The sequence below is a fragment of the Coturnix japonica genome, chromosome Z, assembly GCF_001577835.2.
Source record: "Coturnix japonica isolate 7356 chromosome Z, Coturnix japonica 2.1, whole genome shotgun sequence".
NCBI classification, from domain to species: Eukaryota; Metazoa; Chordata; class Aves; order Galliformes; family Phasianidae; genus Coturnix; species Coturnix japonica.
Window position 1 is genome coordinate 47,285,095 of NC_029547.1, and position 143,424 is coordinate 47,428,518.

Below are 143,424 nucleotides of genomic sequence, written 5' to 3' on the forward strand. Positions count from 1 at the left end.
TTTGTTCCTGGTCCCATCCCAATTACTGCCCTGCCTATGCACTGCACGGGCTCCTTGTCACAGCCCAGCACAGATGTAGTCAAACTGCAGGAGATGCTGCAGGGACTCCTCTATCAAGAGAGATAAAACCTTCTGAAGACGACATTTCTCCTTTGCTAAAGAATGAAACAAGTCTTTTTTAAATTTTTGTTTGATGTTTTTTTTTAATTGATCACTGATTAAGTCATAATACATTTCAAAGCAAAATATTCTGTTCAGGAACATTGTGCCAAACATTAAATCTATTTTTCAACAATGTTTGATTATATTGCCTTTATATACATACAGGTATATAGATTTTTGTTTTTACTAGTAGCAAAATTACTCAGTACATTGCGTTTCCTGAAAGATGGCAAAAAATAGGACTTCGGTATCTGTTCTGTCCTTCCACACAAACCAAACCGGAAAAATCACAGGTATAGAAAGTACAATCACAAGTACATGTAACTACAGCAAGGACCTCGGAGCAAGCTAAGTCCTCACAGAGAGAAATGCTTCTAGAAGTCTACATTGCAAAAATACAGTACATTCCACTAAAGAGTTTCAGGAGTCTCTCACAATGCCTCTTAATCCTCTTTTGGTAATAAAAGCTTCTATGTCACAATGTATCCTTCATAAAAACGACTGGATGAAAATCTCTGGAGTGTACGTCTGAAGTCTGATGCAGTCTAAACTGCAGCTAACAATAATGAGCTCACCCCAACAGAGCAAGCAAACACTGAGATTCACCAAGGTGGGAACCACAGCTCAGCTGAGTCCTCCCCTGCTCCCAGTCACCACACACTGGTAGCTGGAGCTGCTCTGCACCAGGGACAGACTCAGGTGATGGGAATTCATACATTCCTTCAACAGCTTCTGCAGGTCAACCACCCGCAAGTTCTTGACAGAAAGTGTCAGATTCAGAGAACAGGCAACTGTACAGAACTATTCTGAATCTATTTACAAAGCATTCATCGCAACTGTTAAGACAAAGAGCTAAGGAGCAACAAAGTTCCACAGTTATGTATCCCCTGAAATTTTCTTGTGAGCAGCAAAGAAAATGATGGCCAATAACCACCAAGGTGTATTGACACTGCTGAGAAACTGCAGCCTGGCTGTGGGAGCTGCGTGCTCTGAGCAGCCCAGTGATCCCAAAGGGCAGCTGAGATTGCAGTTACGCTCAACCTCTGCTTTGGTTCATGCAAAACATTAACCCCTTGCATACAGCTTAGAGATGGTGTGCATTCAGGAAGGAGCTGCTACTTTGTGCTTGGCAAACAACTTTAGAAGGACTTTCTACAATCAGCATGAAAATGGAGGTAAAACAAGGCATTTTTCCATGCACACTTAATTACCTTCACAGGTGTAGCGCCAAAGACCTTGCCACTGCTCCAAGGAAATGTTAACACATACGGAATGGAGAGGCTACAACAGTGCTATGACTAATGAGCAAACTGGGCTTTAAGTGATAACAATGAAGAGGAACTTCTCCTCCCAACCTTGATGCCTGGAAATCCATATCCGCACTCAACACTGAGCTCAACTCTGTGATTTTAATAGCAATGTTAATGCTTAACCTCTTGCTTTCTTTTCCCTTCCCTGCTGTTAAGTTCAGAGAAATCTGACAGCACTAGGAAGCACAAGACAGGCATGCACAATGTTAAAGACACCAAGTGATTTCCCCAACACGCACAAAACATTACCCTTCCCCATTTGGCAGGTCCCTGCCACATGCACTCTCCACTCCAACTCCCTTCTTTGCAGATTTCTATTCTAAAAGAGAAGTTGCCAGATTCTCCAGACCTAACAACAATATAACACAAGCAACTTAATTCAGAAATAACTAGTGGAAAACTACCCTAATTCAGAAATAACTAGTGGAAAACTACCCTGCCATTTCATAGGCCCTACTTCATAGAACCTTCTGCAAAAACCCCAAGCACCTGGTTAATGCCACCTATCCATAACCAGTCAGGAACACTTCTGAAAGAGCTGGAATTGCAGGCAACAGACCTACTACCCTAAAAACACAGGGACAGGTCAGTAAAGGGAGAACTAGAACACATTTGTGACACAGTACAGTTATAGTCCAGGTGTCTTTCTCTACTCCTCCCTTAATTTCTGCGGCACGCTTTTCCTTTGCTCTCAATACTACCACGTGAAGCTACTCAATTTTAGGAACTGGATCTGGGAAGACTGCAAAGAATGAACTGTAGCAACAGTCTGTCATTACGAAGTAACAACAAACGTGGGCCAGAGGCATCAGGACCTGCTGGAAGAATTCAGGAGATGCTTCACAATACCATTCAGCATTCCCACAATACCAGGATTTACCTCAAACCTTGCAATCAGCAGCAGCAGGCAAAAGGCCTCGCTTTTGAGACTCACACCACGCAGCTCTCAACTAATAACGAGCTTGAGGAAGGGAAAAGCCCTCACTGCCTGTCTGAGTTGTGGGTTTTGTTGTTTTTTTTTTGGCTTTTTTTATTTTGTTTTGTCTTTAACCATTTTTAATTACTGTTTCAAGATAATTTTAAAAAAGAATTCTTAGACATCCTTCTTCCAAATTACCTTCTCATTTAAAACTAGTATCAGAAGCAAGGTAAGCCTACATACAATTTTGAAGTTCCTTCTTCCCACATTCACTTAACTCAGAACACTTAGTTTAGGCTCTAACTATGAGGCTCCTTTTCTGGTCTTCCTTCTCCTTTATCTTACACTGAAAACACAATTTCACTTTACTGCATTCATCACTTAAATCTTGGCAATTTAAACATTTTTATTTACTTTTTAACTGTGCCATTTAACTGAATTGAATACAAGGACGCAAAAGAACCATATTTCAGTAAAACCCAAACTTCAAAAGTTTACTGAACTCTGAGCCTCTCCCAGATCCCTCACACCAGAACTTCAGCAGAAAGGAACAGGGCAGAAGAACCAGACAGCTCCTTCACTGAAGATGGGAGCTGAGTAAGTGGTAATTTAAGGGTTTCTGTACAAATGGCTGTGGATCATTCCAAGAGCCAAATCTCATGAGTTTCCATAATATTTAAAAGGGGGAAACCAATTTGCAGAAACCCTCAGTTCCATATAAAAACACTCACACTCTTTTTTCCCTGCTCAATTGAAAGCCTAAAGTTCTTCCTTGATGTTCAAGAAAGCTTTTGCAAACAGGAGTTGACAAAAAAAAACAGAGAAATGTAGTCACCATACAAAAAAAAAACACTGCCAAGCAAACAAAGCAGAGGAAGATACTTTCCTCCAAAACTTTAGTTGTTTTTAATTGTGCACAGTTCAAGAAGAGCACAAAAATGCCTCAGTTTAGATTCTCGTATGTGTTGAAAGTGATCTGGACTTTTAAAGTACACTTCACATCTTTTCCTTTACAATGAAGCAGCTCTTTAGAAAGATTTTCTCTCAGATGAGCACAGCAGTGCAGACATTACATGCCTGTTTTGTAACTTATTACTATATATGGTTTACCTTAGAACTGTAAAAAAAAAAAACCCACGCAGGTCTCTGACATTCATCTTGCCACAAGCCTTTGATTTCTAATGACGCAGACAACCAGGGAGAAAAAAAAAAATCCTAATTCTCATCAGATTTCTTGCTTTTTGGCTGTGTCAAAGCCACAACTGAACTACAGCTGATACTGTGAATAACATACAACCTTCCTGATCCATTGTGGTTCCAGGTTTCCAACTCCAAAAAAATTACAGTAGTGGAACATATATATGCAAATATACATAACTCTGTTGACAAAAGACTGTGCAAGTAGTTAAATGTGTCAGAGCTTAGAGACTGAATTGTACCCTGCATTCACAGTCTAAGTCACTGGCTTGGCAGTAGAAAACTGCATCCAACACACTATCCAGGTGGCATTAGAATATTCTTTTCTCCTGTTCAGATGCTGCTCAGCTGATTTTACCATAGGTTGTTACAGCTTCCCTCTCAGTTAAGCATGAAGAACAGCTAAAATGTCAAGATTAAATGACTTTTACCATCTGAATGCCAAGCTTCACTGTTTTGAGAGACTGCTACCAAGCCTTAATACAACAGTACTGATCTTTTCAGTACTGACATTTTCAAAGTTGATTTGAGGATTGCATTCTGTTATGGTACAGAGCATAACAGTCACTGGTCAACTGTATTCACCTACCCCAAACCAAGTGAGCAGCTGCTATCCAAATGCAGATGAAGAAAACCATGGCAAGTTCTGTTGTCAAGCTGAACTAGATCATCTTGTATTAGCTGGTGCATGGAAGGGGATGAGCAGAAATACAACACTACCAATACATCCCTGTTTGCACATACACTGATGTCATGCATATCTCCAAACACAGAAATCCAGACATGCAGCAAAATACAAAATACTTTCTACATGACAACAAGTAATGTAGCTTTCTCGTAAGAAATCAAAGCAGAGCAAAATGTTCTGTGCTTCCACATCAAGTCTCAAAAAAACATTTCTATCAGAGTATCTTAAGCCCAATGGAAGCCACGTGCCACTGAAATCAGAAGAAAATGATACTTAAAGAACTAGTAACAAAAGCACTGGTAAGAGTAATGCCTCCCAAAGGTTCACAATAAATAACAAAACAGCAAGAGCATGCAGACGTTAAAGCCAAGATTTGTTTCTAGCTTCATAATGTAAAGAATAATTAAAAAAACTAAAAAAACAAACAAACAAAAAAAAACCAACAAGAACAACCCTGGTTGACTTTCCCCACAATTGAGTTCTTTTTGGCTAACCTATTAATTTATTGTAAAGAACACAGGTATTGTCAGAAAATATTTACAGAATGATTATCAGATTGATTACATAAAACACAGATGAAAATATACATCTTCAGGTTTGAAACAAGCCAAAGAAATTCACTGTTGATAACTAAAGCACTTCAAATAAGGCGACAGGCACAAAACAAAACTGAATCTCAAAAACTACTGAAAAAAAAAAAAAAAAGGAAGTGTAAAGGGAAAGGTAAAGCAAAGATCAATAGAATTGGAATGATTTAGAATTGATCCAAGTGTGCCAGAGACCACGGAAAAAATTCTGTTTTGCTATATATAAAATCTGAAAGAAAACGTTTATCCCCAGACCATGATTTCTTCAAGTACTGAGCAGCTGTTTTCTTAATGCATCTACGTAATGCTTTGTACTTTACGTCTTACAAAATAAGTCACCACATTTAAGTGCGTACTGCAAACCGTGCTGAAATCATGGAAAAGCACTTCATAAATCATAGGCGAACAGATCGCAGCAATGCTCAGCTCCAGTTTTTGGAAGTAGTTCAAAAAGCGATGAACTTTAGAAGAGGGACTTAGACCCCTGGTTTTCAAATTCCGACCACGCATCACTCAGTTCCATGAAGATCATTTTGGCATACTGCTCATAAGGTTGTCCTGTTGCCTGAAAACAAAGAGAACATTAAAACCATAAATATACCAGGGATCTGTGCCTTGTGAAGCATCTCAACCTTTTTTTTTTTTCCCCTCACTTGCTATCATAGTAAACAACACCAGACTGCAGCGTGAGTAGCATTTTCAGGCACACAGCACTGCCTCCTTTTACCCAACATTGCTATGAGTGCTTCAAAGCCTTGTTTTCCTAACATTACTTCAAACTTCAGTGCTCCCCCGAAGTAATTCAGACTTAAAGATTATTTACAAGAAGAAGAGCTTAGAAAATGTTTCAGCTAACAGCTCAAAACCCAAAATCCAGTCATTTTAGGAATAGCTTCCTGACAGTCCTTGTAGTATCATACAGTAATGCAGTCAGCATTAACTACACATAACTGCCTGTTTGTTTGTCCCAGTGCTTGACAGAAGAGAGACAGCACATTCCTGATTCCCTGCTTCTGGGCCAGCCCAACCCCGTGGTAATTAAAGATGTATTTCCACATGACACAAAGAGCAACAAGGCTCTTTACAACACTGAAGAACAGCCTCAAAGGCACCTCTCCATGCCTCTGCCCTTCTGCTGCTTGGCTCTTGCTACACACAACACACTGATGCTTTTGTGTGCTGCTGTAACTCTGGATGTCTGAAAGAAAAATAAGGCCAAAAACAAGAATGCTTCAGAAAGGCCTTGCAGAAAGCACCAAGAATGGCACTAAGTTGGATGGAACCACACAGCCAGGAACAGGAAAGAGGGAAGGAAAGAAACGTCCTGTTTCTTTATTATGGATGCAACAGACACAGGACTTTGACAGCTACTCACTAAACCATCAGAGGTAACCTTGAAAATTCAAACTAGGTATTATTCAACACTTACCCTTAATACATAAAACACAGCCTAGAGGAATAACTCAAAGCAAGAAACTATCTTCTTGTGCTGAAATACAGCAGGAAAGTGTACTAAATACTTAAAAAAAAAAACAAAAAAAACAAGTAAAATATTATGTTTAGTGCACTTTTTTTTTCAGTTGGCGAGTAATTTCCAAGAAGGATGTTTCATGGGTTTCCCTACCAGTTTTGCTGTGGCAGTCCCTTGGTCTTCATGCACTGGCAAAAGCCCTAGAAAACCTAAATGCACAGATGGCAGAAATAAAGCAGGATCTATTTGTTACCACTAGATCTGCCAGAAGCCAGACAAGATCACCTGATTTCAGTGGCTAATTACCTTCCAGAGATATTTTACTTGATAAAATTTTATCCGGTGAATTTTGTGCTGTGTCAGGGTGACATAAAAATCATGCACAACATGGATACAGCACTTGAGAAGACAATGGGATTGAAGCCAAGAGCACCTAGGATCCCTGACAAGATGGACACTGCAGCATCCATCAAGGACTTGTACAGCACAGTAAAAAGAGTTTCTGTTCCTTCTGTCTACAAACACCAGAGGAAAACACTTACCTTATCTGGATGAACTACAAGCACTGCTTTCCTGTAGTACTTCTTCACTTGTTCGGGAGTTACTAGATCTGCCATGCTAACTGGTTTCCATTTATTTTCCCCTTCCCAAAGGACTGTATGAAGAGTAGATATTAATGCTCTGATATTCCTCTCCTTTCCTTCAATCCATTCCAGGATCTGGGAAAAACAGAATGCAAAAGAACTGAATGCAGCAGTGCAAGCATTATCTGCCTGTTTAGAGATGCAGCTCTCATGCTGCACAAGATTAAGACCCAAGTACAGTAGTGTTGTTGTATTCAACACCCCAGTTCAGTTGTCTCACTACATTCATTCTTGAATCCAGATATTAGCAACTAGAAGTGATACATTCGCTATTACGTTAACTTGTGCTTATCAGCTTAGTATAGAAATTATCATTAGAAAAGAAACTGAAACAGTTGCACATTATAAAACCCTGTACAATTAATGACAAGATAATTGAAAGGAGTAATTAAAAACATCTGTTGATTACACTACCTCCCTGCCAGGGCAAAATATTTGTTTCCTAAGATTCTCTCCTGATTTGTACAGAACTTTCAGTTCATGTTTGCCAATAGTTAATACTTACTTAACCCTTTGCACCCCTGCAGATTACTTCTTTCAGACATCCCCACAAAACTCAGAATAACTATTCACTCCAGTGACTTCACAACAACACTAAAAACATATTATACGTAATATTATCAACAAAAAATCCAAACAGGCGATCACCCCTCATTCTGGCACCTATTTCTACCAACAGAAGCAGCACTGGCTAACTGTCCAGTGCAGGTGGTCACCCTCAAGAAAGCTATTCTCATTTGTCCTTTAAAAGTTTTGTGTTACTCGTTAAGTCCATCTTTGTTTGCTAAGGGGATGCTTGGGAACACTGAAGACAAAGAACAGTTCGGACATCAGAAAGTGTACAAGGTACATTCTTATGTTTGCCAGGCTCAGTTGAAAGAGGAACTTGCATTCCTTTCACACACTTGTTGCTCTTGTTCCTACTGCTTTATTACAAGCTGACGCTTGTTCATGCTAATTAACTTACTACTGTGTAAGATACAGTTATTTAAATATAAACAAAACTTTCCCCCCTCTGCTTTACTATATTTTGTCTTTCAATGTATCCTTCTACTTTGAACAAAGTATCTTAGACATACACTTAAGTATGTCTTAAGTCTGTTTTAACAAACCTTCAGTTTTAAGGGGTCCATATCTTTAGACATTTCTTGTTTCCTCATCTCAGCAATAGTTTTTGGCCCCTTTTTATCAGATTTTGCTGAAAAGCCTTGATTAGATAAGAGATCCTCAAAGTCATTGGCTGAAACTTTTGGCTTTTGACCTGTGAGAGGAGAAAAATGGTAAATAAAATTAGGTGGGAGAACACATTAGCTGTGGAAACACACTGCACTCAGATATGCCTGCATGACATTTATTACTACCAGAAATATTCCTCAGCTTAACAAACTCCATAAGGTAACAGAAGGACAGAAATAAAAAGTCATTGAGAAGTTTTCAGTCCAGTAAAACAGGTAATCTCCAATGCATATTTGTGACTAAATGCTCGCATGTTCTGTTCTCTCAAAAACTGAGTAGATCTGAGGGAATACACATTTGTCTATTAGTGAGTTTGGAAACAGTTTTGTTATTCTACTATGCAGTAACTTTAAATGTTGTGCTGCAGTTTTTCAGATGACTGAATACTTAATGGTTTAGTCAGAAATGTCAGTGAATTTAAGTACGTTGAAATTTATGCAGAATAACAAACAACCAACAAGGACAGTTATGGCACTGCTATAGAACACACATTTTAGAGAACTGCAGGACTGAAGTTGGGTGAGATCTCTGCATGTTACCTCGCACAATCCTGATTCAGAACAGGGACAACTCAATGAATTGCTCAGAATTGTATCATGCTTATGTTCACCTGTTTTTGAGGTATTAATCACCTGCTAAATCATTTAATGTGACTGGGGCAAATAAGTGTCTCCTGCAGAGGCCTGGTGTCACGATGGGGCAAGCACCAAGTGCTCTAAGGGCATTTGGTCAGGCCCTGGTGCAATGCTCCCTGGAACAGGTGTGTGGGGCAACCTGCAGAGCACCAATGAGGTTGGAGGGCATGCCATGGTATTCTGGGGGCATGGTAGGATATATCAGGGCATGATGTGGTACAATGGAGCATTCTGAGGGCTCATGGCCCCATTCTGAGAACTCACAGCCCAACTGCCAGGAGTTGGACACATGATCCCTAAGAGTACCTTCTAACTTGGGATATTCTGATTCTGCAAGTAATTGCCACATTCCCAGGACAGTTTCAGCTTTCGACCTTGCTAATTGCACTTCCTTCCCCATTCTCTAATTGCATTTTCCTGTGCTGCAAACTGTGCCCACCAGTCTCACTCTGTCACCTCCTCCCAGACCTAGATCAGTATAGTTTCAACTTATGGAAGTACTTGCTCACCTATGTGCCAATGAAAGGACAGAACAATCCCAGCATCAGTATATCTGGGATTTATTCCCACCCCTGACAAAGGCTAATACAGAAAGAGAAAACACCCATTCTAAGAAATTTATTCCAAAAACAAATTTATTTGCTCCCCTTCCCATATGTTTGAAACAAAGGGAATCCTAGTAAGTTTAAGCTTATTTATGACCTATTATTCTTCAGGTAAGAAAAAGAGGTGCATCCTTTTGTCTATAAGCAACGCTATCAATCATTTCTCCTCACTACACTCATGCAAATTTACATTCTCAATCTACAAAAACTACTACCCGATTGGATAAGAGATTTTTCTGGCTTACGCCCAAACTTGCTAATATTTGGTCCATGGTCAGCTTGTCTATGATATTCTAGCATAGCTTTGCACCAGATTTGTCAAACATCCTCCTGACTTACACTAGATATGATCTAAAAGTAAACAAAGAAAAAGACCAAGGTACAAAAGTTTGAGGCTAACAGTGAATCTGACTTTGCACAAGCCATTGTAAGTAATGCTCTAAGAAAACTTACCAAAGCCTGGGGTTCTGACTCCTCTTTCTTCTCGTCCTCCAATAACACTAAAGTTGACTGTGTAGTTAGGTTTAGCTTGCGTACTAGGTTTAGTCTGGGACTGCCATGAAGTAGTTTGTGGTTTTGTGGGTTTCTGCCATTGACCTCCTGACTTCTGCGATGGAGCAGTTTTCTGAGCAAACCCACTAGTGGAGAATCCACCTGCAGAGGAACCTAAAGATAAGAACTAAATTAGTTGCTTAGCTTGATATCTGTCACTTGTTTAACGCAAATAAGACACTATGGCCTTAACATCGAACCATACAGTTTAGAGTGAATGCACTGCACAACAGAAAGCATTAAAAGATTCTCATTAACAACCTGGGTACCGGGAGCTAGAGCCATTATTAAAAGTCTTCCAGTCTTACACTAAGTTCCCAAGTGTTAGTTTATTCCAGAAGCATTCACTCCGTCTGAATGTGTACTTGCCAGAAAATAGCTCAGTAGTGACAGCAGTTCCGCCTTCAAATTTACTATACTTCAATGTCTGTTAATAGTGGATGCCCCATCCCTGGAGGCATTCAAGGCCAGGCTGGATGTGGCTCTGGGCAGCCTGGTCTGGTGGTTGATGGCCCTGCACATAGCAGGTTGAAACAAGATGATCTTTGAAGTCCTTTACAGCCCAGGCCATTCTATGATCCTATTATAAAAGACATTGAAAACTAATTGTTTTTACATCTATCAAGAAGATGCAATATATTGAGGATATTTTCACATGAATGCTTTCAAAGCCTCCTTAGTGGTCTCTCACACATCTGCTTGAGAAAGATATGTTTATATTACAGTAGCATTACCAACAAATGCTACACAAAACATAAAAAAACCCTGAATCATGTACAAGACAATGTAATGAACCATCTGTAAACTATAAGCCCATGTCTTATCAACTTAATACTGACCTGATTTTTTAGGACTTCATTTCCCTTCTTTTAGGGTGGTACAGAGACAGCTGCTTAGCAGCTTCATCAGCTACACACTTTGGGAAGAACATCCAAGACCTCTTTTCCTGTCCACAATACTCATTATAAATAAACTAAGCTAAATAAAAAGCTCCAACCTTTTAAATTAATTATTTAGCTTTTTGCCTAACTGATGAGAATGAATTCTAGGTACATTCTCAGCCATGCTGCCATTAGATTGCTCTTCACTGAAAGATTTCAGGAAATTCAGTTCCTTTGATAAGGTGCAGCATGAAACTTCCTGGCATACACCCACAAGAGGGAGAAAAAATAGTATGACTGCAGAATTTAGACACATCTGGATTTTCCTGCAAGGGGAACATTCCACATTCACACTTATGGTACTCCAAAGCAGAAAGCAACTTCTATCTGAACAGTTTCCTAAAAATTACAAGACAAATTCCAGATCAGTGGTCAAATACAATATTCATACAATAGAAAGCCAGCGATGAAGTTCAATACAAAATAAATACTAATGCTTGAAAGATGGAAAGCCTTCTTTGATCACTCAGTACTCAATGGCAAACTTACAATCCAGTCTCATTTGCTGGAAGAAGGTAAATGTTTATTTCCATCTCTACTTGTCTTCTTATCTGGCTGCTGCTGACTAGAACTGAACTTTCAGTACAAACTAATCCCAGGCCAGTTTAAATTGACTTGTTCTTGTTTCTATCCTTTTCCCCCTTTATTCACCCTAAAAATTCAGAAAAAACACCTCAGGTTCTCTGTTTGAGCACAGCAATGTAAACTTATCTTCCCAATGATTCCCCACACCTCCCCTCTCTGATAACACACTACAGCGACTAACAGTTACAAGGAACAGCTCATAGAAATAATGTCTCCCCAGAGCCAAATAAGAAATACCATCCTATAGCTCTGAATAGTTCAACTGGTAAAACCTATTACAGTAACACATCACCTGACAAAATTCCCTCCAGAAGAAGCAGAACTGCTTCCAGTCACTCCAATCTTCAATCGCTTTACCTTGTGAAATTTACAGAAAACAAGCCCTGCAACTATCAAAGCTCATGACCTCGCACACTAAAAAGTAATCTCATTCTACTGCTCTTTCAAAGCATTCCATGTTACTTCAGTCTTCAAGGCCAACCAATTCTTCCTATACTGCAAGCCAAAGGCCAACATCTGACTCTCAGCAAAACTTTTTAACAGCACATTCCAACTCTCTGATGGAACATCATTACAAGAAATAGAGTGCGTTAAGACCAGTTATCACAGATCACTACTCATGACTTACTACTAAGAGAACACTATAATCACCCTTAGCTACACACAGCACTACCAACTACTGAGTGTTCACTTGCATAACAACTCTTACAGAATAATTACTTGCAAGTCCAAAAACTCCTATAAAAAGACAATGAGTCCAAACTGCAGGCCTATGCCTCCTAAAAAACTCATTTCAAGCTTAAGATCAACTAGCCCTGTTACATCTGGTCATCTTTGTACGCAGTCATTCACATCTAGCCTGATAGCAAGTTCATATTTATCTGAAATTGCTGAACCAGAATACTCTTGCAAACTGTTTAACGTAGAGCAGCCTTAAGGATAATGCTTCAAGTTTAGAGTTTTGCAAGGCAGCAGAAAAGCCAAATACTGTACATTACCTTGTACTTAAATAAGGTGATTTCACCAAGAGCTGACTTAATATGCAATACTACCAGCCACAGCAACAGAAGTCTGTCACCTTCAAATTAACAAAAAGCGTATTTATGCAACTCAGCAACTACTACAGCCTGTACCAAACCATTTCTTGGATTCTCAATTGCCCATTAGCAGTGGCAGCATGATAACGAAAACCGAGGACTTCAGCTCTTTTTATTGCCTTTACTTTTTCTGCTGCTCATGCATATCCCTGGGCTAATTCATGAGTTTGTGAATACAACATCCTAGGACAGGTAGTACTGTGTGATATGCTTCACCTTGTACACAGCTGCAAATTGCCAAGTGTTTATAATGCTGATGGAATTGTGTAGAAGTGCTTATGATAAGCACAAGTCAGGCCCAAACATAACAGATGTGAGCAGCAGAGCTATGAAAGCCTACTGAATTCAAACGCAAGTACTGAACTGACCATTCTTTTTTTTTCTCAGTTAGGACCAAAATAAAAGGAATTTAATTCAGCTTTCCAATTTATATCCTTCACAGCACACTAACCACAACGTCAAATAAGAAAGCCTGTGATCAGTTACTGAATCAGGGACACGTGGTTTCTGCTACCTTCTCAACTAGATCTCACAAACAAGCTGCATCCTTTTTTGAAATCACAGCTGCAGTTACATCCTGATATACAATTCTATAAGTTTCACACCATCCCTGTAAAGGCTCCCTCTTTTCCTATTACCTATCTGCTCTCAGCAACTGCATAAAGCTTGTTGTTACCACTCAAAAGGAAACCTTATATAAGCTATCTTCATACAAGCTGTCAGTTATACTTATTGGAACAAGAGAAACATTAAGTTCAGACTTACAAAAGTAAGATCTTACCTGGAAGACTAGATCCAAGATTGCCCAGATCAGCAAAAGGATCAAAGTTCTGAGATTTAGCCTGGCTGAAAGACGAACCTGAAGACACACTGGACTGGCTCCCTGTGGTAAAAACTTGACCTGTAAAGTATGAAAACACATAATTAAGAGTACTTGGAAAGTGAGAAAACGAATAGAAGTACTATTTCATCAACTCCTCATGTACACCTCAGCAATCTGATGAAATTTCTTCTAATGAGAGGAATGACCATTGCTACAGACAATGAAGAGATTTGGTTCCTATGTCTTTAAACTCTGAAAATCTGAAGTGCCTCTACTTAAAGAGAGGCTTCAAGCACAAAGGCAATGACTTCTTTCTCAAAGAAACCAACCAAAAGGTGTGCAGACACGTTTGGCATTTCCATTTGCTAAAGTGATTAAGTTTGGAGTGTTCCTTCTTCCACTAGAGGGAATAATTTAAGTCATTGTACCTTCAAAAAGAGACTTCACTTGCGGTGATGCTACATTGCTGGCTGTTGAAGAATCTGCCCAAGAATCCCATCCACCTAAGAGATCCGGATGGCTCGTAGAGGACGATATTTTAGGTGGCTCTGGTGTCAAATTGCCTACAGAAAAAATATCCATTTTTATTCTTTTAAGAAAGCTGCCACAAAAATGAATACTTTGCTAATAGCAACAGAGCTTAACACATGTTCAGCTGGTCAACTATAAAGCCAGCTTAAAATTTCCCCGTAACAAATCACGTGTTCTCAAACAGGACTAAGGAGCGTTTTGCAACTGAATTACTTTAACTGAAATTCAAACATCCCACCAACTTCACAGAGAACTAAATTTGAGGCAATGCCATGTTTAACAGCACAGGTGTGTGGGATGGCTTCAGAGCACACTCCTGTTTCTACCAACACAGTAGGAAACCAAAAAGCAGCAATGCCTTGTGAAACAATGTTCTGTTTACTGAATGGTCTAGGCGTAACACAGGTGGTGCCAGACCACTGCAATTAGTGGATCTGCTTACACCACGCCTCACATGACAAAGCATATTTCCCTCCCCCCCAAAGAAAGCCAACTAAGGGGTCAGTATATTCATGAATGCATTGAATTAATCATCAGGATTCAGCAAGTGTCCTCTTCCAAAGAAAGAATAGGAGAATCTTTAGTTCAGTGAATAAAATGAACTTTCCTATGTGCAAAGCTAAACAACATATCAGCTGAAAACAGAACACTTGTTGTATGCAATGGTGCTATCATTAACTAGTAAAAAGGTACTCCTTCAACACAGCTTTGTAACTGCCATGCTGGCCCTTGCAAGTGATCACTCCCTTTCTCACACACAATATGCAAAGCGAGCCATAAAGAGTATTTGAAGCTGAGCACACCCCCTTTTGAAGCACACCTTGTAGACAGCCACAGTAGCAGCTTAGATATTGATTTTACTTCTACATCAACAGTCAGTGCTACAGCAAGAAGTGGTATTTCTGTAAAGCATTCCAAATACCTACAGTTTAGAACATTAACCCAGACTTTCTCACCCGAGTAGGAACATTTAGATACTTCAGATGTTTTGACTACTATTTTATGGCTTTTCTACTTCTCTCAGCTTCTCAACACTGCATCCTGAATACCGATATCAAATCACACAAGCTAGTTGACCTTATTTGAGGAAATACTTGGAAGCTTGTTAAGTAGCACTTTCACCACTACAATTCACTGTCTAATTCAATTAGAAGGTAACACTTCTAGTTACCTTCCAGTTTATGCAACCTTCCAGTTGCATAAAGAGCAAACCAGATGCTCAGCAAGAAGTATCTGCTGACAGCCTCCATTAAAGCCCTTTGCAGGTGCATGTAAGAGACATTAAAACAAAAGACACCACACAGCTGGGAAAGTCTGCTGAAGGGACAGCAGAATTTTCTGCCCTCCCCAGACTTTAAAGTCATCCGCCTCTAATACCAACAGAGAAATAATATTTGCCTCTCAGTACTCAGAACACTAGCTATCTGCTACACAATGGGCTAAAAAAGTTGAAGTATCTAATTGTCTATTCATCAGTTCGGACATCTTACGAACTACATGCCATTCCCAGACACTAAATGGGCCTGAAATTATTAGCTACCCTTGATTTTTAAGCTAGAGACAGTTTTGGCTTATGACCTCTACATTTAGATATTTTTCACATGGAGATGAAAAAGCTTTCAGCCACTTACTGAATAACGTTGTCCTGTGATAAAACTGTCCTGAAGGGGTATGACCAGACCACACACTGAATCCCTTATTTTTGTAGCCTAACACACTAGAATTTGTACAGATACATCAACATAAAGGATCAGCACAAAGAGTAAAATATGCTGTGCAGTTAAATGCAACAAAAGCTTAAGTACTTCAGAGCAGAACAAGCAGATCCACAGCAGCTTGGTTCCCTTAAGTTATTCTCTAAGAAGTGTCTTTGAAATCCTTTGTCATACAGCAGTAGCCACTGTAGGTGACAGCATGGTTGTTACTTACACAGCTCAAACTGTGCTAAGGTAGTAATCAGATCACGCTTTCCAGCTTCCCAAAATAAGAGATCTACCTTTTATTATAAACTACTCAACTATACATTAGGTTTTCTTTATTTAACTTGTCTACACAGGAAATCCTTTAATCACTGACAACAGGATTTCATATGAACCAAGGGCCTTGCTTATATCTTGCACATTTAAGCTTGCTTAGAGCATGACCAAGATCACAATCACCACAGAAACTTTAGGAGAAAGCCACATTGATCACATACGTTTATTTTGATCACTTTCCATCCCTGATTTATTTTTTTCATCTGACCAGCTCATACTCACAGAAGTCAGACTTCCATAAGCCACCTACTTTTGTACCCAAACAAACCAATTCAGTTCTCAAAAATGCTCACTGAACCTACAAGGAAAAATGGACACTCATTGTTCTATTGAAAATAGTTTGGTTTCATAAGTGTGGCCACTCAAGAACTGATAACCTGCTCTTAAATTTAAGTGAACAGCCATCTCATACCCCACCTTCTCTGTCAAGTGAAGAAAGATTTACACAGAAAATCCCATTTCCTTTTGACACACTGATGTGTGTAGTAAGTGATCAATATTTTTTTATATTATGGGACAGAACACTTTAACTGACCATATATTCTATTGAAAGTATCAGAATTAGTGCAGCCAGCAGGATCGGGGAAGTGACTGTCCCCCCGTACTCAGCACCAGGGAGGCTGCACCTCAAGTGACATGCTCGGTTTTGGGCTCCTCACTGCAAGACAGACATCAATATCCTGGAGTGTATCCAGAGAAGGGCAACAAAGCTCTGAGGGGTCTGGAGCACAGGCCTCATGGGGAGAGGTTGAGGGGCTGAGACTGTTCAGTCCAGAGAAAAGGAGGCTCAGGGGTGACCTTATTGCTGTCTACAACTGCTTGAAGGGAGGTTGTGGTGAGGCTGGAGTTGGCCTTTTCAACCATGTAACTAGCAGTAGGATGAGAGACAATGGCCTCAAGTTGTGCCAGCAGAGATTCAGGTTGGATGTAAGGAAAAGCTTCTCCAACAGAGAAGGCACTGGAACGAGCTGCCCATGGAGTGGTGGAGTCACCATCCCAGACGGTGTTCAAGAAATGCTTGGATGTGGTACTGAGGGACATGGCTTAGTGGGAAATACTGGTGACAGGAGAATGGTCAGACTGGATGGTCTTCTTGGAGGTCCTTTACAACCTTGGTAATTCTATGATTCTAGGTACATCTCCTACAAATTAAGATTACATTTTAAAGCTCTTTAAACTTTCATGACACATTGAGAAATAAGTCAAAAATCTTAGTTCTAGAACTACTGTTCATTGATTAGTTTTTCTCCTGATAACTATAGAAATTCAGTAATTGTTTACTACTAAAGAAAGCTTATCCACTGATCTATAATTCTAGACAACTACAACTACTCCAAGGAGACTCACCATATCCAGCAGTGACATTACTGATCTATTTCTAATGTGTTTAGTTCTCTCACCAACCAGCATTTGCACCTTCCTCTACTCTCTCCACACAGTTTTTCCAGGCCTGTCATTTAAGTGAACACTCTCCTTTGCAGTTTTTCAGTGCTAACTAGCAATTATCTCCTCACTCATTCATATTAAAAGCAAAAACTATCAGGATTCCTCATTTTCTTGTCAAAATTAATACCTGTGACAGTACCCATGAATGGGTAGAGTGTTAAGGGCTCAAATACATACTCATTTTCAGCTTAAAACACAGAAGGGCTGTCATTTGAAAGGTAAACTTAAAGAAAATGAATTTCTATCACAATTTCTTAACTTCCACATGAGTTTTGAAAGCCTGCATAGCAACAGTTTCAGTAACTCAATATTTGTAAATTTATAACAGTAAACTGAAGATGAGAGCATTTTTAGCATATTTTGCATATGTTGACAGAAACCTCTAGTGACTACATTAAAATAGTGGACAGGCTAATGCATTTTTCAGGGTAAAAGTAATCGAAGTCAGAAAAACAAAACATAAAACATTTAGCATGGAAGGTGAGTATCTCAAAATATTTTCTTCCTTCCATACTTGCACAAACATTACAGACAGTGAAACACACTGATGGTCTCCTTTGGTCCACAGATTAATATTAAGAGTGCAGAAATCACCACTTGTGTATTTTTTCCACCTTAAATTTTGCATGAAAGGGGGTTCTGCCAGTTAGGGCTTGAAAGACCTATCTCTGAAGAATGGCTGGTTGTACTGGCATCACTTCATCATAAGAGGATTAGGGGTGAGGGGTTTCAGAAGAAAAAGACAGACTCAACACTGCCCAACTGAAAGGCCAAGCGGCAAATAGGCACAGACTGAGAAACAAAGCTCAATTTAAACAGTGCTGTCTTTCCTGTAAAAGCAGTCACACACAAGCATGAGATGCACAGACAGGCTGTGGAGTCAGCAACCTCAGAGATTAAAAAATATAAATCAGAAAGGACACTGTTATGGGCAGCTTGTTCTACTTAACTTTGTTTTGAGCAGGTCAGTTAGGCAATCTCCAGAAGAGAGGGCTTCTGAAGTGAAATATAGTAGACACTATGTTTCACATACCACAACAAGATTTGTTGATCAAATCTTTTAACAGTTAAAAGAAATTATCATGTTTGGTAACTACAATCAACTGTGACCATGCCGTCAGAAGTGACAACCATACAACTAAAACATGCATCTACTGCTTTCTTCATAGGAATGAACACTTTGCAAATGAAGCAGCAAGAGGGGTCTTCTTGGCAGAATCCATCACAAAAGCAGCATAACTCCTAAATTTATGGTAGAGACAGTATTTGCATTGCTAGTCTTTTACCTAAAAGAGAAAGCCTTTACCAAAGCCAAGCAAATCCTGTATCTTTTTATCCAGTTCTTCTGTAGCTAAAACTCAAGACTACAACAGACGTAGAGCCAACTACATGTATTCTTTTAGGAAGGGCAACTCAAAACTGCATACAAGCTCTACGAAGAAAATGCTCTCAGTGTCAGGACAGAGCAATGTGATACCACTGTTCCTAAATACAACTTCATTAAGAGCACAGCAACACAGTTCTGAAGAAAATTATAACTGGTAAGTGATCTCCCTTTATCTCAATCACTAATTTTTTCACCTTTTCTTCCGCTGTTTTGAGGACAAGGGGGAACAAGAGCAAAGTTACGGACACCTGGCAGACAGCCATCGTTAACCACAGTGTCCTATCACAGTATCTTCTGTAAATGAAAGAAAGTTAATCCTAAGCAGTTAAGAAGATATATTAGAAATCAGCGCCATCTAAGAGTTATGTGTTTCTGAAGAATAACAACTGAAAAAATCGTAGAGGATGATTCTTCTATTCTTATTTGAAATGCCATCAAATCTTAACCACTTACAACTCCTTTACATATGATGCCATCCTTCTGAAAACCCCTGTTCAAACCTGTAGCCCTTCGCTTTCATTGTGTTCCTATCCTCTTGTTTCTAATAGTGATGGATAAAAGAATAGTTTTACAAATTCTATTTTTGTTAATTTGGATAAATACTGGCTAACAAGTCACAGAGTAACCCTGTACTTGCATCTTTTCTTTCAAAAGAAGATGAAAAAACTAACACCTCCAGCTCTGTGACACCATCATTTTTATAATGGCATATTTCTTTAAAGAATGAGCATGCTTAGCTGCTCTGTTAAACAACATTTCAGACATACAGGCGTAGGATGGAAATATAGAAAGAAGCAACAGATTACAAAGCTTTTTGTTTAAGGATAAAAAGGATAAATAGATTTCAAAATAACTACATGAATAAAAGGCTTTCTCAAGAATACATCAGAAATCAAAGGAAGCAAACAAGATTAGAGCATTACATAATGTATTCTAGAAGTATTATCAGGATACACACAGGTCAAGAAGGTTCCAGCTAGCTCCAGCCAGTGTATTTTAAAACCTGGCTATACTCTAGCTTTCTTGAACCATTCAGTTCTTTTCAAAGGCTTTCAGAAAGACTGAAATCTGAATACATTCAAAATGCTATCTAGATGATAGAACACTATAATTTGCAAGCGCTTAAAACCCTTAGTTTTAAGAGCTCTTGGAGGAAAATCCAGCACACAGCAGAAGGACGGCAATTCTAGAAATCCCCTTGCATCATAAATATTACAATCATATTATACAAGAAAACCTTGCTGCTTGGTACATGTGTGTCTGCTACAAGAACGTGGAGATAATGTTCACAGTAATCAGATCTATCAAAACACTAAACCACCCTGACTACAGCAAAAGACATGCACAGAGCAGCTGAAACTCCTGCAGAACAGAACACTGGAAGCACACTTACCTAAATTTAGGAAATCTGAGCTGGAAGAAGGTGGAAGTGAACTATGTGTAGAAGGAAACGTATTAGTTGTAGATGTTGTGCTTGGATTAAGGAAGTCCCCAAAAAGGTCTGGGCCTGACAGCGCTGAATTCTCAGAACTGGATGACATTGTAAATGGGTCAAAAGGATCAGCTAGGAAAGAAGAAAAAAATGAAATTACAACAAATTTTAGGAAAAACAAAATAGAAGTAGTACTTTGCTCCTTCAGGTGCAAAGACAGAAAGCATGACTATACCAGCAACAAAAGAAGCCCCAACTGAGTTTCTGTGTTGAACAGTCACCATTCTGTCTTTGCTACTGGACACTGACAGCTTCTACAGCAACATGAAAGCTGTTTTTACTGTGCATGGCTGAGATACTATGTTCTCAAAAATCCTTAGTAAAGCTGCTGCATTCAATCACCTCATTACTTTCCTCCATGCAAGACATACTCACATACAAGCAATCAGTTGCATATAAACTGTTATATTTGTTTAAAAAGTTAAATATAATGCCAAATTTCTAAAAAAAAAAAAATTAAACAGAACAGACTATTATACTACTGAAAATAAGTCAAGAAAAGCATTCATACTACCATTCTGACTTGAAGGCATTGGTAGCTTTAGGGCAGAAAGTACATCAACGCAAGAACGAAAGCCAATAAGAAGCAACACTTTCAATAAGTCTTCAGCAATCACAGTGAAGAAAAATCTAACGGGAAGGGTATTTATAGTCAGCATGGGACAACATGTGACAGTCAGCTGGAATCACAGCTTAAGTTCTTGCTGCTACTGCTGCCCTCTAGGGTCAAAATCCTCAGGAGCCCAGGGACTCCTGCCAGGTTTACTCAGTGACCAATGAGGAAGAATAATCCTGCCACAGAGTCCTGGGGCATCCCGAAGCAATGACTGTCTTAAGGGACTCAGTAACACTTCAAAAAACAAAGCACAACAACAAATATGTGAAGTTTCACATAAGAGTTTGATGTACTAGATGAAACAAGGGGTCAAATACTCTCTCTTCTGTAAGGTTACTTTTCTTCTTAACCAATTCAATTGTAGAATGAGAATCATGTCTGATTCATGTTTGCAGAGTTAATATAAAGAAAGGCAGAAGTCTATGAAAGAAGCTAAGTAAAAAAGGTAAACTGATTCCTCTCTGACCACAATAACAATTCAAGAAAAAACTAAAGAAGAAATATTTGAAATATTCCTCTGCACAACTAAATCTCGTAACAGCTACTCTGAATGCATAATACTCCTAGAAGTCTTACAGCAAATTTAGGCTGCAAGTTGCTACTCTCAAAAATTCAATCAAGTGTCAAAGCCTTAAGCCAGTGTCTTAATAAAGCTTTGGTAAGACAAACACTGCTTTAAATACAGGTTAGGTAAGAGTAACATTATTCTTCCTGATACAAACCTGCTAACAACATCAGGAAAAGCAACAAGAAAGCAGCTTTTAGCAGTAGCATTATGATACTTGCTTGAACAGTAAGCTACAGGATTTCCAGTTGCCCGGCGGTCTTATCTGATTAACATTCAAAAATACCACACAGCCTTTTGACCTATGCAGAACAGCTCTATTACATATAATGCTACCACTCTACATAGAGTACAAGAAAGCTGCTGGTTTCTACAACTTACGCCTAGAAAGAAGCTACTTACATTATGAATCTAGAAAAAGATCTATCACGTAACATTTGCACAGGAAAGTTATTGATCTTTAAGACTGGTGGATCTGCTTTAAACTCAAAAAGTTATACTCTTCTGTTCATATTAAAGCCGATAAGATATTAGCAGCACAACATACACAGATAATGTAAAGCATCTGTCAGCTCCAAGTAGTAAAAACACCAGTTTTTGGCAGATTTTTGCTACAGATCACTCCACACATCAAATATGGTAATCACTTCGTAAGCACAACGGTGGCAGTACTTATTATCAGGTGACCAGCAGAATATTAATGTTAAATTTATATACCTGAAGACACAGCTGCTGCCGAAGTCTTCTGCGTAGCAGCTGGATGTTGAGACTGACCGCTGAAAAAGAAATCTGTTCCTTGTCCAAGGAGATCTCCAGTGGGCTCTTCTGAAACCTGTGATGCACCACTCACAAAAAGATTGTTCAACAAGGCTGCATTACTTGATGAGTTTATTTCTGAGATAGGTTGTTTCTGTTCTGGTGAAGTATCAGAATTCAGTCCCAGTAAATCTACATTCTCTTCGGTGAGAGATTTTTGTAATACTGTAGGTGGAGCTTCAAAACCAGCTTCAAGAAGCATCTCTCCTTCTGGGGTAACAGAGTCTCTCTCATCAAGAGTTACTGCCCTTTCTTCACCTGGAAACGCAGGGAACTCCTCATCTGAAGGATCACTCTCTTCTCTCTCATCAGACAGTTGAACATGATCATTTTTAGATGAGTTATCATCTACTCCACTTTCTGGACTTTTTCCGTCTTGAATAAAATGAAATAACAGTGCCAGATTACTAGAATTCTTCTGCCAAAGGTATGTCAGACTTACATGGCAAGAACACATGAAATCAATCCTTATGTAAGCAGTGCTCACAAAGGAGAGGAAAAAAATGTCGGGTACCATCTCTTTGCACAGGACAGAGAAAGGAGCACCTTGTACTCTTCAGTTCAGATTAACAGTTAACAGACGAGCTCTCTAGCTACAAAGAACTAGAAAAGTGTGATGCATACTTAAAAGAGAAAAACTCTACTACATGCTTACCACTATGTAAGGTAAGTCATTATTCATGCTTTCAGAACAGTAACTGCTGCTCTAGTCTTTGACAGCATTCGATGGTGACACAAGCAGTTACTGTCTGCCAGCAGTGGAGAGCCCAAAAAATGGACTTACATATGCACTATAGAGTTACACTTCCTCAGTCTATACATGCTTATCTACTTATACTATGCTTATCATGCTTATCACTGTCTAGTCTTCGTTTCTTGTGCTTCTCAGACAGCCTAAACTGAAGCTGTGGGAATACAAATGTTTCCTTGCAGGCCTTTAAGGTTAAAATTCTCACACAGAAAAACAGGTCAGCACTTAAGTAATGTGCAACACAAAAAAACCATGTTTTGCGTCTACCCAAAAGAAACTGAATTTGTGCAAACGTGCACAGTTCACTCTTCAAGTAGCTTTTTCCTCTTTGTCTGACAAAACAGTGAACTTCACTGCAAAAGAAGGCTTAAGGAACAACTGCAGTGCTCACTGGAAGGTATACAAGAAAACAGTGGTGGTAATTTCAGAGATCAACACATACCTTTCCAATCCAGAGAATGAAAGAAGTTATTTCCATCTGTACCACTGCTGTGAGGGGATTCTGTCTCAGTCAGGGCACTTTCTGAGGACAGATCCAGTTGGGATGCTTCTGCTTCATACTGTGCAGTTGAACCTGGCTGCCTTGGTAGCTCCGGTTTCCCTAAGAGATAGATTTTAAGCCAGGATCTTTAGAGAGAAACTTCTAAAACGCAGCCATGGTTGTAGTTGCTGGTATCTGACATCTAGGCTCTGATTGCTATTGCAGAACAAAGACCAAGTCTTCCAAGTTTGAATACAACATTACTAACCTTACTTCAAATGCAAAAATCAATAAGCCCCTATTTCAAACTACAGTATTAATAAATCAAACTTACAGCAAAATAAGCATTCTTTTACATCTGTAATAAGAAAGAATCATATTTTCTAAGCAATGAACAACATACTTGTATCACCTACTACCCCCTAAAACAAGCAAGAGCTATGAATTCTTGCAATATCATTACCTGCAATAACTTACACGATAGCCTCTACACTTTTTATACTGGAAGCACAGATTATTATTGAAGGATAAATTATAAACCTTCATATACTGCAAGCCTTTTGAAACTGTATTTAAAGGAATGTCAGAAACTAATCAGAATACATGCTCAACCACTATGTTATTATCAACTTTATCTGTTTCTCTAAATATTTAGGGGATCCCTTACCAAACTTTGATAAAACTTCCTGCTGTTCCTCACGAGTGGAGAAAAGGATCTTGGGATTCAGTCCCTTTATATTCATGTTATCCCATGGCAGCTGCACAGAGCTAGGCCTATCTCTGGGCCCCACCTCCACCTCCAGATTGACTTGAAATAAATCAGGATATTTTTCTTGAATGTCGCAGGCATCCAGATCATATCTGTAAAAACATGGACAGGTTAACTTATGAGGCTAATGAGCAGATGACAGAACTTCAAGGCACTCAGTACAAGGCTAAGAAGTGTGCTGTACTTAATTACATGTTTCTGTAGATCTTTGTAGATTTGAACAGCTAGTATATAGAAAGATCTTGTATTGTGAAGAAAATCTTCAGCTTCCTTGAGATAAGAAAGCAGAAGAACTCATAGAATCACAGAATCACAAGGTTTGAAAAGACCTACAAGATCCCCTAGTCCAAATGTCCTCCCACTACCCTTGCTACTACAAGCCAAATTCATTGTATCGCAAAAGAAGTAATCTATTCCCTCTCTCCATCCCCACCTGCTGGTTTGGAAGGCTAAGTCTGAAAGAAGGCTTCTTCCAAATTCCCCACAAAAAAGACATCAACTTACTTTGCAAATTTCACTGTGGTGGCATTTCGAGGTACAAAACCTGTGTGGAACTGAATCTGAAACATCTTCATAGAAGCCATCTGTTGGAAACAAATAACAGGGAGACTACATAAAAACACATGCAGAGACACCATGTTTTGTAGTTAACCTGAAGCCAAGGATATTCAGAAGTTACTTTAGCATCCATTTTTCCACCTTGTATACTATACTCTGCACTAGCTTCAGATTGTCACAGTTTGTCCAATATTTCTAGACATTATCGTAAAGGTTGAAAGGCTATGACCTCCATTACACTTTACAGAAAAACACGCTCAAAGAAAGTCAACGTGAAATACACCAACCAAGAAATACTTGTCAAAGACACAGTTCTGCTCAATACAATTTTAGAAGTAACGTATTTAGAAGGACACTGTAAGAGTGCCCTTTTCCTCTGCATCAGTGAGCACTTATTTGCTGAGCAGGTGCCAGAGCAATGGCACAAGTTGCCCAAAAAGACTGTGTAATCTCCCCTTGGAGATACTCAGAAGCTGCCTGAACAGCCTGCTCTTGTGCCCCATTAAGCAAGGGACAGGATTATTTGACCGGACCCAGAGAGCTTCAGGAAAGAAGTTACTGTACGTAAAACAAAGAACATACTAAATGCTGTTGCATTAAAGCTCCAAACCAAGCTTATCACAAACACTGTTGGTGTATCAAGTGTTATAACAGACAATACTTAAATTTCCAATTAGTGAATAATTGCCAGAAAAAAAATCCCAATAAATAGATGTTAATGTTATTAGCCATGAAACTGACGCTGAGGCTGAACTAAAACAAGCTAACTTAGGCTGAATTTTTCACCCACCTCCAATCTCTGCAAATGATTTTGTATTCCTACACATAAAGTTAAAGGAAAAATGTAGAGAAATGTTTCTATTGCAGTAATAACTTGTCTGTCCCATGTGTTTTCCAGCTGTAGTACTGACTGAAATCCTCTGGATCAATTCCCACAATGCTCCAGGTTATCTTAAGCTTCCCACTGCACCTTTCTATCTTTTACAACAGGTTTAATTTCTGAGAGAAGCCTAGGATTCGTTTTTAGTGATGCAAAGACAGAGTTTGTTTCCAAGTTGCTGTTTTTTGTTATCTTCTAATAAATTAGCTTTTTTCTTTTTTGTATTAAAAGTGAAACACGCACTATTTCTGGAAGAGTGCGTAAGACCAGTAAGAAAATAGGCTATAAAACTTAACCTGGCTCTAGGAATAGGGTACAATAGTAGAAACTTTTTTTTTTAATTAAAAAGACTGTTCCATATGAACAGTCCCTGGCACTCCACTTCCATACTGAGCAGCATTTTTCCTTTGGTTGTGTTGAAGCTTGTTTATACAGTATTAAGAAGTTCTGTCCTACTGTACACCTTTCTGGATGAGATTGGATAAGTTTACAAAATGGCTACAGACTCTCCCCCACAAATGTAGTAACTACCACCGCAAATCTGATTTCTAGAAATTCTTACCAACAGAGATCAATATCACAACAATATCACAACAGAGAGCGTTATGAAGAAAATGGACATATATATTCAGGCCTGTTAAAGCAAATTCCCAAGTACAAGAACATATCATACACTTATTTGAACAACAAAAAAAGGAGTAAATAAAGTTATGTACTTACTGAGATTCCAAATACACCTACAACACACACTGAACAAAGGAAAAACAAGCCCTTGACACAGGCTGTTAAATTTGCCATTACCTTGGCTTGTAGTCGGCCTCCTAGTGTTGACCTGGCATGATAGATGGCAATGAGAACATCTCCTTGAACTGTTATACCCAATGGAATTACTGCTTTCCCATCTTCAATTTTAAACTCCCTGAGGAAAAAGCATATCCTCTGTTAGTCTTGATTCAGCGATATAATCTGCATTTCCTTATGTTTAATTTGCTTTCTCCAAGACCTTTAACACCAACCTATGAATTCCACACAAAATTCTTACTGTCAACAAAGGGATTCACTCTAAGTAACTTAAAAAAACCCCAAACAAACAAAAACCTGCTCTAAAAGCCAGCAGCTAGCAAACAGCAGCCACCCACGGCAGGGGAGACATGTTTTGAAGAAGCTGCTGGAAAATACAAGAGCACAGCTAGAGAAAAGGACAAGACAAACAGGGTATCGTGAATATGACTGTTCCAAGGAAAGGTGCAAAGAAACTGCAGCTGTCCTACGTCATGATACTGCTACTACTAAGGATTCTCACTTAGGAACAAAGGTAGGAATAAAGAAGGTGAAAATACCCCACAGCAGTTTCATTCTCACTCTTTTCAAGTTTCAAGCTCTTTACTGGGCTTAAAATTACCAGAAATATAGGAGGACTTGGGTATTCTCCCATCTTTCCTCCGTGACTGTTACACAGAATTGCTCAGCATCGTTTGCACTTGCAGTGATGCACTGCAACTGAAGAGCTGTACTTTCCTTAGATCTCCTACAGCTGATGGATGCTCCATGTTTTTTATGGCAGCACTGTGAAGTTCAGTTTCAGTGGTGCTGGTATATCCCCCCAGCAACTACATGCAAAATAGGAAGACTGATCCCTGCAGGACAATACATAAAGGTCTTGTTCCATTCTTCCTCCTAAAGCCCACAGTGCAATATGTCACCTTGCTGTCGCTCACCCATTCTGTGGAGATACCTCCATGCTTCTACTATAGCCACATGATTTTTTTTTAAATAACCATGATTTACCTTTCAAAATAAACTAAAATGGAACATAGGAGCTTTTCCAGAAGCTTCATGATCAATTGGCACATCCAAAGCTGTATTTCTCCTCATAGTAAAGACCTACTTAACTCACTACAGGAAAACAAAACATACAGTTCTCCATAACCTCTACTTACTTCATTTTGTCATATTCTTGGGAGGTAGTGGTTACTCTCTCATCCCCTATATAAACTTCACAAAAAGGCCTGCAGCCATTACGCTGCTTGCTGAAAAGAGGAACTGGTGTCATGATGATGGATCTGATCAGGATTGGCTTGCTGTGAGGAATAATGGGCTCTTCAGCCATCATGTCGCACATGTATTCAATGTATCTGTCAAAAGCAAGAAATAACCATTAAACAAAAGAATCAAATTCTACACTTGGGTACACAGCTTACTTTTGTTAATACTGTGCCACTGAGCAGTAAAAAACAACAACAAAACATTGAGAACATTTAACAGCACTGCTGGGAAACACAGTTTTTCAAAATCTGATACAGTACCACAAAAGGAGAACTAAATAGAAACACGGACAAATATTAATGATCCTTGACTGGTCTTTCTAAATAAGGACAGAAACACAATTCCTGAACAAAGGCACAATGGCTGCACTACAACAATATTAAACACAGAAAACTCAATACTGTCCCATGCCAAAAATCATCTGTACCTGTGTTCTACCTCACAGACAACTCTAGTCTCTGCCTTGGATAACAATTACCTAACAACTACCCACTTGTAAAACAAACTAGCCACTCTTTCCAAAAGCCTCATTTACAGTATCCCAGTAGGAAAACAATCTACATTTTACACAAAATGAATTAAAGTTACAAGAGTTCTGAAGCTAGCTACTCCGAGCTTCCTAACAGCACTTTACAGTCTGGGCTGTAACACAACCATGCCCTAGCTGAGTTTCTGATCTTGAGGAATAATGTCCTGCCAAAAAGATGTCAAGATCCTGGATGAGATCTGGGAAACTGTCTTTAGGGACCCAGAAACAGAACAGAGATGGCAACTCCTTAAGGACAAGAGCTCTCCATCCCCCAGCAATTCTCTTGCTAAGACAGGTTGAGGTAGCTTGGCTTGTTTTCAGCGTGGAGAAGGAATGGCTTCAGTGAGACCTCTCTGAGGCCCTCCAGTATTTAATAGAGCTAATAGACATGGCAGGAACCATCTTTTTACATCATCCAATAACAAAGAAAAGGATTTGGGGGTGTTTATTGATGAAAGACCCAACATGAGCTGGCAGTGTGTACTTGCAGCCCAGAAGGCCAACCCTATCCTGGACTGTATCAGTAGAAACATGATCAGCAGGTCAAGGGAGGTGATTCTGCCCCTCTACTCATGAGAACCCATCTAGAGTACTGCACCAATTGTGGGACCTGCAACACAAGAAGGATACTGAGCTGATGGAGTGACTGTAGCGGGGGGCCATGAAAATGATCAGAGGGCTGGAGCACCTCACCTACAAGGACAGACTGAGAGAGCTGAGGACCTTCAGCCTGGAAAAGGCTCCAGGGAGACTTTACTGAGGCCCTCTAGTACCAGATGGGGGCCTACAGGAAAGCTGGAGAGAGGTTTTCTATAAGAGCAAGTAGCAACAGGATAAGGGGAAATAGTTTTAAACTGGAAGAAGGCAGATTTAGACCAGTTACTAGGAAGAAATTCTTTACTGTAAACAGTGGTGACACACTGGAACACGTTGCCCAGCGAGGTTGCAGACACCCCCTTGCTGGAGACATTCGAGGTGCATGGGGCCCTGGGCAGCCTGACCTGGTGAGTGGCAACTCTGTTCAAGACATGGGGTTAAAACTGAGTGTGCTTTAAGGGCTCTTTTAAATCCAAGACATTCAGTGATTCTATGATACACTAATATAAGTTACTCAGTAAAACTCTACAACAGCATAACCTGTCATTTACTCTTCACAGATCCCACATACTTCTCACATTTCTATATCTAATTCCTCTTCTAGGAAACACCTTTACAACCACTGTTACTTACTACTGGCTTCATCATTACACGATCTATTACATTAAATGATTGAAACATTTTGACAAATATTTTTAAGCCATCTCTGCTTTCACATCTATTTAAAAAAACAAACAAACAAAAAGCATTTTTATCCAAACATGAAAAAGAATATTAGTCTTTCCACCAACTCATGGTGCTCTGACACAGTACAATCAACAGAAGTAAGGCAGTAAACATGGAATATGATGCCTTCTACACAAGGAAGATTTTACACTTCAGACAGCAAATACAGCATACTCTTATTTTTGTTCTTAACACCACTTTACTACAGATCATATTTAATTCAGCTGTGCTAAGAACACCATGGGCGATTAAGGTCTTACCAAATTCAGAACTACTTAACTTGTGTCACGTGTTTTTCCAAGTATTTTGCTGCTCCAACACAGACACTACTGAAATAATTTATCCTAAAAACCACCCTGTAAGAATAGTAACTTATTAACAGTTGCACAGATACTTGCTTCAGTAGTACACTACAAGCAGACTGATACCATACCTTTTATGAGAAGGCCATATGCCAGGAGGACAGCGTTTCATACTGAACATATAAACTGCAGCCTCAGCAGTAGTGAAGAGACGACAGAAACACAGAAAAGAACAAACTACAACAGCAGATGCTGCTCTTCCATCCTACAAAAAAAATTGTGATTTTATTATTAAACCTAGTGGAAAAAGCATTACAGAAGATACTGAAGAACATAATATCTATCTGTAATGTGTAATGAAGCTCAAGTTCTAGTGTGATCATTAGATTTGAAGACTGCATCTGAACAAAGTGTTTTCATTCTATTTCCACATGATACATTTTTTACACAAATTATCTGCTTGATCAGATACAAAAAAATTGTGGTTTTGCTTAAAGTTTTCAGGGTGTTTTTTTTCTTTAGATTAAGCTTCCAGTTCAATGTTTATCATCTTACTATTACTTACATCTGTTTTATAGTCTGTTTCTTGGCTGTTGCCATAAAGTTTTGTTTGATCACTATGGACATCCAGTAAAAGACATGCCAGACATACCAGAAAAGTCTGAAGAACAGAGCCATACTATATACTTTAACCTTTTGTCTAGAATTGCCCAAGATCAATATTTGCCAGGATACTAACAGAAGGGAAGCAAAACAACGAATCTACCTGCAAAAACTGCAGGGATATACTATATTCCTCCCTAAAAATAAAATACTGAGTATTTGGAAGTTGAGGCAATGGTTGGCAGAAACTGGTGTGGCTGGTGTAACTAGCATGCCCTCATCAAGGGCATCTTGCACTAACATGGAGATTAGCTCAGCTTTGAGCAGAAGACACAGCCTCATGATCTCTGATTTTATGGCCTAGACCAGGTCTTTCTGTGAAGTTTCACGGATCAATAAAACCTCAGTCCCTACACTGAGAAGCCTGTGCTCAGGACAAAACATGAATGAGTAAAGGGAAGAAAAACACCACCAATCAGCACGACAAGAAGTGAGTTATGTACACCAGCACTACAAAGCCATTTCAAAAAATAAAAGTATCACATTGAGGGAAAAAAATCATTGTACAAACAGGCTGACAAACAACAGCTAGCCCTTTCCAACTACGTAATGAAACTAGAGCAAACAAACAAGATTTTAAGGATTGTCATAAACAGAATGACAACATTCAAAATACAGAATATTTTATTAGTAAACAAACCTGATGACAGATCTTCAGAAAGAAGCCTGACAATTTCCATAACAGAAACAAAAGGAATTCTTAATGCAGAGATGGGACATTAGGAATTTCAGGTTTTCCTTTCATGTTTTAAAAGGATGTATGGTTTGGTTACAGAGAAACTATCCTTGGGCTAAGCAATTATTAATGTAGCAATAAAAACAAAAACAACTATTATCAGAAAATGCTAAGGTTCTAGAAGTTGGTATTTGACCTAATATACTTGTACCTTGACAAGAGGTTATCAGATTTCTAACGACAGCATTTTGAAAATAAATATACTTTAGCTTTTCCTGGCAATTGTCTTAATGAGTTTTATTTAAAACATGGGTCAAATACAGATATGCATAAGAACACTTCAGCACCTTCCTAATCTCTGGAGGCACTCAAGGTCAGGCCGGATGCAGCTCTGGGCAGCCTGATCTAGTGGGTAACAACTCTGCTGGAAGTAAGGGTGGCTTCAGACTGGGTGATCTTTAAGGCCCCTTCTGACCCAAGCCACTCCAGGACTCCATCATTTAAAAAGCTGAAGCATATTAAGTTTCAGATCTGCTTGCCATCAACTTTAATCAAGATGATCTTGTACTAACATGTCCCTATAACTATGAGAATCAAAGGATGACTAACACTGAATGACCTCAAGATTGTTTTGCAGAACAAAATGCTACTGTAGACGTCCAGGATCTACTCAAGACCCTGGCATATATGGATTTTACATTCAGTCTTCATACGGAAACATGACAATAAGCTCATGTGCTCAAGCTCTGCAAACATGAACTACTCTTTAAAACTGTTCTTCTCTCATGTTTAACATAAGGCAGCTTTTTATGCACAGTTAACTTGCATTTTTTGAGGCTACTTCAAAGCTAGTGACACATTAAAGAACAGTGGAAGTTACAAGGCAACCTGATGCCAGCAAAATCAAGTTCCACTAGTGCTCTGTAGTCAGTCTCTGCAGTCTTCTCTTCTATCTACTCTTCTCCAAAGTGCTTCATCAGAAGAGTAGAATGAAAAGCACAGCAAACACTAAAATAACACAATATTCTTTTTCTCCCAAAGGTTATTTTGTCTTACACTATCCATATATTTTCAATATTCCATGCAAGCTACGTTACCCTACCATCTAAACGGAAAGTACATAGAAATTACTTTTCTAAATACCTTGCAGGATGGAATTGACCTCTGGGTCCTACAGTGAAGAAAACCACTGAAACTCCCCAAGCAATACTAGCATCCTTGATCACAATCTGATGTTGACAAGAGCAAATTGCTTGGGGTAATATCTAGCTACTTACTAGGCAGTGCACAATGCAAACATTTTTCTGGTCCTGTTTCAGCCATAAATGCATGTTCTTGCATATACTATAAAGATTCTGAAGATTTGGTGCTCGTCTTGCTGGCCAGCCACATTCAGAAACCTAAAAGGAGACAAAACAGGTGGAACAGGTGGGAAACAACATTATACTTGCACACATCTGCAGAAAAGGATACTTTACAGTTTAATGCCATCTTCAGGTCAAAATTAAGAAAATAAAATGTAGTCTCAAAAATATGAGTAACACTCTATAAGATCAATAATAGTAGACCTCTAATCTGTTGCACTGAAGTACCAGCAACTCAGATTACTGACTTTTAATCAAGGCTAACAAAGTCTTTTAGAATTTACCAATAGATTTGTTTATACAAAAAAATCAAGAAAACAAAATTTCTTAAGCATTTTAAAAGCTGTTTTACTTTGATCAAGTTTAAGGCAATGCAGAATCACCTCCTGCAGAACTAAAAAAACCTAGACTGTTTTGGTTTTTTTTTTAGCTTACTGCATAGCTGCTCCAGCTCAGTACTGAACAACAAAGTTAAGAATTTAGGAAGCATTTCTCATTATCTGGCTTTCAAAGATAGACATAAAAAATTTCCCTATCATAAGGACTTTTTTGACAAGATTTGAGTTACTATTTCTTTCCAGATACAGAAGAGCAAAGAACATACAATAAAATTAATGTCACTAAGATAAACATAGGTCAGAAAATGTTCAGATTACCGGTAGACTTAACTGTGTTTATATTACCATTTACAGTATTATTACATCAGGAATATCAGTGTATAATTGCATCAGACTTGCATAACCAAGCATAACCAAAAAAAGCCATCTCCAAAATAGACAACTTTCTGAACATAGAACATATCATTTCACAAATGAAGACTGATAGCTTTGTCAGAATATGTAATAAAACTGCTCACTTTGGCTAAACCTCAAACTCACTAAACTCAGCAAAATATTGATCTTGAATATGATCCTCCAACCAAAGAGGCAATAACTGTTTTTCTGATTGGACATACTTTGTCTTGTCTACAGATTTGTGAAGATGCAAAAAGGCAAGAGACAAGCACTGGATAAAACACACTGTCCACTTCCCAGCCTGATGAAGTTTAAGTGAACTCAGATAACTAAAGCAATGCTAAGAATGGCTGTCTGCAGGATAAGGTCTAAAAGGAGTTTCACATAACAAACAGTGTTTTTACACTGTCAGCTGGACAGTCAGTACCAGGGGAGGATCATTACCACATTGGACAGTTTAGATATGGTCAAACATGGTCACTGCTAGAAAGCTTAAAACACAGTAACAATCTATACAGTTGAACTAGTTACAGGACAGCTAAAGTGTATTTAGGAACAGAGAAAGAAGTCCAGTATTCACAAAAATACCCAGGAAAGTTACTGAAGGCTCAGCTGTTAGAACAATATTTCAGTCAGGCGCAACAACCAGTCACCTACACCTCTCAGGAAAAAGCAGCACCCCAAAAGTGCTATATCTGAAAGTAAAAACCTCTGAACAGAAAGGAATTGAAATATTATTAAGATTTTTAATTACATTACATATTCTCCATACATATTCAAAACATAAGGACACTGGTACACTTCTTCAAAAGGTACCACCAGCCTAGCAGTCTTCAGTCAGAAAGAATGAAGATTAGCCTTTAATTAGTAAGTCTGAAGTGGAAATCAAGGCAAGCAGAGAAGAGGTTACTCTTTGACCTTATGTTAATTATAAACTGCTGTCATCTTTTTGATTAAGCAGCATGCTTTAAAGTATCACGTCACAATAAGCTGAAGGTATAAATCAATATATTGCACTGAAATACCTTTTACAAAAACAATACACACCCTATTATGGAACCGTGAAGGTCTGTATGTCCTTGTAGAAATATTATACACAGCATAGTGCCCAGGATGTTTGGAGTCCAGACATAATCGTACATCTTCTATGTTATTTTTGATGGCAGATTCTACACCTTCAGCTGGAAAGGACATCACTGAAAAAAGAAGATCAGCAGGTGAGGCATTTACTTTTTTCCATGTATTAAGCAGAATCAGAAGTTATTTGTGAGACCTAGCAATCATACCTGCAATTCTTGAAGTGATGTATGATATATCCAAGTCTCCTTTCGCATAACTGAAACAGAACACATTGAAGTTGATGCTGAGAAATAGAACAATTCATGTCATAAATCTAAAATCTTGTCATAGGCTCCATTCACTACCATGAATAGCTTTCTACTCTTTTCATCTGAACTGTTTCCTCAGACCTCCAAGGTTTTCAGAATAGATGGTGTACCCACACTGGCTGCAACAAAACCATCTTTGGGAACCTTATACAGATACTCTCAATGTTTAACTCGCTCTACAGCTGATACCATTACTGATAAACCTAGGAAACATCACGAGGAAAGCTGAGAACCTCACCAGCCAAAGCAGTAAAAACCTCAACCCTGAAAAACACTGCATGAAGAATGGCCACATAAATACTATTTCAAAGACATTTTTGGAAGACCATTAACTTCATCAGGTAGCTGAGGTGGTAATATACTGCTGCAGACAAACTGATCAAGGCAGAAATTTATATTCAGTACCAACTATAAATGCTAATAGAAACAGTCATTTCTGATTGTGAGGTGTTAAATTATTTGTCACTTACACCTGCCATAACTTCAAGTTAAAAAAACAAACATGCAGATCATTTTAATGATTTGAACTTTTCCAGTTATCAACACAAAGAACCACCTAATACAATAGCCTGAAAAGAACTATCAAGTCTTCAGTACCATAAGTTAAACAGCAGCACAAAATGAATGCATACCACTACAGTAAGCAAAAAATCCTGAAATCTTCACATCCATTCCTTCAGCAATATTTTCAGATATTGACCCTTTACTAGCAACACCATCCTACACATTTTCTATTTTTACATTTGTCTAAATTGAAATGCAAAATTATTAGTAGAGTGGATCACACCACACACACTTGCAGAAAAGTTCCATGCACATTAGAACTGAAAAACTTGCTGAAAAAGAGTAGTTTGGTATGTTAATAACAGCAGGGACAGGGTAAGTTTGCTGTTTGGCAGGAAAAAGTCTGCATGCCTGTTATCACAGAATCACCAAGGTTGGAAAAGACCTAAAAGATCATCCAGTCCAACCAGTCACCTATTACTAATAGCTCCCACTAAACCATGTCCCTCAACACAACATCCAATCATTCCTTGGAATCAGGAATAATCAGAGAAGTTTCAGAATTGTCCTGCTGTGTGAACAGAGCATAGCTGGTACACAAACTACAGAATTAACCCCTGCCTCATAAAATGTGAGACTATCCTTTGAATTCCTATTCTGTGTTTTCCTTGAACTTTTTTCCTGACTATTCCAGAGCTATTTCAGTATAAGGACTGGAACATCAGGTGTTCTTTTTTAGTACAGTGTTTCATGTCAGACTGGCAATAAAAAATTACTGTGAATGAAGGTAAAAAACTTGTACACAATTGTGGAGTTTACCCTTCATAAACAGTGATACACATTTCAAGCCAACTCTGCAACAAAGTACCAGGTAGCTAGCTGCTAACAACTGTACATATACTGTAGTATTGCTGACAGGTGATGAATACAGCAACAATAAAGAAGTCAAGATACTACATGTAGAGTTTCTACCTTGTGACCAACATGGAAAAAATTCCACAAAATTCCATAACAAATGTGCTTCTTTAAGGCTTCAATAAAGTTAGATAGGAAAGTATGTTGCCATATCAATATCTAGTCCTTTTTCTGATAGTAACAGGATACTCCTGTACTTTCACAGTGAAATATCTAGATGGAAATGTATCAACTAAGATGTAAACTCTCACTCTGCAGCATAAGCATCTGAACATCAGGCATCCTTATTACATTTTTAAAACTTCTCAGTGTAAAGGGTTAGCATTATTGGTCTCATCAGAGAACAGCTGCACTAATGATGGCACAGTTTGCTGAAAGGTTAAAAAATAAAATTAACTTTCAAAAAAGCTAGACAGCATACAGCACAAACTTCTACAACAACACACAGTTACCTTGTGTTGCTGACAGCTGAAGTTGGGAAAGAAAAAAGACATTCTAGTCAATTTAGCTACAGTGTGAGCAAGCAAAGCATGGCCTTCAGTCAAACAATGCTCTAACGCTAAGCAGTCTTCCTCTAGAGGTCTACACAAAATTAAGACAAAAAAAAATCTCATTATTAACTGAGTAATGTTGGTCTTGAAGTTCATTAAAAGCCATGAGGAAGAGCAGCACTGAAATTCTTATCAATCTCCTCCCACTTGGTTTCGCTTTGTAAAACTGAATTAATCATTCAACTACACAGTGTAACATGAAGCAAAGTAACATTCCTATGAAATGAACCATTAATGCAGCACCAAGAAATGAAATTACCCTAGAAGCAAAGAAAGGCAGCAACGAAAGGCACTGAAATCATAGATCAGTCTCTTCATCATTAGACACTGGTCTGGCAAATCAGGAAGATTGGTCAAAAGTTTTGCAGAAAGGTTTGATGCCAGCAGATGCTGGATGCTTATCAAATTCATTGAACTCTTACATAACCTAGAAGATAACCAGTAAATGTTATCTGTTTTGTGTTGTTTTTGACAAGGCATCTGTATCTTGCATGGAAGCAAGCCTTGGTAAGCAAAGAAGCTGAACAGCATTATCACAACTGAGGGACAGGAGAGATGGACAGAGAAATTACACCAAGGTTACATGGCTGATCCTGAGATAGCGGGCACACATGGGTATATGTGGCAGAACAAACTTCCTTTCAGTGCAGATGCTGCCATGCAGTAGCATACATTAAGTCAGTTTGTGACAACAAAAGGGCTGAACCGTAATAGCTAAAGAGAGACAGCCCAGTGACAAAGAAACTGCTTCTGCCTCACTTGAACCTAAACACAATCTATGTTTACTCCAGCTATAAATATGGCAGCACAAGGACAATCAAGATGGCCCTGATACATTTGTATTCGTAGTAGATCATTACACATATTTTAGTGCTCAGACTTTTATCACTTATTGCAACAAACAGCAAAGCTTTATAGGCTGCCATGGGAAAAAAATATCTTTTTGTAGGAAGTACTAAACACCAACTCTTCAATTGTGGCATTTCCTTGTGATTTAATGATGAAGAGTCTCTGCCTGCAGATAAAGGAAATAATTCTAAAACTCAGAAAAGCAGCAATAAACAGGATGGAGACAGCCCACCTAGAGAGATGACAGACTCGGAGCAGAGATGAAAATGGATGGTAAGGAGGAAACATTTTAGTTTGTCCAGAAAGTCTGCTTGTCATGTTCATTGACTTTTAGAATGGTAATCAATGCTATTAGCATAACAAATTTAAGAATACCGTTTCAACTACAATCAGCTGTAGCCACAAATTTGTGAAGGTAGAGAACTGCCATAGCAGAAAACAAACACCCTACAGCAGACTCAAAGAAAGAAGAAGCAGTTCAGCTCAGTTAAAGCTGAAGTAGTTCAAAGATGCACAAAGCCTACTGGTGGGATTCTCCTAAGAATAGTGATGTATGTACATGCTGAAGAATCTCAGACTATCTCTGGTCCTGTATAGCATTAACTACAGCCCATATTAATTTACACGTTGCCATGCCAGTGGATTGTTAAATGAAGCCAAGGTTCAAAAAGCACGCAAGTCTTAGAAAACAAAACTTGCAGCACTAAGAGCCACTAACAACACTGACAAATTACAAGTGGAAATTATAAGCGGTTCTCTGTATCTGTTAAATATTACCTGGAAAACAAGTATTGATGTAACTGGTTCCCACTAGCACTTTCATATAGTTGGCGCAATCTCTCACTGTCTTTCAGTTCCCAAACTGCTGACCAAATTTACACAGTTAACTGGAGACCTAGAAGGGATGCCAAAACAGATGGCCAAAATTTGTTTTTGCTATTGTACATCTTCAATTTGACAACTTTGTGTTCCCTATCAACAGAAACAATAGTTTAAAGTGACTACACACACAGGCCTCTCCAAAATATCTGAGTGGGATTCATATCCTCATGAGAAAGCCTGAGATTTAATGGTCAGATAGTTTATAGTGAAAACAGCAGCTTGTAGAAAGCAACCTGCCATTAAGACATGGCACAACACTGTCTGTCAAAGCTCTCTCAATTTGTTATAGCCCTTGGAAGTGTTGTATTTTCCTCTAGATTGGAAACAACAATAAAAAAATAATAATAAAAAAAAATTTCTCCAATTTGATTATGGCAACACTTACATCTATTAAGCCCTAAAAAGCCAAACCACACTGAACAACCACACTCTCAAGATGATCTATTGTAATTAACATTCACATCTATTATTTTTGCAATTAATATGAGATGGAAAAGTGAATTCAAGAATCTTTAACAAGTTCCATAATGCATATGCAATAACACGCCTCCAAGAGCATGAAGATTCCTAATAGAGGCTCAGGTACTATCATAGTCCATCAATAAGTAATTCTAACTTGAAATGCTATGTATAAAGTTCAGCCACAGAACAGTAACTGGTCATTAAGAATGAGAACAGTGACTCTAAAAAAGATGAAATCTTTTTCTGGGCAATCTCTATAGTTGTATCGAATGATTTCATGTACAAGCATGTGAACTGAACAGCACATTTTAAGACAGCAAGTACTCACTGTCCTGTATCTGGCAGCTTCTCATGTGAGCCTAGATATTCAGATAATATTTAATTCCTCCCATCCTACACATAGCATGGAGCCAAATGAAAATATATGGAGCAGAAAGCCCCACAAACTTGTTAGGTAAGAGAAACAAAAATGAAGTAAGGATGCAGCACAAGACATTCCATACTAAGAAACCACCTGCAGACTGTTCTTATCCCTTACCACTGCAAAAGAGGAAAATGGCACAAGATCAAACTGTAAGAAATAATCAAACTTCCAGTGGCCATTAAGGAAAAGCTGTTTGCAAGAGCAGGAAGAGAAACTTCTTCAAATACACCCAGATGTACAACAGCAGAGAACATCTTAGGGAAAACTGCACAAGAAGTGGAGCGCAAGAGTTCTGCAGAAGCAGCAGCAGCAAGTGACAAAACTGCAGAGTGGAAGAGTGAAATCTAATGGAGAATAAAAAACACGTGAATCACAGCTCACAACTTCAGAGGAAGACAATAATTCAACTACTGTCTGTCACTAAGGGGAAAAGCAGTAATTGCTCTATTGCAAAACTTGAAAAATAAGCAAAAGACAAAGAATTAAGTACCTTCAGGCTGTAAGTAAGAGAGCTGTCGAAGGCAAGCAATCCACAGAATATTTCCATGTATTATTACACAGAAAATTCTCCTTAAAAAGATACCACAAAGGCAACAGAAATGACACTGAGTAGAAGGGCTGAGAAAGATTACTTCCCCAGAACGTATCAAAGAGGTAAAAAACAGAGGTATGTATGACAGCACATGCCGAAGAAATAGAAGAGTTGCTTAAAAGTTAAGAGCTGCCCCACATACTTCCCTTTCTCTTCACTTGAGTCTGTGTGATTCCATAACGGCAGAAAATTTGATGCTGTGTCAATTGCTTTTATCTGCAGAAAGCTTTTAAGGACAGACCAAAGCTGCACAGTTTTTGTGACCTTTAAGAAACTGAAAATCTGGCCTTTTTGAACACTACATGGGAAGTTTAAAGCAGCACAATAAACACTACGTTACAGGATAGAAAAGCATGTTGCAAATAAAAGATGTCACAGCATTCCTAATTACAGGGTCAAGAAGTCTACAAAAAAGAAATATCGTAACTGGTCTGAAGGAGGCTCCAGCTCTACCACAACACTGACTTGCCTTCTCTCCCTAAAACTAAGAAAAAGCTTTTTATGCTGCATAAAACTCCTTAAGAAAAAACTGAAAAGGACAAATCCATATTCGGATCACTGATCATATAGAGACAATGAAAAACATTTGCTGTGGGTCTGGAAAACTCATTAAAATATATTGAGAATACATACATCCAATCAGGACAGTTCTCTCTCATGTAATTCAGGGCTAAGGAGGAAGACAGTGTTGAATTTCTCATTTTGCCTCAAGTCTCTGCCTTCCATCACTTATACCAAACACAGGATTCAATCTGAAAACTAAACTGGACAGAAGAGCTCATGCACCACTTCCCTGTAGTTTTTCCTCCCACTTCCATTCCCTTAAACTTTCACCACTCTGTTCTATTATTATTATTATTCACTGAAGCCATATCTTGTAGCTGAATTTATTTATTTTGATCTGTGACAGCTCTTTCATACTATTCCTTCTAGCTCCAGTCTCCACCAACTCACATCTACCAGGTTTTCAGTATGTGCAGAACACAGCAGACAGCATCAAGGAAGGCAGTACTTATAGACAGACTTTTCCCCTCCTAGCATTCTCATTTCTATACCATTGCTTCTTCAGCTTTTGTATTAGAATCACTTAAAGTCTCAGAAGTAATTACCAGTTGCTAGAGCTCATATCTGGAAAATGATTGGGCTGAGTTGGACTCCTTCTGGAATAAACTCCTTACTTATGTAATGGAATTATTACCGACAATTTTTTTTTTTTTTAATTTTTTACTCACTTGGCCACGGACTGGATAACTTTAGAGGATGTATCCTTAATATTAGTGAAAAATCGCTCCGTTCCACCTCTCAGAATATCAAAGAACCCTCCATAAGTCTGGTCACATTCTGCAACGGTCAGGCCTAGAGTAGTTGAATAAAAATAATTGTACTCGAAGTCACATCCAAGAATGGCCTCCAAACTACAGTAAATTACCTACAAAGCTGTAAAGTGAAAGCATATACAGGCTAAGCTTTGCTGTAAGGCTCACAGTTCCAGTGATCTCCTTAATCACAACTACACAAAAAATGACACCTGTGTGCTGAAGAGCTACTACTAAATCACTTAACTAATCGTTTAAATGACTGTTTGCATTTAAGGAGAAAGCAGAGCACAAGCTTTGTACTGGTAAAGCATTTGTTTCATATTGTCTCTGCAAGAAAACACTTGTTTAGTATCAGTCTCAACGAGCAATATTTCATTAGCAAGCCACCTTAAGCATCTCCAATAAAAAGAGATTTTAAAGCAGGACTACAAAAGCAAGCTGGCATAATTAAGTTAACATTTTAAGCATGCAGTCCCAGCTAGTAACATTCCATAACAGCAAACAGTACTGCATTCTGAACAAAACAGATAGCTGGACAGGATTTTGATGTCCCAAAAGTAGGTTATATTGGAAAGCACTGGTACAGAATATCTCCAAAGACGACAACTTCACAGCCTCCCTGGGCAGCCTGTTTCAATGCTCTGTCACCTTCATAGTAAAGACGACTTTCCTTATGCTCATATGGAACTTCCTGTGTTCCAGTTTGTGCCACTGCTCCTTTTTCTGTCACTGGGCACAGCTGCAAAAAGTGTTCCTAATAGGAAGATGGATTCTTCCACAGCAATTTATACGCATACAAAATTACCACAATAAGCATTACCCAAACTTTCCTCTTGAACTTTAATACCTTCTTACCGTCAATTCAGTATATAGAATAAAAACAAGCAAAACTGAATACATCATGAAATACCCCGTTGGTATGTTTAACATCATAATGTTAAGCTCCAAATTCACATGTAATATATGAAAAGGTGGTTGCTGAAACTGCTTTATATTACAAAAGCAAATGCAGGCAAGCCTATCCACCTTTTGTTTTCTTTATTACACCAAGTGTAAGCATTTCTAAGTAAATGAACCCTAGAACACTTGCATTCCTAGAAAGAACATTCCAGCTTTTAAGTAATTTTGGAGACAGATTTTGGTTGAGTCAAGTAAGTACTGTTATTCTAACTACTGTTTTTCTTCAGATGATGCCACAGCTTCTTCTCACCACTGAAGTTTTTTGGCACAACCCAGCATAATTGTTCCTTAATTAGCTGGTATCAAGCCAGCACCAGCAATGGCTGTCTCTGAATATAATGACTATAGTGCCAGTGAACTGTTCAGTGACTTCTGCCAAATGTACCAAGGTTTTCATACAACCAAACTCTGAGGAAAAAGAAAACAGAAGCTTAGAAATACCAATACAACTTCAAAGTAGTCTGTGTTTGTGCAAAATGCTTAGAATAACTGAATTCTTCCTTTCCTGCAGTGCAAAATACAGATTTGGTACACTGAGATGTCTTTTTTTGCACATACCTGCATTGTAAATATTATTGAGCTGTCCTGCAGGCTTGGGGCTCTGTGAAACAGAGGTCACGGATATTCGAGGCTGAGCATTGTTTCCATAGCCTCCATTTTGTTCCAAAAGCTGTGGAGATTAATAATCACTGAAGATTTTCTTCCTCATTTCACCAACTGATAAAAGCAACTAACAAAGTGTAACTTGGTGAAAACAAGCATGCAATCAATTTCTGAGGCTCAGGAGAAAGTCAGGCAGCTCAAATATGCTACACTTACTCAATTACACTGTGGTCTAAATAACGTATCAAACAAGAGACACTTCAAAGAGTTTCCTCTCAAGAGGGTTTCAAGTTAATGAAGGCAGAACCTTCATGCACTAGAGTTTCTTGCGCACATTAATTATGATTAAATGCAGCATGTAGAACAGAGCACTTTTCTACTAAAGAACGATTCAGGAACAAGACAATCTTGTCAATAAACAGTAAGAACTACAGCTAGTTTCTTTTAAAGTCATGTGAGTTCTGTGTGGGTTTTCTTTTTAAAGTATATTTTCTGAAGAGACTACATATTAGTCATATAGATCAATTCAATTTCAAAAGAAGCTAGTGTGAAGTTTTCAAAAGACTGATAAATGAAGGACCTGCTCTGACATTTGTTTCTAAATTCATATCAGATAAGAAATGAGACCTAGTCAATAATACTCTTTTATAAGATTCCTTTACCTCTGTGATGGGGGATTTAGGATTCACATTCCTAGCTGCTGCAATCTCCTGCAGTTGATTCACAAGTTCTGTGATTGACAGCCTCTCCTCTGGGTTCACCTTCAAAGTGGAGCCTAGAAGACATGGTTCAGACAATGCAACAGGTGCCCTTCTGAGGCCTTCTTCCAGAAAAGGCAACTTCTTCGCTGCAGTCTCAAACACGGTGCCCTCATATATACAGAATAGTGTACGGCAAATACTGAACTCATACGGAATCATCACTGTTTTTATAAATAACCTTCAAGAAATACGTTTAGGGTTAAGAATGTATCACAGAACATACTTCAGGGGTGCATTCATGAACAACTTCAGAAGTAATGCTGTATTTAATGTTGTTTGAGCTGGAATCATACTTCCAGCACTGCAACCGAAGGTTTTGGTAATCTATTTAAAACTTAAGGAAAAAGGTATTTGCAAAATAAATTCAAAGAAGTAAGTCAAAACACTAGTCATTCCTACAGCACGCCTCACACCCTAAGCATGATGGGTGACAGCCCTAAAGAACAAAAGGTTCATTTAAAGGGTTATTTTGTCCTTAAGTATAAATTAAAATCTTGAATAAAATGAGAAGTTGTAACAGTTATCCTTTTCACTGTAGAGTAGTTAAGTAGAAGTCAACAAGATTTTAATCCTCGAAATATAAAGTAAACACAAAGATGCATTAACAAAAAACCGAAAGCAAATAACATCATAAACTTACGGATGAGATCATGAAACACAGAGTAGCGAGTGTCGTTCTGTGGAATGGCATATTTTCCATTGACTATGCGAAGTTTAGCTCCATCCTCAAAGGGATGTTGCCTAAAGCACAGCAGATACAGGATACAGCCCAAAGCCTAAAAAGAGATAAAAGGCAGAAGTATTTAATTTAGGCAGTGATAATTAAAGCTGAATTTTAGGTTGTGATTAAGCTTCCTAATAGTGCTTGCAAACCACACTGCTGACTCATGAAACCCTTTACATATTTACAGTACTTTCAAGGTCAGCTTCAGACTCCTTCTGAAACAGTCCTGATGTTACTCTGAGGACAGAAACAGAGACATTCACTTGAATTGTCAGTTAGAGCACTCCTGCTAGCAAACTTGTCTCTAAATAAAATCATGGTTTGTTTTTAACCCTTCAGTAAAGTTTTCAGATAAAAGAATTCTTGTATTTATATATTTTTAAAAATCATATGTCCATTTTATGAATGTTGCTGCATACATCAAAGTGAATACTTGAAACACTGAGCGTGTTCAAGAATTACAGTTGGAAAAGACCTCCAAGACCATTTAAGTCCAACCCTGCACCTACCACTAATCTTGCCCACAAAACAATGTCTCTAAGTACCATATCCACATGTTTCTCAAACAATTCCAGAGACAGTGCCTCAATCACCTCCCTGGGCAGCCTACTTCAGTGCCTCTACCGCTCTTTTTGATAAGATGTTTTTCTGATTTTCAACCTGAACCTCCCCAGCACAACTTGAGGTGATTCCCTCTAGTCCAATCACTGTTACCTGGGAGAAGAAGCCAACCACCACCTCATCACACCCTCCTTTTAGGCAGCTGTAGAGAGCAATATACTGTATTGTAGAGAACAACAGCATCTCTCCTGAGCATCCTCTTCTCTGGACTGAACAATCCCAGTTCCCTCTGCCCATCTCATAAAACTTGTGCTTCAGACCCTTCACAGCTTCACTGCCCTTCTCTGGACACACTCCAAGGCCTTTGTTGTAGTGAGGGGCCCAAAACTGAACACAGCACTTGAAGTGTGGCCTCACCAGAACTGAGTATAGGGGGACGATCACTTCCCTGTTCCTATTGGCTATGCTATTTCTGATACAAGTCAGGATGCCAGTGGCCTTCTTGGACACTTAGGAACACTGCTGGGTCACGTTCAACAACACCAAAACATTCCCCCCTACGCGGTCTTTCAGTCACTCTGCCCCAAGCCTGTAGTACTGCATGGGGTTGTTGTGCAGGACCCAGCACTTGGACTTGTTGAACTTCACCTCACTGGCGTTAACTCATTGATACAGCCTACTCAGAATTCACTATAGGGCCTTCCTTCTCTCAGGCAGATAAACACTTCCCCCCAACTTGATGTCATGAGCAAACTTGCTGAGTGTGTGCTCCATCTCACTATCTATGTCACTTTCAAAGATATTGAAGAACACGAGCCTGAAGATGGACCCCACAGAACTTCACTCACAAACAGCCTATTCATGCACACAAAATCATTGACCATATGGCCATACCAATTTCCCGTCTTATGAAAGGAGCTTATTCAGAATTTACTAAAATAGTAATTCCAACTATTTTTCCATCCTCAACAAAAAGCAGTGTTTCCTTCAGACAACGTTTTTGTTAGCACACAAAGAACCATTTCTCTTGCCATCTGCACGAAGGAGTAGAAATAACTGCAGCGCATACTGCTGGTGTTTCAGGATGCAGTGCCAAAACTAAGACTATAACAATGCTCTTGAATTAATGTGCTGAGCAATACATCTTCATAATTTACCCTTCGGTGACATCTGAAATATTAATAAAATTCTCAGCAACACAGAAAACGTGATCGTATATAATTAGGCAATATTTCTGAAGGGTTTCTTTAAATGCCTGCCTCTCAAGTAGGTTCCTGAAGTACATTATAATCCAGATGCTTTTAAAATTGATGGTGTTATTTTCACATCATTTTTCTAGCATATTACTACCCCACATAGTCAAGCTTTCCCAAAAAGCTCAGTCAGATCTTTTTTCCCCCCACTGCAACACAATTTTTTGCATTTAGATAGTTTTCCCAAAACTAATGTTGCAGTAAGAGCAGGTTGTCCAATGTTTAAACAGATTTCCAGACTGACAGCAGATGTACATAAAACAGGATGTGTTCATCCAGCTTATCCAAACAAACATGCTTCTAATATACTCTAAGTCAGTGACAATCAATAACCAAAACCACAGTTACTTAACACTAAAATACTAACAACCTGTCCCTTTCAATATTTTGCCTGGCATTGAAAACAAGCATTCAGCACAACCCACAGCATATCTCAGCTTCTTGAAGAGAACTAAGGGAGAAACACAACACCTGTTAAAATGCCAGAAACTACTATAGTCCAGGTTATTGCTGGAAATCTGGAAAGATGTATTTATTCAGAGTCTGCTCTAGTCAGAGTTTCTCACTGCCACTATTTCTGAAAAATTTAAATTCAGAAGACTTCATTCAAGACAGGATTGTTGTTAATAAACGGTCATGCTAGGAAAGAGTTAATGTTTGACAAATTCAGAACATGATTTTAAAAGAATTAAGTGAAGTGGGGTATGACAGCCACCCCTCATGAATTTTTATTAATATACACATTCTGTGTTTGGAATCAGCGTGGCAAATAAATTCTATGAAATAAATGAAGATCAACGCCTCATAAACAGTATACTGAATGCTCCTGAATTTAATAGCTATGTTTTACTGAACATCCCCCTTTTTTGCCCCTAACAAATTCAAAGTAGTCTGGCAGGCAAAAAAGAAATGAAAACAAAGTGGGGTGGGAAAAAAAAAAAAGAAAGAAAAAAAAAAAAAAAAAAAAAAAAGAAGCCTTGTAATTACATCACCATTGTGTGTTTTAGACCTCACAAAGGCATCCTGATTCACTTGAATGGAAGAAAGCTCACTGAACCTGGGGATACTGACATTAACTAATACTGACTCTCAGCAGAAAGGACAGCCATAAATTGAAAAGAGGAAGGTTGGTTTTTGATTTGTGATGCGTTTTTGCTTGGTTTGGTCATGTTGGGATTTTTTTTGTTGTTTTTTTTTTGAAGGGGGAGGGAAAATATTTTTTGAAACAAGTTACTGTTATTTACTATTTACTGTTTTTTATTTATCCCTAAGATCAGCTTCAGGCAGTAAGAGATACTCTGAAATGACTTTAGGTTTTATACTATAAGTATATAAGTTGCATGAATAAAGAAAAGAGTCCAAAACAAATTCTGAGGAAAAAAAAAAACAAACTTATGAAAACTACACATATTAAAAATACAAGACCTGGAAGATGCCTTACACAGCCGAGAAAAGCTTCTTAGCAGAACCCAAGCTTGAAACTTTACTCCTTAATGAGGAGCCCACTAACTTACATTTCCAAAAGCATTACATAACGGAAACATACGAAGCAGCTTACAAGCCAAAGGGTAATTTCAACACAAAAATATTTATGACAAAACTGATTTCAGTAGAATTGAGTTTAACTTCAGTTCAAGAGATGACATCAAATAAGCACAATTAATACCTGCCTTGACTTTTAACTCCTTTCCAGTTAATGTGCTCATTTTAAAAATAAAATACAAGGAAATACAAAAAGACAAACAAACAAACTGAGCCTGCAAACCTAATCTACCAAGCACCTGATCACAATCCATGTAGTTGATAACTAATACTTCTTCTAAGCTGTTGTTTTAAGCGTAGCATCTATTCTGCCTCTTTGCTTTTAAGCTCACCCTACAAATAACTATGAATGTCACCTGATCTATGCACTTTTCTCGTAAAAACCATCATCCAGTTCACTAACCACAAACTAAAAGTCAGTCACACTTTCTGAGACTACCATATTGTTCTGCTGAACAATGTGCATGTTTCCATTGAAACCAGAGTGTAAAGTTAAAAAAAAAACAAAACAAATCAACATAGAACAAGTTCCAAAGAGGGCATGGTAAATGCAACAGACCTTCCAAAGACATAGCAGAAGGCAGACAGCATGTTAATACCAAAAGATACACTTCCTTAAACAAAAGAAATGCATCTGCCCTTTTCAGTTAAGGCTTCTGTTAACTGATGTTCCTGCTGTGTTTAACAGGATGTAATCTTAGCTCAGACTGCCAGCATTTAAGGCATGTGAAGTGACCAAGCAGTCAGAAAAGCAGTGTTTGCTGTTGTGTTGGGGTTTTTTTTTTGTTTGTTTGTTTTGGTTTTTTTCACCTGGCACGTAAAGAAATAAATCACTGACAGCAGAGATGTTAAACTATGAAACTAAGTTCTGAAATCCCAGCTGAAATATTAAGAGCCTGTTACTATAATCTCTCAATTAACTTTCAACACGTGCTAGATACAGTTGAAAAACTTGACACTGCCTCTTTAAAAAGAGGCCCAATAAACTAAAGGATTCCTTAACACAAAGTTTCTGGGTAGTATCTCTGTACTGTGGCAATATTGCATAATTAGAATGTAAAAGATTTAATGTTCACTGAATAAGCTGTTGAAAGTATTAACAGCTTATATTCTTTGCTACACAAAACATGAACAACTCAACTTTATTGACATCTTTGCTACACAGATCCAGGGATTACATGCATAGTATAAAAGGAAAATTCAAATTTAAAGAACTTTAAAGCCTCTGTGGTGGTAGCCTCCACCAAAGCAATAGTTCTATGGAATATAGCATCTAATTATTGTCTTTCACAGTGGAAGACAAGATAGAACTGTTGGGGGGGGGGNTGAATTCAATATTTCACTGCTTAAATATTTCAATACATTGTTCACGCTACTTAAGTTTGTTCTGACAAACAGTTTAACCCCCCTTTTATTTTTGTGTTTTTTGTAAAAACTGAAATACAAACTACAAAGTCAGTTTAATCATGAGCTAAATCATTATGACACGAAAGAATAATTTCTTACCCAAATGTCCTGCTTTTCACTGATTGGAAAATTTGAATATAAATCTATCATCTCTGGTGTCCTGTACATTGGCGTTGTATTCCTGGTGATCTGCAGAAGACAAAATCTCTTGAAGCAGGAACCTGAACAAGCTTTAATAACAGTCAACAAAGGAAACAGAATGCTATCTACTGTGCACAGATAGCTAACTTTGAAATTTCAGATGCACTTGTCAATGAAGAAGGCATTAACTGAGTCATAGACTAGTCACAGGGGCTTTGACAGAACAATGGGCAAAGGTTGAAGGACTCAGAGTAACACAACTTTCCAAAATGCAAAAGATTTTAAATGGAGACAAACACAAATCAAGAAAATCAGCAACAAAACAGGAAGTGAATTCATGCTCCAGTGTATATATACCTTGTTTCTTCATCACACTTAATGACAGCACAGACAAACCCAAATATTTACAGATGTTACAAGGATCCACTGAGAAAAGAATTTTGCATACACTATATAAAGCAATGGTACGCAATTACCTTTCCTTCTCTGGAAACCAAAGGATTGCTCTACAACAGCAATGGTTTCCAAAACAGTGGGAGGTTAAAAGATGCATGACAGCAGAGGTTGTATTCATGGATTTTAAATGTCAGTGTATTTCTTCATACTTAAAGTCTAAGACCAATTGATGAATTATATTAAATTTACCAGCATTACTCTCACCTCAAAACTGAGTGCAATTCGGAAAAAATCAAGTGTGCAGCAATTGTTTTTAAGGAATGGACAAAAATTCCCTATTCTGACCGCAGTTAGAAGAGACCCTTTCCCTGTCAGATCACGGAATGGACGTTACTCAAATTGAAGCAGTGTTTACAGGCAGCTAGAGAAAACAAGCAGTGATTTTAACTGCAAGCCACCTATGACCTCTGGCAAAATGAATAGCCCTGCAAGAATCTTCACTTATCTTAGAAGTTGCACAAATTAATAGCAAATTACTAACAGAAAATGAAGTCCACTGTCAACATTAACAACAATAATATATTCTTACCTCTTCTTCAACCAGTGCTCTCTTTTGTGCAGACCAGCTGTAGTCAGGATAGTAAGATACTGTTGTAGCACTACCAAAGTCACAAAGTTTTATTGTCCCTTGGTTACTAATAAGCAAGTTCTCCACCTTAAAAAAAAAAACAAAAAAACAAAAAAAAACGTAGAACAAACTGAACACATCTCTTTCTGAAGGGTGAAACAATTTAAACACCAAATTGTGTGTGTGTATACACAGAAAAATATATCACTGCATTCTATAACATTTTTGTTCACAAGAAAATGATAATTTCAGACAACACTAAGTGTATATGGTAGCAATACAGACAATCGTTAAGAGGAATCATGAAACAAGTGTTACAAATAACAAACTGACATCCAAGGAACAGGAAATAAAGCCAGGGGGAAACAAATATCTATTAGCAACCAAGAATAGATCAGTTTCTCCAAGTGACCACTTGTATAAGCAGCATCTTGAAATCCAAATGTTTCCATCTATAAAACTTAACACAGTTAAGGCAGTGGTAGTAGAACAGGGGTGCTAACCACAGTACATAAAAAACAGAGTAAGAGAAGAGAAGAAGGCTGCCAGGGGATGCCCAGCAAGATGCAGACATGACATTTAAAGGAAACAGAAACCAGCTATTTGAGAACTATGTGCCTGAACATTTAACCCTTTCTTTTCTCATTAAAAATCCAGCTTTCTTGGATAGCTATATGAAACCAGGATGAAAATAAAAAGGGAATAGAAGAGTAGGTACAGAGTATGTGTGTCATGTGGTCACAACCACAGAAGAGCTGGAAAAGAACTTTTATTTCTACATAAAGTCAGGAAAGGGAACTAACATGCCTTTTAACTTCTCCAACATTAGAATGCCATGCTTCAATAGCCAGATCTGGCTTACCTTTCCCACTGACACTACTACATCTCTGGATACCATTTCTAAATGCCTTAGCTTTCAGAACTAGTCTTCCTGAGATGTTCCCACATCATTATTGACTATCCCGCAGGAGGACACTGAGCTGGTTGTACCCATCTCAACACAAACTGAATTCCTTTCTGCTGAAAAACTATTTGCTTACTTCTCTGTACAATGACAAGGGATGGCAATAACGAGGGGTAATGGCTTAAAACTAAAAGATGAAGATTTAGATGAAACACAAGGAAAAAATTCTTTACTCAAGGAATGGTGAAGCACTGGCACAGGCTGCCCAGAGAAGCTGAGGATGCCCCATGCCCAGGGGTGTTCAAGGCCAGGTTGGACAGGGCTTTGAGCAATGTGATCTAGTGGAAGGTACCCCTAGCCATGACAGTAAGGTTGCAACTAGACAATCTTTAAGGTCTCTTCCAATTCAAACCATTATTTGATTCCACGATTCAATATCAAATGTAACAAATAATAAAAATAGTTACAGTAACACAAGGAAAAAAAAAATTAAAAAAAATCAGGCTTTTGTGAGTGTATGCCCTGTTGTGTGCTTTGAAGGTTGCTAGTAATTTAGAGTATTTCGGCTGGTTATTGAAATTGGCTCTATGACCTCTGCTACACAGACTAGCTGTGACCTACAGCTGCAAAGTTCAAGTTCTGATAATTAAAATATCAGATAAAGACTGATGGCTTACTGATCACACTGCTTGGAATTTTTCCAAACCAGTTACTACCTGGATTTTCACAATGCTGTACATGCACATTTTAAGAACAAAGGTGTTCAGGGAAAAAAAAAATGGACAAACAAGAGAAGAACACTAAGAACACAGAAACAAACTTTTCTAAATGAAGTTGAACTTTAAGCTGTACTGCAGAAACTTCACAAATCCTAATACATTTTGTCAAAATAACTTCGACAGTCTTCTTAGATTCTAGCTTCTCCCCTAAAAACCATATTTCAGCCACAGACTTCATTTGAAGGTTAGGTCAAAACTTCCATCGACAATTTTATGCTGCTTTCCAGAAAATACAGCACAGCTAAGTGAACCCTATTTGACACTTGATTTCAGTCAGGTCCTTGCCCAACTATCAACTAAGGTGGGTCTAATTAAGGGCTCCCCCAGCTATCATTTCCTCTTGCTCTATGGTCTCTTAATAGAAAGCCAGCAGGAACAAAACTGTTGGCTCTATGTTTTATCTCTGACAAGATCATCTCTTGTTAAAAAACTGGTCAAACATAGCACTGGCTCAGCTATAAAACACTTGAGATAAAAAAACTTGCACTTTTGTCACACAAGTACTGTACACAAGTACAGTAAATACTAACACCACATACAGAAGGAAAAATGCTGCTTGAAAAGATACAAGTATTTCAGTGATGATCTTCATTATACAGTATTGTTGGCAACACAATCCATCTAAACACTGTATACACACATGCACATACACATTTTCAAGATTGCCCACTGTAGTTGATCAACAGCCTAAACACCAGATCACCTTTACAGGTTCTTTCTGTTATTTAAAAACTCTACCTTTATGTAAATACTCACCTTCAAATCTCTATGTATAATAGGTGGCTTCTGTTTATGCATATGCTGCACAGCTCGACAGGTCTGGTAAAAGATCTTCAGAACTGTGTCACAGGAGATCGGCCCTTTGGGTTCCACTTTCTTTAAGTATTCCACCAGTTGTCCTGGAGAAAAAAATCAAACAAATTCACATAAGCACACACCAAACACCATAAATTCTGAAAGCTTCTCATGTATAGAAAAACTCTTGTCAACAAGGAAGACTTAGAGTATTGAGCTGTGGATAGATATTCTGAAAATGGCAAACCCATGAAGGCTGCAGTGCCACAGAAAACTGCACTCTTAGGAAATACTCCTGCTGTTCCTTCCCTGACTATTATCAAATACAAAGAACTTCCCAATTATACCGTATTTATGATAAAACTTAACTGTCTGAAAGAATACAATGCTCCTTCTTTGAAGGTGAACACTCGTTCCACCCAATTAAGAGGTCTTCAGAACTTTCATGCTCTGAAGTAATGTTTGCAAAACAGCTTTAAGAAGCAATGTGCAGTGCTAAGAGAAGAAATAAAATTTACCTTTACACAGTTCTGTAAGCAGAAGGAACTCTCCTTGTCCTGTGTCTGATTCTTCTTTCCCTATAGATGCAGCAGAGCAGAACTGGACAATGTTGGGGTGACCTGAAAGCTTTTTCTGGAGGCAATGTGTTCAAGGAAGTAAACTTGACAAGACTGTAGATAGTTCTGTATACAGCAGTTCACAGACAACTCATCTGAAATGTTAGCTCAACCCAAATATCATTATAGCCAGACTTAAAATACTCAGCAGAACAAGTAAATTCAAGTCCAGCCACAGAAACAGACTTCAAGGCAAGCCATTAAGTATAACGTGAGAGAAGTTAAAATAAAAGATTCCAAAAATACCTTTATGATGAAGGCTGCAAGGAAATCAGACTTTGTAACAGATCCAGGTACTAATTTTTCTCTTTGACAGTGACATCGAGACATCAACACAAGGGTCAGAAAGACTGCTGCTCTAGCTAACTTACCAGGAAACGCCTACTGCATCAACCCCTGCCTTTTCACACAGAGTGGCCCCCAAATTTATGCCTCCTATTTATTTCAGTGGAGAAGACAGTGAAGAGCACAATAACACTACTTCATAGAGCAAATTCTCAGCTACAAAGCACTATTTTGCAGAAGTCACCACCATTAGCTAAGTATTTTCAGTAGCAAAGAAAAAAAGTAGCCCGTATGCCATGTTGTAAAAGTCTGCACCAGTGGAGATGACCCACTGCCAAAACACAACACCACCAATGCATCACAGCATGACATCCAGTGTTTGGCCTCCATAAACATTCAGCAAGTACTGATGAATGTCAGTAGGCACCACTTTTTCCTCACAAAGAAATTCAAAGACATCTCTTTGCTTCAACCACACTCCCATATCAGACTGCCCCTCTGCTGCCAGCTGTCAAACAGCAAAGATATCCAATGGAATATCAGGGAGAAGGTTTGGCCTCTACTGCCACATCACCAGCAGACATTTCTGATGTCATGGACCCACAGCATGTAACAGGAGGCATTATTTCCAGAGCAGCCCTTGTAACTTCACAATGCTTAATTCAAAATCAGCACAATAAACTTCAAAAATAAACAGAAGTTTCAGTGAAAATAATAATAATTTTTAAAAAAAGCTATCTTAATTCAAATGACAACCTATATTTTTCACTAGCTACTCAAAAATTTACATCATCATTTATTATGTATATTAAAGTGAAGAGAAAAAAAAAGTCTAAGAGAGCTCAATGGAGGTTTACATCACATTGTGCCCATTTGTGTTGGTTCTGATGTGCACCACACCAGCCAAACACTGAGAATTACACCTACATGACAAACACATTATTTACAAGATGCATTCATCAACTCTAGAAAGAAGAAAAAAGTAAAGATGGCCTAAGAACAACAAAGTTGTAAAACAAAGGGCAATATGAGTTCGCCATTTAGAATGAACACAAAGTGCTATTTTTAGTTCTTATTTTTAAAAAAGAAAATCATATTTCTTTTCAGATCTCCCTGCTCAGAGCTGTATGAAGTACTTTCATTTCAGTCACATCTCAAAGCAAGAAACTGTTAGCCCTATTAAAATATTCACACAACACGAGTAAGTAAGCTGCGAGAAGACATCCAAATCATTATCAGTTCTTCCTGGAAAGATGTAATCAAAGTAGCTAGAAAATACACAGCATTAGGATATTCAGTTCTTGCATGTGTCCTGTTCAAGGTTTTGATAAACACTGATAATCATACAAAAACATCTGAGCAGCTTAAGATCAGTGGTTTTGCTTGCTAATCCTAATGCAACTGAATACTCAGCGGTAGCCAAAAAAGAGCAGCATTAATACAGCTATTCAGTAACTCTTGAAACAAACAAAGAGTCTTAGAGTAGATGGTGGAGTGCAAGTATTGAGTTTACTTAAAGCCAAACACTGAAAGCATTATTTTGACTGAGAAGTAGAACATGAGATAACATCACACACTACTAGTTGACAAAATTGAAAGTGAAAACTGTATCAAACACACTGGCAGTACAGCTTCTAGTTTCTGCTGGATACACTCTACCAAAATCATGACAAATCAAACTTACATCTTCTTTAAATGTCAGTACTCCTGAACAGTGTAAGGCATGGAAGAAATCTGTAGGCAGTCTCTTAGAAATGTTTAATACCAGGCAATTAAACAGAAACATTTAAACACATTCAGAAAAGGATACCATAAAACAAACTTCCTGAATGATAGCTTTGTTCTTTTCTTCCTCGTTGGACAACAAACGCTGTCAGAAAACAGAATATTTTAGAAGATTTATGTATTAAAACTTACAGAAAAGCAACACACACTGACTTTACATACTTTTCTTAGAACACAAAGGGATCAGACACAGTCAGAAAGCCAGAGGGAACTGCAATGGGATAGTAAGCAAAATAATATTACTGCACTGAACATACTACTACAAATCTAATGGTCAGTTTTCCAACCATCAGTTCTGCTAATGCTTAGGGACAACTAAGTACCGCTAACCTCTGCCACTTGGAAAGGAACTGCTCGGAGTTTTCTGATGTATGAAGCACTCAAGTCTCCTGGTTCCATCATTACGTACTTTACAAGTAAAGATTTAACTTCCGTTTCTCATCTTTAAAAACAACCTTTACCCAACTCCATCAAGACTTCTCCAAACGTATAGCGCAGCTCCTATGTACTAGAGTACTGAGTAACAAAATCAAACAGCACTTTTAGTATTATTTTCATTTGGAATCAACATTTGAACAGGATCGACCTGAGAACTTGTTACTAGTTCCACAAAGCAGAGGAAGTACAGTTGCTGTACTGCTGTGAAGAAGTGAATAGACTGCAAAGGGATGCCACTGAGAAACAGCCATGAACAAGCTAAGAGCTTGTGAGTTAAAATTAGGAACCAGATCAATACAGGACATCTAGTCGTCAGAATCTTCTGCAGGCTCATTTTTCAAAGGGAGGCTGCTAACAAGGCTGTTACTTCAGCCGCAAGAGGCATTGAGATCACAGGCTCCTATCCTGATGGGAGATTTCAGTAAACCAGACATCTGCTGAGAAAACAACTTTGTGAGCTACAAGCAACCCAGAAGACTCCTGGAGTCCACTGGGGACAACCTCCTGGCCCAGGTATTGGACAGACCCACCAGAGGTGAAGCATTAACTCGACCTGGTGTTCACCAGCACAGAGGAGAACACTAAAGAAGTAAAGACTGGAGGCAGTCTCCTGAGAAGGACCCGTGGGTTCAGGTGGACAAAAAGCTGGACATGAGCCTGTGGCCCACACAGATGTTTTTCAGGTGCATCAAAGGAGGATTGGCCAGCAGGGCAAGGGAAGTGACTAAACCCCTCTAGTCTGTCCTCACGAGGCCCCACCTGGAGTACTGCATCAAAGACCAGTGCCCCAGAAACAACAGATACAGAGTTGTTGGAGCAGGTTCAGTGGAGGGCCACAAAGATGATCAGCGGGGTGGAGCGCCATTCTTACAAAAGGGAGATTGTGGGAGGTGGACTCGTTTAGCTGGGAGACATCATTACAGCCTTACAGTACTTAAAGGTAGCTCACAAGCAGGAGGCATATCAACTTTTCACATGGGCATAGTGATAACAATAGGATAAAAGAGAATGGCTTTGAATTAAATGAAGGGTGGTTTAGATGTTAGGAAAACTTCTTTCCTAAAAGGATCAGGAGGAAGTGAAACAGGCTGCCCAAACAAATTGTGAACACCCCATCCCATTCAAGGCCAGAGTGGATAGGGCTGCAGGCAGCATAACCTAGTGGTTGGCATCCCAGCAATACTGCAACTCTATCATCCTTAAAATCACTTCCAACCAAAGTTGTTCTATGGATTTCATGATACTTAAAAGGGGCTAATTCTATATGACATTTTGAACACACAAACTGCACAAGTTCTGCAGTAATAAAACATGTTACTAAGGCATGCTTATAGTCACAAATTTTGTTATTCTAGGATGTGGTATGAAAAAGGAGCAAGTTCCTTTTAGTGACATAATGCCAACTTACTACTCTCACCTCTTACACTATCTTTTTCCTCTCCCCTTCCCAAGACATTGTTTTTCTCATTCAGCCACACCATCCCAAGTCATTTTGTAGTAAGCATAAACAACTACTGTTTTGTTTTTTGTTTTTTTTTTTAAATATATGTGCAATAAAGCAAATGACTTTACTTTATTGTCTTCTCCATAAAACTTGTTTTTAAGCTAGAACATTATTCAAGGCCCTCAGAACTTGAGAATCCAGAGGAATCTGAGAAACACTCAGCTGAAAGTTCTAATGAATAAATCAAAACATGGAGGTTTTAAACATTTTTAGAATTTTTAATAAGAAACTATTTGCACTAAGCAAACACAGGCTTTACAAACCTGTAGTGAAGCAAATTCATTTACCTTTAAGGCATAATCTTTGCCACTTCCAAGATCCTGAGCTTCATAGACAAATGCAAAACCACCTGCAAGAAAACAACACTAAGTCACTACTGATTTACAGCACTTGGGTAAACCAATTTTTTATATGAATAGAGATAACACACAGAAATAGAAGCTCTTCTGAATTTAAGAAATACACACATTGTTTGGTACCAACACTATACATAAACTACATATAAGAGCTGAAATATTCTTGACAATATTTGCTTTCTTTTTCACATGTCAAAGCCACATCAGCTTGATTAATTTCCTCTACTTGGTCAGCCTGCACATATAGATCTTAATTTTTTAATTTTTTTTTTTAAAGCATGCATATAAAAAACCAAGATTCAATACTGCAAATATGATTTAAAGATTTTCATTAAACTATTGTTTGTGGAGCTTTTTGTTTGTTTGTTGCTGTTAGCCTCTCCGTAGAAAGGCAATAATGAAAGGAGAAAAACAAAAATGAAAAATAAATACCAGCCTGTATGTTTAAGATAAATTGCCACATTCCAGGCTTACTAAAAGCCATAACAAAAGATGATGTTGTTTCTAAACTGAAGTTTATCATTCCATATGCCATTTCCACTTCTCCAGTGAATGCCCTCCTTGTGCTTACATAAACAGTGCAGCTGTACACTTCAGAGCATCCCTGGTAGACTAACAGCCAAAGTGACTAACTTATGTCAAGTTGCCTTCCTGTTGTACTAGTAACAGTAGCTTGCACAGTAAGAACAGGTGTCAGCATCCTAGAAGACCTCACTGGTCAAAAGGACTAAGAACTAGATAAGGAATGAAAATAGATAAGAAACAATTTAACAAGATACTTTATTAACAGATGCAGGATCTAAATTGGTACAGTCATATTAGTGCCCATTACCTTTTCTCTGTGCATGAGGTAGACTAACATGAGGTCAATGTTATTTACTCTGTGCAATTCAGTGAGATACAAGGTTTTCAAAGAACATCAGAAAGCATCACATGGGAATCAGCCCTTACATTCTCTTTTCCTGCACAACACTTAGATGTCACCACCCACACATATCCTGTTACTTTGCCACTAGCATCAACAGCGTGATCTGCATGAATGACAGGGCTCTAGATACTGTGTTTTCTTTAGAGAAATTCCATATTAAAACAGCAAAACCAAGACACACCAGTAGCAAAGAGAGAAAGCAGAACACTACAGAAGAGTCAGACCATCAGTGATAGCTGAGATAACAGCAGCCCCTGCTACAGAAAGTCAGTCCTGTCATACACCACCCATGTTTGTATTGTGTTCACCATTTACTTTGATTCATTTTCTAAAAGCAGCTTTGCTACACTTTACAGTAGCAATGTCAGCATTCCTAATGCCCTCAGTGCAAGTGTTTTGGTTAGCAATTACAAACATGCACCTCCATTTTGAGTGCTGATGGAGCAGGGGATAAAGCACACCATCTGTACACCACAGATGGAAGTACACAACACCACAGAGAGTACTCTTCAGACAGGGTACTATCTGAAACAATATTGCTCCCTTTTGAATAAGAACATGTGCAAGAGAACCACAGCTCTGCATGGCATTGACCGGCCATGGCTATTAATAACAGATTTGAAAGCACTGGCTTCAAGATAACCCAGTCGTCCTCAGAATTAAGCTCAGTGTTGAGAAGCCACCATGTTTTATTAGACTTCCTAATCAGCTTCCTTCTCACACTGAGAGGTATGATTCAGGTTCAGAGACAATTACCAAAACGTGATTCAATGGCAGACAAGTTTCACTTCATTGGAATGATGCCTTGAGCAAGTCACTTATGTGGCTTTAACATACGATAGCTTCTTAAACGTAAGAAACTGAGGTCAGTATTACTACCTTTTTCATTACTAAAGATCTCTTTCCTCATGGTGAAATTCTGAGACTCACATCAAGCAGTCTCAGTAACACATACCTTGTCTCATCATGGTTCTCTCCTGTAGTCTTACTCTTCTACTCATAGGAAGCTTCAGACATCATGCTACAGAACTTGCTCGTTCCCTGCTTTTTCACATAACCACTGACCTGGTCTACTCTCAGCCGTTTAATCTCCCATGTAAAACAAGCAACAAAAACATTCTAAAGTTGTGAAGACTACAAAGAGGAACCAGAAGTACTTTGTTTTCAGTTTAGATACATATCAATATAAGAGAGAGATTTTTCAGGAAATCTCCTTCTCTCTCATGAATCCTGATTTTCTTTGGCTTTTTCTCCTTGCACATGGGAAGCCAACCACAACCATCGTAAATTTCCTTCTACTGGCAGCACAGTTGGACAAGTTGCCTCCCCTGTGATGTGCCAACTTACTTGCCTTATTTACAAAATGCTGTTGTATTAAAGAGACCCCATATTTAAAAAACTATTATAAATATTATCCATACCAAAGAACGTTAAAGACTCAAATGTGCAAGAAGTCAGTCCTATCTCCACCAGAGGAATTAAAATACATGCCTCTTTCTAAAGCATTCCTTTCTAAACTGATGGAAAAGCACAAATAAAACAATGTCTTCACCTTCTCACTGCAGCATCTGGAAGAAGGCTACATGGATGTTTAGCCTTAGCAAATTACAAATTTGTAATTCAAGAGAAGTTCTTTTCTTTCTTCCAGTATCTCTATCTACACAGTTTGAAAAGCAATTTCCTGGAACTTCCCTCAGATATCTCATAGAAAAATCAGCACTAAGAAGTCTATGTGTTTTGTGAGATGTAAAGTAGCCAGGCACCCCACAAACTTCTCATTAGGCTATTGATATAAACAGTGAAATCTCCATCTTCTTTTGATTATTCATTAGAGGACATGCTTTTGCTAAAGAATGCATTGCCACTCTTAATTCTATCATTTATGTCCAGCTTTTATTACATATTTGTCAGGCCAAGGAATGTGTCACTAAAGCAGAAGCACAAGCTTCATACATATCACAATTAACTTATATTAGCAGACAGTACTTTTCTCACTATACTTTGAAAGACAAATATTGCTTATTACATACCATCAACTCCTGTCACTGAGGAGAGCAATTTACTTTTAGTGAAATGGTTTAAGTTAAATGAACTGCCACAGCTCAAATGAAGTCAACAACTTAGTCCACACTTCATAGAACAGCAATTATATACTCAAGAATAATGAGAAAGCCACTAAAGCATTCAGGTGTAATTAGTCTGCAGTTGAATTAGTTATTAACGAAAACTAATTTTAAACAGCAATTATGATATAAAACATTTTTCCTGATGCACCTATCTTCAGCATGGTAACTCTAAAAAGTACTTTAAAAAAAGATTTCAAGAACGCTGATAGATGACAGTTTTGTATATGGATTATCTAACTTAGCTTATCAGAAGAAAAACACTCTAATTCATTTATAGATTACTTTTCCCTTACTGTGATCTCTGCTCCAGAAAAAATTTCAAGATGAAATAACTGATAACTTATTATTTAACCCATAAAACTAGACCGCAGTTTTTAAGTTCACATTTCACTGGTAATGAAACATTCAGAGGAATATTTTATTTTGCATTGAGAGGCAACAGGAATTACTAGTGAATTTGTCAGTGGATCTTTAACGCAGTATGAAAGCCCTTAGAAGCACTGCCTAATCTAATCACATAAAACTTCAGAAGTTTATCTTTGCAAACTAAGGAGACATTGAAAAGTATCTGTTTATGTTTAGTGGATCAACTCAAGCTTCTATTTACAGCTAGAAAGCAACTTTAAGTTCTCTACACTTAATATATTTCTTCTTCATCAGTAAAAGATGAAATAACTTCTGAACTCTTGTAATTGTTTCTGCTACCCCACCACACATACACCACAAACTGCTTTTACAAATTAGACTCACTAGAAACACTGAAGGAATATGATTATATTTAAACAGTGCATAATTTTTAAATACATAAGTTTTGTCAGTATCTTACCTTAACATCATCATCCCATCTTTCAGATACACGTTCTAAAAGTTAAAGTTGTTTTACTACATACTCATTCAGCGCACAGTAAATGGGTCTCTCCCTCTTCAGTTATGCTGAATAATACCAATACAATACTGAATCTATTACAGCTGTCACAGAAGAAAAAAACAACTGTGTTTTTCTCATGACAGTGTATGCAGTGGGACACACTGTTCTCATTTAATTTACCCTCCCCTTGCAGTTGCATTCCTGAATGGAATAAAGGCATGAGACCAAAACAAGTTCCTCTAATTCACTGATAGTCTTACAACTCAATATTTTGACAGCTAAGTGACCAGGTTTTATTCCTCCTACGGTATAGGTGGAGATAATGAAATTTCCCTACTAATCACCACTAGCAGGCAAGCAAGCATAAGGTTTATTGTAAGCAATTCATTATCCAGAATGGGGAAAATGGAAAGCCAGCAACACCCAGCATTTAGAAAACAAACTTGCAGGGTTACTACACAAATACAGCAACTTTCAGGATTGAGAATTAAGATATTATTTTTGAGGACTACTGTCCAGCCTGCTCTGATCACCTATTCCTCACCACTCTCACAAGGTCAAATATGCAGGTGTATTGATAGCTGAACCAGCCACAACAGCCTCAGTTCCTCAGATATCTGCTACAGAATGACACAGGAATCCAGGCATTCCTGAACCATGGGGAAGGACACAGCACTGTAAAACTCAAAGATAAAAGAAAGCATCAGAAAGGTTCTGCTGCAAGTAATTGGACTACATGCATCCAGACTACCTGGTAAGAACAGATGTTCATGTGGTGACAGAAAAAAGTACAAAATATTGAGACTTGTGAGTGATGTGTGGGCATGAAAGACTGCCCACATGAAAACATGCAAAACAGTTACAATGACTAATATGGTACTAACCAGATGTGCAATCAATACTTAATTAGAATTTCACAGCAGTATGAGCAGTTAACTGGAAGACCCCAAAGAACCATAACAACTACTGAAGCCAGCACTACGTGAAGGGCAAGTAGTGAGTAGATGTAAAGACACTGAGTCACTTCCTCTAACACTACTTAGACGCAATTAGCTATTGAAATGTTTAAGTAAAAAACACAGGAGGCTAACCAGTTCCTTCAAGTTACTTTACTTTTAAAAGCAAACATCTGATCTGTCTGATGCCATAAAGGAAAACACCAAGGAAGAAACTGAAGAGAGAAAAGGTGATTCTGAACAAGAAGATCCATAAATATCAAGGAATCAGTAGCTGGAATGAAGTAAATAACAACTCAAATGCACAGTGTGGAGCTGGTAACAGAGATGGAAATTTATAAAGATTATTATTATTTATGAAGATTATTAACCTTAATACAGATTGTGAAATAAATAACTGATCTGGCACTATCCTAAGGACTGAAGAAAGTCTTCTGCACTGGATCACTTTAACAGGGAGGATGACAAAGATACCGACTGATCTACCTCCCTCAAGGTGAAAAATGGTGTGGTTGAAGTAAGAGCAAGTGAAGATTCCAAACCTAGTCACAGAAGCAGCCCAGGCAGTGTCACAGGAGACACTGAGTTTGAGCAGAAGATTGACAGGCTCATAGCTGCAAAGCAGAAACTTCAGCTCACAGGGCAGCAAGGCAGTGGCACAGGCTGCCTAGAGAAGCTGGGGCTGCACATACAATGAGCTCAGTCCTACTCCTACGGTGGCATTTCTGCAGAACAAAGAGGGAAACACACTTATATGAACTGTATAATTAGCATCTTGGTTTACCATGTGGGTGCACATATATTTACACCAATGTGGACATGCAGCACAATATAGACCTAAAAAGAGCTGTGGGAACAAACTAACCCCTGCCACACCAAACTCCATAAATGCCAACCCACATACTGCACTCACATCGACTAAAAGCAAAGGAAATGGTATTGCCTTACCGAAAAGGTCATCTCCCCACACTTCCTATACATTTCAGCGAAGATTTGAAATGTCAGTTCTGAAAGCCCCACTTGAATTTTCCTTACGGAATCTGCCATGAAAACTCATTTAAAAGAAAAGGACTTTCAATGTGTTTAGTGCTGAAGGGACTGCTCTTAAGTCACAGAGAAATCACCAAGCACAAGGCTCAGGGAGAGATGAAAAGTTTAATTTCAGCAAGAAATCACACTAAATCTAATACACAAACATTCCTGATCTAAAACTAAAAGCAGCAGAAGAGACTGCAACATTTAGACCACCACATGTAAGTTTCCTACTGAAAAATAATTGAGGTTTTTTGTTGTTTTTTTTTTGCATTATGTTTTTTTTTGTTTTTATGGGGTTTTTTTTGCTAGTTGTTTGTTTTGAGAATGTGATTAACAAAGAAGACTCTTGCAACACCTGCTCCATAAGTTGTCCCCATAAGATTTCCAAGTGTCAGCACAGGTTCACTACTGCAGTCTGCATCTGCATGAATACGAAATATACCAAAAGACAGTTTTATCACAGCTGTGTTGGGTAGAAAGCCTTACCTCTTGGCATACACAAGCTGTTAGGAGTGGTTTCAGTCAGTGAAAGTAAAACCTGTAGTACCAAGGCAAACAAAGAACACCAGAAACTGTGGTGACAAGTAACATACCTTATGAGGGTTAGACTTAAAGTGAATCTCTATATGCTTGAAATCATCTAACTGGCATATCTGCTCTGACATTTTAGAAGGCCTGTGAGCAGAAAGCAGCTGCTCAGGTATTACAAACTTGCCTCAGAACCAAGAAAATCTTTCTCTTGATAGTAGCTGCCTGGACAGCTTTTCCTTTGTTGTCCCCTGGAAACTGCGCTGAATACCCCCTGCTAGAACATCAGGTTACTAGCAGAAACAGCCATTCATTAGTTCAGCATTCACTCTGCAGTGACATAATATTCATTGCTTACATTGTACTTACAATTTTGACCGTATGTTTTGAAAAGAAGCTGTAAGTAAGGGCTGATGGCAGAATAAGGCTAACATCTATGTTTTACATGCTGCCCACCAACTAAGATCATGTTCTTCTATATGAATCTGCGAGGTCTTGCCTGAGATCACTTCTCAAAAGTGACTGAGAGTTAAAGCAATACTTGCTTTGCCTTTTAGGAAGGAATAACAGCAGTGAAAACTGATGTCCTGCTTTATACAGCAAGTTACTTCTGAGTTCAACTACAGAAATTAATCTTAAAGAAGCAGAGTTTTCTTTCAGCCTGGTCACTACAAGATTCCAGGAAAACTAAGCTGGAACAAACAGTGTAATTATCAATAGAATTACTTCAGTAGAATACAATGTCGAGAGATACCCACAGAAAGCAATTTCAACAATTAAAAGCTCTGAATAGAGCTTTGGGATGTTAGCCTAAAAAACATAGCAACATAACATGCAAAGTACACAAATTATGTATCAATAACAACAAATTCCCCTTTTTCATCTCAAGACAATCCTTAAACATTTCTTTTGGTTGTAGATACAAAAAAAATCCTCTGAATATAAACATATTATCCTAATTTCTACTAAAATCTAACTAGCACACACACACCAAACACTGCACCTATTTCAAAATAGGCTACCAAGCAGTACGCTATAATGTCTAACCAAAAATATTCACCGAAAGTGAAAATTGCCCCAAAGCAGCCCAGTGTAAGGTAGGTGCATTTGGAGACCTTCCTGTACTTCAACTCTCTCCTTGTTGACAGAAGCTTGATACAGTTGAGACATCTGCATTCAAGGAAATTCCAAGCCTCCCACCTTTGATTGCAGAAATCATTTCTTTTATAAGTTATGTTTTCATTTCCTCCCTGACTGCAGAGCCCTAAGTGATGTGTCCTGCATTTTGTGTAGCAAAGATCTCTGAAATCTCACATTCAGTACTTCAATAACACACAGGTCTTTGAGGCCAGCCAGCTGGTCAAAAATCACTAATGCAGTTTTACAAGCATAAGGATTGGGAAAGACCTCTAAAATGACCTAGTCCAGTGGTCCACCCACCATTAAGTTGGCCACCTCACCATATCTCTAATCACCATTCAGGGGGAAGCTCCTTAGTATGAGAGTGGTGCTGGAACAGGCTTCTTAGAGAGGCTGTGGATGCCCCATCCCTGGAAGTGTTCAAGGCCAGATCAGAAGGAGCCCTGGGCAGCCTGGTCTATTAAATATAGAGGTTGGTGGCCCTGCCTGTGGTGGGGGGTTGGAGACCCATGATCCTCGAGGACCCCTCCAGCCCAGGCCATTCTGCAATTCCGTGATCACAACCGTATGAATCCTGAACACCTCCAGAGATAGTAGTTCCACCACCCCACTATGCAGCCTGTTCAACTGAATCACCACTCTGAGAATAAATTTATCTTGATATCCAGCCTGAGCCCCCCCAGTGCAAAGTAAAGCTATTCCATCTTGCCCTATTGTTGTTATCTGGGAGAAGAGGCCAAACCCCGCCTCACCACAACCTCCTGTCAGGCAGTTGTAGAGAGCGGTAACAACTCCCCTGACCCTCCTCCTCTCCAGTCTGCACAATCCCAGTTCCCTTAGCTGTTCCTCATAAGACCCCTGTTTGATATAGGATGCCACTGGTCTAGAAAGCTTTTTTTTACTATGTTAAATTTGTTTAATATGATGGTATTTACATAACACAACTTCTTTTTCAAAATGTTCGAGTGCTAAGAGATACTAGTCTTCTTCCCCAGCAGTAATCAGTTGTGCTGCTGAACATACAGAGCACGGAGCTGTGCAAGGGGAGGGGCAGCTGGGGGTCAAGGCAGTGGGCATGGAGTGGGCTGCCCAGGGCTGTAGTTTAGCAACTTCAGGGAGTGCCTGGAGGCTGCTCTCAGACACAGGGTTTGAGTTCTGCGCGGTGCTACGTGGAGCCGGGAGTTGACAGTCATGATCCCCGTGCGTCCTTTCCAACTCAGGTACTGCGTTTTAACTCCTGTCCCTGTGACAAGACGCTCCCACAGGCCCCACAGGCACACGAGGAAACGGAGACGGCAGCGGCAGCCCCCGCCCGAGGCAGGCCCCGCAGCTGGGGGCAGCGGCCCGCGGGAAGGCCTCCCTCAGCGCAGCGCGGCCCCGCCCGGCAGCCGCCATCGCGCCCCACTCTTACCCTCCGCGATGACCCGCTTGATGCGCAGCTTCATCTCTCCCATCTCCACCGTCTGCCCCACGAAGTCGTTCTGATCGCGGCTGGCGGCCCCCAGGGTGCCGGGGCCCGCCAGAAAGTCCAGGGCGGACTGGAGAAGCGACATGGCTCCGCCTGGCTTCAAGCCCCCGCTGCTCGGCGGCACCGGGCGAAGAAGAAGAAGAAGGGGGGGGAAGAGAGTTTAGTGCGGGCGGCTCCGCCGAGCTACCGACCGCAGAGCACGGCCTGCTCAGCCACCGTACCCTCCGCTCCGGCCTGCTTCCGGGAACGCTACGTCACGCCGCCATCCTCCCCCTCCGATAAACCACACCCATCGATAAACCACGCCCGTTCCATTAGCCTCGCCCCCCAGTAGGTGTAGCTGAGTTTGTCCTTCGGCGGAGGGCCGAAGGTTGGTGTGGCGGAATAGGGTGTTGCTGCAGTGAGGCTGCTTGCTAAGGGCACATCACTTTGACCCTTGAGGGCTCAGATGGCCATGCTGGTTCTGTCCCGCACTGATGATGAGTTATTAAAGTGGTGTTTCTCAGTTAGCCTCCACAAACTGACGACTTGCTGTTCTTCATAGCACTGTCAGCACTTTGAGAGCAGCAGGCGCTGAGTTCACATCAGGAGCACCCTGCCTTCAGTCTGCTTTTGTTTCTGACTTCTCCAAATTTCTTTCTTTCAGGCAAAGGCTGGAACTATTTGTGACCAGCAGACGCTGTTAGATAGGCTTACTACACCACCCCCTTCTACTCATTTTGCCCTTGTACTAATTTAACCTGCATATTCCTCTCTGAAGAATTGTTCACACAAGGCCACCACTGGAAAAGGAACAGGATTTTTGTAAGGAACCAGAGGTTGAATTTTTCTGCACGTGAAGGTTTGAATTTTGTTAGCACCTTTCTTATTCCCAAAAGAACTGTACCAGAGGGGGAATACAAAACAACTGGAATTCAGACTTAAGCTTCAGTGAACACCAAGACTTCTTCCTTATCTTCAGTAACAGACTGAATGACCCAGGCTACAGTGACCAACTTTCTATTTTCTTCTGTCAGTTCTCTTGAGCAGTTCCTGATGGATTCTCTACTAAGTGTCACATTTACCCCAGGACAAAAGACACAGCTCAAAGGCTTGAAGAAACCACTGAGCAAGACAAGACAGAAGAGGTATTTCTTTCAGCAGCAGTACAGGCTTGTGCCTGTTTGAAATGCGCTTCTCCTGTCAGTATATATGTGCATTTTTGAAGTTTTAAAAGTAGCAAAAAGTAGCAAAAATAAATAAATAAATAGATAAATAAATAAATAAATAAATAAATTTGATTTTGTTTAATTTTTCATTTTGTACCTCATCATCTAGAAAAGTGATTTGATGTGACTATTAAGAAAGGATCTTGGCACAAGGAGTAAACAACTCAAAATTTCAGTGGAAAAATTTGCATGCAGATAAGCACTAAATGTGGCATCTAACCCTAAAAGCTCTGCCCAGCCATTTGTGCAGTCCCTCTCATTCCTTCAAATTGCTCTAGTAATACAGTGACAGACTACACTGGGAGTTTGTTATAAGAATGATTGCGGGAAAGTAACCATGTTGCATATAAAGGAATTATAAGGGAAAAAAAAAATGTAGGATAAGAAGCAAGAATGCAACATTTGGAAAAGTTACTTCCCATCTTTCTATTCACCTCATCTTTCTATTATCAAGCAGACCACTAAGTGGGATAGGGTTTGAAATATATGCAACTGATTGAAACTCTCTGCAGCAATGAAGCTGAGCTTTTTTCTTTTCCTTCCTCCCTTCCTCCCTTCCTTCTTCCTTCCTTTCTTTCCTCTCTTTCCTTCCTTCCTTTGTTCCTTCCTTCCTTCCTTCCTTGCATCCAGCACAGACTGCTGCAGGATTGTTGAGAACCTGATGAGAAAGTTATGCTCTGGTCTTCCCATTTTTACTGTTATCCACTCCTCTTCCTTCTACAGCCTCACCCAGAATAAGCCAAGAGTACTTAGACAAAAAATCCTGGGTGGGGAGGGCAGTAAAGAAGAGATTTCCTTTTGCATGATAAAGTCAAGGCAGTGGAGAGCTATAAATTGAGGTACTATTAAATGACAAGTTTTTTCTGTTTACTAGCACTTAGTAATGATATGCACTTCTATTTCCATATCAGTAATTGCTTTCAGCTCATTAGGAATTAAATGTATTGAAGAGTAATGAATTAGCATTCCATTTTGCATCTTTCTGTAGCATTTAAGCATAATACAGCTAGCAAAATGAGATGCATAATGCGTGTGTGGCCCTGGATAGGATTTATTAGGCTCAGCACAGCCTGAAAATCCATTTCAGAAGTACTTCTTAGAAGGAAGATTAAATATTTCTATGTTTGTATTTTTTGATGCAGCAGCTCTTGTGATATACTCTGAAAGCATGACTCATTAAGCTGACTCCAACACAAAGCAAACAGAACAGGTTTTGACCTTTCTTAGTATTAATGTCTTAATTTTGCCCGCAGAGATTCCTTATCTCTTATGAGACCAGAAAGATAGGCACCTTCACAGCTGAGTTGGCACTTCTGTTTCATTCTGTAATTGGCTTGTCTAAGTTTGAGTGAAACTATGCCCATTTGAAAGCTTTAGATTTAATTCTGCCTCAGGGACACTCATGAGAGCCATTAGATTTTGGAAGCGCACATCTAAATTAATTATTTATTTTTTCCCTAGAACAGCAACTAATGCCTCTACATGTCATAATGAGTGTTATACACAAATAATTTTACTATAACATGGTTTTTAATTCATGCAACTTTATTAGCAGAATATCCATACAGCTTGCTTCTCTGTATGAAGTCATAAAATACAATGCACAAACTATTATGTGTTTCTGGTGTGTAATTATAGTTTATTTCTTACATAGATTATGAGCCACTATATTTTGAGAGATTTACACAATATATTGTAGCCATGAATTTCAAAGAAGAGCCTGCTTATTTGATACTAAATTAACAATGTATAATAAAGCAGCAGTTGCAACATTTGGAAATAAAAATATTTTAATTTATTCTTCCACATAGGCAACATTTTAATTTAGCTAAATTTTCAGCAGTCTTGCTGCTCATGTCTGCTCTGGGCATCATTTTTCATTTCTGAAGCCACAGTTTAAGTAATTCATTTCTAGAATGATAATGGGAACATTTGAAAAGATGTTCATTGATTTTGTGGAGCAATTGCTTCGTCTTTGGTATTGTATTAAGCACAACAAAATTTAGCAGAGGTGTAGCATCTTTTCTGTTTGCTTTAAACAAAACAATTCTACACTGGGCAAATTAGCCACCACATGTAAATAGTTATTAGAAAATCTGCTAAAATATTTGGATAGAAGACGTGGAGATTAGACATGTAGTACAGCTTCCTGTGCATGAGACCTTTCATATTTTCCAGTACTTAAAAAAAAAACCTGAATGTCTTTGATTTTTTTCTTCAATTTGTGCTTCCAGCTAGAGAATTCGAAAGAAGGTAATGCCCTCCAATTAGTTTTTACAAAAAGCCTCCATATTTCATTCAGTGGCTCAGTGAAACTTAACCAAATCATTTCCAGCTCACACAGACATGGAAAACTGCAGTTTTAAAGGAGTAACAATAAACAAGTAAAAGAATTACAACACTCAAAGCTGATTACAAAATCACCACATTCCAAGCAAATACAACACTAACTCAGATCTTACTTCATTGAGAATTAAGGTGACTGTGTTCTGAAATAAGTATTTCTACTAACTCACCTGTACCAAAGGAAACGGTAGTTGTAGAAGTCACTGCTCAAAGCATTAAGACAAGCAGATCTATTGCTGTTTTCCTTTTGCAGAGGGCTGTTGGAAGGTACCTCACCCACTTCAACACAAAGTTAACTGGGTAAGCAGCAGCCAGCTTCCCTGGCAGTACTGCGCTGACTTTATTTCCCATAATCATCTGTGCACTTAAATTCTGGTCACAGCCGAAGGCCTAAATTGGTCATGTTACCAAAGACAAAGCTGGACTATGTTAGACAGAGCTGCATGCATTTGAAGCACAGGGCCCCTATGAAAGTTAGAATTTGAATACTTACGATTTTTAGCACATCTATTAGCTACGGGGTGTCATTGTGAAACAAAAGGAGGTGCAGTCTTTATATGAACAGCTTGGAGTGGTACCTGATTGTTAAACCACCTGTCAGTGATCTGAAGCATTCCAAAAAGCTTAGTAAACAAGCTTTTTGGGTATTTCCCATGTAAATTCTTCTCTCCCAAAGTGCCCATAGCATGCTGTTTTTTGATAGATTGGCCTCTTCAAATCCAGCTCCCTAAATGAAAAGAAAAAAATATATATTCCAATGTGTTTTGCTATGTATCAGAGGGACAATTAGCATTATCCCTGGAAGAAAGATGAGTTAGTTGTTGTTTCCTTGCGCAACCACACACATTTATAGCAGCAAAAGTAGTAAGATGATGGCTTCAATTTAGAGTGATTACAGTCAGCTTTCCTCAGATCTATCAAAGTCAAATTAATAAGGCTTTTTAAACTTTATGGTGCAGAAGCACTGCATTCAGAATAAAGTTTAGGTGCAATTGTGCTAGCATTAATGTGTTCTGTGTTATTTTAAGTGTACTACAGCATATTTTCTGATGCTACTGCGCTATAGAGACAATGGTGATCTCAAAAGAAGCAAAGATGCATGAAATGATTAGAATAGGGTTGATTGTCATGATTATTGCTTTTCAGTCTGCACTATGTAGCAGATTGCAGCTATGCTAAATAGTTAGTCACAAGTATCCACACAGATGTTTATCTTTATTTTAGACAAGGCCTGATACATTTTATTCTATCTGTGCTTTCTTATATTTACTATTGTATTTAATTATTTTTGAAAGCATGTTTAAAATAGATTGTTCACACCTTGAAAACTGTATTAGGCATAGCAGAGTAAGGAAAGAAGAACATATACTATCAGCATAGCTAATCTACTTCAGATGGTGAAGATATTATATATTCTCACACTTGAGGGATCATTTTGTTGATCTCATGATGTACAGCAGCTAAGTCTTGTTTCAAATAACATTTTCTGTGATATGATCACATGCTCCAGGAGCTAATGCAGACATTTGTACTTGACCCTAATAGAAAAGCCATCAAAATATGTGCTCTGACTGGAGGAAAAGTAAGGCAGCATAAAGTATTTTGATGCTTTGCTGCTCAGAACAGATAACCAGCACTGTTTAAATAACTTTGAAGGTCATGGGGTAAAGTTTAACATGGAAATATTCACTACAGAGTATTCTTGTTTTCCTTTGCTTTCTTCTCCTTTTCTATTGTTTTCACCACTTTAGGGCTAGGAAAATGTACTATAAAAATGTAGATTTTTTGAACATATTCAATCAAGGAAAGTGTCTGATAGCTACTGAAGGTGATGAACTAACATAATTACAAAAGCAAGGAGGAGCTCTAAGCTGTTAACACTTAGAAAATGTTGCCTAGCAACTTGAGTTGCTAAAATGCTTTTCATTATCTCAGAATATCTGGGGGGAGGGGGGAGGGTTGGAAAGTTAGCTCTATTGTCACTTTATATGTTCGGGAAAGTTCTAAAATGAAGTGCAAAAGGTTGGCCAATCCAGAAAAACGTGTTAGTACTGCTTGATTCTGAGAGCTGGCTCTCATTTCAATGAACAAAAGAACCCCCCTGGTCATTCAGATGTTGACATTTTTCCCCTTGGAATGAAATACAGTAAAGATTCCTATAGAATATATAGACTAAAATGATAGGAATAGCTCCAGATGGAAAAGAGAAACAAATCATTTAAGGTTCACTCAAACAAATGTGCATATATGTTAACGTTTAACTAGCATTGCTGAAAGTGTCTGAGTGGTTCCCTGTTTCCCAGACTCTGCTGGTACCTAACTTAGACTTAAGCTCCAATGCTGAATTTTATGAAGCTTAATAAGGTATGAATTTACAGTGTGGTAGCTTCCTTAATAGGAAAAAAAGAAAAAGAGGTGAAAATCAATGGGGAGATTCAGAAGCTTTTCAGGACTGAGAAGTGGAACCTCTAGCATGAGTTCCGTGGAAGACTGACTGCGAACTTGCAACAACCTCTACCTCCTAAGGGTTCACCTAAAGAATCATGAGTTAATCAGGAAAAGAACAAACACATAAAAAATATTAAGATCAAATTACAGCTACACTGGATGGAGGTTAATTCATATGCTGGAAAATACAGATGCTGAATCTACTTCCCTCTTCCGGCCCTTTATCTGAAAGAACAGGATGATTCCCATGCTTCTCTAAGCATAAGGACTAATATCTGTCTAAAACACCGGCTTGCTCAGGCCCAGAAATATTACAGAAAGGCGTATGGCTGGGTTAGCTGCAGGGGGTTTCCTTGTCCTCAGTGTCTATATGATAGCCTTAATGACTCATGCTTCTGAACACATCGAAATTTTCACTTTAAGACAGCCCATTTCATGGTGGGCTTTTTAAATTTTATTTTATTTTTTTTTTAACACAAGATATTTCAATCTCTTATGAAGGCTTAAAAAAGCATTTAAGAAATCTGTGTTCCTTTTAAATCAAATTCAGTTGACTTCAAGCAGGCTATGTATGTATGACAACTAGTGACAAGGTTTTGTTGCTCAGATTTTCTGATGCAGAATGCAGGCCTGAAAAAGCTAGTAACTTAAAAGTGTTATTTTCTCTTCTGGGCTAATGGCCAGTATTCTTAGAAAAGCAGCAGCAAATGCTAAAACATCCCACTCATTTCAAAGGGACTGTTTGTGAAGTGAGGACAACAGAATCTTGCCATCTTGTGGCGACTGTCTCACAAACTGATACCGTCTAAAGATTAAAGGCAGGGAGACTGTACTGAATTTTCTTCAGTAAAAGCCAGTCTTTCTGATGCCTTCCAGATAAATCTGTGGCTGGGAGGCTTACACGCCCTTTAAGCAGACTGTTTGAAAAGCCCATCTACATCTAATATTAAATCTTAATTCTACTTTATCAAGCATGTTATCACCTGGCTAATAAGCTGCTACACAACACACTACCACAGTTACTGGGAGATGTAACATTAAATAATTGACACAAGTCTTACTCAGTACATATTGTGACCAGATTTAAGAACTGGCCTTTGTATATCACACTGAGTGTGTAGGAGGGGCAACAACAGAAATTACAGCAATATTAGACATATGATGAAGGTGATTTTGGGGAGGTTAGGAGCCAGAAACTGTAATATTAACCTGTTAAAAGAATGTTAGGAATATGATTTCTTTCAGCAAATACAGCACACAAACCTTATTATAGCTCCAAGGCGTAGATCAAAGTTTTTCTGTACAATCTCAAGCAGCTCTTCTTCAGATCTGTCTGAGGTTCCATAATGAAACACTGAGATCGCAAGAGGATGACTCAGACCAATAGCATACGATAGCTGTAGAAGACATGCATATAACCCAGATGCAGTTAAAACACTCCCTCCTACATTTTGCCTCAGAGAAAGGAAATGGCCATCTTATTTATCAAGGGAAGTTTGTATGTACTTTTACATACATAAAGCTAGGGAATATGTTTCTGCTATTTGTCCTTTTAATTAAGACTAATGTTAGGAGTAAAGCCAGGTTTCTTTTTCATTAGCAAATAAGCCAATATGTTTATGTCACACTAAATAAAACATATGTAATATTTGTGATATTATCCAGCTGATCAGTCTGTAGTTCCCACCATTATGAATTTTGACTTTTTGGTATTACAGCCTGGCTAGCAAGAAAGCAATGTCCATAGCAAAGCCAGCTCATCTTCAGACAATCTGAAGACCAGCAAGATCTTTCCATAGCATACAGTCACAACTGGGCTGAAAACATGTCTGTATTTCCCCTTGATACGCTTTTCTTTTCATTGTCTTTAATCCAGACTCCAGTGACTTTACAAGACCTTTGCTCTTTTGCTCTCATTCTTTCTCTCCTCCTTTCTTACTTTCACTGTTAATATCTGACCCCTCCAAGTTTGCTGTTAACAAAATTAGTCTTGCCATATCTAAAGTTAGGCTTGGGAATTTAAGGAGGATCTCTCAGAGTTATGAAACAACAACATTCCCATCTGAATGAAGAATTAAAAAAATGGTGCATGTGTTCCAAAATACTACTAAAAATGAGCATACCAGGAAGTCAGATGTCTTCAGTCCCCTCAGGGAAAACAACTAAATAAATAAACCAAAGTGATTTTCTAACTATCACTATCTGTGCTCTCCCTACTCTGCCTGCCCTTAATTTGCTTTACTGCACACTTTAAGTTTGATCAAATATCAAACACATACACATCTAAAGCAAGGGCTCCTGTTCCTAACTGAGATGTCTGGTGTTATGTCACTGATTTTAAGCACATTCAGAGGACTTCTCCTCTGACCTGTATGCTTCTTAAACACCTTTCTCCAGAAAAATAGCAGCAGGATCACTTCTACATTTCAACATCCTAACTTGCTGCACTGAGTTAAAGCTACTATGGGGCAGCTACTTGGAATAAATACATATATAAATATTACAAAATGCCTAGACAAATCTTAATGCTTTAGCTTCGGTTTGGATTCCAACCAATAGCAGAACTGTCTAAGTGTCAATAAAACCCCTCTTCCAGCTGCTGAGACTTAGGAGTCCCAAGAATTCACACCCAAAAAAGGAAATGCTTTTCTTCTGATGATGAAAGTTCTTCTTGTTTAAAGCCTTTAGAAACAAATAATCATATGATTGAATTTTGTTTTTAGAGACCATAGCAGAATCCACAATAGAGAACTCATGGTAACTTTAGGGTATTTTCAAATGTAGCTTTGTGTGCTTTAAGATACAAATAATTTGGCTACTCAGAAGTGCAGATTACCATGTCTAGACACTGATAACATAACTGTGATGTGCAGTACAGCCCAGTTTGAAGTGCTGGGAATATCCATTCCCATGGAATATGCAGAGCATCAGCTGAGCTGCTGAAGTAAAAGCAGTGACAATGCAAAGTGGTACTGGGAGCAGAGGCAGCAACACAGCTGGAGAAAGAACATTATTAAGAACACTCCTCATTCCAGGTGCTTCCTGGCCTGTATCTTGGCTTCTCTAATAGGACTGACCCCTTAATACTTATCCTGTGGAATGACCCATTCTAGTACAAAACATCTAATTCTTAGACTAGAGTGGGACTGAGATTGCAAGCATGTACTCTGAGGGAATGGCCACACAAGGGACAGATTGTCTGTGGTGCTATATTAATTTCACAGTTGCTCTTACCTGGATTAATACTCTTTTACAGAGACCAGCTTTCACCAGAGACTTTGCTACCCATCGAGCTGCGTATGCGGCAGAACGATCAACTTTGGAAGGGTCTTTTCCAGAGAAAGCACCTCCACCATGGGCTCCCCAACCTCCATAGGTATCAACAATGATCTTCCTGCCAGTCAGACCAGCATCACTCTGCAGAACAGGTAATTGATTACTCATGAAACACAACAGTCTATCTATTCCATACTAAGTTATTGGGCATGGTCTTGTTTTGTCGTATTTTCCACAAATACAACTTAATGTTCAGCATATCTGTTTTTACTTGTGCAGCTTTTCTGAATAATTCAGATGTGGAAAATATGAAGCACACAGCATTTGAAAGGGAGAAAGCGGAAGAGAAACATGGAATGAAAAGAAAGGGAAAAAAAAGCAAAATATAAAAAAATATAGAAAGTGTTGTTATTTCTGGGTCCTTTTGTTCATTTCCTTGTTTTTGTGTGTGTTTGTTCATTTGTTTTACTGTGAAAGCACAGATAAACTTCTTGTCAGATATTTTAACATGTATCTTAAATGCTGACTTTCAGTCATTTAAAATTACCTTCTGGGACCAATACGCAGATTTTTACATTTAGTTTTCCAAGCACATAAAGCTCAGTTTCAATGCAAGCTGTCCAGTACAAAAACTTCAGTAGCAGTGACTGAAGATTCCTTAAAAACATTTATACTTTATTCATTAGAAGTATACAACTGCAGGAGAACATTTAGAAACACATGGCAAGGTTTGTTCAGGCTCTCTGAATCCAAGTCACTTTATCTTGTCTACTTTTAAAGTACCATACCTTAGGACCACCTTCTACAAACTTCTCACTTGGAAGGAGATGATAAATTGTGCCTTCATCGAGATACTTCTCTGGAATGACTTCTTTAACAACTTTCTCCATTAGCTCCTTCTGTATGTGTTGTAAAGGTACATCTGGGGCATGATGTACTGAGATCACAACTGTATGCACTCGGATGGGTTCCACTGCTCCATCACTCTCCTTGTATTCCATAGTGACCTGGAAAGAAAAAAAGGTACTGAATCAAAGGCAGGAGTGCCCCTAGAGAACACTTCTTCATGTGGAACACTAGTCTGAAACTTTGGAAAGAACTTCATAGTTCTTTTCTACAGCAAAATTATTATTATTATTATTATTATTATTATTATTATTATTTATTAGTATATTAATAATAATAATAATAAGTGAAGAGAAAGGGGAAGAAAAACAGTATGTTATTGCCGGTATTTAGTATCACTGTAGGAAAAGAATGTAGAAAGTGCTAAAGCACCACAACAAAAAGTAATGCATATTACCTGTATTTCCACCTAGATAAAAAAATAAAATAAAAAAGAACCATGCAGATGCCTGGGGTTGTTCCTGGCAGAAGCTGAACTCATTCCATTTTGTATGTTAACATAACTTCAACTAGTGAGGCCTCAAAGTTGAAGAACCATGTAGAAATGTGTAACTGTGGTTGAAGATATGTTGATCTGTATTCTTTGCTACTCTTTGAATGGAACATAGGTGTTTATGCAAGAAATAAAAACAAAAATAAACAAACAAACAAAACTTGTTTGTAATTTGTTAACCTTCCTAATCTCCAGAGGGAAAAGATATTAATTTGAAGAAAACTGTAAAGACAATGTCAGAACAGATTAAACATTGCATGTGTGTTACACAAAAAAGCGCACAATGAAATCCACCTCGCCTTGGAACATGAAAATGACACTATCATTTTTAAAATATGTATGTATATATATGCATTATTTAAATGTCACATATATCTATGTTCCAGTTTAGTAGCAGACAGGGTAAGTGACTCCTGTTCTTATTCACTGTGAAAGTTTGTAAACAAATATCTATGCATTTATTTACAAACCTGTGTTTTTCCGTCTGGTCTAACCCAGGGCCAGGTTCCATTCCGTTCCAGGTCCTTTATCCTTGCAGTGAGCTTGTGTGCCAGGAGGATTGTTAAGGGCATGCATTCCTCAGTTTCATCAGTAGCATAGCCAAACATTAGACCCTGCATTGAAATACAGGGAATTAAGCCACCCATTTCCAGGTCCTCTTCTTGTTTCTGCACCTGTCTTTGCTACAAAGTACTTTAAAACCAACCAAACCTAGAAACAGATAGCAGTAACTTGCAGAGTTACTTGGATGCATAACCAGCCTGAAATGACACTTAATGTATCTGAATTGCACGAGAATGAGAGTTACAGAAGAGTCTGGTTCCCAAGAGTGACTGAAGCATCCACAAGAATTCACTGCAAGGGCTTAACAGACATGATGCTCATAAAGTCTGGCCTACCTTCACCCCATCCATGACAACTGAAATAACGCAGCCTGAGAAGCAAATCCGGGCTTGCTGCAAGACTTGAAAGACCAGCACTGCCATCTACTGGCCAAAAGCTTAATTGTAGCTCTAACCAGTAGCGCCACTGGTCACAGGAAAAGCCAGTGAAGCTAGTGACGGCTGTGTCATTTATTGTTCTTGTGTGGTTGGCTGGTTTGCTTTAGTTTTGGCAGATTATGGTTTTGGTTGGTTTTAGTGGTCTTTTTCTTGTTTGTTCTGTTTATTTATTTATTTATTTATTTGCATTTCTGATGATTAAGAGAATACAAAGTAATTGGCATTAGCTCTTACACTTTAATTTCTGCAGCGTTCATAAGGGAAAGTGTCTGGTCCAGCACAAATCTGTTTGTGTGTATGCTCTATTTCAGTGTCTAGAATAAAATCCCATTACCTGATCCCCTGCTCCAATGTCATCATCACTCTTGCCATGGGAGACAGCATGCTTGATCTCTTTACACTGTTGCTCCAAGGCCACTAGAACTGTACAAGTCTTATGGTCCAGTCCTGGTGAAGGATATTTGGGGAAGTGAGGTCATATATTCTTGAGAGTTTACTATCCACTAAAGAAGCTTTTGGGGATTATCTAGTTACCTTGGCTAAGACTTCAATAAATCAAAGTATGCAACTTTCCTATACCATCATGGCTTTGTACTGCTAACAAAAGCAGACAATATTAGTCTATTGTTTTTACAGTATTATGAGCTGGGCAAACTGCAGTTGAAACGAACTCTTTAAGCGGAAAGGTCAAGTGTAACCCTAGCTGCCCCACAAAAGCTTGTGATAGTGCTTATATACAGACACCTAGGGTTCAGATCATATGTGGAAAATGTTATCAGAAATTGTTACTCTTTTGTTGTTGTTTTTGCTACAGGTTCTAGAATTGGAGAAAAACTATGCAAGTAATAAATGAAAAGGGAAGACTGAAAGAAAGTATTTGTGTAGGGGTTAAATTGCTGAAATGAAGCTACCACAGGAAAATATTTTATGAAGTCATAAAGAATTCCCTAGGGGATTAAATTCAACTTTTGTGGGATTACTCACCCCACGGACAAGGATCATTGAGGTTTAAGCTTTTACTATATAGACCTGTGAGGTAACTACTTTTGGATAATTGAGTAAACACTAGCTTTTCTGCATCAGAGGAGAAAGGAGCAGATAGTATTTTGAAGAATGAGTGTTTTATGAATATACTACCTTCAAGTAGCTTCTTCAGCATCAGCACAAATATATGTACTGACATCTGTGCAGTTTCCTTTTAGGTCTGGACACATATTTTGTTTCATTGTTAAGCAGATCATAAAAACGAGACTTTGGCTACATGCAGAGCAGATCCAACAATGCATGAAAAAAGGATCTCACTCACCTTTAGAAGAGTCATCATACCCTATCCTCTTAAGGGTCTCTCTTACTATTTGTTGGTAATCTACAATAGCCCGGGATGTGATCTCTCCACAAAGCAAAATCATTCCAGTTTTCGCCACACATTCTGCAAGGAAAAAAAAAAAAGAGAGAGAGAAGGATAGAGAAAGGAGGAGAAGGAAAGAGGGAAGAAGGTAAGAAAGAGAGAGAGAGAGAGAGAGAGAGAGGAAGGAAGGAAGGAAGGAAGGAAGGAAGGAAGGAAGGAAAGGAGGAAAGGGAAGGAAAGGAAGGAAGGGAAGAAAGGAAGGAAGGAAGGAAGGAAGGAAGGAAGGAAGGAAGGAAGGAAGGAAGGAAAGGAAGGGAGGAATGGGAAGGAAGGAGGAAAGGAAGGAAAGGAAGGAAGGAAGGAAAGGAAGGAAGAAGGAAGGAAGGAAGGAAGAAAGGGAAGGAAGGAAGGAAGGAAGGAAGGAAGGAAGAGGAAGGAAGGAAAGGAAGGAAGGAGGGAAGGAAGGAAGGAAGGAAGGAAGGAAGGAAGGAAGGAAGGAAGGAAGGAAGGAAGGAAGGAATTTACTGTACAAACTCAGAGAAATGCCTTAGCTTAAGCATATATCTGTGTGCCATTACTCTCCTCTTCAACTGACACTAACATAAAAATCACTTCAAGGTGGGTTCATTCAACGCAATTATCCTATCTCCACAGTAGTCAGCAGCAAACATCTGTAAGGACAGGTTTCCATGTTTTCCTGGTCTCCACCAATTTCATCTCAGGGACCTTCTGAAGCTAGAGGGACATAACCTATTAACAGATAGCATTACTAATCCTTGACAGATTTCTGCTACACTAATTCTCCCAGTTGCCCTTGGAAACCAAAAAAACTTCTAGCATCTACAGCAGCCCGAAGTGGGAAGCTCCACAACTACATTACCAATACTATGCAGAATCATTTCATATTCCAGGCATCATTGTGGCCTTCAGATTTCACAGAATCAGTTCAGTTGGAAAGAACCCTTAAAGGTCTCCTAGTCCAATTCCTCTGCAGTAAACAGGGATATCTTCTCCATGTGGTGTTAAACGTATAGCAATCAATCACAACATGCTCGCCACAGCAATACAATCTACAATTATGTAGCTTTATTTCACATCCCATTCAATCCTCCCTTAAGGAATGTAGAAAAGTAGTCTAAACTATTCACTGACAGACATTGCATGGCAGTGTTATAAAACTGTACAGCCATGGACTGCAGTTATCACAGGAAGGTGATCAAGCTAACTTTAATTGACAGTTTAGGTTAGGTAATCCATACATGCAGTTAAGAATGTAGTACAGGGCAACCTTTCTCTGTTTGCAAGAAGAATAATGAACTGTACTGAACTACCAAGCCATATATATCTCACATGGTATCTGTGGATGACACCACAACCAGAGCATGGTGGTCTCCAGCAATAGTCCATGATAATACAGTAGCCCTGAATGAATACAGTGCATCAAACCTTTTGATACCACAACAGCACAGAGTATTCTGGTACCATTGTTTTCACACTCAGTTCTGTGCTCATTGACCAGCAATCATTCTCCCATCTTCCTCACTGTAGCAGACCACTTATGCATGTGAGACATGTATTGTACTATGATTCCTCTGCTGGGAGAAGAGACCTTGTATTTCAGGTGCGAGGAGAACCACTTTCAGCTCATTCTATGTGATCCCTACCTAAAAGGAAAACCTTACTGGTAGAACACGAAGCTGTGGATCTTGGGGCTGAGAAATGGCAAAATAAGGCCCTGCTCATCATCGGTACTCCCTACAAATTCTTCTAGGCCCATTGCAGCCCAGCAAAGCTTGATAATGATGAAAGCCTTCACAGCATGAAGATGCTGTTATAGAATCAGAATAGGAATGGTTCATCTTGCTAAATTTGATTGATTGCTTTTCATTCTGACCAAAATGTAATGCAACCAAAAGAAAATGTGGCTCAGGAACTGCATTCTACCAGCAGCAAATACCTGAGCCCCAGCAACACCGCCATCTGCTCTATCCGAGAGAAGTTTACCTTATACAGTTTGGAGCTCTTCAAGATGGGATGGATTTTTTAAATGTTTAGGCCTCCCCAAAACAGCATTTTGAACTTAACTACTAGCCAGAAATTTCCATTTTCTCTTTTTTACTGTCATGGTTTGTAATTAGCAAAGTTTCTCTCTGATTTGTTGGATGCATTGGGAAGGATCTTTTACTCTCATGAAACCATTTAGCTTCACTTCATCAGAGAGGAAGCAGAATACTGATTTTGCAATTTTCTACATTTTATCATTTTTAATTTGTAGTGAAATACTCTGTATTCTTTTTCCTGGTTATGTCTTGCAGTCTTCTGCTCTCCCTTCTCCCCATAGTATGTCAGTGCTGGCCATTGGCTAACTGAGGAAGAAAGGGCTGCCAGCCAACCACTGTAAGAATTTTGACAGGACATTTTTAGCAGCATGGATTAGTTATTGCACTTCATTAATCTGTTTTTATGTCCGCATTGTACTTACCACAGGCAACCTTGGCATCTGGATCAATACTGAGATGAGCATCTAGAACAGCATCACTTATCTGATCACACATTTTGTCTAGAAGACAGAAATAAAGATGCAACATTTCTATTTTGTGGTAAAAACTGAAAAGTGATTTCTTAACAATATTTAATGTCCAGTAGCCAATAGGTCACTGTTTACTGAGCATCTGCCAAGAGGCAATTTCAGCAACTTAAAAGTCTGAATCTGTCCTATCCTGTTTTCACACTTCTCCTCAGATTAATCCAAACAAACATATTACTGTCATCTGCAAGGACAAAAAGCCTGCCAAGTGAGGGCACAAAGACAAAGCTCATGAAGGCATTCTGGAATATTCATTTCAGGAGAAGGTGTACAAAGTATCTCCCGAATACATATTTAACATATGCTCTTTCAGTAGTTCTTAATCCCTATACTGCACGCTAGTAACTGTTAGAGATTTGCATTTAGGATATCATCTATCTCTTCACTACCTCTAGTGAGGGCTTCTGAGATCTCATGTATTTACATTTTTTAAGGGACACTACAAAAAGGTGTTTTAGATTGAAGCCCACTCTAGCAATTATGCACAGCTATCCAGTTTGTTTGAGTTTAGAAAGCAGTGGTGAAAAATGTTTTTACCTGCTCTGCCTATAGTACCTACTACTTAATAAAGAAGTAAAATCTGAATGTGCCGTAATTTTCTTTTTACTAGGACAACTGTGTCGTTTAAATTAATTGAATAGATTAAGGGACAAATTGAGATTCTTGTCTCCTTGGGGTAACTGAACCAGAAAAAAAGCAAATTATGTTACTTCTGAAGAAGTTCACATTTAAAATATTACATGTCTGCCGAATCAGTGTGAGGAATATTCATTAATCTTGACCCACTATCATTAAAAAATACCTTCAGCAGTACAGCTACGCATCTGGATCTACAGTATTATATCAGTGAACCGGATATCTTTATTGTTAGCAAGAACTTATAGAATTATCTATTCAATTATCAGTCTGAAATAACTTTTCAAGTGAGAATAACATTACATGTTCTGGTAAACTAGAGGGCCCAAAGACAAAGTAATGAAGGAACATAATTGAATGCACTCCTTAAATTACTTTTTGCTTTTAATCTACTCTGGAAGCAAGCAAGCATCTGAATTAAATTAGAAAATAAGAGCGGAGTTATTCTATACCCCAAAACATCACAGAATCACAGAACCATAGGACTTGGAAGGGACCTCTGAAGATCACCATGTCCAACTCCCTGCCAAAGCAAATTCCATAGCATAGGAAACAAGAAATGAGAACTCTTCAATTTCATGGTCACTCTGCCCAATTCAGCTCCCAAGCTTCACATCTCTCATGAGTCCTTCGCTGCCTGTGAAAAGCAGATCTAGTGGGGCACCTCACCAGGTATGTTCTCTTGCCAGTTGTGTCACGAAGTTACCTTCCATACACTGTAGAAACTGCCTAGACTGCTTCTTCTGCACTGTATGGTATTTCCAACGTATATCTTGTTCTCAAGAGCTGGCGATCATGCAACTTCTATCAGCTGCTTGTAGAACACCTCATCTGTCTCTTCATCCGGGTTAGGCAGTCTATAGTAGACCACCACCTGGATGTCTGCCTCGTTAGTCCTCCCCTGATTCTTACCCATAGAGATTCAACCTTATCCTTCCCAACCCCAAGCTCAACAATGTCAAAGCACTCTAACACAGAGAGCTACATCATCACCTCTCCTTGCCTGTCCCTTCTGAAGAGCTTCTAGCCATTCATTGCACCACTCCAGTCATGGAAGTGATCCCACCATTTTCCATAATGGCAACTAAATCATAGTTTGCCTGCACCGTGGCCTCCAGGCTCAGGAGACTGGGAGGCTAACATCAACCTCTTGGTCTGCCTCTGAGAAAATAAACAAATAAATAAATAAGAAAAAAAATGTCATTCAATGCAAAGTTCAAGGCTCACATTGAAATTAGCACAGGAACCATAGACCAGTATCTTCCAAGATATTCTAAGAGCAAATAAATATGAAAAATGCCAACCTGTAACTTTGAATGTACAAATCCTTGTGCCTCCAATACCACATCACTGAGGTATAAACTAAACTATAAAACTGAGGTATAAACTAAACTAAAAACTGGCTTAGATTAGAGCACAGAGATAGTTTCTGCCTGTACTGGATTCTTCGGTCATGTCATTCCAGATGCAGAACCTTGAACTTGTCTTTATTAAATTTCATGCAGCTCTTGATTGACCACACTTCCAGCCTGTCCAGGTCTCTGTAAGACAGCTCTCCCTTCTGGCATGGTCACTTTATCATCATTAGTAATTTCATTGTCCAGACCTTTTTTGCAGATATTCTACAGCATGGGGCTGAGAATCCCTGGCAGATTCCATTTGCGCCAGCCTGCATGAAAACAACTGATCACTGCCCTCTGAGTAATGTCTGTTGTCCAATTTCCATTTCCTGGACCACAAATCCCCTCTACATCTTGCCAGTTTGGCTAGTATGAGACAGTGGTTAAATAGTGTTGTGCAGGATCTTCCCAGACACTTGCTTTGCTTACTTATAATATTCTTTAAGTAGATTCACTCCATTACTTCCACAGGGTTTGAAGTAGGAATAATGGCCTCATAGTTTCTTGGATCCCCTTTTGGGCCCCTCTTGTAGATGGGTGTGACACATGCCCTCTAACCTTACTGAAATTTCTTGCTAATATGTTTACTTATGGGATCAGAAACATGGTCAGTTACGTAAGTATATTGTACCATCATAAAAACTGACCACAGTTTGAAGACCCAAGGGCACAAGATGAAAGACAGAAACATCAAGTAGTCATAATTTCAGACCCAGAAATTATTTTTACAATCCAGCATAGAATCAGTAATGTCAAATTCCAAAGTTTATTAATCAATAGCCCTGAGGAAAACAAAGTCCTGCAAGTGTGGAAGGGATTCAAAACATGGGGTTTGATACTCAAGCAGGAATGGCATATCCTGGAAGAACTGATAAGTTTTACTGCCTTCAGTTACTTGCCCCATTACAACATACAGAATAATGTTCAAAAGCAAACAAGTGGTTGCAGTCATTCTTGATATAATGCTACATGCTGCAGTGGTCTTGCAGCTCTTGGGCTGTTCACTAAAGGACTGAGCAGACATGTGATACTATAATAAATGGCCTCACGCTATGCAATTCCCACATAAGGAACAGGATTCCTAAGAACAAACATACACAAGAAAAACCATTTGCAATTATTCAGTGTTCAACTTATGTACTCACTCTTAGGCTTTTTATCATTTATTTTATTATGAAAAAATGAAAAGGTAGTGTTACTTTTAGTCTTAACATTAAACCTCTCCATTTGGAGGTTAAAATAAACATTTATAAATGTTGCTGCCCTTACTATAAATTTAAATCACTACTATTTATGATGGAAGCCTGAGCTTTCTCTGCTCTAATAGTTAATACAGCTTCTAGATGCACGTTTGTCTAAATAACGTAGTGTGAAAAACACCTGAATTTAAAGAGCAGCAATTAGAGCTGCAGTCGGTCCCAGAAAAATACAATGGTTTTTTGCAGCACCTACAGAATATGTAGACTTGCACTGAAGAGAGCAGTTTGGCAAAACAGCCATATTTAGTATTTACAGAAGTATCTGGAAGGCAGCTCTAATGAAAATCAATTCCTAGTATTTCAAACATCTTAGAAGTTCAGAGTAAAAGGTGTGAAAGACATTTTTTCACTGCAGAACTGTAATTACAATCAATGTCCAGTATACTTAGCAGCTCTAAGTCTACTGTAGAAGACACCTCCATGCTTCTTCCTCTCAAGTAAAAATTCTAAGTCATCTACAGCAGACTATACTGCATATTACATAAATAAAACAAATTCTTGTCAAGGAAGTAAAAACACTAATCACAATAACTAATTGATTCTTTCTTTATTACGGGAGACAGGACTCAACTTTCATCACACAGCATTCTTCAGTGCAAGCATTAACAAATGCAAAAATTTAGTCAGTATTTTGACTTACCAGAATGTCCTTCTGCAACAGATTCTGAGGTAAAAAGAAACCGCTTTTCTTTTTTTGAGGTATGGCTTGACATACTTAGTATTTTCAGTGAGCCTGCAAATAGGAAACACCCAAAGCAACTACAGAACAAGCCCAGACAGAAGACAAAGTGGAAAAGTTAATGTATATATGAAAGCAGCTGACGTAATGGCTTCCGCATGTTTGTTCCTCAGAAGATTAAGACTGATCTTTGTGAATTTTAAAACACACCACTATAGAAACTCGTAAGACTTTAATGTTTGGATAACCTTAGTCCTGTTAAACTCTGCAGAAGTATTATCGTTAAGTTAAATGCAAAGATAGCTAAGCCAGAGTTGAACACCTCTGCACGTGTGCCAAATCCTTCATTCCTCCCTTCTTCTAACTGCTAAGCTAAAAGCATTTCACGATAGCAAAAAGCAATGAGATTTATTTGTAAGGGTAAACGAAGTTTTCTCTTAGGCATATTGCCTACACATTGCACTTAGATTTAGTAATGAACTATGCAGAAACATGTCCCTTTTATGTGAGAAGTTTATAGCACATCAGGGTGGTGAGTTGCCCTTCCCTAATAGTATTTTAAGCAGTAGGTAAGTGAAGAGCTATGTAGTAACCGCTGAACATTCCATCAGTAAAGGCAATGTTCATTATAAATTACCTTAAATTCTGAGACTAAAATCCATGCTCCTGTCCCAGACATAGTAAACTTGTCTATGGTCAGGCTTTCTCAGCTCCTTTTACTGAACTCTTTTCCTTCTGTTTTCCTTAATGCAGAGATGCACTGCAAACCAGAGGGATTCAAAGCAACTAAATAAAGAGAGCAGCTTTACTCCTCCAGAAGCTCTGTGTTATATTAGCATATTTTAGGATGCATTGCAATAGCATAATGGAGCCCCCAAGTAAAACACAGCATCACAATTTACTTAGGAAACAACAGCAGGTGCATCGGGCCTTGAAAATCCCTGTACCATTTAGCAGTTCTATACTGCTGCAATTCATTGTGTTGATCTCAGGTCACCAAATCAATATCCACTTCTAAAAACACCGCTCCGTGATGTAGGCATAATATGCAGCGAAGAGAAAGGCACTGAGATACAGGTGGAGTGCTACAACTGAAAGCCATACTGGCTGTCATGAACAAAAAATATCACTCACCAGGCCACCAGCAAATGTCTCACAAGAGACATGTGATCGTTCTGCAAAGACTGCTGGTAAGAAGCGGCGTCTTTCACCTCAAGACACTTCCAGCTTACAAGGCAGCTATGGTAGCAAAAGGAGTAATGAATACAAACCACTTAGACAAATGAACCAAAACCATGGGGTTTTACCTTGTGGTATGCTTGTTTCTTCTGCAACTGTATATTTTATGCTGTGATATAGGTACATTCCAAAAATCTTGCATTATATTTCCAGAAACAGTAACTGTAGAGTTTTTTAGTGGTGAGCATGAGGCTTAAGACAAGCTTTCTCTTTGGAGATTATAAAATAGTTAGGTAGTCTTAAATTAAGCACACTCAGACAAAAGTAGGATAAAGCAAAATTGTCTTTCAGTTGCAAGAATGAATGGAAAGATTCTGCCTAACTGTGGTATCTGAAGTGGTGACTAGTATGTTACAATGAAGCAGACACCCTAGGAAAAAACTAGCCTTCTGCTGCAGGCTGAGTGATAACAAAAGAGTTGGTGGCAAGAGACTCATTTGGGCTTTTTATTTTTAACTTCTGGTCTCATTTTAATAAATCTTACAGGACAAAAGTTTTCAGAACATAACACTAAGAAGCACCTATTCTCAGAAGAACAATTGCTCACGTGTGTGTGGAGAGCAATAAATACTTTAAACCGCAGTTAATGATTATCAGAAACACCATATGAAGGCTATTAATTCACTTATTTCATTGCTTCTCTTTAGCTTCAAAGAGTTCATTATAATAACACATGAAAATGAACATTATACAGAGATTTATGCCCTCGGGAGGACATCACTTTTGTGCCATACTCTTTGAGCTCAAGTTGCATGTTATACAAAACACTTCATGCAAAGCATATAGAAATGTTCACATTAAGTCTTCTATAATGAATTTATATTATTCTGCATTCTAAAATTCTTATGCTTTACTTTGTGGTTTATATAGTTTCCATTCAACATGTGCCTCTTGGCATGCTTTACAGTGCACAACACTGCATATACTCCAACTCTATCAATGAATACTTAAGGTGGAAAATATGGATGTGCAGAGCATAGTTAACCTTTGTTAACCTTTTTATGGAAAAATCCAAAAGACTGTTCATAAAAGAGAACCAGGGCACAGGAATGAGGTGCCAGGACAGGAAACATGCAGGGGGAGAAGGATGCTGGAAAGCAAAAAAGGAGGAACAAGAAAAGTTGCCTGAATGAGGCTAGAGCAAAGAGACACCCATGCAGCACAGATGCATGGAAGACAGCAGAGGAGAAAGTACACCCTCAAAGGGATCACTAGACCCTGTTTTAGAGCTATGGAGTATGAAACACCCAACGGGCTGTTGTCAGGAAGCAGGGAGAGGTGTCCACTGGGAAGATGGAGCATCTTTTCATAGTTCTCTTGTCTTCATTATTTTTTCAATATCATTATTTTTTCAATATCAGTAATTAAAAAGTTTGAGATTTGGCAATATATTAAGACAAATTTCCTGCAACGAAGCTGCCCTGTTCTGAGGAAAGTTGTGTATTACATTGCAGATGCCACAGCCAAGATTTATTCCTAGTGAATATGTTCTAGAAACATCAACTGCTTCTGTAGGAGTCATTTTATGCTCTTAGACCAAGCATAAAAAAACACTGTTGATGTCACCAAACTCAGAAAGCTGCAATGGAAAATGGAGAGACCTTTTTAAAAATGAAACCACTTTTATAGCTTCACTTTCAGTGTTGCTCTGCAATTCAAGATCTCACAAAGAAATTTCTATTAGAGCCACAGAACTGTCTATCCCAGCTGAAGTCCACACATTGGAGTCTGCTTGTGTTTGACAAATCATTTCAGGATTTCAGCCAAAGGCCTGTCCTATTTTGTCTTACAAACTTATTTTTGCTGCAGTTCTGCTATTTTCTTTCACCACCTGTACTTTACTTAAACCCGCTTGTTAAAAGAAATTCAGTCTTCTGAGATCTCATGGTTGAACCATCCCATGCTACCGAGGACAGGTAGGTTTCTTCAGCGATCCTCAGCAAAATGAAGAACAGACCTAGGGCTATGGTTACAATTAGAGCTTTATTATTACAAAAACTTTGGTGATCAGCATACCTTATTGCTATCCTCAGTTTCTAGCACTTAGCTTACAGTTAACATAGAATTTCTAGTAATTACCATAGCTATCTAATTACATAGAATTCTTAGTTACCTGGACTTTTCAGTCACCTGGACACCTGCAGATCATGTGTCAGATTCTCAGTAATCAACACACAGTACAATAATTACAGGCTACACTAAAAAACATATACCACTCCATCCTCAGAAGTAGAAGATGATAGTGGAGGTGCCCATGGCCACAGAGGGATTACAAGTTTTACTGTCCAGAAAAGCAGTTTCAGCCCAAGCCCTATTTAGAAATGGTGCTGCTTGATTTTACAGGTAAACTTCATACACTCTTATGGCATCCCTACTCTGTGACAACTGTCACCACACCGTGGTGGCCCCAGCACCTAAGTTTTGAATACACTGGTGGGCTTAATCACTCCACCAACCAGAAGCTTGCTTGTCAACATCCTGGTGCTAGAAATGGGGAGATAGAAAGCTGGCCGGGGGTGATACATTACCAGCCTGTTTATGTGTTGTGGCTGCCTGCTAAACTTATTACTGCAGGTCAGAGCCAAGGTGTACCAGTCCCAAATTACATACCTGTCTCAGGAAACTTCAGCAGAACATATGCTATTTTAACAGGCAAATTCACTCACAGTCTTCTCTTCAGACGGCTGCTTGCCTTCCCAAAAAATCTCCAGAGGTAATTCCCTAGACTGCTCTTTGATAAGGCTCATGGCTAGCCTGTTTCTAGTTCCTGACATGAGTCTCCCCATACACATTAGAAACCAGCTGCCCATTCACCAGCTTTGCAGCTTTCTCCTCTGGCCTGAGTGCAGCCAAGTTTCCCAGTTGCTGTTTTGTTTTGATTTTTCCCATTCTTCTTTCCAGGAAGAATGCATTTCACCATCTCAGTGTGATCAGTCGTGGTAGTCTTGAAGGTTAATTTCCACCAGTTATAGAAACACTGCAGCAGAGCCTGAGATGCTGTTGAACAGCTCATAGGTTCTTATATCTATTGCCTAAGATCACATTGTTTTATTTCCATCTCTTATACATAATCATCAATGACTACTAACACACTTGAATGCCAGATTCCAGCACTGCAAGACCTTTCAGCGCTGACATACTTCGAGTGCTACTTAGGCTCTCCAAACCGAGTATCCCAGCCCGGGCAGCACTGCCACCAGTCCTTGCTGACCCCCGGAAAGAGACCATCACTTCGTGTGAGCCTTCAAACCTAAAGTTGCCCACGCATACAGCTGCACTGGGCCGAGCACACCAAGGGACAGCAGCCGCTCCATACACATCTTCCTCCCCAGACCCTTCACCACCTTCATAGCCTTTTTGAATGGTAATATTTTATGCGCTCCTTGTACTGTAGCACCCTAACTATACCCAGCACGTGAGGCAAGGCTGCACCAGGGCGGGGCGGGGCGAGCTGAGCCCAGCCCCCAGGGCCGGGCTGGTCGCCCGGAGAGCTCTGCCGCCTGCTGCTGACAGCGGGCAGGGCCGCAGTCGGAAGCCTCGTTACCCCCCGAGCTCCAGGCGGTGTTTTCATCTTCGCAGCCTCTCTAGCTGGGCTATCAACTCCAGGCCCGCTACACGGCCAGGCCCCCGAGGCCGCCCCCGCCCAGCGGCCGCCGTGTCGGGGGAGGTAGTGGCGGGGCGGGGCGCACCGCACCGGGCCCATGTCGGCTCCGCGGGCCGCCACGCCGGGCCCCGGCGGCGGGGCCAGGAAGACGGAGCTGGAGCTGGAGCTGGAGCTGGGGAGCAGCAAGCAGACGTCGCACCGGCTGCTGGCCTACAGCGACGCGCTGCTCTCCATCATCGCCACCGTGATGGTGAGCGCCGGCCATGAGGGGCCTGCGCGGGGCCCGGGCCCTCTCCGGCGGGCAGAGGTTGGGCGGGCTGGGATACGACCCCTGAGTATTTGCACCCTGCTGAAGTTCATTATGTTTTTATAATGTTCTGGCTTGTACTAATAGAGCTTTGTTATTTCAGATTCTGCCTGTGGCTCACACCAAAATACATCCCGATCAGGTACCTTCTTTGGCATTTTTCACTTGTCTCTTGAGTCTTTGGAAATGCATGTAGCTTCCTAATGCAACACCCCTCTTCCATTCAAGACCTGAACTCCCAAACCGTTAGTATTAAACCTCAAAGAGGAGCTGTATAGCCCGAGGTGAAAAACTTAAATACCAAAGACCTGCATAGTTTACAAAAGTCATTATATAAAGCCTTAATGAGCTGTGTAGAATATGCAGTTATTTTGTATGGAAAAGAATGACCTATCTGACTACAACATCTGTCAGAAGACATCAGCTCTTGTCTGTAATACATCATCAGTTAGAGAAGCCACTTAGCGTATATATATATATAAATTGTTCAATATAAATTGAACATGGGTTTTAAAATCAAGTCAATCATAACTAATCAGAATAAAGATGGGAAAAATAATGGGCTACAGAAAATAAACTGTATCTGGAAGAAGCCAAAGCATTGGGCAGTGTAAATTAGTCATTTGGAAAGACTTGCAGTTCCTTTCATCACAGTATGTTTTTCTGCTCTTAAAAACAGTGGGGCTCGATACTGATCATTTTGTCTAGTTTAATTTAGGAAACTCAGGCATAGACCATGTTCACAGTAAATGTGCTTCATAAGTCTAAGAGTAACATGTTTTTTAAATCTTTCATTTCTATCTGGGTTTAACTTCTTATTTTGTTTCAGAAACTAGGTGAAAGTGTTCAGCAACTTCTTCTAACAAAAATTGCGGTGTACTTGATGACCTTCTTAATAGTCACAGTGGCATGGGAAGCACATGTAAGGTAGGAAGACAGAAAAATGTTTAACTCCATTACAAAGTTAAAGAAAAGTTCTTGTTTAAAAAGACGGGAGATAACATTTTTATGTTGCTGTTACATTTCTGGATTTTATTCTGTTGGGTGGTATAAAAATTTATAGCCAAAGCTGTGAATAAATGTATTTCTCCACAGTGGAAACTGTGATACAAGAAAACAAACAAACAAACAAACAAAAAAACCCCACAAGCATTATGTATCTTTAAATTTAGAATTAGTCTTTATTTCACTTAAGAGTTTCAGTGGAATTAAAATTATGCTGGAAAAAGTGAGAGTTCTTAAGTTGTGAAGTACAGAAACAGAAGAACTCAGTACAGCCAGCTTAAAATTTGCCATTCTCTGTCCATAAGGGGTGCTTCTCACAAAATCAGATGTGATGTTGCTGGTGCAGCATTTTACAGTGCTATGTATGCTACCACCAAACTATATCTCAGTAGTTAAATGAATATGCAGAGATAAATTAATTTATAAGCATTCACTGGGAGCAGGGCAGCAAGCAAGCTTTTTCTCCTCTGCCATGGTGTTCTAAGGGGTTTTAGTCTTACAAGCGAGGTTAGCTGGTCTTGCTTCCAAATCCATTAAAGATAATGTGGATTGTGTTCTAGTGAAGTCACTAAAAATTACCTCTTTGCTTGAGCTGGAGCTCAGCTATTTGTAGGCAGATCTGATTTCCCTCCCCGCCCCAGTAATACTCCCAAATATATTTTTTTCTAAAAGCATATATATATACTGTAATCTTTATTGTACGTCTGGCAGTGCTAACAGGTTAGATGGAGCATTGCCATTGGTCTTCATCTGCTATAGTTCCTTTTGGGTAAAGAGATCAACCTCTAAATGCTTAAGGAAAATGAAATGCATAATTAAGTGTTTTAAGTCAGCTAGAAAGCTGTGAGTGGATAGTATAGTTTTAAAGGACTCACGACCTGAAAAAACATTACCCCTAGCTATAATGTTGCTAAGTTCCTCCCAGTCAAGCTAAAAATCAAGGTAGCTGCATCTTACTCTCTGCTCAACCAAGGTAACTCTGCAGCTTACTGGAATCAGGGCAGTGTTTGTTTGAATTCTTACAGACATAAATGTTGCTGCATTCCTTCCCTTTTGGAAGTGGGTTGATCCCATTCTGGTAGAGATGCAGCCTGTAATTCAATACCTGAAACTGGTAGTTCACATCAGTGCTTTTGTTACATTGTACTTCTTGCCTGCATGAATAATCATTGAAGGATAGCCTTTAAGAAATGTGGTTATTATTTGTGGAGGGTGATGAGTGCAGTTGATTCTTTGTAATGCTTATGTGCATCAGGAACTTTACTAACAAGATGTGTGGCAGTTTGGAAGAAAAGTTTATTTGCCAACAACTGTACTGTATCTTCAGGAGAAATAGTTTTAAGCCTTGATGTTCTACAGGTAATCAGGACCTAACAGCATGATCTTGACTCTGTGAGATTCAGAAAAAATGAGAAAAATATTTTTTCACAATGGCATATATGAGGCTAAGTTCAGAGACTTTGGATGGTCTCTGAAAACTGGATCTTTTCTAGACAACCTGTGCAGTTCTTTTGCTTAGATTCTGTCACAATATAGTTTAGAACCTGAAAAGTGAAAAGTCAACCTGATGACTGTATATTTGTTTGGGGATCTGAGTATCAAATGGGTTTGTTATGGTTCTTGTGCATGAGCAGTACCTGCTGGTGAAAGTCTGTCTTTGTTCAGGCTTCTGAAACATTTGCATGAGCAGTGAGCACAGGCTGTGAGAATCCGGTGATCTTCAGGCCTTTAAATGAGTTGCTAATTACTTGAGAACTAATGATAGCTGATTTTTTGGCTCTCGACCTTGTTCTGGGTGTATCAGATGGGAAAAAGACAGTTATTCTGGAATAATACTGCGGTGGGAGAAAGCAAGCCAAAGGCCTACCTTGCTACATGTGGTCAGTGCCATCTATGAAGTGGCAAGTCCTCCAGAGAATTGTCATTGATTTCTGCATGTGAATCATCCCCAAATCTTTGGTTTTCTTAAAGTGTGACACCCATTTGTAGCCCTATGCCTTCTTAGGATTTTAGTATTTGACTAGATGGATCAGAACTGCTGTCTTTGTTTTTGCAATAGAATTGGCTTGAGATAGCAGTTTGTTTTACTTTGCATTAAAGGTACAAGTGAGGTGGAAGGTTAGAACTAAATTATCAGGTGCAGTGGAAGTGTAGAACTGACACAAACGCACACACACGCCAGGTTGGTACATGTCCTTCAAGCAGAAGTGAATTACTCTGTGATTGAATTTGTCTGTTCATATCTAACTTTTCACATTTTTCTAGCAAGTGACTTCCATGCTTGATTTAATGAGTTTTTGTAGCATTTGAATTGCTTGCATGAGTTCTGGAGCAGGGAAGGTCAGATTTCTCTATATTGCATGTATAAATTGTATGCAGTGTTGCAATGTGGATTTTTTTTTATCTGTTCTGTTCATAGTATCTTGCCTTGCCAGGTTGTTCCAGGTGATAGAGCTTATAGATGATGTCCTTGCTCTTCTAAATCTGGTGAGTATTGCCAGATGTGCTTGGTGATCAACTATCAAGCATGTATCACTTTTTCATTAGCATGAGTCTATGAAACAGAAAGCTTCTAATGGAAATGAACTCTGCTCAAGTTCAACGGCAAGAAAAAAATTTAATTCCTCCTAGGCAAAGCTTGTGATAGAAAGCTAACTTGCTTGTAATTTGCATGTGTTTTTCTGTAAGCTAAAAGAACCTCTGCACTTCAGTTCAACTGGAGGAACTGAAGAGGCACTGAGGCAGAAAGATTTTTGACCCTTGTGGTCAGTATTGCTCATGTATGTCCCCTTTGTAATGTTGTGTTACTTTTGGAAAAATCAGGGCTGTGAGCTTGAGTTTCAGTTGTGATTTCGGCCATTTTTCTGTTGAAATTCACTGTGGAGTGTATTTAATACAGTATTATGTGGTCTTACTGCTGAGATAGCAGTCTCTTAAGCAGTCTTATAAGAATTCCTCACTTATACTGAGAGTGTGTTTGTATGAGCACTTCTGCAATACCTTGGTTACTGTTAAATGTAATAGAAAGCAGCCCTTGGGTACATATCCTTGTTTTATAAAATTGTTTAAAATGTTGTTCTCTTGACAATGCAATCATGGGTCCTTTAATTTTTATCAAAAAATTCTGAATGTAAGTACCTTAAGAACAGTATGGGAAATTTTGTAGGAAGAGTTTCTTAAGGCATGTAACTCTTCACTAATTTACGCTTTAAAGCAATGCCTGCTTTAAGCTTTTGTTGTCGTTTTTTAATTTGACCTAACTACATTTGAGATATTTATGATCAGAGATTAATGGGTTTTGGCCAGGAAGCACCTCTTTAAGATTCCGTATGACACTTTTGGCAGAGAAATTTAGCAAGAAATCTGTTACAAATCACAAACAAATATCAGTAGTACTGGTAAGAAAGCTGTAGTGTTTTCTGAAGTGAGCCTGAACAGTTTGGGATAGGAGACATGAAAGGTGGGTTTGAAACTAACCCACCTATGACTGTAGGCTACAGTCATAGCTCACCAACTTCAGAAATGTTTTGTTCGTGATCCAGCATTTGCATCTGAGCTTCTTTGCATCGTGTACTGTATGTTTTGAATGATGTGATTGTTTGCTTGTAGCTTACCTAGATTTTCAGTTGTTTTTTCTTCTTTTCATTTTTAAGGCTTGTATGATGATCATAACTTTCTTGCCATATACAGTAAGTACCTTTCCAAAATTTGATGTGCATTTAAATTAGAGTGGGTTTTCTTTTCCTGTTTGGAATGACTTTACCAAAGTATTCAGAAAACCAGGATAGTATTACTGTAGTGCAAACCCAGAATCCACTGTAATAGTTGATTTTGTAATTAATTTATTAATCCTTAATTTTTGGAAATTCACAACATTATGTTGTTATCTGCAACTACTGCAGACCAAGCAGAGGATGGATATTGTGCAAGAAAATATATAATCATAAAAAGGCACAGTTTGCCAGGTTTTCTTTAAAAGAGGTGGGTGTATTGAGAGACGTCAAACTTAAATAGTGAGAATGTTGCATTTTGTAAGGAAACTAAAGCTGTGTTTCATACTGCTCTGCAGTTTTTGGTCAGATAACCTAGCAAGAATAATTGCACCTGAACACCATAATTAGCAAAACGAAACAGTTGCTTAAAATGATTGTTGATTTCTATTGTATGTTTAGAACAGATTAAACGATGGGCCATTTATTTGTGGATAAAGCTCTGTTATCATTAATCTACAAAGCATAAAGCTGTGGTCAGTAAAGGGGCCTTTGTCAGCAAGTGTATAAAAGTATACTTTTTCCTTTGCTTTCAAGCTGAAATAATTTCTATAAGGCTGGCACTGTTATCTAACAGTGGCTAAAGACTGCATTTAGTGAGGCTGCACTGAAATGTAATGTGTTACTTATGTTTTTAAGTTTCAATGTCAAATGAAGAACACTTCATTCCTAATTGCTTCCTAACAGCATGTTTGATCTGGTTACTTTGTCTTCTAGTTTTCCTTAATGGCCTCCTTTCCAGGGGTACCCTTTGGAATTTTCCTGTTCAGTGTCTGTGCTGTTGTCATTGGCCTTATACAGGCGAGTTATCCAATTATTTTCTCCTTTAGAGTCTATATTTAATTGGATGGAACTAAAGTTAGGTTTGTTAACTATGGATATAAATTGTGAAGTACCTTTTTTTTGTTTGGTTGTATATTAGTAGTTTTCCACGTTTTGTGGGTTATCATAGGTAGTACCTGTTGATGACATGAATGATTGCATTGCTACTGTCCTGTGCAGCTTCCTTATGCAACAGATCTTTTTATCTCAAAGTCTGGAATTCTTTACTCACTCTTCAAAAGTTTTAAAACTGGTGAAACAGCAATTCACCATTCCTGCTGTGGTTCTCGCTGAGGCAGACATCAATGGCTGCAGGGACTTAGGCTTTCTGCCACTGTTCTAAGTACTTGACCACGGCTCTGGTTTGTTGTGCAGTAGTGACTAGTTGTCTTCAATGTCTTATTGTGAAGAATGTGGTTGAATGTGTTCTGGAATTTGTTGATTTACAGTCTTAAAATGCTGTGTTTGCTTATATTAATTATTTTCAGTAATTTGCGATTATGACATTTTTCTTGCAGGCTGTGATAGTAGCGTATGGATTCTATCACCCACACTTATTGAATCAACAGATTCAGGTGTCTGAAAATCAGAACTTCTATAAACGTCACATCCTAAAGATTATCCTAAGAGGACCGATTTTATGCTTTTTAGCAGCCATCTTTTCTTTTTTCTTTATTCCTTTGGTAAGTTCTCCTAGTTATCAGAGTACATTGATGTAGCAGCTTATATTCGTTGTGTTTATGGTTGTTAAGACCGTGTGTTAAAATAATGATCTGTATGTTAAATACACAGATTTTCTCAGTTGCCAGTTCTGTGGTGATGTAGTTACAGTCTATACTCTGAGCATGCTCAGTTCACAGAAAGCAATCCCTAGACTGAGTTTGTATGGGTTTTGGAGGAGCTTTTTGATACAGTGTTTGCTTTACTCAGCCTAGGTGTTTTTAATGGTTTCCTTAAATTACTTTTTAGAAGCAGATTTTCTAAAATGAAAGTTAGCATCTTTCTTATCATAAATCAGTTATTCAGTGTGAAAGGTTACAGGAAGTGAGCTTCATGTTGCACAAACTGAGTGAATATAATTGTTGTATTTGCAAGGTGTAGGAGCAAATAGAGTAAGCAGATCAAACAGCCTAATCACATCTCAAAACAAATACTTTTGGCTGTGTCTTGCTCTTTAGCCTTTTCCTCTACTGTCTTTATTAAGTGGTGGAGTTACTTCTACATATTTGTAGCTTTTATTTTTCTCAAAACCTCTGCTTGGAACTGGAATCTAGTTTTTAATATATTCAGTTTCCTTTCCTCTGCCTTGTTCTTTAGGGACAGATGGATTTAACTGAGTTTTTAAATACACTGTCATAGTCCTCAGGAGTTGGAGGAGTTGGTTCAGGACTGGTTCAGGTTGGTTCAGTTCAGGAGATGGATACTTATACCATGCTCTTTTTGGAGGGAACTTGTTGAGATGTATTTGAGTTTCAGGGTGTTGGGGTTATTTTTATAATAATGACACTTCACAGAGATGTCTAACATAGGTACAGCCTTCATCGAAGATATAAGGGAACCAGAAGAGATTCAGCCAGTTTCATGAAATCTGTGTAGAGTAGTGGTCAAAGTCTGCAAAGCACTCTGTAATTGGGAGTGTTCTTCACAGGTATTTCTGTGTTCTCACTTAAAAAACCCTTATACTTCTCTGTCACCATCACCCTTCTTTCAGTGCAGCTTTCTGAGCACTATAAAAGTGATTTGACAAAAAGAAAGCAATTGTAGGCTTGGATTTGTTTTTTTTTTTTCTACTTGTGAAGCTGTAGGCATTCCCTGATCTTATTACTACACTGTTATCCAAACACTTCTGCCAGTACAGTGCAGGGGTGCCTAGGAGGTTTAATTGGGAAAAGTAGTATTTCAGGTTAAGTGACAAATGCCAGGTATCATTAGGAACATGTGGTGGTTCTCTAACTTCCTGTTTTAGCTTGGTTTGCTGATGTTATTAAATTAGCTATCAAAAAGTGTTAGTATACAGGATGTGCTTGTTGATTTCAGATGAGTTATTTCCACACCATAAAATCACAGTTTGTTTATTCTCCATGAAATTATAGCTAAGAATTGTGAATAATAGTTTCATATTAAACTTAGGGAGAAATTTATGTTTTGATTAGTACATGTAAACCTCTTCATTTTTCTTTTCCATAGTCTTACTTACTTCTTGGGCTTGTAATTGTTTTTCCACATCTCAGTCGATTCATAACATGGTGTAAAAGCAAGATTGTAGGTGAGTAACAGTATTTATAAGGAGTGTGTTCAGATACTCAGTTTCTAGGTTGTCAAATTGTTATCCGAACAGCATGGAATGATGTAATTTCCATTCTTCCAATCTTAGCCTTAGAATATAGTGATTTGGGGAATGTGGTAATTTTGTTTAGTTGTGTTTGCAGTCTGTCCTCGGCTGCCTGACTGCCTTATGTTTCCTACTATATCTGTATGACGTGTATATTACAGCATTAGTTCTGTAGGTGAAACCTGTCTGGTTTGTTCTGAATATCACACACACAAATGCAGAGCAGTGGCTGCAGGCTTTCTATCCCTTTTCTTTCCTTGTAGGCCAGTATGAGGACAGAAAAATAGAGGAAAAAAGCTCTGTGCCTGCATGACTTTCTTTTCAACAATCCCATGTTCTCTTGCATCCAATAGCGTATTTGAGATTCTGGATTCACAGAATCACCAAGATTAGAAAAAACTTCCAAGGTCATCCAGTCCAACCATCTACCTCCTACCAGTGTTTCCTCAGTAAACAATGCCCTTTAAAATAAGCACATATATAATGGAAACACTGTTAGGATAATTAACTATTTAATATGTTATACCTTATTAATCTAAGTGCTCTGGTCTGAAAGTGTAAATTCATGTATCTTAAGTCAACAAAAAGCATACTGCTTTTCCTCATGGTCTTGCTTAGGTTCTTTCTGCCCCCTTGTGTCAATACTAACAATTGCATAACCGTGTAAGCAGCCAGATAAAGCTCTACTGAAACACCCCTGAGAAAAGACCTTGCCAGAAGGTAGTATCATGCAACCTACTCAGTTTTTTGAAAGTAATATTTCCCCTTTGAAGGCTAAACTGACCACAAGAATACCAACAAGATTCACTTCTTTGGAATCAGAACTGCCTAGTTGAGTTAGCAGAATAACAGCTCTGTCCTTCCGCTGCTCTTGTTTTGTCCTGAACAAGTCCATCTGTTTTTACTGCGAATGGGCACTTACTTTGACTTTACTATGCAGCAACAGTATTTGGCAGGCAGAAAAGCTCTGAAACAGCTGAAGAGCTCAAAGCTAGAGAATAAATGTATACAAATATTACCTTCTGCAACAGGGACACTTCTGTCCACAGTCAGGCCACAGCTGTGTTTTCTCACTGGTGTCTGATGGCTAACATAATTTACTGCTGTAATGATTCATGTGTTTACACTTCCTAAATTCAGTTCCTTCTTCTGGAAGCTGCAGACCTTTTCTTCATTGAATATATACTTGTGAGGTGGTGCAGCTTGGCTAACTGGGCAATCAAAGCCCAGTGAACATACAAAGCCATATCTTTAGGGAAAAGACTGGTTTCATTTTAAAGTAGATGGTTTGATGTCTCCATAATGTCCCCAATTCTGCACTGAGTTTTTTCTTCCAATACAGCATTTATTATTTATTATTATTTATTATTATTAACCTTCTGCTGTTAGGTTATTCTGGGGTATATAGCACAGCATCTGAACTGGGTTTTTTGACCATGAAGGAGAAAAAATTGACTTTTTTGTTCCTGAAGCATTTGTCCTGTTCAGGGAGCGCCACAACTGCAGAAAAATCATAATTCTATGAAAAAAGGTGGAATGGCTGACTTGGGTGGATGACTGACTTTCTACAGAAAGATTTTGTTAGGTGTAGTGAAAGATGGTAAGAGGGAGGAGGGGAAAGACAGTAGGTGGGGAAATCATGGCAGCTTGGTTGTTCTTATGTTGATATATATATATATTATTGTTTTTAATTTACTTTTTAAATTTCCATTAATTACCTTGTTTTGTAACTTCTGATTTTGTCTGTCTTTAGTATAAAAACATGCTTATTTTTTTTTCCAGGTCACAGAGATGAAGAGGAGGCAAGCTATAGCTTAGAAACCTTTAGTTTTTCCCTAAGTGAGCCTTTGAGTAAGGAACGGGTAGAAGCATTCAGTGATGGAGTCTACGCTATTGTAGCAACCTTGCTCATTTTGGATATATGGTAAGGCTTTATGCTGCCTCTCACAATTTGTATTGTTATCTGTAATATCAATTTGTGTCTACAGGTAATATTTGAAGAAATAAAGTTAGCTAAATACTGAAACTCACTCTTAAAGTCTGCACAAATGACCTTAAGTATAATTTGCTGGAAAGTTACAGAACACAAACAAAAGACATTTAAACCTCCTACATTTCAGCACTAGTGATCATCAACCTATGTAATGTAGGCTGGGGACTCTTGAAAAACAAAACTTCCTTTATACTTCATTGTGTTTTCAGATAAAAGACTTGAATCAGGGAAAGCCGTTTAGTCCCTGTGGCAACTTCATTACATTAATCTGAAGGAATGCCAGTTTACTTTCAGATTTCCTTTCAGATCTAATTTATATGCAAAACTTTTATTTGAAATACCCATGTTGAGTTTAAAATTGGAGAACTACAGAATGGATGCCTTTTCTTCTCTATCTGCTCTGAGTAAAACAACATAGAACATTGTTGTTCCAGGTGTGTTTTATGAAGTGTACATGAAAGTAAAGTAAGTTTTCTCTCCACAGTGAAGATAATGTTCCTGATCCAAGAGAAGTTGGGGAGAAATTTCATGGAAGCCTTCTTGAAGCTTTAAGTGAATATGGACCAAACTACCTTGCTTACTTTGGCTCTTTTGTGACGATTGGTCTCCTGTGGTTTGTCCATCACTCACTTTTCCTGTATGTAACAAAAGCTACACGATTAATGGGACTGCTTAATATACTTTCATTGGCTTTCATTGGTGGTCTTCCGCTGGCTTACCAGTTGACCAGTGAATTTGCAGAGAAGTCACACAATGAAATAGAAGCTATTCAGGTCAGCTGTGTGATTACTTTCTTTGCCAGCATATTTCAGTTTGCAATATGGACTACAGCCCTCCTCCATGAAAGGGAAACACTGCATCCTTTTGCTAGATATGGTGGCAAGGAGCATGCCTTCATGTTTGCCAAGCTGGCTCTCTACCCTTGTGTGAGCCTTGGAGCCTTCTTTCTAACATGCCTGTTAAGTGAATTTAGCACGGAAATTTTCCATCTTATGCAGATTGTAATTCCATTTGCTTTTCTTGCTTTGCGCATTTTTGTTAGGATTTCTTTGACTGTCATAAAGTCTGTGATGTCTCTTTCCAGGCGGAAGGTTGTACTGTTAGAAGAAGAGGAGGCATGTTTGTCTCCTACTGAAACGCGCTCATAAATTTCCATGCAGTGCATGTGAAGATAAAGCACTAATTTCAGTTCTTCTAACTCATGTTGTCTTGATGTGTGATCTGTATATTGGTCTACATTAAAGCCTGTGTTGGCCATAACTGGAGCATAGTTTAATTTTAGCTGGTCATGCTTAAAACCCTTTCTGCAAAACTAGTAACTTGGGGATGGAGGGGGGGAATGGAGGAAAGAGTAAGTGTCGAAAACAAAAAGCATGTTCCCCTACCTTGAAAATTAAACCTTTTGGGAAAACAATGCTGCTTGAAGTGTAACTGCAGTGATAATCATTTAAGGCATACACAGATACCCAGTGAAATGCCCCATCTCTGGCGTGCAGTAGTCAATATGGAAACCAAACATGGGTATAGAAGCTGGTTATGCTGCTATAAAATGGGAAGCAAGGCTTGGCAGATGTGATGGACACCTTGTTTTCTGGATAGTGTATTATAGGACATTTGTGTATACAGATTGCTGGTCTCTGCTCTCACTTCTTTTTTTCTAAAGTCAACAGCATCTCTTCTCAATAGCCAGTGATCATTTTCAAAGATGCTCTTGATCAGTTTTGAACATCTGTTGAGAGTGAATTGTATATGCATTCCTCCAGGCTGCTTGAGCGAAAAATCAGTTACATTCTTTTTAAAACTGATGTATTTTAAAAATATGAGGATTCATGGCTACACATGCCGGGTTTGAAGGAGCTTTGATGTCTCCTAAGGAAGAAGTTTGAAGAGCTGTGGGACTAAGTAAACTTGTCTTCAGATTTCAAGCAGCTGAACATCTGAAATGCTTGGATTTCTCAGGCTTTCAGTGTCTGTTCTTATGTCGTAGGAAGGAATCGCCTTTTGTTCATGTGAAAACATGCTACTGTATTCTGATAGAATGTGAGACTTTCTTGACATGTGTAAGACTTCTCCACTGGAAAAGGGAGCTGAGCTGGTCTCTCACAAGAGGCTAGATAAGCAATAGTGAAACACATTAAAGAACTAACTGATAGAAGTTCTAGTCCACTGGACATTGGTATTTTTAAAGTTTATGTGCTGATGCTCAGACTTTCATCTGTGAATGGATAGCTGTTCAGGGAGGAGCGGGCAAATTCATCTAGGCTCTGGCTACCCTCTGGAAGGCTTTATGTTGCTTTTTGGTATAGGCATTAGTTTGTACTTTGAACTTAGTGCCTTAATGCCTTGTTTAAAAGCATTTGGGGGATTTTGGTGTTCCTCTTAAAGAGGAACAACAAAAACAATAATAGAAAAATAACACAACAAAGTGCTGCAGTAAATAGTGCTTGGAATAATTATAGTGAAAACAGATACTTATGTTCAATTGAGATCACTCTGAAAGCATTTTTGTTTTTTGTTTGAAGCACCTTGGTATTACATGCTTACTGTAAGATATACCTTCAGATATGCAGGAGTTTTGTACCTGGTTGAAGCTAAATGACTTGCAGTAGGATTCTGTGTTATGTATTGCTGTTTTTTTCTGCTAACTAATAAAAGCACTTTGGTTCTATATGGCTTTGTTTCTATGGTTCAGTTGGCACATAAGCAGTGAATATGTGTGTTGATAATAAATTTCAATCACTGAAAGAAATAGTCAAGCTTCCAAACCTTTATTTCTGCTCTGTAGGTGACATTTGAATCAAATCTGATTTCTGCCTAACATCCAACCTAAATCCCCTTTCTTTTAGTTCAAAACTATTCCTCTTTGTCATATAAATATTAGACCATGTAGAATGCCTTTAGGCTTATGACAAGTACTAGAATGTCACAGTGATGTCTTCCTGGAGCCTTCTCCAGGCTGAGAGAGGCTGTCTGGCTTCATAGGAGCGATGCTCCAGCCCTCTGAGCACTTTGTACCTCCTCTGGACCTGCTCCAACAGCTCCCACACCCTCGTGCTGGGGGCCTCAGGCCTGCACACAGTGCTGTGGATGCAGACTCACGAGGAGAGGGAGGACAATCTTGTAACCTATGCAACTGGAGGATGCTTTGCCCCTTTTGTTGTATCACCTGTGCATTCTTGCAGTTACTCACTTCTGAAAAGCTGAACTTGTCATCCAGAATTCAGGAATAAACTCATTAAATCCAAGTGGTGTTAGTGGGTAGACATTATTTACTACATCAGACGCACGAGGGGTTACTTCCACACTAACCGTGCATACCCTGAACAAAAGACCTGAAGGTTACATATGTTACTCATGTCACATACGCAAAAAGTTGCCCTCTATTCCCTCCAAAACCATTAGCAAAGGGTCCCGCTTCCTTGCACACGCTGAATCTGCGCGGGGGTCTCAGAACCCTCGTAGATGAAGGAAGCAGTCTCTCTTCAGGCCAGCAGCCTGCCCTCCTCCAGCTCCTTCCCATGCTGGCAGTCTCACAGCGATAAAGCACAACACCCCCGCTGACCCGGCGCTGAGGGGCGGGCGGGAGGCGGGCACAGGACCGGCCTTCCCTCGGCCTTCCTTCCGCCTCCTTCCGCCGCTTCCTTCCGCCGCAGCCCCGCACTCTGCCGCCAGTTCCGCCGCCAAGATGATCCCTCCGGTGCAGGTCTCGCCCCTCATCAAGGTGAGGCCGAGGCGGCCCCTGCCGCCATCCCGCTCCGCTCCGCACCTCAGCGGGGCCGGGCAGGGCCGGGCCGGGTATGGCGGCAGCGGCGGCTGAGCGCAGGGCGCGCCCTTGTCTCTTGCTTCCCGCAGTTCACCCGGTACTCGGCGCTGCTGATGGGGATGATCTACGGCAAGAAGCGATACGGTGAGTGCGGCAGCCCTTGGCCCCGCGGCCCGCTCCACCCCGCCCTCCCCAAGGGCACCTTGAGGCGGCCGCCATTTCCCTCCCGCCCCGGGGGGTGCAGGCCTCCCGTGAGCGGCTCTGCCGCCCATCCCGTCTTGTTTTGTGTTTCCTTTCTGTTTGTGAGTGAGATGGAGACGCAGAGCTGCCCCTACCCTCAGAAACGGTGTTTTTAATCGTATGTGTTAATGACAGACTACCTAAAGCCTATTGCTGAGGAGGAGAGGAGGATAGAGGCGGCGGAGAAGAAGAAGCGCGAGGAGCTCGAACGGATTGCAAAGGAACTGGCAGAAGGTGGGCTCGTGGGTTGGATTGCTCACCTTCCTGGGGACATGAGGGGCAGCTGATGTCCAAAGGCAGAGGCCCTGGACCACTGCTTCTGTCTGCAGCTCACTTGGCAATGCCACTGGTGTCACTGGTGTGGCTGTAGAGGTCAACTTCACTTGTGGTGTCTCTCGTGTCAGGGCTGTTGAAGGTGGTTTGCTGGGGTCAGGACTGCTGCTGTTCTCATGCCCACCATGCAGCACTGCTGCAGCAGCATGCTTTCTTTTATCCTTAGGGTTATTTCTTTAGTCCCCCGTGCCTTTTGAATATGTACAGACTAGTGTGCTGTGAGTTAAATGGACTTTCAGGAAGGAAGAGAACTGGCTAATAACCCGCTCTGGTTTTGGTGTAGCTTCACAATGGGAAATACTGACATTTGTACTGTCTTGAAAAAAGGCTAACATTGAACAAAACCCAGTGAGAAAACAAACTTGATTGAATTCCATATACACACAATCAAATATTCAAGTTGTTGAATTGTTTTCTTTACTGGAGATAAAGCTCTTTTGTGTCTTGAATATGTAGCTTTCATTGAACTTTATACATATACTTTTATTTAGCTGAAGAATTCAGCATTTTGGGGGATAGAGGCTGGGCTGCAGGATTGGTAGTTCATTTAGAAGTGGAGTTCTGTGATTATTTCTTTAGGACGTTTATTTAAGTATTGGGTTGGCTGTCAGTTTCCCAGCAGTGGCATGGTACAGTTCTCCAGTAAGAAAAGCAGTTCTTAGAACTTGAATCGGTGCAATGCAGCAGTTGAAGATTGTTCTTCCAAGATGGATAAATGGCAGCATCTGTGCTGATGACTTTCAGGGCGTATCTGAATTGCCATTTCAGAAGGTTTTCACTTAACCAATGAGCAAAGCAAAAAAACTTGCCTTTACCCTACAGCAATGAAATACACTTCAGCTGAGTTAGCAGAAGCAGAAATAACAAAAAACAGCTGGAAAGAAATGGCATATTTAAAGCTAATCTTTGATCCCACAAATGTTTTGCATGTTTTAGTAATGCATGGGAGTTATGAGTAGGCCTAACTATATATTTGTTTTTCTTCCCTTCTAGCATCTGAAGATTCCATTTTGAAATGAACAGAGGATTGGATCTCAATTTTAGATACATGGCTAGGCTCTGAATGGTGTAGTGGTTGATGGTCTCTGCATGTTACACTATCAATAAAGTACTTAACAACACTTCATTTGGTATTTTTGACTAAATTGCACAGAGCAGCATCAGAAATATTTACACAGTGTCAAAAGTTGCAGTGCTCAGAAGCTGACCATCGCAGCTGCTGCTGAAACATCTCAGGCGACAAGTTTAAAAGCTATTTGCCTTTAAACACTAGTTCAGTAGCATCTCTTCCTTTGAAAGCTGAGTGGAGGTAGAACGGTTCCTGTCCTGCCTTACTGAAAGGAGAATAATATTTCCCAGCTTTAGGTCAAGTCAGAACTTAGCCTGCTTGGGGAAGAGCAATAAGCACATCTTCCAGATCCATGTGAAGTGGCTGAAGACCCCACTTTCCTAGGCAGCTTTCTATCTCTGTCCTTCATCTCCTTTCTAAGAACCACCCCTGCACCCCTCCCACTTCTAGTCTCACAGGTGTGTTAAATTTCATCTGCTTCAAGAACAACTATGAACTGTACACATTAGCTCCCTCTGCAAGATCCTTATAAACAAGACTCCTCTCCTGGTCTGCCAGTGTTGACAGCTGATTCAAAAGTTAAAACCCATCTTGTGCTGCTGAGTGGGTATCATGCCAGGTTTCGGTCTTGTCTAACTGGCCAGTATCTTGAGGGGGAGGCAAAGTATAAGTGTTGTTTTTGAGAGCGTAACAAGATGTAGAGACATCTGTTAAGGCATACTGATCAGAAAGGGCAGCTGTTCCAGCATCCTGGCAAAAAAGTGATGCAGGTAAATGCAACCATTTTGAGGAAAAAAACAAAAAACAAAAACAAACAAAAAAAAACCCCACAAAAAATGGTTGCATGACCCTGTGTGATTCAAGAGTCAGTGTTTCAAACACTCAACATGTACTGGGTACTGGGAGTGTAAGATGAAGGGATGGGCAAGGAGATCCACACCTTCTATGCCTGTAATGGAAGGTTTTCTTCCCCCCTCTTGATCCTCCCTGGCCATTGCAGCTAATAGGAGCATTCATAAATTCAGCTGAGTGTGATGGGGAACATGAAGACTCAAAATATCTGCTGGCTTGAGAACCAGGAGCATCTGTAAGAAGCATAGCTGGGACCTTGAAGTGCAGCTGTGCTCCTGTGAACTTGGCATGGCAGAGATGGCCTTGCTAAGAGCAAAACCACAGAACTCCAATGACAAACTTACTGTCAGAAAGGTGGAACACAGTCTGAGCATGTAGGAATTGGCAACAGCTGTACAAGTACTGAAGCTGGACAAATATTAAAAGCACAGGGGCAGGCAGTGCTGATGTGCACATGCAGTCCAACAAAGAGGCTTTGGATAGCAGAGCTGCATGTGCTCTGCATGGGGCACCACAGGTGGGTTGGCATGGGTGCCCCAGTCCAGATACTATATAGGCCAGCCCCACATCTCTGAACTCACACAACGCTGCCCACAGCAATTTCAGCATCCAGCACACAGGACAAGGAGTTAATTCTTGGCTTTATTTCCAGGAAAACATCTGAGGTCAAGGAGAGCTTTTCTCAGCAACAGGCATTTAGCTTACAGTGGCTTGAGGTGATCTTAAGAGCCCACTTCTTACCACACCACAATAAGACCAACTGATGGCCTTCTGCCCACTGGTAACAACTTGTTTGGCTTGGTGTCCTGGAAATGCTGCCATGTGATGAAAGCCTCCTATGTGGTTGCTGATGAAGCTGAGATGATATACAACATGAAGCAATTGCTAGCTGCCTATTTAGCTTTTGAGCAAGTGAAGAGGTTTCTGTATTCTCTTGGACAACTTGCTGCTCACACAACAGCTGCGTAGCAACATTACTTCTTAGTGTGCTGGGATCTGGATAAACAATCACCAGATACCGCTATGGCTATCCTTTTCCTTTTACTTACAGTACTTCTGTAATGCAAAATAAGTTACTGAGGGGTAAAAGTAATGAAGGTAGCAGGAGTAATAGAAGAAGAAGATCCCCACAAATCAGAATTCTCATTACATGGCTGACATGCTTGCCATGTTCTGAGCAAGAGATAGATAGAGAGAAAAAGAGGGCAGGGGAGCCGAGAAGGGTCTTTCCGCTATGATAACAGTATTCGAGCATGGTTGCATTAATAAACAGGAAAACTAATTAACTGAAATAAAGGGGTAGAATTCATCAGTCTTTTAAAGTTTGGAGTGGAATGAGAAAATCAGACATCTGGAACAGGAGGAGCAAAGGAAGGAGGGCTGATACCAATCAGAGGAGGATGTGTTAGATAACATTGGCAGTGCAAGGTGAAACAGAACAAAGTCAGATGCCACAGTTCAGGTTGTGTGGGTAACTGTATGTGGTGCTGCCCTGCTTGGATAGTGCACAGTGTGGGTCCTGCTTGTGAAGACAGCCTCTACTGTGTCTTGCAGCTGAGAGATCTTGCACACATGGCTCCATGCTTCACAGCAACAGCCTACCCAAATTCCCAAAGTGAATGCAGAATTATTCCCGTGTGTGTCCTTTGGATTTACACAGAAATGTAGCTTTCTAGAACAGCTCAGAAGTTCTCATACTTCATCCCCACCTACAGATTTATTTTTGATAGCCTCCAAGGCAGAGACTTAGGTATGATGAATTCAGCTGTTCTTCAGTTTTTCTACTCCGCAGGCTATTCCTTGAACACATGGACAGCCTAGGAGATTCACTAGCCCTGTTAGCTTTGGGGTTTGAAGTGTTTCAGTGTTGGAGAAGGGTTTCTTCTGTAGCCACACAACCTGATACATTGGGCCAAACATTTTTCTGACTTGCCACATGCCATCTGACAACATCAGGTATGTTAAATGCAGTGAGAGACAGGACAGCATGGGCCCCTTACCATCAGGAAGAGATGCAATTAAGGCAAACAAGATCTAGCCCTTCCCTGGTTGGTCATAAGCCTAATTAAAATAGTCCAAGCAGGAATATATATTTTAAGCCAGGACTTTGTTGTTGTTGTTCGTTCACTTGTTTCTAAGCATGGGCATTCTCATTTTGGGTGAATGTATTGCCTTGGAAATAGATCTAAAGTATACTACAGGTTTTTGAAGCTGGAGCTGTTCCTCCGTTGCATGTTATTCCATCTGCCATAGGAAAAGAAAAATAGAATTAGAGGTACAATCCTAAGTGCACTAGAATCTCTTCTCATTCACCACAACAGAGTTTTTGGACTTACATCAAATGGTCAGTGAAATATCTGCAGAATCCATATCTAGAGATGTCTGCTATGCAAAGAAACTCTAAATGCAAAGCTACTTTGAAATCGTTTTAGGGTTGGCAGAAACCCTTCTCACTTAAATACTGATTTAATACCTTAACGACTTCTAAGAATGGAAATGAGATAAGACAGATAGCTTTAATAACCTCTAAGCTGTGCCATTTGAATAATGTCTGTGCTAAGGAGCTGTTCAGTTGGTAGCAATAGTCTGTAGTGTAACAACAGGACACTTCAGTGCAGCAGTGGAGCAGAAGCAGTAACTTCTGACAAGCTGGTGTTCAGGCACCTGGAGCAACAGCTAGGGGCCACCCTCTTCCACCTTTCTCAGAGCCAAACCAACCCTCAAGATACCAAGCATACATCAATATAAGCTTTCATCCTGTGTTTGCTGCAGCTGACGGACTTCTGTGCTATCTAGACTGGCCTACAGGAGTGGGAAATAGATTCAATCCAAACAAATTGGCAAGGTGCTATCTATTTTGGGCTAGAAATGGGTTGAACTACCTACCCCATTAATGCGTTAGCTATTTTCAAATCCTCCTGCTTCATGGCCTATGAGATGGCACAACAGCCAAGCCTTGCACAAAGGGATGTTCCCCAGCATTTCTCCAGGGACCTACAAACACTACATACAATTTCTTGCTGATCCCAGCTCCATGGGAGCTTGTGATGCATGTAACCCCATTCGTAAGGCATAACTAGGCCCCTATGCTCCTGATGCCTTTCTGACAGCCTGTCATGGTGCCAGGCCTTGAAGACAAAAATGTGTTTTAAAGTTCTGTTTTAAACTTTGCTAGTAGAGCAAGGCTGAGGAAGCTGTTCTTGGCATCTGACTTTGTTGGGGCTACAAAGCTTGCTGCAGGTCTCAGAGAGTATTGAGTAAATGCATTCTGAGTTAGGAACAAAATGATCAGTGTCATTTCTGACCTCTCTGTGCAGCCATTTTCTCTTCCTCCTTTTTCTTCTCTTCCTCTAGAGCTTTCATCTTTGCATCGTACTCATCAGCACGGGTCTTCCACTCATTCCTGTTGTTCAGCAACCCATCGAGCATAGGCTGAATTTCCTCATGGAAACGTGAAAATTCCTGACAAAAACAAAGCCATCAACACCATGCAGTGTAGAGGAGCTGACTGCCACTCATTCTTTGCACCCAGGACTGACCCTGATCCTTGCCTGTTAGGCTGACTACATAAGGAGGGTACAGATGGCATAAAGAGAGGCCCTGAAGCATCCTGGGGAGGGCAGCTGGTGAGAGAAGGAAGCTCTTCCCTCCTGGGCAGGGGGCAGGATGGGTTTCCCTCTTTCCTCCCCACACCCCTTCCCTGTGCCAGGATGAAGGCAGTGAGGTTCTGTTTGCTGCTCCTGGTCTCATCTGATATACATATGATTCCACGCTTTTCTTGGACTTGGATCTCTTTGGAGTCTCCAAACCTTTTTCCTTCAAGAGGCAGCAGAATAGATACGCTGAGAGATGAGAATCCCCTTGTTGTCATCTCCTCTACAGGGGCAGCCCTGTGCTCCTGAGTGCTGTTGCTGCACCAGAACTCTGCTGGACCTGAACCTCCTATTAAGAGGATGGTGTGCTTACCTTATAGACAAATGTGCACACAAAGTCGATGAAACCCACTTGAAGCTTTGGGAGTTCAGCAGCTTTCCTCCTGTCCATCATGGGCTGTGGTAGGACACAATAACACCATGATATATAAGAAAACTGCACTGGAAAACACTACTCTCTTTTCTAACCAGAGTTGCCCTGTTGTGTCAGATGGGCTGTTCTGCTGTGTTGTCCATCACCTCTCTCATCCCACTCTGAAGAGAAATGGAATGGGTTTATTTCCTATGCTGTTTCTGTAGAAATTTAAGATGGATCTTTCTTTGTCTGTCATGGGATCAGGAACAGAATTTTTCCCTCCCCTCTCTCAAGCAATTTTCAATTCTCTAAAACGTATCTGAACATTAAATTATATTTTAATAGGATTGTTCTGCTTACTGAGCCATTACTGTATCATTTATTTTGCGTCTGTGGGGATACACTATGAAAGTCTACTTGGTGATTTTCTTTAGTCTGTTGGATCTGTCATGACTTGGGATATTCTATGGTTAAAAAACCCCAACAAGCTGAGGTGGGTGGAGACAGCCTCAAGGAATAACTATTGGTTCTTTTAACACCAAATTTAAATATTTTCCCTATCTGAATGCCTACTTTTCTGGTGGATTTTGGCAAGCCTGATAGACACATTAAAACTCACAGCACTCTGAGACCATCACTGCTTGTAGTAAATCTCTACTTACTGTCTGAACTGAGCCCTCTAACTCTCATGGGATACTTACAATGGGCTGCTGCTGAAGGACGCTTATTTCCAAGTCCCCTTGCTCCCAGAACTCAGCTGCTACCAGGAGAGCTACCTACATTACCAAGGAGGGAAAAAGTAAAGTTAGCACTGATTTTGATTTCCAGATGGACTTCAGGGTTCGCTCTGAAGCAAAAGTTACTTCTAAGCTCAGGGTTGCTCCACAATCACATCCAGCCCCAGCCTTTTTGCTGGGAAGGGCAGCAGTAGCCATGGGACTGCACCTCTGTAGTGATGGCCCAAATACCCTTTCTACACTAGGACTTGTCAGTTCACTGCTCATCTATTAAGAAATATTTCTAATGTGTACTGCAAGGATTAGCTTCATGGTCATAGTTGTGGTTTTCTATTAGGACTTTTTCAGCTGTCCTTTTTTTTTGCACATTGAACAGGAAGACGGGCTTTATTTCTTTTCATCCTCCTTTAAATTTTAGTGTATCTTACTTAGTAATTGATCAAGTTCAGGAAGGAAGGAACTCCTAATAGAAAAATAAACAACTAACCAAACAGGAGGTATTGCATTAAAACAACAACAACCTAAATAAACGTGTGGTTTCTTTTTTACTTTGCTCCATTTGGTGTATGTAAAAATTCCCTACAAAATCCAAAACTATAATTTTAAAGACTGAGGTATCCATCAAGAACATTATTATTATGAAATATTTTCAGTAGTTTCAGTAGGAAACATCAACACAGTTATTGAGTAGCTCAGAGATGTACAATGCTTTCAGGTATAAGCTAGAGAAATCTGTCAAGCACCTGACCTTACTCTGGACTTCCCACGGCTTAGTGATTGCTGACAAATCACAGGCAGTCATCATCATGGCCCTAAAAACAGAAAATAAATTAGTCTCTTCTCTGGAGCCGTGAGGTTCAGGATGTGCAGTTCTGTGCTGAAGTGGTGGATAAAGAAAGGCAGGCTTCTGCTGCTGCAGCCTTGGCTCTGACTGGGACATGGGTCAAAGACTGCTTCATGATTCAAATGGGGTGCTAAGGAACTGCTCTCTTCTGAAGCTAGGAAGTTCATCACTTCAGCCAAAGCTGGGCTGAACCTTGTGCCTGTAGGCTAACTCATCTGAGTCCCTTGTGGGACTTTGATAGAGAAGACTGCAGCAAGGTTGTAGGTGCAATTCATCACAAGCATGGAGTGTTCTGCAGAGCATATGCTGGTTACAACAGTGCTGTGCATCTTGGATAGACTGCCATTAGGAAGAACAACTCACGGATTAGGTTCCCTTTGCTCTGCCTTTGCAGAGCATTACGTTTTTACCCTGTGGTTTTGCCCTGTTTCTCCAGAAGATCCAATTTGAGTAGATGCCAAAATACCACATGCTGACCTCCTGCTAAGGGCAATGCAAGAATGTACTGACTGCACAACATCAGTGTGTTAATTTTTTCCTCACTCACTTTGCATTATAAATCAAAAACAGAGGAGTATACCAGCTAGGGATTTTTGCTGCTGAAGCAGAAGAATCTTTTTTCCAGTTGATCCAGATCAGCTGGATCTACTGTGGATATGTGCATGTTTTGTAGCTCCCATGAGCCAGCCCATAAAGAGGGACACTACTACATCTCTAACCTTCAAAAAGATGATCTACTCACATGACAACCTCTTTCTTTGTTGTCTCTAGAGACAGGTAATCAGTCCAGGCAGTTGTATTGTCATATGTCTTAGACTCGTCAACGATCTTCTGAAACATTGTTCTCTTCCTTTGAGAAAAAGAAAAAAAAAAAAAAGTTCAAAAAGGATGAAGCAGATGTGTTAAAAACAGATGTCTGGGCTTCCAGTAGACATTTTCCTGGTAGTTATGTCTTCAGCGAAGCCTCTGGAAAGACATCATCACTGGCTTCTCTTAAGTAGAGGGAGCTATGGTAAATGGCTTAAAGGAATAAGTATAGTAGTGAGACTGGAGCAGGAAGCTTGAAAGCATGTGCTACTTCAAGTAATGCATACTGAGAAGGGCTTCTGGCTTTGCTGACTACACTAGAAGGTTTTTTGCCTGAATGTTAAGCAAATGGCAGAAACTTAGAGCTGACTTAGTTGATGGAGCACCTGTAAGATCACCTGTTGCTCAGTCTGATCATGTTAATATTATATATAAACCTAAGTATGGGGAGGAATTTATATACAATACACCCATGTTCTGAGTGGCACGAAATCTTGAAAAATCTGCTGGTTCAATGCTAGTGACAAGGAAGGAGTTTTAGACTGGATCCACAAAGAAGCTTGACTACATTCTGTGTCCACACTCTTTCATCTGGAATCTGATCTAAATTAAGTCTTTACAAAGAAGTGGCAAAGAGTACCTAGTTCCTACCCAGTAGGGAAGTGCAGATATCTGCTCCCATACAACCACCAAAGCAAGTGAACTGGATTATGTTTGGGGTTAGGGTTCCTTCCCCATATTTTTTAATTATTTTTTTCTATTTACTTTTATTTTGTGTGTAACCATCCTTCAGTGTAAAACACAGAAGCAATCTCTGGTCTCAGCTGTGTATTTGAAAGCACATTCTGAAAGTTCTTTGCTACTTACGATGTCAAATATTGTAGACTTCCAGCATTATGCCCCAGGAAATTAGTGCATGCGACAACATGGTCTTGGGCATTTTTGGCTTTGGTGTTTGAAACAGACAATGAACTGAGTGTTCACCTATAATGGACCACTTACTGTTTGAGTTGTGTTGCTGCTTCAGAGATCTTAATGGAGTCCTGGCCAAACCACTGATCATTAGTAAGTATTTTTAAGTATTTTTAGTGCTGAAGTGCTATAAAAACAACAATCCCTTACTTTCTGTTAGGGCATCCTACAGGGTCTTGTTGGAGACAGAAGGCTGAAAGTCACATATGTGATGTAATTACTAAATGTTCAAAATTCTTTTGAACAATATGAATTCTTCCTGGCAGCTCTGATACTGACATTAAAAACAGGCCACTGGAGGCAATGTCTGTGAAGAGGGCTGCTACCCAGAGGGGCTCTCAGCAAAATAACCTGTTTTGTCTGAATGCAGCTCCAGCTGCATGCAGCTCTTCACCCATGGTGTACATGACCAACTTACTTGAAGTACAGTGCCAGATCTGTTGCTATAATGGCAATATCCATCAGATGAATCATGTGCTCATGCTGCCTCCGGTTGAGGTTCTGACATATATTCAGTGACTGAAAAAGAAGAAAAGGAAGCTGTAAAATGCAAGGGCTGGGCTGCTGTGAGTTACTTGGAATCTCCCTTTCTCAAAACTGCATTTTTGTTTTTCTTTTTTCTCTAAGAGCTGCAGTTGCTTCCCTACAATCTGTTGGTGTCTGTTTTCCCCCTGTACTCACTGAGCAGGGTCAGTGTCTGCACCTTGATACACCTTGAATTTGCCAATTAACCTGAAAGTTAGCTGGGGAAGAGTGTTGGCCTTCATCCTATCCATGGGACTACAAGAGGACAATCTTGTGTTTCATTTGTTCCTAAAGGGGCTAATGATACGGCTTCTGAAGAATTTGGGTCATGCAAGTCTTTTAGTCACTGGTGAGAAGAAAGTACCTGAGAGTGAAAGCGAGTGAGCTGGCTGCAGGACCTCACAAACCCAAACCAGACACAGACCCTATGCTAAACACGCGGGCCATGGCTTGCAGAAGTTGACAGCCTGTTGTTTACTGCTAAAAAAAAAGTCACTGCAGGTTCTTATATTACAGTTCATTACAAACCTCTTCAGAGAGCAAAAACTTTCCAAAATCCAGGTGATGCCTCTCTAAAATTGAGGATCCATGAAGTTTAGCTAAAGGATTTTGAGATCTGGTGGCATAAAGGAAAAAAAAAAAAAAAAAAAAGATGTTAATATAGCACTTAAAAATAATGTTCTATTTGATATCTGTCACGTACATTCAACTCATCTAGCAAAAGCTTAGGGGTAATGTTGTCAGCAGGTGGTAACACTGCTTATAGTTATTTCTACACCGCATATAATATTATTCTGCCTGTGGATTTCACCTAAATTGTTATTCATGGCAGAACTGTTGTTATTGGGCACAGTGATCTCGTTGTTAAGTTCCTGAAAAGGTATGTTTTGTCATCTTGTAATAGGAACAGGAAAACCACTGTTCCTTGAACATCTTCCTAGGCAATGCGCAAGACCATCTCATATCCAAAGCACTTGTGATGAATTTTCAGGTTCACTTACATTTTTTCAAAGCTCCAGAAAGCAGTGGGATAGCACAGCCTAAATGCATTGAAGAAGAGCTATGATCTGACACCACCTTGCTGGTTTTTGAACCACCTACTGAAAGCAGCACTCATATCCTCATATAGGTGACAGGTGATAGGTTTCTGCAGGCAGCAAGGGCAGTGCTATGCATAGTGCTTTCCAGCAGAAAGCATGCTTCCTATGTCCAAGATGCTCATGGAAGTATCCTGCATCTCCTGTGATGCTCAGACCACTAAATGCCTGCACTGTACCAGGCCCACCATGCATCAACAGTGTAGAGCTTTAGTTTAACTGAAGAGCTGAGGGCAGCCTGCTAGGAGGCAGAGTAAGCTGCAGCCAGCACTACAAAGTTCCAACTTTCTCACTGGCCAAGGCATAAACCCAAGTTCGCAGCAAGCAGAAAAGAGAAGTTAATTACCAAGAAAGAGTGTTACCCTGTACATAAAAGAGCTGTTCTTGAGTTTAGTATGATCACAGCCTAAACCCACTCCATGCAAGAGAAGCAAAGAATGGTTGGAAGTGGCAAGAAAGCACTTACTTCATCTGGTAGAGGTTGTTGGTTCCTCTGTGGTCTATATCGTGGCACAGAGCAGCAGTTACCATTGCAAAGGCTTCAAGGTCTGTGTAGTAGCGCTTCAGTTTGCCAGTCTGGAGGGTGAAAATATGCATGCTGCCTGTTAGTGTGTCTTACAGGAAAAGGTATGGGACTGTGACTGGGAGATCCCCATTGAAACAGCTCAGGAAAACTGGAAGTATTATGGAGATAGATATTATACACAGCACATTTAGATCAAAATGGGGAAGCAGCTGGAAACAAAATGTTTCAAACTCAGGTAGACACCTGTCTTGTGTATGTGCTTGATGCCCATCTGCAAGTTTGGCTGCCTACTGCCATAGCAGCCTTGTGCCTCTGGGGTGCTTGTACCCTGACAGCCATCTGCATGCCCTCAGCATTGGGCCATAGAGCTGATCCATCACAAGTCTATGGTGACCAGTGCACTTCTGATGCCTCTATTCCTTTGTGGGCATCTCTCACCCATGAGAAATGACACTTTGTTACATTCATACTATGATCGCAGAATCAAAGAATCATCAGATAGATTGGAAAAGACCACTAAGATCACCAAGTGTAATTGTCAGCTCACTCCCACCATGCCCACCAACCACATCCCTCAATGCCACGTTCACACAGTTCTTGAACACCTCCAGGAATGTGACTCCACTGCCTCCCTGTGCAGCTTCTTCCAATGCATTATGACTCTTTAGAGGACAAACTTTTTCTGGTATCCAACCTGAATCTCCCCTGGCTCAACTTAAGGCCATTATATCTCATCCTATCACCTGGGAAAAGAGGCAGACTTAGAAATGGGTTTACACATGTGGTTGTTATGCCTACAAATGGGAAATGCGGGGCTGTCTTCAACTGAGCTAATGTCAGTCACTGCCAGAAACTACTGGAGGAAAGGATGTCCCAGAGTCCCTCACCCTACCAAGCAGAAGGATTAACCTGGAGGCTCTTCAACACCAGACGTGCCTGTGCCTACAAGAAGTAAAGTTCTCTGGGTACTTCTTTCCGCAACTTGGAGGGCAATGCAAACACTTAATGTAAATCGGGGTCTCATTTGGTGCTAGGAGTGACAAACCAATCCTATATAGGGTTTGAAGCGAGCCCTGCATGTCTCCAGGCCGTAGCATCAGCCCTACTTGGAGTAATGCTGTACCACAGAATGAACTGGGGTGGTGTTACCTTACCATGAGAAGTGTGAACATGGTCTGTGCAACATTGAAGCCATGGCGCCAGTTATGGTATGTTATCTTCCGGTAGCCTTTGCTGACAGAGTACACAAACCTCACCAGAACCTGAAATTGGGGAGGAGAGTGTTAGTTTATTTGATGTCAGCTGGCTTGTGGGTGAAGCTGGCAGCTGCTGCTTTTGGAATAAAGACAATGCATAGAAATAATGCAAAACAGCCAGACCTTCTAGAGAGATGGCTCTGTAGGTCTGTACAGATGGAATGTTTACTCCCTACGTGGTAACAATACCACTACCATTATTATAATATCATTATATACAATACCAAGAGCATTAAATATCACTGCTTTTTTCCACCTGTGTTATGCTTCTCCATGTGGTCTTTCCCTTGTAGCTACAGAGGTCTTTTTTCCAGTGGAGAGGGAATAAGAGAGCATTCATTATTTTAAATCAAAGAGGAGTATCAAAGAATGGCTGTTCTTCGCATCTGCACTAGGAGCGCGTTATTTCAGAGGGGAGTTCCTGAACGCTTGTAGCGCTGACTCTCCCCAGCCAGCCACTCCGGTAGGAGGGACGTGCTGCGGGCTGCTCTCTGTGCAACAGCCCCCGGGTCCCACTAGATGGGGATAAAACTCACAGCATGCGCTGAAACAGCCCTCCAGGAGACGGGGAGCGAAAACGCGTATTCCTAGTCTGACGGGCATGGATTGTGGGAAAAAGCCCTGAGTTTGCAAACTGAGGACTCTGGGGTCGAATAAGGCTCAATAATGGGTTAGGCAGATTTTGCACGGTGCGGTCTCAGTCTGTAGTGGCCCAGGAGCAAACCCCATACTGGTATTCCACAGAGTGCTCAGCTTCCTGCTGCAGTACAGAGCAGAAGGGGCCAGCTTCATGCTCCAAACTCATGAACGAGGTGGGGGTCCTGGATTGGGTTTAGTTACCTCCTGTGGGATCTGGAACTTCTTCACCACGCCAAGCTCGTAGTACATCTGAATGCCACACTTCACCAGCTCCAGCTCAGTGCAGTCAAAATCAGAGAACCTGAACTCGTAGATTTCAAACTTGGTGGGCCCTGGGAGTTGTTCTTTCTGTGAGAGGCAAATTGGCTTGTTGATGTGGTATTTATGCTGTCCCTAGAAACACCTGAAAGTGGTTTTGCTAAATAAAATTTACTGGTCTGGTGCTGCTGGAAGCTGTCTCTTTAAGAATATGACACACAAACAGCCCTAACAGTGTTAGGGTTAGGATTGATACCGAGCAATCCTGTTACTTTCAAGGGACCTACATGCACACAGACAAACAACTTCTTATACAAGTAAATATTTTCCTTCAAGTATTTAGTACAAATTAATATAAAATATTTTCCCCCTTCCTCTGTTAAATTAGCCCTTTTAGTGGAGGAAGAGGGAGAACATTCTTGGTCTGGCAAAAGGTACTGTTTGCATTCTGCTACACACACTCTTCTTCTTTTTAATTTTATGTAGTTTGGAGACTCCAAACTTGCCGGGTATTACAGGATAAGTCTTAAAAGTTCCTTATTCATTCTTGTGAGCAAAATGTTTGATGGTTCAAGGCAGATGGCATGTTCCCAGGTGGACTTTGGAACCCCTTGTGATAAGGAGGCACTAGGCAGGCACTTCATGGGAAGGCATTCTCCACTAGTTGGTAATAATAACCTAACACAGAGAACAGGAGGGGCAGGCATGCTTCACCTTCACCCTTCACCAGGTGCCTTGCTGATATCTACCAGCTCCAGCAACTCTCCCCTGCCTCCACCCAGGCAATAGCTGTTTGCCACTCTTCCAAGTTCACCCACACATTGCCCTTACCAGGATACTTGCCAGCTCCTCTTCCTCACACTCACTTGGCTCCTTCCCCAGCTTTTCTCGTGTTGGCTGCAAAGAGCATGGACACGTTACACTGACTACTGTATCTCACAGGACTGTGTACTGTAAAGCTTGGGAGTAATCTAGGGTGAACCTATAGGAGGCAGCTCCAACATGCAGATAATATTTTCGTCTCAGACTATGCTTTTATTTCTGATCTTTCAACATACTCTTCCTTGTAGGAATGTTATTTCTTGCATTGATTTTGGCTTGTTTTTCCTCCACTTGACAAATTCCCCTAGAAAATTCCCCATGTCTCAGCCAGGCTTAGCCACTCCATATCCTCTGTACCAAGGTGGTTTTAGGGTATCAATTAGCTCCTCTTTCACAGCTCTCAGCCTGCCCTGAGCAACATCTGCATGAGCTCACCTCCAGGCCTGGCTTTGCTGAGGAAAACAGAAAGGACCCCAGCACAGTGTGCTGAGGCAGAGAGCAATCCACAATTGGCTCCAAGTCAAAAGGAGGACTTGTTCTGCTACAGCATGAAGGCCTGCATATAACATCAACAGCTGGAAGACTTTATATGGGATGGGGGAGCTTGGCCCACAGACACAGCTGGTGTTCAGCTCTGACCAGGCTGTCATGCACAGGCCAGGCTAGGCCAGGCTGCTCACAGGAGGGCTGTACATTGCAAGGCATTACCAGAATTTCCTGAATTTCATCCTTGTCACACTTCACGTGGTAGAGCACCATGTCCTGGGCAATATCTTTCCGGTTCTCCAGTTTGTTCATCTTATCATACGTATCTGTGTTGAGTACAGACCAGCCCAGAAACTGTGTCAGGGACTTGGAGAGGAGGAAAAAAAGAAACAGTGAAGTAAACAAAGTGTTTGTTCCTTATAGCCATAGAAAGATAAAGCTGTGTAATATGCTTTTATAGAAACATGAGCTCCAGTCTGGCTTCAAGTCTAGAAATGAGCAGTTGCATGTTTGCTTCTAACTGCCAAATGTACTTCACCACAGCAGCTCCCCAGCTGGTGGATCTGCCTAGATCTTGAGATTGTTCATATAATCCAGATTCAAGAACCCTCTGTCCTGGGAAAACTACTTATGTATGTTATTAGAGTGTTCAGTATAGTACCCCGTGTCTGGGGGAAAGGCTGGTGTCACAACCATGACAGCAGATTAAGAACCCTCCTATCAAGGGAAAGCAGGATGGTCTTGTCACCTTTCACATCTGTTTATTCATACTTTGTTTGCTTTCATCTTATTTGCTGCTCAGCGGCCAATTTGAATGGATTTTTTTTTTTCGTTGGTCATTTTATTTGGTAGTAAAAGTATTTCAGGAAATGCTCTGAGTGATAATGGATGCTGAGATCTGTATGTCCATATTGGACTGACACTAGCAAAGAAGCATTTCTCAGCCGCAATGGCTTCGATTAGTGCAACTGTTTGTAGGTTCAGTAGCTGGCCACACCTTGAATCACAGCCACACCGATAACTCTGGTGTAATTGCCAGAGGGAGTTGCCCAGCTGTATCTGAGCACAGGTCAATATAGTCATATTACTACCTCAAAGCTGCTGTTGGCTGGGTGTCCAACCTAAAAATGCTGAAACAAAACGACCTGAACACAAATGAGTTTACAAAATCCAAAAACATCCAACATCACATTGAGTCACCTTCAAAACTTTAAGCTTACTGCGTAACCTATTAAGGAACATAGTTGCAGAACACTGTGGGATGTTTGCAGGGGTGCAGAGAGAAAAAAAAATGACCTTTCTCAACCATATGAACTTCTTCCAGCCACAACAAGGAATTATACCTCCATCAGGGTCTCGTCCTGTTCATCAAATGGTTTCCCATCTTTTCTGTTAAAAAATGTGACAACACCAACAATTTCTTCCTTTTTGTTGACTATCGGCATGGAGAGAACGTTTTTGATAGTCCATCCTGATTCATCTAGAGGACCTTCCTTGAAGAAATAGCAAACAGAAAGACACCATGTGCTTAATTTGTTTTCTAAATACAGCAGCAGCAATCCAGTTTTACATCTGGACTTCTTATAAAAAAAATACCCATTTTCCTGAGATTGACTCTGAATTACATACATACATTAAAGTATGCTCTGCGTCATAGAAGTGTTCACATTACCTGAAAGTTAAACATCTCGTCTGCAGCAGCGTTCATAATATTGCAGATCTAGGGGATTGCAAAAAAAATACATACATAGTTTACAAATTGGACACAAATTAATTAAAATACCAAAATAACAACAACAACAACAAAAAAAAAAAACAACAAGAAAAAAACACTGAAGAGCAGCTTTAACAAGCCTTCATTTCAGAAATCCTTAATGAAGTCCAAGCTATGTACTTACAAACCCACTTTCAGCCACATATGTTGGCAGTCCAGTAACTAGTGCCCAGTGATCTGGTGTAGGATTTCTGATAGAAAGAAAAATGGAAACGGGTAATTAAGGATATGTATTTATTGAAGAACAATGATGATAACAGAGCTGACTGCACAATGTACATATACATTTCAGTCTCAGCTACCAAGCAGTTCTGTTGCTTTCAAAGGACCTACATGCGCAAGCATAAATTTTTTACACAAGTAAATATTTTCAGTACAGATTAGCTCATACAATATCATAGGCAGCAGAGCACCTGAGTTAAGAAAAAAACATTCCTGGTAGTGAGGGTCATGTTTCAGAGCACAGAGGAAAGAAAAAGAAAGTCTCTGGTTAAGAGTCATCCAGATTAACCACTGCTGTATTTCTGTCATGCGAGCTTTCCTCAAAGCATGAAGGTGGATGTCAGGTGGATATTATTGTCAAAGTGGTGGGACCAGAACAGGGTAAAACTGCTTTTGTGTCAGGGTTCTCAAGCAGACATTTAGCCACATCCTATAGCAATTGGAAAAGTGGCAAGTGGTGGTGCTGAGGGATGTGTGGAGGTGTGTTGGAGGGCATGTGAGGAGGTGGAAGGCACATGACTATCTGTATGTGGAAGCAAGATACATGAAGACAAAAGAAGGTGGCTAGGAATCTTGATGAGAGAGGTGCATTCTCACCAACTCCAGCAAATGCAGCCATCTGTGTTTCCATTCTCATCTTTTGGTAAGTGAAGGTTGAGGAGAGAAACACCATACAGATGTAGCACTTGGAGAGTTAAACCACTACAGGAGAGGGTGGTGAGAAAACATGTGGTGGATGTTTTCTCAGAGCCCACTGGAATGGTGACCAAAGCTACTCCTCAAAACTCAATGGCAAGAAGAGAGGGTGATTTCCAGAATGAGAGAGTCTCATTGTAGAATTAAGAGAGGAGGAAAAGTCAAGAGACAGCCTTGAGGGGGGTGACCAAATGAGAAGAGAGCAGAAAAGAAGCTAGAGGACAGGCAGAGGAACAGGACAAACTGTGAGGGTCAAGAGGAAATACAGATGAGTGCTGGGCAAGGCTACAACTGCAGATGCTTCACCACCAGGACAAACTGTATGGGCTCAGCCTCTAGCACTGGAAAGGTACCAAGGAAGAGTGATGCCTTGGGCTGGCACAGACAGTGGCAAAGCTGCAGGCAAAGTAGCTTGTTCCCATGCATAAATAAATGCTTGTGGCAGTGGTTCTTGGAGCCTGACTTACAAGCCAGGAGAATCCCACTGCCCTGGAAGAAATCTTTGTCCCACATAAATATGAGTTGAAAGAGGATCCTACATTCTGGCTTCTTACTCAGTCTTGTATCAGTCCTCTTTATGAACATCTTTAAATCAGGGACAACCTTTGTTTTAGCTGCACTCAGTGTCTGTACCGAGAACACACAAACAGTGGCAGCAGTCTGGGCACTTACGGGATGACTTTAATGTCTTCTTTTCCATGTAATATATAATCAATGACTTTGTAAAAGACTATTTCCTACAAATAAAAAGAAAAGCAGTGTTAAATCTAGTGGTGACATAATTCATCCAGGCAAGAGACTATAAGAAATGTGGTTGTCTCTTACTCTGCCATCTGGAGTACGAGGTCCTGAGTAAGGGGGAACTTCTCCCAGGAGGACTGGCCATAGATCAAAAAATTCCTGTTTTTGAAATAAAATAAGTATATTTAAAGTGGAAAGGTGCATTTTGCCCCAAATTTCAGAGTAACTGCTGCTTTTCTATGCTGGTTTTGGTACCCTATAAATAAGGCATGAAACAACATGGCTAGATCAATCTTAGGCAGCACAATGGTGTACCTAAGCCAGGAAGACCAGGTTCTTAAAGGTTGTATATGGCATGTACAGCTTACATCAATCAGTGAACAGTGTGTGCTGTATGCACAGAGCAAGCAGCTATTTCTATATTTTCCATATTCTTCATTTTGCAGAGTGTTTCCATTAGAATAATTTGCTACCTCACTAAACTCAAAGATCAGTTTATCCTAGGCTATGTTATAATGCTGATCAAAGAATCTTTACCAAAATAATGATCTTTTAGTATATCTCCTCACATGACCAAGTGCTGTACAGGCTGCTATTTAGTCTGCATTTACATGAAGCCAAATTTCACCTAGAAGCCTAAATAATACGCCTATGGATAAGGTCTTGAAGAAAGTGGCTGTTTGGTTGCTGGGTGTTTCAGCTGGCATCTCATTATATTTTTGGCATCTAAAGACTTGGTAGGGCTGTGCTTGCATTGCAGGCTTTGATTGGGATTGCTGCTTGATAATTAAACACATCTGCCTCTTCTTTGTCTCCATTCTTGTCCTCTGCCTCTTCAGGTAGTCCCATTTCAGTGATAAATTCTTTGATCTCCTCCTCTTTTCTTCATCCCATGTTTTTCATTTGTACAATGGAATTAAAAATGCAAATCAAAACAGGAATAACAACTTAAACCTAGCTTGGACTTTTGCTGTCCCAGTAAACCTTATCTCCACAAATCAGTCAGCTGTGGATAGCAGCAATCAGAAACATCTGCAGCTCACCAGTGAACACTCACCTTCTGCTTTGTCATGTCCAGGAGGCCTACTGAGTACCTGTCACAATTCAGATATGCTCTCACTGTGTAGAAGGCCTTGTGGAATTGCCTCTCAATATCTGTCAGTTCCTCAAAGACCTTGTTAGCTGACCACAGCAGCACCTGCCAGATAAAAGCCAACTGTAAGCATAGCTTTCCCTTGAAGCTAGACTTCCCACATGAGTTTGCATTAACAAGGAAACCCTTTTATTTTTTTTAGTGCTACAGTCCCAGTGCAATAGTAACAAAAGTGCAACTGCAATGTGTAAATTCACTGCTGATTTACAATTGGAATTACTAAGGAGAGATGTGCTCTGAGGACTAGTCATGCCATCACAGAGTACTATGCTAAGGGCCAGTCTTACAAAGGTAACGGCACCAAAAGGACTGTACACTTACTTTTCATATCCATAAAATCTTGCAAAGTCTAAAGGCTGGAGTTGGAAATGTCTGAATCGACTCTTTCAATAAAGCCTTTGCACAGTTCTTGTGTGTGCATTGGCCTATGACCCTCTTTCCCATGCAATGCAGTGTGGAAATTTCCTTAAGAAAGCTGCTGCTACCAGGCCATTTCATCTGTAAAAATGGAGGTTCTGCAGTGAACTAGGCAGACGTTTCTAATAGTAAAAAGGAAGTTTTTGTGGTCATAAGGGAGAGCTTTATCATCTCTGAAATGGTAAAGAAGCCATCTATGCAAATGCTGACCTTAGCTAGTGCCTGTGTGCCTGATGGGGGACTTTGCTCTCAGAGCCCAGGAAACAATAGTGGCAGTGCCTATGAGTGCTGGGAGACTCTAGCTGAATCTGACTGGATCTGTGCTTGGAACATGGAGCACTACTGCTTGGCCACAGTCAGGAAAAGTGTGCCTTATTGCTTCACTGAGGGCTAGCAAACATCGTACACAGTTCTGACCTGCATCGCTCTCTGTTTCTGACCATGGGATGCAAAAGCTCTGGCGCTGCTGTAGAGCCTGAGGTGCTAAGTGCTACCAGAATCCCACAGATATGACAGTGTCATTGCCATGCAAAGTGTTAATGGAAAATGAGCAATGGCTCTTTTTTTTTTTTTGCTCTTTTACTGCAGGCAATACATAAGACTGAAAGCCACCAATGCAGTGACGAGGACTGAAAGAAATGCATGAAGAGAAGGCAGTTCATGGAGTGATGTAAAGAACTCTGGCAAAATGTTATGTGGTCTTCTAATAAGACTCTAACACAGCCTGCACAAGCAGACTGTATTCTCTTTGCACATAACATTTTACTTCCTGATGTTTTTGCAATATAAAAATCTTACGCATCTTTGAGAATTTGTTTACTCAGACTGTACTGAGGTGGTTTTAAGTCTAAAGCAACAAAAAGTGTTAACTCTTGCAGATATCTTTTGATCTAGATGGCCGAACTAGATGCTAGTTGAGCTCGTTTAGTTTTTCTTTTCTGCCTTTTGTGGGATCTGCTAATACAGAAGTGACATTTGAATATCTGATTCCAGGGTTCAAGCCCAGGTCAGATCAGCCTGCAGAATGCATTGGATCTTCCACATCTTGGGTATGTGTTTTCCTTTTGGGCCCTGCCATGCCTCCCCCAGGCCTGCTAAGCCCTCAAGAGGAATGAACTTTAGCTAATTCTACCTTAGTTAAGTTACTCAGCGTTGCTAGATGGCTTTATCACCTGGCCATCATTCACTGTCTTATGTCTGTGGAAAGAATTGTGCAAAGAAGAAATCGTGGGAAAAACTGGTGGCTAAACTGGTTCTAGTCAAAATACCTGAAATTCATCCTCCATACTAACTTGTACTGAAGGAGAGAAGTAGAACAGGCTTGTGAGAATCATTCTGCTTTCACTAAGAAGAAATTCTATAGTATAAGTATAAAACATAACATTATAGTGTTCTCAATTGTTTTGGTAGATCTTTCAGTGCTGCTTTCTGAAGTGGATAATTGCCTCAGGACTGCTTCATCACCTGAACTCTGCACAGTATCTGTATTTACCAGCAGACAGACATGGTGACAAGGGACTCTGAGGAAGAGGGATTATCTGAAAGCGTCCAGAGGCTGCCTTTTCCTTCTGCTCTTCAGACATAAATCTCTGAAGCAGATGATCATCTCCATTTTTGAAACCAGAAAAAGTGCTTTTGATTTTAAGATATAACCCAATCTGCATCCTTGCTCTTACCTGGCCTCTTCGAGTCTCACAGTTGTGAAGATAACTCAAGTGATAAATTTTCAGATTCAAGGAAGCAAAATTCAGGTACTTCAGGAAAAGCTGTAAAGAAAAACAATGGAATTCAGTCAGATGCAGTAACAGTCTCGTGTATGTTGGATTTCATAACTCCACTTCAGCAACATCATGGTAATTCCCCTGGATAAATGCTTTGCTTTGCACCAGTGTGAGGTAAGTCTTATCCCACTGTAACTTCCTTGAAAGATTTCTGAGGTAAGCATCCTCATAATAAGCCTCTTTTGTTACAGGGTGGGTCCCCTGTAGGGAAATTTACACCATGGTGCTTCAATAAAGCAGACATCCCTAATGTAGAGGGATGTGTAACCCATGTTATACATGTTATACAGCAATGCAACAGCTGCTTGGTAGAAACTGAACTACTGACCACTTACTGTTTCATCAGAGTTGGTGAAGTACGGGCCGTTCAGCTTATTAAGAGCCAGAATGACAGCAACTAGATCTTTGCCATTCAAGATGGGTGTTGCTAGGATGCTTTTTGTAGTGTAGTCGGTGAGCTCATCAACAAATGGACTGAACTGGGGACACTGTTCAAAGGAGAATTTACATATTAAGAACTTTAAACAATATTTGTAGCCTTAAAGCCAAACCAAAGCACAGCTTCTTGGTGCAAACTGTCTGGAGAAAAGTTTTGCTTACAATGTTGAGGAAGATAAAAAAGTAGTAGAAAACTGGACAACATACAGCTAATAGAACTAGTATCAAAGAACTGGCTATGGCTGTTGATTGCAGTACACGTGCTTTTTACAAAGATCTTGACAACTAAAATCATTTAACATGTTGAACTCTGTCAGAAAAATGAGAGTCTCCACTAATCAGCCTCAGACAAGTGACATCCTTCATTGTATCTCCTACACAATTTTCTCCAACACTGTATTAACACTGCACATTAGAATAATAAATAAAAATAGGTTAATTTCTATGCAGTACTGCATAGCTACAGTTTATAAACCATGCTTTCTATTACAGTCACTAGGAATCTCATTCACTTTTCTTTTTCTCCATGGAACAATCTAGATCTTGGTTCTTCTGATAAAAAATGGTTTTCCAGAGGATTCCTTCTCTGTTGGTGTATCTTCACCCTTAGTCTTACAGCTATATTTCTTATCAGTTTATCACTCTTTTGTGAATGAAAGAGCAGCAGCAGACATGAGAAATCAACCTGTAGCCACTTCACGTGCCAAGCGTTTTTTACTGATTTTGGGAAACACTGGGAAAGACGTTACGGTGACCTCTGTATGAACCACAGTGATGTTGGGCCTCTGTGTTTGGGATATTGGCAGGATAGCCCAGAGGAGAATGCAGCAGGCAGGCACCATATACATGCTTTTCCTGGCACTCTCCCCCAGCACTCTGAGCAACTCAGCCCCTTCTCTCCCAGGAGCTTGATGGCCAGGGCTGCAGTATGCAGACAGCACCAGCAGGGTTTGGCTTCACAGGGAGTCCTGCCCTTGAGAGAAATGCCATTTAAACCACCGGGAGAGCATTAGGTCATGCTGTAGGAGTAGCATGAAGAGAACTCAGTGTGACCGTCAGTGTCAGTGTCTCTCAGAGCCAAAAGAAAATGAGATACAGAAAGGGTAATGTAAGGAAGGCAGACAGCCCAGTATCCTGCACAATGACTTACTTATACCTTCTTCACCTTCTAATACGGAATTTGGGAAGGGTATTCCTGACCCACCATCTTTCTGCTCAGCTGAACTGCTTGTCAACTACATTTCCTCTTATCTGATTTACTCAAAGCCCAGAGCTTTTTTGCTTCTGATCACAATCAAGATGTTGCCCCTGAAAGAACTATCACTCTAATGCACCTTCTCCCTACATATCATCTACTGCTAGCCTTCCCTGCCAACTAGGTTAGACCAAGCATTTAAATGTTTTTGTTTCCTTCAAAAGAACTATCATAAGAGTAGCAGCATCTGAAAGAGGTAGAGTTGGAGCATAGATCTTGGCTCCCAGTTCTGAAGTCATTACTTATTCTTAGAGTAATGTCTGAAGAGAGAGACTTAAAATTTTTAGGCATATTCTGATGAAAATTTTGCAAAAGAATGGTTGCAAAAATAAGTCTATATCTTAGCGTGTTCTATGGAGATCAAGGAAGATTTTGTTGAAGCATTTGGATACGATCATACTAAGCAACAAATAGACAGATGAACAGATGGTCTCTTTGTAACTAGCAAATAATAAGTGGAGTAATCCCAAATGCCATATTTGGGTCACATGGATTTTAGTTTTGTATCTACTATTAGAGCAAGCAGATTGTAATTCCAGCCATTCAGATTAATGTGATTCAACTGGGAACTGTGAGGGGAAACTATTGTTACGAAGGCCATAAGAATAAAACACTGAAATTCCTCACACCCCTCTCAGTGATGCACTGCACAATGTCTGCTGCAAGAGTGTGCTTTTTGCTGCTTTTGGTGAAAATCACCCAAACTCAGGTTACAATTAGTCCACATGATGGACAGTTTGGTGGATAAACAATTGGTTGTGTAGCCTCAGCCAAAGGGTTGTCTGTGGTCAACACATGTTGTGTTCTACGGTTCTATGGTTCTGTGTCCAAGTGGAGGCCAGTTAGAACTGGTGTCAGGGCAGTCCCAGACATGTATATAGTCTGAGAGAAGAACACCCTGAGAGCAGCCCCGTGGAGAAGGATTTGGGAGTTCTGGTGGATGAAAAGCTAGACATGAGCCATCAGTTTGTGCTTGCAGCCCGGAAGGCCAGCAGTATCCTTGGCTGTATCAAAAATGGGGTGGCAGCAGGGAGGAGGAAGGAATTGTCCCCCTTTGCTCTGCCCTTTGAGGCCCCATCTGCAGTCCTGCATCCAGACCTGGGGCCCCCAGCACAAGAACATTGTGGAGCTCATTGAGCGAGTCCAGAAAAGGGCCACAAAGACAATCAGAGGACTGGAGCACCTCTCCTATGAAGAAAGGCTGAGGGAGCTGGGCTTGCTCAGCCTAGAGAAGAGAGGGTTCTGAGGTGACCTTGCTGAGGCCTTCCAGTATTTTAGGGGATCTTATAAGCAGGAGAGAGACCAACTTTTTACACGGGCAGATAGTAAGGAAGAATGGTTTTAAACTCAAAGAGGGGAAATTGAGATTAGAAAGAAATTCTTCTCTCAGAGGGTGAGGCAGTGGCACAAGCTGCCCATAGAAGCTGTGAATGACCCATTCCTGAGGAAACCGAAGGCCAGGATGGACGGGGCCCTGGGTAGCCTAAGATGGGGGGTAGCAATCCTGCCAACATATCAGGGGATTGGAACTGGATGATCTTTAAGGTCTCTTCCCACCCAAACCATTCCGATTCTGAGATTCTCTGACTATGATTCTGTGATGAGTTTAGCTTCACCTTTCTCCATAAATGAAGTTGGAAGCAACTTACACACTGATAACTGGTGTGTTAGATTTCACTACACAGAGATTACAGTGCTCAAGCACTAAGATGCCTTTCTGTCTTTTGACCCCTTTGAACCAGTAAGCATGTGAGCCTTTTGTCTACTGAGTGAATGAATAAACGACAAACCTACCTCACTGACATCCTTGATGTTCATGGTTTTCTTGGTTTGCGCAACATAGCCCACAATGCCTAAATCCAGCGGGTAGACTATCTCGCAGTCTGGGGAAACCAGGCATTCCTCCAGCGTGCTTCCCTCTTGAATGTTGAAAAGCCTTGTTGCCAGTTCAGGTGTGCCGTTCCTTTGCCTGTACATGAAAAGACTACAGCGGTCAGCATGAATGAGGGACCTGATTCTTCTCAAAGTCTTGAATACAACTTTCTCCATGTTGATGCTTTCTTGCATGTCTTGTATCAACTCAAAAAGAATTTCACTTTCATTGTCATCACAGGGCTCTGTTTTCAGTTTCTTCTCAAAGTATTGCTTGGCAAAAGCAGGGTTGCCATCAAGAAACTTCTCCACGTCGTCTTCACTAATGCTCATTTTGAATGTCCTGGATCCTGCAGTAGTCCAAGGATGTGGTCTATGCAAGAAGCACTCTTCTTTCTGATGTAGTTCCTAAATTTTCATAGTAGACGATGTTGCTTCTAGAACAGCCAGAGATGATGTACCACTGCAAAGAGAGATCGTCATCAGGAAGGTATTCCTTTATAGTGCCGGAGGCGAGTCTGTGGGAGGACAGATCTTCTCAACCAAACAGATTAGATGACCTCTGCAAAAGCTTTGGGTCAACTTTCTTCTTCTTAATCTAAATGCAAACAAAAACTGAGTATTCACAATATCTTAAAGCACACTCCTTTCACTTGGCAAGCAGAAAACTCACTGAAATAATTATATTGAGGTAGCAGAAAAGAGAAGAGCTGCATCTTCTAACATTGAAATAAGCTCTTTAAAGTCTAATTAAATATATACTGCTTGGACCTAATCCTTGGATAACAAGTTGAGCATCTTATTATTTCTGCTCTCCCAGCTAGTCCAAGAAACATCTCTCATTGAATGTTAAATATGTCAGTCTTAAAAGCTGAATGGATTTACTGGTAGACTACTGCATCTGTAAATTATGTTTACTAGCTACCAAATCCCTCTGCTGAAGTGGTTAATGAGCCTGAGAAGAATGGAGGTTTCCATTCAGATTGGGTAGATGCACACACACCATGTCCATGCCGGTTCTGTGAGGCTTTTCTGATAGCAAATGAAAAGAACTTCTCTCTCCTGCTCTAAAAAAGAATATTGTGGATAATATTTTTTTTTTCATCAGCTAAGAATGGAGAAACTGTTTCACTGTTTTGAAAGGAACACTGAAATTTCCCACTACGAATAATTCACTTGTCTTGGACAACACAAAACAGTGCTGGTTTAGCATGCTTTTGGTGCTGATGTTGACAGGATTCATTCTACCTAGACCATCTTGTTTGTCTTCCCGATTTTCTTACCCTGCCACTGCTGAATGAGCTGTACTATACACACTGCCAAATTCTTGCCCCCCAGCTGTATTTCCCTGCCATCTCCTGGGGGAAGAAATACAGGAATCCTCCAGGATTATGGGGTATTTTCTCAGAGAGAATAGATGCATCCCATTCATCTACTTAGCAAGACAGACAGAAATGCATATAATATTTGATATGTGAGGAAATAGGATAGCTGTTTACTCCTTCAGTGGACTGGACAAGGGCAAAGAACTTCCAGAGTGCTTTTAACAAAATGTTTGGACCTGCATTTCTACTAGAACAAGGCTTTGAAGTGAATGATACCATGTACAGACTTCACAGGTATAATATACAGACACCCTTGTACTACATTAACAACAGAAGTAGTGCAGGATCTTTAGTGTCTGCTAACAGAGTAGTACACAGAATGACATGACAATCATCCATCATCAAAAGGGAAAATCCAATGACAAAAAGAAAATCTGACTGGAGTTTGTGCTCCTTGCAGTGGAGATCAGCTTGGCTACGTATTTTTTTCTTCTCTGACTTCCCATGCAAGTTGTAATTCTTTGTGTGCAAAGTTCGTGCTGGCCCTTCTTTTGAGACTTGAGATCTCTTGCATTCTGACCACAAACTGTGTTGCCCCATCAGGCAAGAGGACCATGAACCAGTTTCTCCATTTATCTGTGCTGAAGGCACAATACATCTTCAAGAGAATAGGCTAAAGGGAACAGATATCAGAATCCCTCAGATTATGACTTAAAATTATCATCCTCAATGATCGGGCCACTCTGTAACTTTCACTTGTGTGAGAGGCTCTGCTATCTCCACTTGCAGTCAGACGTCCTAGTTGAGCAAAGCTACAACCAGACACAGATCCCCCTGCACAGATGTTGTTCAAACTGCAGCAGAAGGCCTGGATAACCTTTACAGCTGCAGAGTGAAGGGTTGGACCTGTATAACTGGGTTTCACCTACCAGTGAAAACTTCCCTGGTCATGCAAAGTCTGAATGGAGTGTTATGAAGTGTATCCTTCACAAAAGAGTAAAATGGTCAAAATAATAGTGAGGTAATGCTTCACATTTAGGGCTACTTCTATTGTATGTTTATCTGCTGCTGTAAATTATTATTGCTGCTACCAGGCACTGATGTTGAATGTATCAGTTTGTGCTTTTGACACAAAATGCCACAGAGGCCTCTACTTTATGGCGAAATTAAGCAGTGCACAAGGGTCTTCATCAGTGGTGAACAGAGGGAATTTCAGACCAAATAATCCTTCTTACTGGAAGATAATGAAGGCTTGCCTGCTCAAGGAGTAAAGGTGCAGGCTGCCTGCCCCTGCGAATGCTGGCACTACTGCCAAGAGTGCACAACAGCCCAAATGTGACTGTGAGTACCTGGATGTATGCTGACAAGAAAGGGAGCAAGGACAGCAGTATTAGAAAAACATACACACGTGAGTCTGGGGCTCAGGAAGAGGGCAAATGCAAAGGACCTTGTCTACCAGCAGCTGCTGTCTGCTTCTGAAAGAGAAGGTGGGCAAGGAGTATTTTATGTTACCACACTGGGAAAGGTAGGAATATCAAGAACAGTGTTGAAGGACTGGAGTGTTTAGAGGACTGCATGAAGTAACCACTGAGCTGTCATCACTAATAACTTTCTGCATCTCTGAAATGCTAAAAAATAAATAAATAAATAAATAAAAAATTAGATTCAGTTTTCTTCTAGCAAAACAGAACAATACGAGAATCCCATATCAGGCTGCTTTAAATCTAACCTCAGAAAATTCAGGAACAACTAAGTTGTTGTAAATAACTGCAGGAGAAAAATAATAGCCAGTGTGGTTTTGTCAAGAGCAAATTGTGTCCAGCCAGCATAATTTCCTGCACACCAAAGAAAGAATTTTAAGGACAGAAGGAAAAGTAATGACTTTCACAGCATTTGACTTCATGAAATGAGGTGTGAGATGCTCTTTCAAGATGAGGGCTTAGATGAAATACTTTAAAAGTAATGACAAATATATTTGCACGAAGAAGCATGGATTTTAGTAGCTCGTTAATTAAATGGAAAAACTTTTTGAGTGGGATTCTCTGCGCAAGTTGTCATAGCCATACAGCTGTTTCCATTGGTGGGTCCAAAGATGCATGTTAATTCAACATATAAGCTGTGTTTAGGTGTCTGTATATGTTTTTGAGCACCTTTGTTAAAATAAATTGCAAACAAGTGCGTATGGGAGAAGTGGAATATAGTTCACCAAGGGTGCACGGAAAGCTCAGCTTTTGTGGACAACAGTTACTTGTTGATTTCAGGATAGTGAGCCAGTATCTGAGCTTATCACAAGCTGGACATGAAGGAAGTGACATGTAGAAAGGGATATGCATCTAATTGGAGGAACGTTCCATTGCTTAACACATTATACCAACTTGTTCTGAACAGATGTGTCACCTTAGAAGACAATGGGAAAATGTGACCTCTGAGTAAAAAAGGCTGAGGTTTATCATATCTCTTTTGAGTCATCTCCTTTATTAAACAAAACAGTACAGGTATGAAAGTGTAGGTGTGTAAAAGGCTACTAACAACAAGAAGGAAACAGTCTGTTTGTCATGTTGGGCATGCAGGTTAGGAGAAAATAATGCAACCACATTGGAAGGGCTTCCATAACAGGGCAAGTACAACACAGCAATGAAAAACATCACTCTTTTCTTCTATTAGATCCCTCTAGAAATAAAGATGCCATCCTTTTCCAAGTAAACTCTTGTCAGAGGTCCTGCATGCTGGAGGAGGCATGGATGAAATAGGTGGAGTGAAACGCCTTTTCATGAGAATCCAGCTTCCCTTGTCCGCAGCAACTCAGGCCTGTTAAAAGTGAGGAAACCAGTGTTCGGACAACAGGAAAAGCCCCCCTTGCAGTACTGTAAGGTTGCCAGGCAGGATTATTTTTTGTGATGATTCATGATGAAAGCTGGAGTCATTCTTCAGCTTTTCAAGACCTCCACCTCCACTCAGTACCAACTTGGGACTTTCCAACATGCTGTAAAATACCAGCTTTGTTTCATCCCATACCAAGAGGAAGTGGAAAGAACCAGGTAAGGTCAAAGTAACACAGATATTTTGGATTCTGAGATCCCCACAGGAAGATTCCTACCACCTGCATTTTGAGAATGGCCTGAGGAGAAGTATAGCTTCTCTTACAGTTGAGCGCGCTGTGGCCTGGCAGCTTTTCTGATCTAGTGGACTTTCCTTGTCCCAGGTTAGTTTCATGAAAGGAACATCTCTCTGGGCGCTCCCAGCCACTTCCCCGAATTGTTTCAATGTCTAACAACCAGGTTGTGCATCCAACGGATATCACAGAACAGATCTGTGCAGCTGGAGGGTGTGTGCAGGATGCCCTGTGTCTGAACAGAAGGTCCTTTGGGACTGGCACCATATGGTGTTTTCCAGGCAAGCTGGCTTTCCTCTTTACATATAAGGTGACGTAAACAGGTTTGGTGATTGTTTTAAGGAGTATATAAATCATTATATGCACTTTTGGGTTTTGATTTGGGAACTGGAAAATGGCAAGCAGGGAAATTATTTGTGTTGAATCAAAGCTGACGCTCTTTTAGATCTCAATCTTGCAGACTTTTGTACTTTGTTCAGTACAAAACATTTTGTTCAGTTCAAGATAAATGTTTTTGTTTTGAAACAATTGTAAGAAAAACAAACAGTATCCAACTGTGACACTCCAGGCTCAAAACATAGAAGATCCAAGTTCCTTCCCCAGTGTGCAAGGTCTGAAACTTAACAAGAAGATAAAAAGACCAAAGTTCCTGAAGTTCTGAGTGTTACAGCCACAGAAGTGGAGAAACAGGGATAAAACTGATTAAGCCAGGATAGGGCTGTTGTGTAATTGGAGACAGGTAGAGAGAGGAGGTGGAACTCTGAATCACCAATATGCAGGGAGCCAGCAGCTCCAGAGTAAACCCACTAGATCAAGGTGGACCCCAAATTTAAAGCACAGGGCACAGGCTTCAGGTGTTCCCTAGGTCTTCATGGAAACTTCTGTGGAACTGTGTTGGCATAACAATGATAACTGAGGTGGATACAGACTAAGCTTACATCTGGATAATGCTGTTTGATTGGGCTTAGGCAGACAATGGAGGATTTTGGAGAAGGATGAGTCTGCTATTTTAGGAAAGTTGTACTAGGCTCTCATAGCATAATAATATCTGAGCACGTGTGGTTGCACACATCCGTTTTTAATAGCTTTAAAACTGAATTGCAGAGTTGGCATAAGGCCTCTGCTATTCTGGATGTCCTTTAAATGCTGTTTCAGATGGAAACCCCAAATCCTTAAACTGCCCCAATGGCTGGTAGCTGGGAAAACAAATGGGAGTCCCTTGGAATAAAATCCCTACCCTCTGAATAACATGTATTACAGTCTCTCTGTGGCCCTGGGACAGACGATACTGGGAATTCCAACTGTAAAGGAAAACTGCAGTGGAGATGAAGTAAAGCATACTGCCCAAGAGCAGTACTGTGAGAAACATCTATGGGCCTGTGCCCAAGGCAGATGGTGCTGATACCGCCTATAAAGCAACAAAGAGTGATGGCAAAAGCTGGGGATAACAGATCTGAAGATGCTTTTGCCCCTCCTTCATGGGAACAATGTTTTTCTCCTAACCAAAAGGCTGACAGGGGTGAGGGGAGCTGCAAGTGGCTAATTTAATTAGACATTATCCTTACAGGATGATGTATTGACAGATACACTCAAACCTTCCAGGCTCACTCATCCGTTGGCATAACAAGATTGCAGCTTATCTGATTTACTGAGTAATATTCTCATGCCACCTGCTTGTGTCCAAGAATAAGCTTTCCACCTCAGTGAGGATGCTGGCCAGGCCCCTCACCCCTCCAGAGCCAGGGTCTGCTTCCTTGCCTGGAGCCAGCCACCTCCCCTACTCAAAGGAAGTCCCTGGAGCTGGCAACTGAAACCTGGGGGCTGCTGCTTGGGATCCTCCAACCCCAGCTGCGCCATAGCATCCTTAGATGGCATTGCTGCACAGGCTTGCATGCCCAGAGGTGGGAGAGGAGCAGAAAGGAAAATAAACAAAATACAGCTTAATAAATGCAAAGTTCTAAATTGTGTTTTAAAAGTTTTAAATGAATGCCAGTATTTATTTATTTATTCTTTTCCTTATTAATAGTCTGGTGTTAAGAGAGAAGTTATGCTGGAAACTCTTCTCTCAAAGGGAAAAGCAGAGTCTATGAGCCTGGCCTCTGCATTGTCCAGTGTTACAGAAGAAGTCCTGGGTGTTCAAAACTAGCAGCCCTTCCTGTACACTCCAGCACATAAATATGTTTGGGATTTAGGATATCTAGCTGTTGTTCTTTGAGAGATCTTTGAGAAACAGGCATTTTTGCTATACTAGAAGGCTGGACACAAGGCCTAGTTTTGAATAAGTCCACCAAATCTAGAATGGTGAGTTGACTTCTTGTCCTCATCCTCCTCATTCCCATCGCAAACATGCACAGATTCTCTTACTTTCAGTTTTCATCACAGAGTAGAACTTAGAGGTCACCCAGTCCCAACCCCGTGCCATGGGCAGGGCTGCCCCCCACAAGCTCAGGCTGCCCAGAGCCTCATGCAGCCTGGCTTTGAGTGCCTCCAGAGATGGGGCATCACAGCTTCTCTGGGCAGCTGTGCCAGGGCCTCACTGCCCTCTGAGTAAAATTTTATGGCAAGTTGGCCATTTTAAAAAGTCATTGCGACACAGCAGTGATGGTAATCTCTGCAGTGAGGCTACAAGTGTCTCTCATCTTTCAATCAACTGATTGCATCCAAATCTCTTGACAAGAATCACTGAAACTTAAGTAAGAAACATAAGTACTTGGTCACATGTCCTGTGGAGCTGAAGAACAAAAAAGATCATCAAATGTTTTGTAAACTCCATGCACTTCCTCTGCAACTTCCTTTCCCAAATAAGCTGGACATTAGGGAAAATGCAATAGTAGAACATATGAAGCCTATATAAGGACCAGTGGTGTCACAATATAGGCTCTCAGGTCTACCCAGAAGTGGAAGTGAAATGATGATGAAGCTCCAAGACAAACTCAGGGCTGGCAGATGCCTGGAGAACAAGAAGGCATCATCTCAAATGAGAAGAGTGATTAGTAGAGAGCATGGCCACTGCAGAAAAAAAATGCAGAAGATGATAGTGTTGCTTATTAAAGGACAAATGGAGAAGAGAAAGTCACTCCAGTTAATTCAAGAATAAAGGAAGAACAAAAAAGAGAACAAAATAACAATTAAGACAAAAAGGGCTGATGAACCCGTATGAAACTGTAGAAACAGGCAAGGAGTTAAACTTGGAAAGGAATATAGATGGTATAGAGAGCACAGTGAGTGAAAAGTGTGATGATGAGACAGGCTGTGAGACAAAAACTACCAGAAAATGTCCATCTATGCTTTGGGCAGCTGCTGTTGAGGAAGATCTATGGGATGACACACCAAGGGAGCTGTCATTTGCAGGGAAATCAAGGCTGCAGAGATCCCATGGGGCATGTGTCAGTTTGCTTTCTGCTATTCAGACAGGATCAGGTGATGCTGTGCAATTCCCAGTGCAGCAGCCCCAGGACAATGAAATCAGGCTAGGAAGATGCTCAGAGATGTTACTGTACATTTAGAAAGAAGCTGATGGCATGCCAAAATAAACAAGGCAGAAGTAGCTTGGGGACATGCCTTTCCAGCTTAATGTAATGGTTCAGGGTACTTCCATGTACTCAGGGAGAGTGGCTCTCAAAGGACAGACAACGCTGGCTAACTGGTGAAACAGGTAAGGAGTGGATGCAGCTCCAGTGGTGGGACTGCAGAGGTCATGACTCCAACTCTTTTCTCTCCTTACAGGCCAAGGAATGCTTCATGTTCACTCCTACAGTAGAGGTTACTATAGTTATAATATTTTTAATGGGAATGAGTAGCTACCTTTTTGAAGCAACACTGCAGTTCCCATTTTACAGCTCAGTCTGACGTATCTGTAAATGTGGTCTTTGCATTAAGTGTTTATAGAGTCAGTAACGTGTTGACTGGAACCTATGGATCCCTCCATAAAATAAACCACTTTGTTATTTCAGCACCCTCAGCTGGTAAGAAGCATGACAAGGTAGAAATGTAGAAGTTTCCTATCCATGGGAGACTTAACCTGTCTCAGGTCTCACAGCTTCAAAGGTCATCTGCTTAAATTATAAAACAAACAGAAAATCTTCTATAAAGAAAAGTAATAATTTAATCATTTTTTGAAAAACAAAATACACTGCCACATTTCTTTTCCCTTTTCCAAGGCAGTATAATAAAGGCTACAGGTAAAACAGACAGAAAGCTGAAATACAAGTATATGCAAAAGCCTTTGTCTTATTCTCTAGCTCTGTGACTCACTCAGCCTCATGGTCACAACTATCCTTCCCTTGGAGAACAGAGTGATATAAATCTTCCTCCTTAGTCTGTTTCCACCTTCTGTTGCAGATAGAAACTGTGTCCTCTAATGCTTGCTAAGGCCAGATGCCTGACTAATGGTCTTTGGCTGCATGCATGCACAGATTCCCCTGGCTTTGGTAATTTGTGCTTCTGGTTTTAGCTTTTAAATCCATCTTCAAGCCTGCTGTGGACATCCAGGCTTATACAGAACTGCTCAAGCTCTGTGCCAGCAGTATCTCATTGAAAATCACCTTGAGATGCCAAGTAAGGAGCTGTAAATATCCTGTCAGAGAAATCTGGGAGGCATTAATTGCTTTCTGTAGTATATGATGTTCTAGCCTTGCACCATGGTTGACTTGAGGCTAAAGCCTATAGATTTGTTCCTGGTTCATGAACTAGAGGAACTAGACCTACCATGCTATACACGTAATTTACACCTTCAAAGACATTTCTTACCCTCTGTGCTTCTCATCTTCAGGAGGCATCCTGCCAAAAACAGAGGGGATTGAATGAGCTCTAGTCTGCTACCTGACAGAGCAGCGTGGCAGGGGCTTGGTCTGACCCAAAGAGACAGCCCCTTTCCTCCTATCTCCCACCAGGAAAAGAACAACATCTGTTTACTGAGATACTCTTAGAATGCCTCGAAGTGCAAAGACCTTAGCTCCAGACAGCTTAATTCCCTGCACGTTTGCAGATGCCCCCCTCATCTATTTGGAAAATGCAGACTCTCTGTGCCTCCTGAGCTGGAGTGGGTAACCTCTGTGCTCCAGGCACCAGGGTACTGGCTGAAAATACAAATGCTTTGTCTAGAAACAATTGTTGCAACAGAAATGAATAAATCTGTCAACATGTGCAAGTAGCACAGCTCAGTAGAAATAAATGCAGAGATACAGTACTGTACTGATTAAAAACATTTAAAAATCTATTTATTTTGTTTGATAGTCATAAAATGTCTCTTTTTCAACAGACTGTCCCAAAGGTTGGGTGGTTGTCTCTTTGTACTGAGAAGCAAGAGGCCATTGGGAAAACTGTTGTGACTTAAGGCAAAATCCAGCAGTTCACTTGATCAAGCTGACACCGTCTTTCACACAGCTGTGCAGGAAACAGGTGACAGAACAAAAAAAAAAGATCCACTCTTTGGCCAGCAGATCATCAGCCTGGTCCTTTCCCACTTCTGGAGAGATGTAGCCAGCTCTGCATTCACTCTGTGCTGCCATGGCTTGGGGCAGAGGCCATGGTTTAGTTTTGTGGCCAGACCCTTGACAATGATCCTATTGAAACCACCACTGAGACTCTACTCTTTGTGTATATGAAGTGGGAAAAATCCAACCAGGCTGGTTGCAGCAAGGCAGTGCAACTAGAGGGAAACAAAATGTTATGGTAAAGGATAATCAAGCATGGGTACAGGCTACCCTGAGATGTGCTGGATGTCCTGTCCCTGGAGACATCCAAGGTCAGTCTAGGTGGGGCTCTGAGCACCTGACTGAGCTGTAAGTGTTTTTGTTCATTGCAGGGGAGTTGGACTAGATGGCCTTTAAGGGTCCCTTCCAACTCAAACAATTATATGTCTCTATAATTCTATAAAATATAAAACTAACTGTAGTGCAGGCTTGGAAAGAAAGGACACAGACATTCAGGTCTCATCTTCCTGCTGGGCAGCAGGTCTTAGAAAAACAGCTCATCTAAGGTCTCAAAAACTTTGCAATTGCTGGAAGAAAAAAGCTAATGTCCCTGCATATTTTTTAAATCAGAGTTGCACCTATTGCTGAAGTGGATGGCATGTAAGCAATGGTGGTGGAGCCTAAGGCTCCCCTGCTGCCCAGGAGTGGGCAGGGTGGAAGAGAACACCCCCCAGGTCGACCACCCCTTGTGGTTGGCTCCTCGTCTCTTCTGCTTGTTTTCCTCTTGTTTTCTTTTGCAAGCCAGGAACACGTGCGAGTCCATCTCCACAGGGGCTGTGTCATGTGCAGAGAAGCAAATGACCCCTGTTCTGCAAAGTGCCAGTCAATATGCTTAGCAAGAATGTAATTATCATATTCCAGAAGGGAAGAATGCCTTTCAGATTATGTCATTTAAAGCAATGAAGTATTTAAATTGTGCCTTAACAATCATAGGGCAGTGATTTATGCTGCTTTTTTATCTAATGACGCAACACACCCAAGAACCTTACCCCTGAATCACAGAGGAACAAACTTCAGGTGATTTTTCTGTCATCAGTGTTGCACCACTGTCTTTGTCAGGAAAGATCAGCGTTTTGGAGCAGAAGTCACAGAAACCAAGAAGTCCTCAGCCAGTGCCCTTCATGTGGCCTGCCACTACAAGGAAGCCTCCATTCTCCTGCTTCCTGCTTTGGCAAGGAAACAGGGCAGGCCATCATTGTTCTCTCAGGCTTTGGCAGACCCAGGATGAGGACATGGATCCTCCTGAATTGTGGGCACACATGTGACAACCCCAGAAGGATGCCCTGCATCCCTGACAGCATGAACCAACACTGAAGCTAGCACTGGAAATCCTCCTGACTTATAGCACAATAACCGCGTGTTATTGTGTCTGTAACAAGGGCAACTCAAAATCCATCTACCGGCAATTGTTCTCCAGCAAGTTGGTAAACAAGCCCACAACTTAATTGCCTCCTGGGCAGCAGGGAACTGAAGGTCTGATACTGGAGGCTATTTAGAGATCTCAGACTGTGCTATCGGCTGCTGAGCTAGCACGTTGATAAATCTGAGCTGGCAGTGCAATTGCAGTAATTCCCAGAGCAGTTTACCCAATGCTTATTCCAATAATAAGGCATAAGGAGGGGACTATTAGGGATAGGAAAACCAAAACCACTGCTTCTGTATTTCATAGCATAGGCAGAATTTGTTATTAATTATCTCGTCTGCAATCCTGCTTTACTGTAGGCCATTCAGACTCTTGTGCTTAGCCCAATGGACTGAGCATTTTATTTAGTGTGAGCACCTCTTTTACAAGCAATAGCCAGTTTTGATGAGCAGGCCTGAAAGAGGCTCTTGGATGTCCTCTTTGACAACTAGACCCTCCAGTGCACATTTGTGTTCATCAGATCCACTTCATATCACACCAAATTTAACCGGTCTAGGAGCACTCTTAAATGCTTTCCTCCTTTCTTTTTTTTTTTTTTTTTTTCATTTTCCTATGCCCAGCATATACTACAGTAATACTGTTAACATCAAGGTTAGTTTGGTATTGTTTTCTTCTTGCTCCAAACTGCAGATAATGGAGTGACAGATGTTGCAGTCACCAACCAAAATCTTGGGCTGTGATTAGCTATTATTAGCATGTTGATAATCTCCAAGGGATTAAGTGGTCACCTAAGCATGGCTTCATGTGTCACCTATGTCTCACAGGGACATAAACTAATCTCTTTTGTTGGAAACAGATGAAGTGATAAGTGCTTCAAAGCCATTCTAATTTACAGAAAACCCTTCAGTTCATTCTTTCTCAAGTCACCACTCTGGAGTGGAAAAGAACAATTCTGAGCTCGGATTTTCTTTCAGGGAGGGTTCCTTGAAACAAAGTATGTCTTCAGTGAAACTCGTCTTCCTGACAATCTGTGGTTTACCAAGCATTTGTAGCTTTCTGTTGATGTTCTTCCCACTCCTAAACACAGCAACTTTTTCTGGGGAACAAGAGGCGAAGG

The 143,424-nt window shown here is 40.0% G+C and overlaps 5 protein-coding genes across 6 annotated transcripts; 2 read left to right on the forward strand and 3 right to left on the reverse strand.

Annotated features, from left to right (window-relative positions):
• Positions 1-994: 994 nt before the first annotated feature.
• Positions 995-67,069, reverse strand: GAK (cyclin G associated kinase). Its single transcript, XM_015849558.2, has 29 exons — positions 67,013-67,069; positions 66,735-66,901; positions 57,674-57,735; positions 55,470-55,529; positions 53,276-53,390; positions 52,719-52,861; positions 50,241-50,366; positions 49,214-49,303; positions 44,268-44,403; positions 43,529-43,641; positions 42,822-42,933; positions 41,217-41,340; positions 34,704-34,753; positions 34,465-34,613; positions 32,597-32,719; positions 30,112-30,245; positions 27,721-27,915; positions 26,582-26,699; positions 24,847-24,926; positions 24,241-24,434; positions 23,535-23,693; positions 22,243-22,716; positions 20,246-20,416; positions 13,881-14,015; positions 13,411-13,530; positions 9,908-10,120; positions 8,091-8,239; positions 6,877-7,053; positions 995-5,428 (listed from the first exon to the last, which is right to left on the reverse strand). The coding sequence occupies exons 2-29, from the start codon at positions 66,874-66,876 to the stop codon at positions 5,327-5,329; spliced, it is 3,966 nt and encodes a 1,321-aa protein (XP_015705044.1). The 5' UTR covers positions 66,877-66,901; positions 67,013-67,069; the 3' UTR covers positions 995-5,326.
• A 2,420-nt stretch (positions 67,070-69,489) lies between these two features.
• LOC107306415 (S-adenosylmethionine synthase-like) lies at positions 69,490-86,490 on the reverse strand. The gene is made up of 9 exons (XM_015849559.2): positions 86,340-86,490; positions 82,300-82,377; positions 79,776-79,898; positions 78,804-78,916; positions 77,939-78,082; positions 76,858-77,076; positions 76,028-76,210; positions 74,057-74,190; positions 69,490-71,072 (listed from the first exon to the last, which is right to left on the reverse strand). Exons 1-9 carry the CDS (start codon positions 86,410-86,412, stop codon positions 70,970-70,972), a joined length of 1,170 nt encoding a protein of 389 aa, XP_015705045.1. The 5' UTR covers positions 86,413-86,490; the 3' UTR covers positions 69,490-70,969.
• A 4,588-nt stretch (positions 86,491-91,078) lies between these two features.
• TMEM175 (transmembrane protein 175) lies at positions 91,079-104,120 on the forward strand. 2 transcript variants are annotated; one of them, XM_015849574.2, is made up of 10 exons: positions 91,079-91,471; positions 91,632-91,670; positions 92,358-92,455; positions 94,969-95,020; positions 96,187-96,222; positions 97,021-97,104; positions 97,644-97,808; positions 99,313-99,391; positions 101,240-101,381; positions 101,935-104,120. In XM_015849574.2, the coding sequence occupies exons 1-10, from the start codon at positions 91,319-91,321 to the stop codon at positions 102,596-102,598; spliced, it is 1,512 nt and encodes a 503-aa protein (XP_015705060.1). In that variant the 5' UTR covers positions 91,079-91,318; the 3' UTR covers positions 102,599-104,120. The 2 variants fall into 2 exon arrangements, with proteins under 2 accessions (XP_015705060.1, XP_015705061.1); XM_015849575.2 differs by lacking the exons at positions 91,079-91,471; positions 91,632-91,670 and having other exon boundaries at positions 92,354-92,455; positions 94,953-95,020.
• Positions 104,121-105,034: 914 nt separating this feature from the next.
• On the forward strand, positions 105,035-106,910 carry ATP5ME (ATP synthase membrane subunit e). The gene is made up of 4 exons (XM_015849576.2): positions 105,035-105,171; positions 105,303-105,357; positions 105,589-105,687; positions 106,780-106,910. Exons 1-4 carry the CDS (start codon positions 105,136-105,138, stop codon positions 106,803-106,805), a joined length of 216 nt encoding a protein of 71 aa, XP_015705062.1. The 5' UTR covers positions 105,035-105,135; the 3' UTR covers positions 106,806-106,910.
• A 1,426-nt stretch (positions 106,911-108,336) lies between these two features.
• PDE6B (phosphodiesterase 6B) lies at positions 108,337-131,517 on the reverse strand. The gene is made up of 22 exons (XM_015849573.1): positions 130,956-131,517; positions 127,804-127,956; positions 127,364-127,453; positions 125,175-125,315; positions 124,202-124,276; positions 124,049-124,113; positions 122,583-122,649; positions 122,357-122,404; positions 122,028-122,177; positions 120,907-121,050; positions 120,208-120,273; positions 119,320-119,466; positions 118,378-118,485; positions 117,164-117,273; positions 116,129-116,216; positions 115,494-115,594; positions 114,039-114,146; positions 113,201-113,264; positions 112,417-112,491; positions 111,674-111,757; positions 111,013-111,169; positions 108,337-109,951 (listed from the first exon to the last, which is right to left on the reverse strand). Exons 1-22 carry the CDS (start codon positions 131,364-131,366, stop codon positions 109,893-109,895), a joined length of 2,511 nt encoding a protein of 836 aa, XP_015705059.1. The 5' UTR covers positions 131,367-131,517; the 3' UTR covers positions 108,337-109,892.
• Between the last annotated feature and the right edge of the window lie 11,907 nt (positions 131,518-143,424).

Bases quoted from the DNA above. Each gene is read 5' to 3' on its own strand.
- GAK (XM_015849558.2), bottom strand. From the start codon at position 66,876: ATGTCGCTTCTCCAGTCCGCCCTGGACTTTCTGGCGGGCCCCGGCACC. The intron at 57,736-66,734 runs GTAAGAGTGGGG...GTTTTCTTGCAG, and splicing joins CAAGCGGGTCATCGCGGAGG to GTGGTTTTGCATTTGTCTAT. The intron at 52,862-53,275 runs GTAAATTTTATT...TTTTTTCTCCAG, and splicing joins GCTTACAGAACTGTGTAAAG to GACAACTGGTGGAATACTTA.
- ATP5ME (XM_015849576.2), top strand. From the start codon at position 105,136: ATGATCCCTCCGGTGCAGGTCTCGCCCCTCATCAAG. The intron at 105,172-105,302 runs GTGAGGCCGAGG...TGCTTCCCGCAG, and splicing joins AGGTCTCGCCCCTCATCAAG to TTCACCCGGTACTCGGCGCT. The intron at 105,688-106,779 runs GTGGGCTCGTGG...CTTCCCTTCTAG, and splicing joins TGCAAAGGAACTGGCAGAAG to CATCTGAAGATTCCATTTTG.
- PDE6B (XM_015849573.1), bottom strand. From the start codon at position 131,366: ATGAGCATTAGTGAAGACGACGTGGAGAAGTTTCTTGATGGCAACCCT. The intron at 120,274-120,906 runs GTAATGCCTTGC...TGCTCTTTGCAG, and splicing joins ATGAAATTCAGGAAATTCTG to CCAACACGAGAAAAGCTGGG. The intron at 117,274-118,377 runs GTAAGGTAACAC...TTCACCCTCCAG, and splicing joins CCATGTTCACACTTCTCATG to ACTGGCAAACTGAAGCGCTA.
- TMEM175 (XM_015849574.2), top strand. From the start codon at position 91,319: ATGTCGGCTCCGCGGGCCGCCACGCCGGGCCCCGGCGGCGGGGCCAGG. The intron at 92,456-94,968 runs GTAGGAAGACAG...TTGCCTTGCCAG, and splicing joins GCATGGGAAGCACATGTAAG to GTTGTTCCAGGTGATAGAGC. The intron at 101,382-101,934 runs GTAAGGCTTTAT...TTCTCTCCACAG, and splicing joins TTGCTCATTTTGGATATATG to TGAAGATAATGTTCCTGATC.
- LOC107306415 (XM_015849559.2), bottom strand. From the start codon at position 86,412: ATGTCAAGCCATACCTCAAAAAAAGAAAAGCGGTTTCTTTTTACCTCA. The intron at 82,378-86,339 runs GTAAGTCAAAAT...TCTGTCTTCTAG, and splicing joins TGTTGCAGAAGGACATTCTG to ACAAAATGTGTGATCAGATA. The intron at 71,073-74,056 runs GTTTGTGTGCTG...CTTTTCATTTAG, and splicing joins CGCCTTGGAGCTATAATAAG to GGAGCTGGATTTGAAGAGGC.